Source organism: Caloenas nicobarica, chromosome 1 (assembly GCF_036013445.1).
Source record: "Caloenas nicobarica isolate bCalNic1 chromosome 1, bCalNic1.hap1, whole genome shotgun sequence".
Taxonomy (NCBI): domain Eukaryota; kingdom Metazoa; phylum Chordata; class Aves; order Columbiformes; family Columbidae; genus Caloenas; species Caloenas nicobarica.
The window spans coordinates 131,141,315-131,242,820 of record NC_088245.1 but is presented as its reverse complement, the minus strand read 5'-3'; the positions used below and the strand labels follow the sequence as shown (position 1 = coordinate 131,242,820).

At 45.4% G+C, this 101,506-nt stretch overlaps 4 protein-coding genes across 9 annotated transcripts in view; 2 read left to right on the top strand and 2 right to left on the bottom strand.

Annotated features, from left to right (window-relative positions):
- Positions 1-4,617: 4,617 nt before the first annotated feature.
- On the bottom strand, positions 4,618-5,820 carry GJA8 (gap junction protein alpha 8). The gene has a single exon (XM_065634368.1). It carries the CDS (start codon positions 5,818-5,820, stop codon positions 4,618-4,620), a length of 1,203 nt encoding a protein of 400 aa, XP_065490440.1.
- A 17,700-nt stretch (positions 5,821-23,520) lies between these two features.
- GJA5 (gap junction protein alpha 5) lies at positions 23,521-65,573 on the top strand. 3 transcript variants are annotated; one of them, XM_065635703.1, is made up of 2 exons: positions 23,521-23,576; positions 62,706-65,573. In XM_065635703.1, exon 2 carries the CDS (start codon positions 62,759-62,761, stop codon positions 63,866-63,868), a length of 1,110 nt encoding a protein of 369 aa, XP_065491775.1. In that variant the 5' UTR covers positions 23,521-23,576; positions 62,706-62,758; the 3' UTR covers positions 63,869-65,573. The 3 variants fall into 3 exon arrangements, with proteins under 3 accessions (XP_065491775.1, XP_065491756.1, XP_065491765.1); XM_065635684.1 differs by lacking the exon at positions 23,521-23,576 and adding an exon at positions 46,005-46,279; XM_065635693.1 differs by lacking the exon at positions 23,521-23,576 and adding an exon at positions 48,962-49,042.
- A 17,736-nt stretch (positions 65,574-83,309) lies between these two features.
- Positions 83,310-92,508, top strand: ACP6 (acid phosphatase 6, lysophosphatidic). Of its 2 annotated transcripts, XM_065642620.1 has the most exons (10): positions 83,310-83,532; positions 84,747-84,875; positions 84,969-85,099; positions 85,748-85,827; positions 86,639-86,726; positions 88,301-88,433; positions 89,184-89,284; positions 90,643-90,738; positions 91,044-91,209; positions 91,496-92,508. In XM_065642620.1, exons 1-10 carry the CDS (start codon positions 83,326-83,328, stop codon positions 91,634-91,636), a joined length of 1,272 nt encoding a protein of 423 aa, XP_065498692.1. In that variant the 5' UTR covers positions 83,310-83,325; the 3' UTR covers positions 91,637-92,508. The 2 variants fall into 2 exon arrangements, with proteins under 2 accessions (XP_065498692.1, XP_065498699.1); XM_065642627.1 differs by lacking the exon at positions 90,643-90,738.
- A 5,078-nt stretch (positions 92,509-97,586) lies between these two features.
- Positions 97,587-101,506, bottom strand: part of BCL9 (BCL9 transcription coactivator) — an 11,775-nt gene continuing 7,855 nt past the window's right edge. For 2 of the 3 annotated variants that reach the window (XM_065647184.1, XM_065647191.1), the window contains exons 6-7: positions 100,726-100,986; positions 97,587-99,730 (exon numbers count right to left, since the gene is read on the bottom strand). In XM_065647184.1, the coding sequence (XP_065503256.1) occupies positions 98,622-99,730; positions 100,726-100,986 (1,370 nt within the window). In that variant the 3' untranslated portion in view covers positions 97,587-98,621. The remainder of the gene's footprint in view (positions 99,731-100,725; positions 100,987-101,506) is intronic. The other variant, XM_065647198.1, reaches the window with a different exon arrangement.

Here is a 101,506-nt window from a genome sequence, read left to right as displayed (position 1 = left end):
AACAGCTAACTGCCGCCTTTTTTTTTTCAGCATTGTGTGACACAGATGCTCTTTAAATGTAAAACTGCACAGTCAGGGAGTTACTGAATGGCAGGAGAGACTGGACTTTCTTCCCTCAGTAAGTAGATTTCATGCCCACACAGACCTAGAGAGCAGAGATGCCCCCAAATCTCTCCCCTCCTACAGGAGGAGGAATCTGTACCTCATTGCGTTTCACCGTGAAGAGATCTTTGGTATCTGTCTCACTTAGAGGAAAGAATCAATATAACATGATAATTTGTGTGTTTGCATTCACGACGGGTGGCTTTTTTTCCGTGCACCATAAGCAATGGTAAACTCTTCCATGGAGACTCTGGAAAGTTTACTTGGAGTTTGCACTGAGTGGTTTAAAAAGAAGCTCAGCAATATTGTGCATTATACAACCCCCTCCCCACATGCCTTGTAAGGCCCTTAAAACTATTAGAGCTCCACCAACCTGCACCCCTTTCCAGGAACTGTCTTATTTAAGCATAAGTGCTGCCCCAGAATGGATGCTGGGGGTGGTGAAGAGTGGTCCATGCAACACACTGTCACCGCTGCTTCGTGTGGCCAGGCCAAGGCTAAGGTGAGAGAAAGGGATGGGGGACCAATGACATCTTTTTTACCCATGGCAAATCCACATCTGTGTTGATGTTGTCGGTGCAAGGCAGCGTTCACATTTTCAACCTACTGCCCTTCTGGTTGAGAAGTCATATATTAACCAAGTTAGCAGTTCTGCCAGGAAATAACAAAGATACCATGCATTTCAGCAGTGCTTTTCATCAGATCATTCCTACTTACTTTACAAACAGAATTAAGGAAGCCTCACAACATCCCTGTGAGGTAGGTGGAAATTCTTACACACATTTTACAGGTGGAGAAAACAGGCACTGAGAGGTAAAGTGATTATCACAGCAAGTCAGAAGCAGAGCTGGAAATAAATCTAAGATTATTATCCTAGGTCCACTGCTCTAGACACTAGAGAACACCAACTCCCACATGCTATTGTAAGCTAAGACACTACCTTTCTCTTCTACTTTCGCCTCCTTTGGTGATTTTGACACTTGCATCTTATGCTCCTTGCGGAGAGCCATGTGATCCATTAGTAATTTATTTGCACAGGGAGCCAAGGGGGTACACACACCTTTAAATGATCCAGGCATGGCTCTAAATGTCCAGTGACTTCCCCCTTCCCAAGAAAATAATTTTTGCTGTTCTTTACATATATATCTATGTTATGCTTAACTATTTTTCAAGGAGAATCATACACTGAATCTACAGCTCTGAGGCTGTCATGCAACTTCACTAGGAATTTCTTGAATAAATGATTAATTTTTTTTTCATTGAGAGGGAATGAAACACATTTATATGCTATCACATCCAGATATAGCAATAATCCTTTGCTCATCTGTAGGGCCTTCCATCCAAGGACTTCCCATTCTATTACTAACACAATATATCGAACCTCACATTGTCTTTGTGAGGCAGATGATTCCCAGTCATACAAGAAGGAAGAATGACTTGCTGACAGTCCCGCAGTGATTTCATTGCAGAGATGAGGCTGAATGCCAGAAGACCAGACTGTTAAGTTCCCCGCCCAGTTCGCTGAGAAGTGCTGTCTTGATGCTGTGGCTCGCACTTGGTGGCTACAGATTTGTTAGCAGCCTGGCAGGGTACTTGAAAAAAAATCAACAAGCAGTTGACTGGATGCAGGAGGAGGACGCTGGCTTGTTTCATTGTGCTGTCGTGACCTGGAGAATAAAATAAGCTTTCCTGTGGCAGCTGGGCAAGAACTACAGAGTGTCCATTGAGTACGCTGTCTATGGTGCATTTTACTGAGGCACTCCAGTGAAAAAGAATGATATACTCGACATCTGATGATTAGAGACAGGACCACCTGACAGCCACATTGTGAACTATATGCCTCTGATGAATAAGCACTTGTCTTTTAGTCCAGTGATCTAATGAAAAAATGCATGTCAGCGGTCAGGAACAGGGATGGTTATTAAAATACCTGGTAGGTAAAAGGACTTGTCAAGTAATTAGAAGTAAACAGGGGTTGGAGTGATTCTTCTAGTCCAGTACATTGGTATCTGGAAGGGTCAGATGCTCTGAAGAAGGTAGAAGATACTTCATACTGAACCATTACAGGGTTTTGGTTTTTACCTGCAGGAAAGTGTGTTTCCAACCCCTTTCAACAAGTGGGCTGATTTATGCTTAGAACCATTAAAACTCTCTTATATCTTTCTATTAAGAAAATAAAAAGTAACAGACCCCATCTAGTACAAATGTAGATATTTTGCTGTATGTCTAAATCTTTGCCCGTGCTTGAATTCATGTATTTTTAATTGGGCACAGTGGACTCTTTTCCTGCAGAAAAATATTCTCTTTCCTCAGATGCCTTTCATTTGTGTTAACTGTTCTCCTGTTTCTGTATGATGAGAGTGGATAAATGGTAGCCTCCAGATTCTCTCTCTGCATGTCCCTTCGCATATGTTGCTTTGTCATATTCCTTCCCAAAACTGAGGAGGTAAATTTCAGTCTTCCTTCACAAGGAAGGACAAGCTAACAGCTTTTGTCCAGGGAGCAAAGAGTTTGACCTCAGGCTGCAAACCTTTGGAAAATACACAGGCCCAAGAGGAGCAAAAGGATTAATAGTGTGGGAAAAAAAAAAAAAAGGCACCGCTATGGTGCTAAAGAATCCCAATGCACCCTACAAACTTTCTACATATGTACAGCTTACTTGACTGGGCAGCGAAGTCCAGCCACCTTTGTGTTTGTACAGGGCAGCACCATAACGAGGCAGGGGAACTCAACCGAGCAGGTTAGACCAGCGAGTGACAGAAGTGACTGTACTGGTGGCTGCCTGGGCTGGGACATGGGGCAGCAGGAGTGGAGGTGTGAGCCCAAGTCTACCCAGAGCTCTCTCAGCAACCCGGTTTGACATCAATGGGCTTTGAGTCAGCCCTGCTACAATGGGAGAGCACAGGGGGTCTTTTCTAGCTAATGGCAGGATGAGTTTTATGCATTATGCCAAAGGCCTTTTTTTTCCCTGACCTGGATTAGAGCCTGCCCTGGGAACAATAGGATGGGCTGCAGCCCGGCAGAAGGAATTTGCTGAGCTGGCGGGGTCTGAGGTTTGCAGAGCAGAGCAGATGGGAGTGCATACCTGCACTTTTCTGGAATGAGGCTCAGTTTTAGGGGGGCACAGCTGTTAACCTGAAGCTTTTGAACACATTGCTGCACTGTCCCTGCCTAAAGGTGCTGCTGTAGTCCTAAAATTAGACATTTAAACATTTGCAAGCACATGCTCTTCTGCCTTTTGTAACAAAAAAGATTTCGCTGAGGCTCTGAGTTTTGTACAGACCTGTTGGCACAGAAGGTCTAATTCATCTTTTGAAAGGCCTCGTTTCACTTGAGACTTTGTCATTTAACAGAAAAGTAGACCACTGGATGGCTCCCATCTGTCAAATTAAAAACAAAGGTTGCCAAAAGACTATTATCATATCAGACTTTTCAAACTTGAACAACCAGTTTTGTATTTTGAGGTTTGAATAGTCACATAGTTACCCAGACCCCTGGTTTAGGTTCACAGGTGTTTTCAGGACTCTGTACCTGAGATTTGCTGAGTGCCTGTAAGTTTGGGAGCTCCAGGGACTGAGCACATGTCAGGATCATGCCCTGAAGGTATATACTTGGGGGCTGTAGCTATTTACCCTTTTCACAGAAGCCTTCCCACACTTGCTTTGCTAAATCAAGTTTCAGATCTTTAAGTCACAAGACTACAAGTAAAAAATATCACTTGAATTTACTCTTTCCAGTTCTCCGAAATAGGCTTGGGGCTGGATGACCCTCTTGGGAACAAATAATCCATCTGTGAGCATCTGCTAGATCCTAGTAGAGAGCTATTGTTAACTTTGTCCGCTGTCAATGTCACTTGAAGAGGAGAAATATTTTTGACAAAGGGAAAATATTTTCACCTAACTCAGATTTGCATTCACAGAGAAATTGGGGACATTTTGGCCTTTATTTTCTGAATAGAGAGGGGAAATAGTGCTTACTATCTTAGTGTGGTGATGCTAAGCACAGAATTCACTTTGTGAATTAAATAACTGCAATTCCATGCCAACAGCAAAGGGGAGATCTGCTCAGCATGCCATAGGTGGAAACAGAAAAAGAAATACTAGATACAGTTGTTGATCAGTCTTCCCCATCACTGGCTGAAGAGACAGATCCTCCCCATGTTCCTAGAGAAATGTGGAACACAAAGCTTCCAGTAAATACATTCACAGTGGTGACATTTGGCTTTCACTGCCACATTAGATTTTGAAAGACATCAGTTATGTGTACAGTGTAGCTGTTACTGTAAAGAGTGAGGTGGCATGTGGAAACAGGGAAAATGTTCCTTTTCAAACAGACATACAGGGCAAATAAGGCACAGTTACCATGATAGTACCTTTCCAGTTGAGAATCTCAAGAGGAAATAATATTCAAATGGCCGTTTTAGCACTTTGCTTAAAAATAACTTTTGATTCTTTCTCTAACTCTCCTTTTCTCTTCAACCTTTTCCTTTTCATGTGCTCCCCATATTCTGCACCTTCATACAGTCAAATCGTCTGACCTGGCCCGGCTGCTGGCTTTACTTAGCCTGCTGAGGGGCCTCATATCAGTGGCCAGTTCAGCAGGTGCTGAAGGCCCTTCCACTTCATCGCTCACCACCTCCTCCGCTGCTTTCTTCACCCCTGGCTCTTCTTGAGGTCCCAGCTGCTCCTCTTCTAGTTCCTCCTCCTCCTCTGCTCTTACCTTCTCCTCTTCTGGTTCCCTTGCTTGTGCATACGATGGTAACCTCTCATCGAATGCCCTGGAGAGGTCTTCCAATGGTCCCATCCCAATCTTCTCCTCAAACTCATTGAAGGCTGATGGAAGGGGACTGGGCTCAACCCCTACTTCTGTGAGAGGGAAATAGTGGGGCACTGGCTTCTCTTCTTCCAGCAGCTTGTAGCCTTTGGCCTTGGGGATGGAAGGGACCGTGATGGCAGGGAGGGGCTTCTCAGGGACCTCCCCCAGCTGTTCCTCCACTGATCTTCTCAGAGCCCTCCGGATCCTTTTCACAATCAAGTAAGTGATCTCCACCAGGTTGAGGAAGAGGGACACAGAAGCCACCACCAGCATGAACATAATGAAGATGGTCTTCTCCGTGGGCCTGGAGACAAAACAATCCACAAGATTGGGACAGGGCCACCGCCCGCAGCGGTAAAGGGGGAGAATTCGGAAGCCGTACAGGAAGTACTGACCTACTATGAATCCCACCTCAAAGAGGGTTTTGAAAATGATGTGGAAGATGTAGGTTCTCAGGAGGGTACCCTCCAGACGAAACTTCTTGACCCCATCAGGGTTGTTGCCTTTGTTTTGATTTGGAGCCAGGGGCAGCTTCTCTTCATCCACCTCAGCTTGCTGACGCCTCTCAGCTTCCTCCCTCTCTTTCCTCTTCTCCTCCATGCGGACATGGTGCACCGCATGCCCAAAGTACATTAGCGAAGGTGTGGACACAAAAATGATCTGCAGGACCCAGAGCCGGATGTGGGAGATGGGGAAGGCTTCATCATAGCAGACGTTCTCGCAACCAGGTTGCTGGGTGTTGCACACAAAGTCTGACTGTTCATCTCCCCACACGAGCTCGGCAGCTGTTCCCAGGATCAGGATGCGGAAAATGAAGAGCACCGTGAGCCAAACTCTCCCGATGACAGTGGACTGCTCGTTCACCTGCTCTAAAATGTTCCCCAAGAAACTCCAGTCACCCATTTCTTACTGTCTAAGGAAAGAAAAGAGAAAGAGAATGACCACAAATTATGCTAAATTTAAAAGATTTCAGGTTTTCCCACTGATGCCTGTTGTTGATTTCAACTAGTAAGTATTTCCCTGACATGCTTTGAGAACAGAAAGAAGGTTGCTTGCTTGCTTATTTGCCTGATCACAATGGTTTATGAGCAGAAGAAAGGCTGGGAAGCCAGAGCAAACTGCTTGCTAAATTCTTTCTTCCCTGGCTCTAAATGGACAATTACTTTTCAGCTGGGGAGTATTATATATTTAACTCCTTTCCATGTAAGACTCCTCTGTGGTGCCTTGTAGGCTCCATTGCATGAACCTGCTTAGATTTTGTACACGTACAAGCACTTCACCAGCAGCACAGTAGAACAGATTTATCAGCATACAGCTCCAGTAGATAGAAAAGAAAGTGAAGCTTTCAAGCACTCAAGCTCTTCTGCACCAGAACCACACATGGGTCAAAAAGATCCCAAATTAGTGTCCGTTGTGCACCTACACAAACCTGAGATCTCTCTAGGTTGCACGTATTAATTCTACTTTAGAAATCACTCTGTTAGGTAAGAATAGCAATTAAAACACCATTACTATGTTAGTAATACTGTATAAGCTTAATAACTACCATATATACTAGTTTTGCTATATAGTGTGCATTATATACAATATAATTATTTAGTGTTAGTGGAGCTATTCTTTGTATCCTCTTCTGAAGACAGTTGCCACACTGACATTAGAACTAACCTGGAGAAAAAACACAAAAGTCTATAACTCGGACCTAAAATGCTATGTTCTCTCCCTAAAATGTCAGTACTGCTATCTGGCGCTATCAGATATCCTATTGGAAAGCTAAGAAAGTAGTCCATTTTCAAGTAATCCAAGTCAAACATTACATCTGTCATTATTTTTGCATGACAAGAAATTATTCCTAGGCCAGGACTTCATCCTGCATATCCTAAACTTCCCACTCTATAATTTTAGGCAATGAAAAAATCTATGAATGAGGGAAATAAAGAGGAAACTTGTTTGGGATGGGCTGATTTAACACATCACAGCAGTCTGAAGTCTCTGAGGAATGCAGAATATTAGAGTGATCCAGAAAGACTGACTTATGGACCGTGGTAAGTGAAACAGGGAACATTATTCATAAAATAGCTGTTCACAGGGATCTAGAAAGTTCATCTCTTAGATACTACCTACATCTATAGTTTCCTAAATGGAAACACAAATAGACCAGTGCTGGGAAAAAAAAGGTGCAGTGAATAGCATGGAAATCTGAGTATCTAAACTTCCCTCCTCCTTCACATACCACTGGGATATGTTTGTAATGCCATATGTTACAACACGCCAACACACACCGGTCTGTTTCAACTACTGTGTACACATATTCACACATAGACAAACACACAAAATATTGAGAGTTCTATGGCTCTGGGGAATTTCACAGATTTTCAACTGAAAAAAATCCTTCTGACATCATTTTTCTAGAACAAGACGGATTCATTTTCCTTGCCTTGAAACCTTGTAAAATTTTAAGCCCAGACACCCATGTTAGGAAATGAAGAAGAGAACACAGTCCTTCAGCTTGCACAAACACCTTGCATGCGTAAGCGGGAAACATATAATTTAATCACTGAAGAAAATTGCTACTTTCCCAGTCATTAAAGTTGTGTAAAAGAGTGCGTTAATGTCAGCGCTTACATTAACAAGTCTAGCAGAAGATTATGCTGTTTACATACATTATCTAAACTGATTTAAACATTCTCTTTCTGCAAATTCACAGAGCAAAGTACACCCAACAGCTCCTAATCATGTGCAACTCTGTAAAAAATACGACTACATACAATGTAAACTTCATTGTCCCCCCAGACATAGCAGTTACATCCATCCCTTTCTTTCTTTGTGAGTCACACTGATAACCACAGCTACCATTTGAACATTTCCACTGCAGCAAGCAAGAGCAACATTCTAGATGTGATAAACCTTATCATAACGGAAAACCCACTGTACAAGAGAAGGAAAAATGTTTCCTGTCTAACTCCTTCAAATGTCATGCTTGCAGCTTGCTACATTTGGCTAAACTCTTCCTGAGATCACTTCCGAACTAGTCACGTTTTTCAAAAATCTGCCATGCCCATCCTCTTTCTTTTCTGCTAGTGAAGTGGTTCGAGGTTGCTCAACCGGTTCAACTGCAAGGAACAATTTCGGGTGGACTGAAGGTAAGTGGTACAACCAGTTCAAATGTCTAGGATTAGACCTCTAAGCAGTCAGCCCCTCAAGTCTCAAAAGCAGTCGGTGCAAGCGGTGAATTTAGGCAGTCACCTTTCCCTTAAACTGCCTGTCGTGACGAAAAGAGCAGGAGACCACCTAAGCCCACTCAGAGTCAACAGACCCATGTTCTTAACTCACATGGGCTTGTTGCAAACCCCCGCCCTGCACCTTCGAGACATTGCAACCTGTGCATACTACCAGTAAAAAGATCGTACAGGTTAAGGACATTGAGTAAGCAACTTGCCGCTGTGAAAGGTTCCACCGAAGAAATGTGTCCCCCTCCTCTCTTGGCACTCTGCAGGGAAGAGTGAACTTTTGTCTCTCTTCTTCCCTACCCTAAAAGTCCCAATCTTGTCGCACGACTGAGCAGATATGACTGAATTGGCTCTGATGGTGGGTTTTAGTTGCCCTGCAATATTTAAGCTCCGAGCCAGACGGCTTTATGAAGTGAGTGACAGTTAGTGACGTGGGGAACAATAGGGAGAAAAAAATAGAGAAAGAGAGGCAGAGACACAGAGAGGAGAATCCACTGAACATGAAAGAGCAGAGCGGGGAGAGGAACAGGCGACAGGCAGTGAAAACCTAATACATGCATAAATGGGAGTTTGCACAGTTAAGCAGGGACCAAAGCATCTCTGCAATTCTGACACGTTTCAGCACAGCTCTGTGTGTATCCCCACTCGCTAGTCTCTAGGTGTTGTGGTGTGACAGGTGAAAAGGGAGTGCCAACATCTCTGATGGTGGCAGAATTAATTGAATTAATTTGTTACCCTATACCCAGCAGCCAAGTTGTGTTTCTTATTTCCAGCACAGGCATTCACTGAGGTACTGGGCCTGTCGTTGGCATTGTCAGATAGTTTGGACTGCTCTTTAACATCTTTTATCAGGAAGAAGTGGCAAGCATAGGAAAACTAGATCATCAGTCAATATTAATCAACACTGAAAAATAACAATTTTACAGTCTTGCATTTCAGTGTCTTAGTTCTGCTTAGTTTTTCTTCCAAATGCATCTTGCAAATGCACATGCATCAAAAATGTCTAAAACAAACTGTTTTGTTAAGGACCGTAGCCAAATTCCAGCAGCCCAGCAAACGGGAATGTTACCCCAGGCACAATTTCCTACCCCCAGCCATCTGCAAAAATGCTGGAGACCCTGCAGAAGAGAAAAATCACAGGCTCAGCAATGCATCCACAAATACAACTAACTGCCCTATGAGTTTTCATTATAAGCCAAAGGATATAACTTTATTCTGAGGTGCTATTTTTGTAGTCTTTTTGTGTGAATTGCTCAGAGTGTGCCCTTGGTACTCAGCTCTGAAAAAAAAGAGGATTACCGGAAGGAAGATCTGCTAAGCAACAATACTCATACCAGCCTCATAAAGTGATGAAGCAGCAAGTAGCTGCAAGTAGCTCTTTATGCAGACTGAACATTGAATTTAATTCCCCAGAATGGCACCAGCAGATGCTCTGTTTCCAGAAGAGCTGTCATTTGAATGAGATATTATCATATGAGTGCCACAAAGTTTTGCATCTTCAAACCAATGGTTTCAGTGTTTCTGGGCATTTGTGCCCATGTAAGTTGAGAGCCTCATTTCAGCAGTTTTCTTCCCAAACAGCTTTTACACTGAGTTGCGTAGCCCCGAAGTCCAAAGCACAACTGAAGGCAGAGATGATGTTTTTCAAACTGGATTTTAAAAGAGCTAAAGGATAAGTGAGAGATGGAAAATGATCACATTTTGCAAGCGGGACCAGTTTGGAGACACAAAAGAAAAATCCATCTCTATGCATGCAGTTGGAATAAATGTCATATTCTGAACACCTTAATAAATCAATCTCTTAATAGAGAAGTAGTAGAAGTCCATACGTGACATTTTTCAGCCTGTGCTACATAAAGCATGGAAATAGTCTTCCTGGAGAGAGGACAAACAGAGAAGACACAAATCCCAAGAACATGAAGTAAATAAGAACAGGCACAGTTTGATCAACAAGAGGAATAAATAGAGTAAGGAAGAGTAAGGAATACCATTGTTGCTTTGTTTTGCTGTATGCTACTGAGATAAACTAGGATTATTAAATGAGTGACTGGTCACCACTGCTACCCTCATCCGTCTCTGGGAAGCTGTAGGAGAGGGAGGACTAAATGATACCATGAGCAGCTAACACCTTTAAAGATTGCCTGCAAGCTGCTGCATCACAGAGTCCAGATGGTTCAGATGTTAAACTGCCTTTTCAGACTGAAACCGTCTTTTTGGAAAACTCAGCTCTGGTTGAATGTGCATATCCCTTTCTGTCTCTCTAATAAAACAAGCCAAAACCCAAAGCTGGTATGTAACTACATGGCTGTAGTCCATCTCTAAATTACATCCAGCTACTGTGAGAGACATTTCCCATTAACCTTCTGTCTGCCACTTGCAAACACTGTGTGGCAAGTTGCATAACAACTTGCAAGATGCATCTGATGCTGAAATTATATTCAAGTCGCTGATCATTTGGTATATATTACCTTCATCTGAATGATCAGGATGACTTTCTTTGCTATCACTGGGGTGCAGAACCTTTAACATGGGGCACACTGAGTTTGCTGACATTTCTGGTTTGGGGAAAATCATAGAATCATAGAATCATTTTGGTTGGAAGAGACCCTCAGGATGATTGAGTCCAACCATAACCTAACACTGTCACCTAACCATGTCCCTAAGAACCTCGTCTAAATGCCTTTTAAACACCTCCAGGGATGGTGACTCCACTACTTCCCTGGGCAGCCTGTTCCAATGCCTGACAACCCTTTCTGTGAAGAATTTTTTCCTAATATCCAATCTAAACCTCCCCTGGTGTAACCTGAGGCCATTTCCTCTTGTCCTATCACTTGCTACTTGGGAGAAGAGACCAACACCCTCCACGCTACAACCTCTTTTCAGGCAGTCCCTTCAGCTGGATGCCTTTTGGAAGAGCACCACTAAGCTCTCAGCCAGATTCTCCAGCTCACTGGGGCCTTCCTCCCCTGCATGAATACAGAAAATGGCCTAAATGAAGACAAAGATGGCAGCAAGGAATTCCTCTTGTACAGGGGCTACACAGGGAAGCAGTTGTTTGAGATGAGGACTTAAGTGGAGAGGGCAGGAGAACAAGAAGGGGACTGGATTCTTTCAGGCACCAGGGTAATGCTGGAAGTCAGAGCTACCTTTGTAACATGAAAGCAATGGCTGTGAAAGAAAGGAGTAGAGACCACAATACCAAAGGTCTAGAAGACTGGACCTCGCGCGCAGCATGCAACATTCACTGAATCTGCAAAGGAACTGCAACACTGACAGTGCCAGACTGATAATGCTCAACACTTCCAACCTGTGTACCTGATCCATCATTTACACTCCCATTGGGCAATCTGTAGAAGTGCTGAGTACTTCCACCTCCAAAAAAACAGTAATAGAAATAGTAGCAGCTAACACTGTTACTCACAGTGCCTTTTTCTTGTCCTTAGGCCTTTTCTTACCTTCAAAGAACCATAGACATCTCCTGCACTTTTAAAATGTTATTTTCTTTGGAAAGAAGTTTGCTTCATTGCTGACTTCTCATCCTTTAGCTGCTTTGAGACTGGTGGCTGAACTCCTGTTTCTGGCACTGAGACTGTAAAGTCTCCACTGCAACTCAGCCCTTTGCTCAGAGACTACGAGGTCACTTGGGGAATGTGGGATTTTTCATTCCAAATGGATTTCCAACACAGACATGATGTCAGGACAGGGCAGGGCCATGCTATTGAACAGCTCTGTTCATGCATGATAGCAGATTGTGCAATTATATAGCGCACAACCCCGGATAATGATACCTCTCCCTCAAACAAAGTTATCTTCTCCTGATCTGCTTAGCTAGAAAGTGGCACATGCTTCCTGTTCTTCTGCTGAACACACAAACCTTTCGCTCATGGCTGAAGCTGAGCACTAGCTATATTCAGCCACCCGGCAAGAAGCTGGGAGCTTTACCCAACACTCTGGTTTGCTAGATGCTACCCAGCTTAGCCGACACCTGCTTTCTAGTAACACGTCTCTTTGTCCACCCTAGAGCCAAAGCAGTCTATCAGTCTGATCATTAGGGCGAGCGTCTCCAGATTTCATCTTCTCTCTGCCACCTACTGGTCTCAGAAATCATTTAAATGTAGCTTGCCCTGGGTGAATCTTTAGGCAGAACTTACCATGTCCCTACAAGACCAGTAAACGTCACTGTCCACATTTTAGGGGCAGAGCTCTCAGATTTTTCCAGGACACTCTTCAGAGCCCTTTGGGCACTGCAGGTTATAAATTTCCCGGGAATACATTTTGCTAGGGAACTGCAAACAAACCATAAAGAAAAGAGAAGGAGAAAGATATAAAGCAACAAGAAGGAGGGAAATTGGGGAAGTATGCAAGTAACAGAAAGGTTTGGGCAAGAAGACAGGAGAAAATGTGAAAGCAGGGTTGGATTGTGCTGAGGCTCAAGTGGAGGATAAATACTTATGGGAAACGTGTTTTTAATTTAAGGGATGGAACAAAACTAGACAATGAATAAAGATAAGCAGGGCAAAAGTGGAATGCCTTTCAGTATCTATTTAACTTAAATGCAGTTGTTCTCTGAAAATTACTGTTGTAAGAGGACCTAGGGAATTACAGGCCAGTCAGCATGACTGTGATACCTAGAGAGATACTGGAATCAATTATGAAACAATCAATTTATAAATAGCTAAAGGACAATAAGGTGATAAGAAGCAACCAGCAGGGAATTTTGAAGAACAAATCCTGTCAAACCAGGCTAATTTCCTTCTTCAACTAACAGGTCTCATAGATGCAGAGGAAATGGTAGATATAAAATACCTTGACTTCAGTGAGCATTTAGAAAATGTCTAGATCACAAGATCCCAGAGCAGCAAGCAAAGTCACCACGCAGAGGCTACACAGGTTGAAGTACCATAATCAAGGGTAATTATCAGAGCTTCGCTTTTTCCAGCTGGGAGGATCATGTCCCTGAAGTTCTGCCTCCAGGACTGCTCAGTATTTCCTTGCATGTTTTGGACAACAGACTAGAGGACAAAACCAAAAGGATGACAGCTGGGCTGGGGCAGGCGTCAGTCCCTCCTGAAGGCAGGGAGGCTGGGGTGATGTGAATTGGAGAGGAACGTGAGACTCTGGAGAGCTGGGCCACCCTCTGCAGAGGTGACCGCACCAAGACACAGTTCTGGAAAGGTGACTGCACAGACACCGAATGTGCTGGTCCAAACCACATCGTAACTGTTTTGGCAGCAGTACAGCAAAGAGCTGAGGTGGGACTGAATAGGAGCCTGTTAAGTGAGGTTCCCACAGAAAAAAGATATATCACATTCTGAGATGCTTTAAGGGGAGTTTTGTGTATAAGGCAAAGGAAGCAATTATTTTGTGCATTTACTTGATACTGCTGAGCTCTCAGCAGGAACAGTGTGTCCAATTCCAGGCACTACATTTTACAGGAGATGCAGAAAAATTGGGGAGAGTCCAAAAAAGGACAGCAAAATGATAAGAAATGTGAAAAAACATGATTTATAAGGAACGGATAAAATAAGTGAGTTTGTTTTCTCTAGGAAAAGAACAACAGGAGGGGAGGCATGATAACAGTCTTCCAGCGCATAAACATTTGTTATAATGGGTGGAGAAAGTAGGCAGTTGTCCTCTACGTTCACCAGAAGTAGAAGAAGAAATAATCAGCTTAATTTGCAATAAAAATGATATAGCTAAACATTAGAAAAACACTTTGCAATGGCAATAATAGCAAAGCACTGCAACACACTGCTTGGGGAGGCTGTAGAATCACAGGAGGTTTTTATGAAGAGGTAAACAAACATCTGTTAAGGATGATCTTACCTCATAAGCAGGATAGCAATCAGGGAAGAGAAGGAAGCTTTCTGAGGTCTTCAGCCCTACACAAAACTGTAGAGCCAAAGACCTAGAGAAATCTCAGAGAAATATTTTAAGTTTGAAAAATATATATATATCTCGTCACTAAACCGGAAAACTTAGCCTGGACATCCCGGGTTCTCTACACCACCCAATGCAGAGCTGAGCTGGGGAGATACCAGCTCAGGCCTGGGAGCAGGCTGGCTGTGTCAGCAAAGCTTTCCACTTGAGCTAATGATCTCCTCTGGAGTGGGGCTAACTATCTAGGGCAGGATGAAGCACAGTGGTGCTGTGCTGCTTCCCATGCTGGTGTCAGCTCACCCCGGGCTCCCAGAGGTATCTCCACACTGCCCTGCCAGTAGGGCTGTCCTCGGGGAAGCTTTCGGAGGATCACTGCTTTGTTCTTTGGCTTCAGTGATGGCTCTGAACATGCTGCATGTTTAGAGGTGTTTGCTCACCATAACCACACTTCGATCGGTTTGTACTCATACTGCAGTAAGATTAAATGCCGTAGCTTATTTAGAGTGTTGCATCTGGACATCGACACTAAACATGAAAAATAGGGTGTGAGCAACCTGCGGCACTTCCAGTAAGAGCCTCTTTTCTCTCTCAGTTCAGCCCTGACCTTTTACAGAGCTGTTGATTTTAGAGAGGAAGCCATATGAGGAGCAGCTAAAGTCTCTGGGTTTGTTCAGCCTGGAGGAGACTGAGGGGAGACTTCATCATGATCTACAGCTTCTTCACAAGGGAGGAGGAGGATGGGGAGGTGCTGATCTCTCTGGCAATCAAGGACAGAACCTGAGGGAACAGCAGGAAAATGTGCCAGGTGGGTTTAGGTTGGACATCAGAAAAAGGTTCTTCACCCAGAGGGTGATGGAGCACAGGAACAGGCTCCCCAGGGAGGTGTCACAGCCCCAAGCCTAATAGTGTTCAAGAAGAGACTGGACAACACCCTCAGACACAGGTGTGAACTGTGGGGTTGTCCTGTGCAGGGACAGGAGTTGGACTCGATGATCCTTGTGGGCTCCTTCCAACTCAGGACATTGTATGATTCTATCTGAGGGCAGGAGGAACAGGAAGAGCCACCCACCTTGTCCCATTGCAGTTGCTGGAGTAGCATCAGCAAAGCAGCCAAAGGGAGCAGCAGGCGCTGCCCAGCCGCCTCTCGGGCTCCGGCAGCCTAAACCACTAGCGGGCGGTGTTTTCTCATTCATGCTCTGAGCAGCACCAGCGGAGACCCAGGGATGCTGAGTGAGACAGGAGAAAGCACCTTGTGCCTATTACACTGTGCATAAACCTTGCCTTTCTCTTCCCTCATTTCTTGAACTTTTTCTGCAAAACACAAAACTACAGCAAAGCAAATGCAGGAAAGTTGCAGTGGTGCAGTAATACCTATTGTGAATATGATTTTTAATAGTATTTTTACAACAGTTAAACAGATGGAGCTAAACTAACATGAAGGTCATTTTTATGTCATTGATTTTACCCATAGAGTCAGTGTAAACTTTGTTGACAAAGCACTCTTTTTCTAGTATAATCTTTATTTTCACTTGAATCTGCATCCCTTATCCAGAAATATTTCTTACGTGTACCAGCTGACCTCCATGATTTTCCCTTTAATAACAGCATGGTTAATAACAAAAACTGGACTAAACTTACAAAGAACATGTAAAGCAAAGGAGATGAACGCACACATGTCAAGAATAGGTGCTATGGTACTGCAGCAGCAAAACAAACACGGCTAGGAAAAGAAGAATCCTCTTTTAGATACGTGATTTCATGCATCAGAATGATTTCACTTAAAACTTGGCCAGGCTGTTCCTAGAAATGCAGACCTTTACAACAGTGTCCTGGTTAGAAATTCCAAGTTTTTGTGACAGCACAGGTGCTATTTCTGAAGAGGTGCACTGGGAAGGGGCCCAGAGCTTGTAGGCAAGGTGTAGCACGTGTATCATGGAGCCATCATGTACAACATGCCTTTCCTAGGTCCCCATATACCCTCGTCTTACCTGTCCCTTTCTCTGCCCTCGACCTAGAATCTACCACCTGGTGAGACATGGAGGTGGAGCACATCAGCTGGAGGACATCACTGAGAAGATGTGAGAATACAGGCAAGCTGCATTCTTAGGTGGACTCAAATAGGACTCAAATTTCTGTTGGCATATATTCTAGATGATTCTAGATTCTTGGCGTATATTCTAGATGATGGCTTTTCCACCACTATTGAGATCCTCCACAGAGACATGAATTAACTGCTTCCAGAGCTTTGAGGTATCAGACCAGTTAGAGAACATGTTGCTTACAGCCAATCTGGACTATGTAAAGCGGATCCAGGGAAAGCAGTGACAACCACCTGATAATACTTCTGGTAATAATTAATTGCTGCAGGCCTGCCAGTAAAAGAGGGGCTAATAATATCTCCCAGCCTCTTGAGTGGATCTCCAAATGTTTGTTCTATCAAGACTTTTTGTGCAATCTCTTAACATCCTCAGGGACAAGGACAAAGCTTCTGAAAGATCTGAACAAGTGAGCATGTCTGGAAACAAACTGTGTTATCTCACTGTCCATGAGGTTTGTTGCCGTCCAGTTTCTGATGAGGGCTCATTCCCTACCCTTTTCTCCCTTCTTCTGGGCTCTTCTAACACCACCAAGGCCTGCCTTGCTGAGTGGTAGGCTCAGGGCTCTCAGGAGCGTTGTCACCACCCACTCTCCACCTTTATCTCCCTGCCTTCATTGCCACACGGCAGAATGACATGATGAAGATGCGCTGTGCATACGAGGTGTGGAGATGGCCCAAGAGAGCTCACAAGCAGGACAGGGGAGTGATGGGGATGCAAAACAAGCCATTATCAGTTCTTCCAGTCCTGAGAGATGTGCATACCTGCCACGCACTTTGGCTGACCTCAGCTTCTCATTTCCCACAGCAGAGCCTGTTCCCAGCCTCTCTGGGGAGGACATCCGTGGGGACGGTTCCTGTTTCCCTGCCCTTTCAGTCATTTGCCTTCCTGAGCCTGATATGATTGTTTCTCTGGGCACAGAGTAAAGATGCCAGCAAGGAACGGAAGCCTCTCATGCCTCAGCAATTTATTAAGAAAAGGAGGTTATTGAACTTGGAAGCTGTTGAGCCAGTCGTTCTCTTTTCCTGATCAAGAAGATAACCCATCCATAGATAAATAACCCATCCAAAGGTGATGAGACAGCCTGGCCTAAAACTAATAAACAGTCGGGTGAAGGGAGGCAGAGATTGTCTATGTATAGACCTACCAGAAAACACAGGTGGTGGGGCTGAAAGGCTTCCAGTTTGGAGAGTCCTGGTTTTGGTTTGGTTTGGTTTGGTTTTTTTCATCATTATTTACAGCAAACTTCAATCCCTTGAAGTCCTGTTACTGCTCAGTGAATATTATATTCCTAACAGCAATATGGTTTAAAGCATTGTCAGGAGGCTTGTAAGAGAAACATTAAGAGCCCCCTCTTTGGGGGTCCCCTCTCTCAAGGGGTCAGACCTGGCAAAACTTTCAGCAGCTGCTTCTACGGCGAGTCCCACCTTGGCATAGCAAGCGTCAATGACTCCTCCATACATCCTGCACTACAAGGCCTCATTCTTGTCTGACTGATAAACACTGTCATAATGAAGGCAGCTATTACTACAGAAGCAAGGACATGAAGTCTAATATTTCTCTTGGCCACCCTGCTTTGGCCCAGAGTGCAGCAGGTTTGGTGGATTTCTAATCCCTCTGCTGCGTATCAGATCCAGTGCTGGGTGTATTCAGCTGCAAACCCTGGCTCTTCCTTTCAAAAATGTGCCGCCTTTTACAAAAGCACAATATAGAAGTCCATTCTAGTACATTCTCTTTAGCTGTATATAATTGTGGCATCCCTTTCCCTTTTAGATTCATCAAGGCTTTGCCCGCCCTGGGGACTACAGCTATAAGACATTGGAAAAGATGCTGGGATGGTTTGTATGACTGAATGTTAAAACCAATGGCTATAGTCTTAAGAAAGACTGAGTGGGCAGAAGTGGGGTAAAAAGAAAAAGTATTACCTGCTCACTTGTTTGTGATTTCGAATTGTAATTCCCTAGTTAACAATATTCAGTATCTGTGAGTCAGTGTTCTAGGAACTGGATTGATGATTTGGGTCTGCGACAGAAAAGTGAGCAACACTGGAACATGAGAGCACTGGTTTGTTTGAGCACTAACCAAAATAAAAATAAACGTAAGTTATTGCTTAGTTGAACACATACTGATGTTGCTGACTCAAAAACAACCTTGGGGATTTCTAAATGTTCTAAATAGCTTCCCTCTTTTGCAAATCATAAATGCAGAATGAACAAAACCTGTATTTCACCTCATCCAGATGGGTACAATGATGGTAGAAATGAGAGGCTGGTAGCAGGTTTACTGATCCCCAGTTAACTGCACTGTTCTATGAAGCAGAAGAAGGTCTAAAGTGGTAATGCAATGCTTTGAAAGACGTGATGCTTTAAAAAGTCCTGTTTCCCAGTCCTGAGTAGAATTCTGGACTAAATCAACACCAAGAAAGTATTTAAATAAGAAAATATAAATAATAATTCAGAACTGCTTTAAATGTTTTTACTAGGCACCAAAAATACACAACTCCTCAGTAATGGAATTGAAAAAAAAGCACAACCAGGTTTAAAATGGGAATGGGAGTGGCTTTACGTAAAACAGATAACAAACAATTACAGAGGAGAGAGGATATAAATTAGAAGATAGGAATTATTTTAAAAAATGATGGAAGCAAAAGGGGAAAAAAAAGACTGACAAAGCTATTTTTTTAAAAAGTAAATTAAGAACAAAATTAGTCTTAATCAAGGTATTGAACTGTTATCAGAAGGAAATGTTAGATTACTCAATAATAATGCAGACAGGAAAAATGAAATCAATAAATACTTCTACAGCAGGGAAAAAAGAAAGTTGATGATAAAGACATTCTTGATGACATGTCTATTCTTGTAGTATCTCAGAGGAATTAAATACCACCTACTAAAATCAGGCATTTAAAATCAGCTGGATAGGATGCCTTGCACTGAAATGTTCCTTTGTTTCTTCTTTTTGTTTTGTTTTGTTTTTTGTTTTTTAAATAAGCTACACAGGATGTCTCTACACTATTTACTTTGATTTTCTGTATTTCTTGGTGCAATGGGTAAAGTCCTGGAGGAGAAGAAGAAAACCCATAGTCTGGCATTTTGTAAAGACAATGTAGAAGAGCATAATTATTTTATAATTATCTCATAACTGTAATTACTCACAGGTAACTACAGACCTGCGATAAGATCTCAGTCCTAAGCTAAATAATGAAGTGGCTAACACAGAACACAGGGAATAAAAGGAGAGAAATATATCTAGGGGCAGTCGCTATGGGTTTATAGAAAATTCACCCGCTTGAACTGTGTTAATGCTTTTCTCTGAGGAAATTGCACATGCCATTGTCAAGTATAACAAAGCTGGTACAACATAATTGAGATCCTGGAAGGCAGTTTCCCTTCTACAACATGGCAATTTGATTAAAGAACTTGCTTGACATAAAAATAAGATAGGAGTCTATGAAAAGACTATAAATGACCTATCAGATTGGTGTCAAAATATAACTGAGAACTAGAAGTGATTTTTTTGTTTATAGCATGTTTGTATCAAGATCCTGGAGGGTGTCTGGCATCACGATATCTTCAGTCAATAACCCGGAAGAAAACATCAAACATTTTGCAAATGTCACTAAGTCCAGGAGAGGGATGAATCATGAAAAAGGGGACTGCTGATCTAGAGCACCCCTGACGGCACAGTGAGGTGGGCAAACACAGAAAGGTTTTGCTTTAGCACACGGAAGGTCATGTCTTGCGCATCCACAAGATCAGCTGTAGCTCTGCTATGGGGAGCTTTGTCCCGGGAAGCAGTGACTCCCTCTGCAGAGAGCTCTGAGCTCCGGGTACCTGAGGAGCTGCAAATGCTCACACTGCAACATTGTGCTTGACAGGGCGAACGCAATCGTTGGATGTACGTGACCCCTAATTCAGCAAATTAGAAAAAGAGTGCTTATTTTCTGGTTCAAAAGTCAGCTTGTTTTAATGACTACCTGCCAACTTGGATAAAGAAGGTACCCCCCAGGACTGCCTTCTCACCTTGTACTGATCTGTGACATCTCGGATCTACACATGGGCTACTACTATGCAATTTCAAGGGCTTAAATCTGCTTATCTCTAGTCCAGCTCCCCAAAATAATTTATGATCTGCGAAGTAGCCCAGAAAGCAGTGTCACAAGTGACAATGTACGGCACCATCCTGAGGATTCTTGCTCACGCATTTCAAAAGCTGGTCCCATCCAAGAGCAATGTCTCATCTCTCAGTCCTGGAAAGACAGCACCTATCTTTGCTATGCCTAGAAGAGAAGCAGCTTGAGGGACACAGGCAAGACCACGTGAGAAGCAAACGTGAAGCGAGAAGACTAGAATTACTGCAAAGCAGAATAAGAATAGCAAGAACACTCAGCAGAAAACAAGGCATTAAAAGACATTGCCAGACCACAAACCACGTGTGCCAAAGGACACCTCACAGGCAACTTGGACGTAGATCCTGCCTCCTTCAAGCTTAACATAGATGATTCCCTCACAAAGCACCTAAATGCATTTGTATCAAAGGGTATCACACATCAGCACTTGAGCTACCTACAGCAGACTCGTATCCGTCCAGCATGAGGGTGCCAGCGACCTCCTGGTTGTTGTTACTGTGCTGTTTCAATTTATTGAAGTACAGATGACAATTCTGGCGAACTATCAGCGAACCTACACTTATGGAACAACCAGCCACCAATCAAATAGCCAGAAGAGACCAAAGAAATAGAGACTCCTGCAAATTCTCTCAGATGCTATTTGCTGTGTCCATTGTCATAGTTGTCAAAAGCCTTGCAACTGTCCTATGAGTGGATTTTGATTCAGCTGGAAATTGACACTGGCATTAACAGGTCTCCCTGATGCCAAAGACTTTAGTTGCCGATGAGTCTCACATGTCAAAGGTTGGAACTACTTCATTTCCTGCAAACTAGTCCAGTGCTGTTACACTCCTTGAATGTATTGCCTATCCTGCCAAAGCATGGAAAACCTGGAACTCTCCTAGAAAACATCTGTCCTGTGAAAAGCAAAGGCTGCCAAGCAATTAAGAAAGGGTATTAATTTTTGACCTTTTCATTAAAAGCCCATGCCTGGGCTTGCCTGGGCAAAAAGGCAAGCAAGGAGCAATTCGAGTCTTACTCATGGAACAACAGAACAAAACAAATAATGTAGGCTTTCCGCCAGTGCAGGGGAGAGGGCAGGCTCAGGCTGGGACTTCTAGAGGCAGCATTTAATCTAGCTTGTGTCCCTTAGAGAGAAGATAAAACTTCCGTAGACTGCCATGGAAGGAGATCTGTGAAAATGCCAAGTGCTTCTGATGATCCGGGCCCAACTCGCCCTTTTAGGCAAGATATTTAACAGTGACAAAAGTAAAGGAAGACCACACATCCCCGACCTGTGGAAACCACTGCCACAGATGGAGTCTGAGCCTTGAAGGACTGTGTTTATCAAGGGTACTCATGGTTTCAACAGCTGTGTGTGTGTTACAGAAATGGGAATGGGCTTCTTGGGAAGGGTTTCTATCTGAGCAGCAAAGTTTTCATGCAGCAGGGACCAAGCATTCCTTTTGAGTCATCAACCAGCTGTTTTGTAGAGCAGTAAGCCCTCGATAAGGAAATAGCCAAAAGCAGCGCAGGTTGCCAGAGAGGGGTGGGGTAGTGCAGAGGTCCCTGCTTCAGTTCCTGACAAAACCCTTCACATTTACTCCCCATAACTAGATATCCACCTTGGTGGCACAGGTCATCCATGAGCAGAGGCAGTCCTGGTACCACTGGAAACAAACCCAAGGAACAGAGTCATAGCATGTTTCTGGAGAGAACCACAAAAGCCAAAAAGCTATAAGGACTGGAGAAAATCTCCTGGGGCCCAACTGTGCAAGCACAGCCGTCCCGACCATGTGCTGGCTTGCAGTGATAACATTGTGTGCTGAGGTTGGCACGCAGTCCAGGTGAAATCACAAGAGGAACAGCTTCCCACCCCGTGCAGCCTCGGCGGTCACATCCTCAGCTTCTCACCCGCTTACACCCCTCTCCCCGCTCCACCCAGCTGGCCCTCCTGTGCCGCAGGGGAGACGCTGCCCGGCCTGGCTTTTCTTCCACTGCGCTGGAGTAGGGCTGGCCCACAAGTGGCCATTGTGTTTCCTAGGAAGTGCTGTTACAGAAAGTACCTGCTCATACCGGCTGCGTGCGAAGGCTCAGAGCCTCTGCTGGTGCCTATTAATATCACCCCAACCTCCATCCCCATCAGTGCTCATCTTCCCAACGCTGATCTCAGAAGTTTCTGAAGGTACGTTGCACCACTGACTCTTTCATATGTGCACTCTTGGCCTCTGCCAGAGTTTAAGTCTGCGGGGAATAAGGTAAGAAATTAAGCCAAACCCTGGCATCTGGGGAATATAGTTTTTCCACAAAAAAAAATAAAATGTCCATTGGAGGGAGGGAAGGAAAAGAACTAATTCTTGTTTGGCTCAGAAATATAGGAGGATAACTGTTCAAGGTTTAAAGTTTGAAATACATGACAAAGCCATAGATGATGGGATGCAAGGGAATGCCTTGGCTTGGCCAGAGGAGAATTAAAGCAACACTGATAAATGACAATTAATACCTCTTATCACCGAACACCTCAGTGGACACTAATGAAGCCTCATTTGCTTTTGGATATTACTGTAGCATGATCCAATAAAAAGGTGAACCAAAGACTCTGAGTTAGGTGAGAGGCCTACACCTAGCCCATACCCTCTTCTTCCAGTGAAGATGGTACCTGGTTGCTCCCAGCATGGATTCTGACTTCTCCCACCCTGTACAACCAGACAGCCAGACCCACGGGTGCCAGCACAGAGAGCGCAACAGTGCTCTGGGACGAGGGGCTGGTAGCAGGGTGGGGGTGGCAGCAGCTCATCTTTGAAATGTTGGTGCTCACCTCCACCATCCTCAGTGATCTTTCAGTGGTGGAGGTGGCTATAAATGTCACAGAGTGGGAACAGGTTAGATGATTACATGGGAAACTGGAATGAAGGGGGAGCAATGCTGCTTACTGGAGCAATAGCACTTGAAATTTAAAAGGGGGGAGTGATATGGAATCATAGAACCATAGAATCATTTTGGTTGGAAGAGACCCTCAGGATGATCGAGTCCAACCACAACCTAAACCTATGGTTTCGCTGTTTCCACAGGGCAGGGTAAAAAGAAGTAAGGCCTCAGGTGGAGGGGTTGGGTTGCCTTCTGCTTTCGCCCTGGGGTCCCAGCTTTCAACCCCATAGCTGCCAATAGTGAGCGAACCTCTGCCTGTAATGCCAGAAAGAACTGCTGTGATCATCTAGGCCCACACCTTCGAAAACCTGGGTCAGAAGATTTGACAGAAATCCTTCCCATCTCTGCAAGGGTCTACTTTCTGACAAGAATACAGCCACAATTTAAAAGCATCCTGTGGAGGATCATCCACAACCCTCAGTGAGTTTTTCTAGTGGTTAATTACAAACAATGTTAAAAAAATAGCGCTCTTTTTCATGAGACTTTTTTTTTCCCCCAGTTTCAAATTCCAGTTTTGGGATCTTATTACCCTTCTGTCTACTAGACTACAGAAAATTTGTTCCCCATGTATAGACACTGAAAAAAGTTAGACTTCAGCTTTCCCTTTTCCCTTCAACTCCTTGACCTCTTTCACTGAAAGGCATGCTTCCAATTCTTTAACACCCTCGGGCATTGTCCCTGAAACCTCTCCCATCCAGGAACCACCAACAAAAGCTCTAAATAGAGTACATGGGAAGTGACCACGTTAGTGCTAAATGACACATGCATTCAGCCTCTCCTAGAGCTATTCATCTTGATGTTATTTACCGAAAGCTGCATGAGTTCCCCCAGCTACAGCATCATCCTGGAATTTTGTCGTCAGCCAGTGAGACGCTCCAAGCCCCACTTCTTCCTTGTTGCCGCTTCCCGAGACAATCTTGCCAGCTGATAAGCATAGCCTGTATTCCTTATTCTTTGACATGTGACTTACAGCAGCTAATGTTATGCTTGGCCCCATCTTTCCGAGTCATCCAGACTATAGCAGTAATGTATTTTTTTTTGCTAGCTTACTGGTTTTTGAGTCATTCTGACTGATCGGTGACTATTTACTGTCTTTCAGATCATTGATAGCAGAGTTCAATACTATATAGCCACAAATGACCAACTTTGCCATGCTTATTCCCCTTTACCATTATACATCTCCATCCATATGGAGGACCAACACGTTTCCTGTAAAGTTCTAACGTCTGTGTTGCAAGGAACTACAACAACAAAAATCCCTAAAAGCACTATACCAGCACTGTCTGTTCCTGGCTCCGTCTATCTTGTGTAATTTGATTGTAAGTGCTTTAAGGTAAAAATCACCATGCAGTCCTGTAACTTTGTTTCTATAGGGTCTACTACAAGTGGTCCTGCAAATAAGAAATGGTAGTCTTCCTTTCTGGCAGGTACATAAACAAGTGACTTACAATTCTCAAACTACTGCTAGGATCTCATCTTTCAGAGAGACAATATTTCTCATGAAAATATAGGAATGTGAATAAGTTGTTTTCAGAGTACCTGTAGTGCAAGTCCCTGATCTGGCAAAACTTATGCACATGCTTAACTTCATCCTGCATCAGAGGAAGTAGTCTCAATGCACACTAAAATACCGGCTTTCTGCTTTTGCAGAACTGGGTACCAGGAAGAGGCATAGCATGCAACAGGGAAGGTGAAACAGGAGGTGAGACGGCCAAAGCTTTTCTTAATACTATTGTAAATACAAACCTCTTCTCACATCTTCTTTTCAGTTGTTAAATACACAAATATGGCATTGCATTCCCATGCCTGGTTGCCTCAGGGGCAGCACACAAATTACACAAATCACAAATAGGCAAATATATGGATTCCTTTACTTCCAAGGGATTTTTGAATATTAACTACTTAACCCCTAATCATATCAACATTGGCTGGCTAATGAATGAGGTGAAGCAACACCCTTGGCTGGTGAGATTCATGAGGAAAAATGGTGGGTTGTTCCACCTCAGGGAGCAGAAGGGCTCATGGATCTGGCATCTCACTGTGCAGATTTCCCATCTGGGACAGAGTCCCAGTAGTCTGTGTCTACAGGAATGTCTGATCTTTCCCATTTCATTGTAGGATCACTGTATGAGAAGGTCTGAAATCCAATAGCTTTGCTCAGTGTAAATAAAGGGTCCAAGTGACACAGATCCTTCCCAGGGAGGCATTTTCCCCCACTGTCATAGCTGACTAATGTGAGAACAACCCACCTCTTTGAAGATTTCACTTTAGCTATGAGGGATGCTTTGGTTTCCTGCATCATCCAAGCAGTTTGCCCATCCATGTCCGACAACACACCAGAGAGGATGCTAGCACACTCCAGGCTGCTTGGGTTTGGTGCTTCCGACTGGATGGAGAGATGTGATTTCAGGGTGAATCAGCAGTCACTGCTGTCAGAAACACTAGCCCTTGCAACATTCTACTGGATATTAAACTATTAGTAACCTTCACTTTGGTCTGTTGACCAAGACCAGGAAATGTAGAGCAGTGTCTTATAAGCAGTTCCAAGCATCAACACTCTGCATACCCTGCACCCCAAGGTATGGTTGTGGCCTATGGTGACAGACTCATTAAGATTTTTATCGCCCATATGCCAAGCTGCATTCAAGCTAGCAAAAGAGGTGGGGATAAACAGACCACGACTACTGCATGTGGCGCTTGCCTGGTGATCCACAAAGTAAAATGGTAAATACATTCCTTCCATCATATCTTCCTTCACATTACTTCTGGGAGTACAGACTTACTCAGAGACCTGATACAGAGGATCCAGACCATGCTAGAGCCACAGCCCCCCAATAAGAATTCAGAATAGTTATCTAGGGGATAAATTCTGCTCTCATTGAATTTGGAGAGAGAAGCAGGACTTGGGAACCCATCATTTTTGTACTTGCCCCTGCAGAGGGCCTCAGCCTAGATAGCTGAAAAAATACAGTATTTACAGAGTGTATTAAATGGCTGGGACATTCCTCCATTGTACAAACCACTGTCAATGCTTCTCCCACCTCTCCCTAATTATTTTCTTCCTCTTTCCATATTTCTTTTTGGTTTTGACTCCTTCCCCTTTCTGTGTCCCTCTGCTTCAGCTTGACTGGGCTTTCATTTCTTCTTTACCGCATGACTCTGTCTTCAAGATCACCTTCTTGGATGATCCACACCAGTAGCATTGGATACTCCTCTCCTCCCTGACTAATGGGCTTCATCCCCCTCACAAAAACAAATCCCAGTAGTATCAAGCCTGTACAGAAAAGCAGACATCTCTTCGTTACTGTTAGATACTCACTGCTTCATACAGGAAGAGCCTGTTTATAGCCTGGAGCCTACAAAGATTTCTGGAATTTGAAATGTTTTCTCCTTCCATTTTGAGGGCAAGCAGCTGAACAGAGCAGGAATCCTGCCTCTCCTCAAAAATATCTTGTCTTTCCAGATATCGACCTTACCTTTAGATCCTGCAGCTCAGCAAATGTGGTCTCATATATCGCAGTGTTTACCCAGCCTATGCAATCTGATAGGCCACCTATATTGAAGGGGGTGATTAACGTCTAAGAAGGGATGGGAGGTGACCTTCCACACAGTCAGGATATATTTTTGGAAGGGCAAGGCAAAGTCAGAAGGGCTTACTAAACTCTTTGATCATTTAAGCTTCTGGTTACCAAATAACCATCAGTATTCTTTCCATAAATCCATTTATTCTTAGCAACACAAATCCCCATCCCCACTTCTGCAACATTAGCATCTACTCCTAAGCAATGTCTTTCCTCCCAGCTACATCACCATCCTTCAGCAGCTTCAGTAACCCATTCCCCAAGTCTTCTCCTTTTTCTGATTGATGACACATCATGCGTCTTGCTTACTGCACCCTTCTCTCACCTTTCACAGCACCCCAATCACTTGACACAGAATCACAGAATCTTAAGAACGACATAAGCAAGCAGTAGGCCACAGTTTGAAAACCGCTATTTCTAAGCCCCCCACAAAAAAACTGCAAGAGAATCTATTTAGTTCATGCATTTCTCATAGCTTCTCTCATTCCTCTGTCAGTTGTTGCATTCACATCTGCTGCTAACTAGCCTCATTTTTAGCAAGATACAGCAGAAGCTAGAGAAAGATGTCTAAGTCTGGTAGAATTATAATAGCAGAATAACTCCTCCATTCCATTATCCTCATGTCCTGCTTTTTCTTTTCTCTATTCCCTTTTTCTTCTCCTCCTTTCTTTTTTGCTGGCATGGTGAGCTGTTACACTAGGTCTGCAGCAAACATGAGCTGGTTGTTGCTGAGCGCAAGAAGCAGTTCAGCTGGTAGTTTACATCCCCACATTGCTGCATGCTGGACGAAGGCTGGAGGCGGCTGGTGCTGGGTGCCGCAGAAGAGTACCAGCAAATACCAGCCACCCTTAAGGGACATCACATAGGATGTCCATGGGAAAACACTGACGGAGGGCATGGATATCTCACACCTATCTGTGGCAGAGGTATCCATCTCAAAATGGGACTCACCACCTTGCTGTCTTTCCTGGTCTAAGCACATAATGCAGGGTTTCTTTTTGTCAGAAAGCACTCCAGAAAACAAAAGAAGACAGTAAACCAGGCTGGTGGTGACATGGCCCAACAGGCCACTAATTAGGACATTTTACTCGAATGTGGGGGAAGGGGGAAAAAAAAAAAAAGAAGTTCAATGCTTTCTCCATTTGATCTCAACTGTCTTAAGCAAATGGTTCTACCATCCAGGGTGGAGCACATTCTAGGATTAAATTCACCCAAATCTGACAAGGAAGTTCCTTAAAATTTCAAAGAACATAACGAGACAGCTAAAGTGCAAATGTAAGTCTTGGTCTTACACGGGCAAATTACCAGAGGGACATAAAGGAAGCGCAGTCCCACTTTCTGCTACCGTAACAGCTTACCCTAACGTTATGTACACTTCTTTTCATATGCTCTGCTGATCCACTGAGCAAACCTCAACGTCATAGCTGCCTCTGTCTGTACAGTGGATTTCAGAGGTGAGGGGGCTAGGTGCTGTTTCCCATCCTCAAAAAGAAGTTAATTCTGGTCATTTACCTCCTGGTCTGAGACACCAGCCACAACACTTACTTTCTCCACTAGACCTGCACAAAGCACCAGTTGATCCTGAAAGCCTTCTCTGAAAACCTGTATGAGAGCAGGTCCTGACAGACAGATGGAGAGAGAGACAGCTTGCTTATGGATCCCGGCAGACTGAAGCGAGAGCTAGATATCAAGTTTCTCAGGCTGTGACCAAATGCAGACTTTGGGAACATTACTGACAGATATCACAGACTTCCATGGTGAGGTGGCATCAGCAGTGTGGGGAATCTAAGTACTTGTCTCAAGAGCTAACAGCGGGTGCCAGGTAGCACACTGGTACAGAAATACTTTAACAATATTTGGCTGCCCTAACTCTAGGTGGGCAGTAAATCAACATTCATTTCAAGGGGGATTAGGTGTTTACTGTCTCCAAGGTGGCATGTTCCTGATCCTACCTTGTACGAACAGCGTCAAGGAAAAAGCGTTGAAGTGTAGGAGAAGAAACTTTGAAGGCTTTGAAAAAGGCATAAAGGTGAGCGAGCAGATGCAGAAAGAGTCACTAAGTGGTTAAACACTACTCATGAAGATGGCAAAGCGTGAAGGGATAGCAGACAGCCATGAAATGGGGACATACTTTGTCCACATGGCGAAGCTGAAACCTGACAGAGAAACCCCAGAAGGAATATGAAGCTGGAGAGTGGCAAGGGTAGGCAGCAGGACCTGGGAGGCAGGAGGCCAGGACTGCAAGCAGCACTGCAGTAACCAAGGACAACTGAGCTTTTCACTTAGACAATGTAGGCAAAATGTCAGGTTTTAGAGGAAAAACTGGTGAGATTTGACAGGTCCATATGCGAGACAGCTTGCATACAGTAAAATGTGCAGTAATCTGTATGTCACTGTCAGGGAGAACACTGAAAGTGCTGGAGGTGATGAAGAGAGGTGGTTGTTAGGAAATAGAGCCTGAACCTCTGCTTCAGGAAACCTAGGGAAAAGAAACTTCCTTAACAGTGGTCTTGGGAAAAGGCCCGATTTTCCCACACATCAAGTTCCAGATGTTGGTAGGGGATGATGGAAGACTGGAGGAATGGGGAGACACTGGAACAAAGAGGTGGTAGTACAAGATGCAGGACAGAAAGAAGAGAAAGAGAGCAAGCAGGGGGAGAAGAGTTCAAAAGCGCAGGGAAGATCAAAGCTGGTGGGGAAAAAATAAGAGACTCCTAAAGGTGGCTGGGGCAACATTAGATATTCCTGTGAGAACAACATTGGGATTATCATATTGAAAACAAACTTCAAGATATCCAAGCAAGTATTGGAGAGGAAGAATCTGGCAAAGATAATGTGAATACAGAGAATGTGGAAGGAGTTTATTCCATTCCTCAAGTTTGCAGCATGTGGAAGCGATTACAGGGAAATTACAAGACTAGTGCTATATAAGATACGGGATAATAACATCCAATGAATAACATAGTGCAGAGTAGAGCTGTAGCCCAAGAAGAAAAAAATATGCCGAGATCTGCGTAAGTCTATTTTCTGAATAAGATGGAAAAGTAAAAGAGCAAGTCAAATTGAAACTTTTCATCGATTTCACTGGAAGTTTCTGTTGTTAATGGTAATCCCTTCCTCTAAAGAAGTTCCTTGTTTCACCTTGCTTCATTTAAAGTAGTTGGACCAGTGAAGCTGAAATCAAACCTTCAGCCATGACAAAAGTCAAGGACTTTGGCCCCGGGTTCTTTGATAAAATCTTCATAAGTTTTTTTCCAGCAAGGAATTTTAGCATCATGAATTTTCTCTCCAATTCAGGAAGGACACTAAGTCTAGGATTGATGCCTTTTTAAAAAAAAAAAAAAACAAACAAACAAACAAACAAACAAAAATAATAATTTTAAAAATCATTCTTAAACATCCAAATTTCTCACTCAGAAGGAAAATTCTTCTTACCAGCCAGTTCCATGACAGGTTTCATTGTTCTCCTCTAGTGGTAAGATACTATACACCAGTTTGGCATGAGTTCTAGAAATGACATACCTGCTCACTACTTGCTTATTGCTTCATATTCAGGGGTCCTTAGTTCAAACTCATAAAGGGGACTCTCCCAAGTGTATCACTGCAAGTTGCTTGCCTGTAAAAATAAATGTAAAATAGCTTAAAAAGTTACTGTGGGCCTACAGGTAGCAGTTACATGTTGAAAAATAATACCCTCCTTTAGTGATAATTAAGATTTGTACAAGAACTACTTAGGTGCGCAATACTCCAAGAGAGAGAAATATGTTATTTTTTGGGGGGGTGGAAAAAAAGGCAACAAAAACCCTGTGCATTCCTTTCCATTATCATAACTCGATTGCTTATAGCTCTAGGTACTGATAAACTGCTATCACTTCAGATGGCTTATATTTCCAACCCCAGGAGGTACAGAAAAGTAACAGCTATCCCAGCCTCTGGAAACCCCTATTCTAACACAAAATCCATGCACTGCCATGCCAATCACATCAGCACACCTGGTGCTCCTTGCATCCAGGAGGTTGTTCTGCCCTCTCCGTGTCTCAGCTTAGGGCCATTTCCTCCTTACCTCGCTCTGGACCAGCATCCCACACTGGCTGCTGGCGATTCAGCCTCCCATGCTCTGCAACGCTTTCTGCAGAGCTGCTCGGGAGATTACGCCAGCGATGGCATTTTATCAGCGCCGCTACGAGGTGAGCGCAGACACGATAAGGAAGTGTTAAAAGTCAACGAGGTGCCGTTGACAAGGATTGGAGCTGGGCTCACGCTTCCCACCCACCATGTGTGTGCTGATGCTGTGCAGCCCCGTTGCCTTCTCACCAGCTGCTGCTTTGGCAGGCGGCACCTTTCACCCTCTCTTTTCAGTACGCAGCCTCCTGTCTAGCCAGCCAACTCATCTCCACTGGAAAATGTCGCAGCATCAGGCCTGCAGGGAACAAATCTTTTCTTACCAAATGCCGCCCAGGTTCCCCGCTGAGCATTGGAGAAATTTTTTTTCATTGCTCATATGTGCTGATGGAGGGATAGCCTGGTTGCTTTAGAATTATAGAATGTCCCAAGTTGGAAGGGACCCACAAAGATCATCGAGTCCAACTCCTGTCCCTGCACAGGACAACCCCACAGTTCACACCATGTGTCTGAGGGCCTTGTCCAGTCTCTTCTTGAACACTGTCAGGCTTGGGGCCGTGACACCTCCCTGGGGAGTCTGTTCCAGTGCTCCACCACCCTCTGGGGGAAGAACCTTTTCCTCATGTCCAACCTAAACCTCCCCTGGCACATCTTCCTGCCATTCCTTCCTTGGGATCTGTCACTGGTCACCAGACAGAAGGGATCAGCCCCCGCCTCTGCTCCTCCCCTTGTGAGGAAGCCGTACCTGCCATGAGGTCTCCCCTCAATCTCCTCTTCTCCAGCCTGAACAAACCCAGAGACTTTAGCCGCTCCTCATACAGCTTCCCCTCCAAACCCTTCACCAACTTTGTGGCGCTCTTCTGGACACTCTCCAGTAGCTTTATAGCCTTTTTATATCCTTTAGCTCCTCACCATCATTCCCTCCCAGAGAGGAAAGATCTGCTCCCCGAAGTGACTGCTTTCCCAGGCAAGCATTTGCCCCCGCTGCCTGGAGCAGAGCAGAGGCCCCAGCAGCACACCCGGCATGCACCCCACAGAGATGAACCCCCTTGGGAAACCTACTGTGACTAACAGCTTGATCAGACCCAAGACTTCTTCCACCAAGTGTTCAGAGGCAGGTGAAGAATCTCATAGGAAATTCATTTAGTTTGTGCAGCCATTGGCACAATCCCTGAGCTGGAACCACGCAAGCAGCCAGCAAGCTGTAGGATTAACCACGCCACAGGGCAATACATGGTGTTAGAGCCAAAACATCCTGGCTCCATCTTTGCCATGGTGACCATTAACTCCACATAGACATAGTAAAGATAGCTTAAATAGCCACAGACTGGTCACAGTGTCTCAGAACCACCTGAAACTCAGGAATCTCTTCCACAACCTACATAACAAGGATCCACACTTATTAACAAGGACACCAGGGATGCTCCCACTGCCAGAGCTACCACAGCTAAGGCCCAGAGGCTCAAGCAATGCTGCTCTGGAGAGCAACCAAGTCACCAGAGCATCACAGACAGGCAAGCCCCCACAATTGCTACAGCGAACTAAAGAGCTCCATTATATTCCTGTGTGGCAGGCATGGCTGGAACAACCGCCCTCTTTTCCAGCTGGTACAGCAGCTTCAGAACAGAAGCCCAGGTCTGAAAGAAATTCTCCGTTCACCTCCACAGAAGCCTTGTCTGTGCAAGGTTGAGATGAACCAAACATTTAACCAGGTAAGCTGCATATTGTCAGTGATCTGGCATCCTGGGTTTACATTCATAGACCCTTCTTGGTGTGTGTGTGCTGGAAAACACTTTCTAAGACATCTATGCATTCTGTTTCATAGTCTTTGTAAAGATGCTAGAGGCAAGAAGAGTCTCTCCCTGCTCATTGAGATTCAAAACAAAAACACATTCAATTGACGCACCGTGCAAGCCGTGGGCAGCATGGTCGGAGCCCCCTGCTCGGTCCCGGGAGAGCAGGAATGTCAGAGTCAGTGCTGAGAGCAGTGTCAGGGCCAGCCCTCACCATGCTGTGCCACACTTGCATTGGCAGGCACCACTTCCCATGCTGTGCAAAACAGATCTGAGGCTCCCAGGAGAGTTAAAGTCCCAGGAATATCATTAAAGGAGGATATTTGTTTCCCACAATAAAGAGATTTCCAGTATAGGAACTCCATCTAAGGCCACCCAGCTGTGGATGTTGCACTGTTTATATTTGCACAGAGGGAAAAGGCTGTGACAGTATCTCTAATGTGTATCACTGTAGGAATATCTGAAAGCAACAGTCACTGACTATGTGCAGGAAAGATGCCATTCAGATACCTAGTAGATGCTGTTTTAGCTTCATCTGAAATCATTTCTCCATTTTCTGTAATTTCTATTTGTCCCCAACCCATCAGGACAAAGGATTTGTCTGAAGACAGGACTGTGCCTCTGCCAAATACCACACTGGGAACCTCGCGGATTTGACCTGCTTTGGATACTTATCCTTTACATTATTTTTAAACACACCTCTGCTCTCCACCAGGGAAAAAATGCAATCCCTGAAGCAAAAGGTGCTGGAGAGTGAGGGGCAGGGTGGACCCATGGATGTGGGCATGTATACTGGTATATGTGGGGATGGAATAATAGAAATCACAGCGAGGGCATTGCAGGCAGCTGGCGGGTTCCCCTGGTGCCCCCTCTGTGAGGCACACAAACACTGGCCTCTCTGTCCTCCCGGTCTCCAGATGCAACCAAGCCTTCAGGAGTGAACAGAGCATCCCTCCCCATGCAACCCTGCTGCCAGCCAGGCTTCTTCCATCACCTGACAGTGCCCCACGGCCTGTGAAACAAGCCTTTGATGCTAGAAATGCAGAATTCTTCTAGAACTTCAGCAGTTTTGGAAAGGAAAATTAAAAAAAAAAAAAATCTGACGGAAAAAGTATTATTGAGAACACTTTCCTTTGCCCAATGTCTTCTTCCAGCACAGTGAGCCCTGCAGCTGGGCTGGGTGTCTGCCTGCCAGGTTTTCTGGCCTTGGCAGCAGCTGTATGGTGTGTCCCCCCTAGGCAGCCAGCTCTGGCAGCCCCCAATGCCCACTGCCCTAGGGCACAGCCATCCTTGTGCTGTCTCCCAGCAGGCACCCTTGGCTCCCAATTCCTCTGTGTCACCATTCCTCAAGCATTTTAGTCAGGGACGTAGCAAGCTCCTGAGAACACAGTGCCTCGCAGGTTTTGCCTGGAGCAGAAGCACCTTCATGGACGGTCAGTCATTCAATGTCTGCTCCCAGCCCCAGGCAAAAGCAGCAAGTTTGCCTGTCTGGCAGGCTTCCCCCCAGCATTTTCACAAGCAGTTGCCTTACCTTGTTTGAGCTTCAGGGAGTTCAGTTTGGGGTGAAGGGTAGGTCAGCTCTTATCTCATATCTACACACACAAATGTAACCCTTACCAGTTCCCTTTCCAGCCCCCAGAGTTCCTGCCTGGCAGCACAGCCAGGACCACACTTTCCACCGCTGCTAGGGCCATTTAGCGAGAGACAAGCAGTGCCAAAGAGCCACCAAGATTTCCTAGGGACACCCCGGCTTTAAGGAAAATTCTGGAGGCATCTCTGACCTTTCTCCTCTGCAGCCTTTGATGAAGGACACATGGCTAAGGAAAGGAGAAGATCCACAGGTCCCTTCTCCAGTCCAGACTGGTGAGAGCAGCCCCAGGGTGATGCTCAGGAACAATAAGAGCTGAGTGAAACCCCCACACAGGACTCTGCAGGCCCTGTGAAATTTAGAGATTATGGAAAGCCACCTTGGGCCCCTTCTCCTTCTGGAAAATGTTTTTAGTGGAGCTGAGGTGGCTTCAAAAGCTTCAGCTATGGGATGTTGCGGTTTGTTTAAGCAAATACCACATTTGTCAATTTTCCAAATGTCTGTTCGCACACAGACTGTCATAGCATCCTGCCAGGTCTCCAAACATTCATCTATGGAGAAATTTTCTGGAAGCCTGTGCCTGCATCTTTTCCTTGTCTTCTGACCATTTGAAGACCAATCACACAAGTATGAACCCATGTGGATATGTAGGTGTCAAAGATTGCATTTTCCAAAGCCTTGCAGATGTATGTGACTTAGGGAGCCCTGCTCAGGCCACCACCACCACCTTGTCCTAACCACAGACCATCCAAGTCTTGGGAAACGGGAGAGGTGCCTGAGGACTGGAGGAAAGCAAATGTCACTCCAGTCTTCAAAAAGGGCAAGAAGGAGGACCCGGGCAACTATAGACCGGTCAGCCTCACCTCCATCCCTGGGAAAGTGATGGAACACCTTATCCTTGGTGCCATCTTAAGACATATCAAGGATAAGAGGGTCATCAGGGACAGTCAACATGGCTTCACCAAGGGGAAGTCGTGTTTGACCAACCTCATAGCCTTTTATGAAGACGTAACAAGGTGGATTGACGATGGCAGAGCAGTGGATGTGGTCTACCTTGACTTCAGCAAAGCATTTGACACCGTCTCCCACAGCATCCTCACGGCAAAACTGAGGAAGTGTGGACTGGATGATCGGGTAGTGACGTGGACTGCAAACTGGCTGAAGGAAAGAAGCCAGAGAGTCGTGGTCAATGGGGCAGAGTCTGGTTGGAGGCCTGTATCTAGTGGAGTGCCTCAAGGGTCAGTTCTGGGACCAATACTGTTCAATATATTCATCAATGACTTGGATGAGGGAATTGAGTGTACTATCAGCAAGTTTGCTGATGACACCAAGCTGGGAGGAGTGGCTGACACGCCAGAGGGCTGTGCTGCCATCCAGCGAGATCTGGACAGGCTGGAGAGTTGGGCGGGAAAAAATTTAATGAAATATAACAAGGGGAAATGTAGAGTCTTGCATCTGGGCAGGAACAACCCCAGGTTCCAGTACAGGTTGGGGAATGACCTATTAGAGAGCAGTGTAGGGGAAAGGGACCTGGGGGTCCTGGTGGACAGCAGGATGACCATGAGCCAGCACTGTGCCCTTGCGGCCAAGAAGGCCAATGGCATCCTGGGGTGTATTAGAAGGGGGGTGGGTAGTAGGTCCAGAGAGGTTCTCCTTCCCCTCTACTCTGCCCTGGTGAGACCTCATCTGGAATATTGTGTCCAGTTCTGGGCCCCTCAGTTCAAGAAGGACAGGGAACTGCTGGAGAGAGTCCAGCGCAGGGCCACAAAGATGATGAAGGGAGTGGAGCATCTCCCTTATGAGGAAAGGCTGAGGGAGCTGGGTCTCTTTAGCTTGGAGAAGAGGAGACTGAGGGGTGACCTCATTAATGTTTATAAATATATAAAGGGTGGGTGTCACGAGGATGGAGCCAGGCTCTTCTCGGTGACAACCAACAGTAAGACAAGGGGTAATGGGTTCAAGCTGGAACACAAGAGGTTCCACTTAAATGTGAGAAGAAACTTCTTCTCAGTGAGGGTGACGGAACACTGGAACAGGCTGCCCAGGGGGGTTGTGGATTCTCCTTCTCTGGAGACATTCAAAACCCGCCTGGACGCCTTCCTGTGTAACCTCATCTAGGTGTTATTGCTCTGGCAGGGGGATTGGACTAGATGATCTTTCGAGGTCCCTTCCAATCCCTAACATTCCGTGATTCTGTGATCACATTCAGCTCAAAGTCCAGACTAGCAAATTGTATCTATAGCCCTCACTAGCAGAGGCTGCCACAGGACAAAGGCACCAAAACTGAGTGGGGGTGGGTGAGAAGGGAATAGTGGAGCAGGCAGAGACAGTTGGTCCCATGTGTTTTCTTTCCTTGAAGATAAAAATTTACCCCAGTCGAACGAAAAATCAGAAACAATGCAGGAATTTTAAAGAGGCCCAAGCTGCCACCTGACTCAGCGTCTAGGCAGGATATTGATTAGCGAGGCTATTCTTTATTCCTCTGCTATTGTTTAAGACTGGCCTCCCTCATGACAGCAACAGGCGTGGGAACACAGCAGTTTTGGTGTTAAAAAGTGCTTTTATCACCGAGCTAAGCAGAGGGATCTCTGGGAACCAGAGATGGTGTGTCTGATAGTCAAGGAAAGGCATTCAAACCAAGAGCCTTATTCTGAGATCTCTAAGGCCCTGCTGACAACTCTGAAGCACACCAATGCGATGCAGCACATCCCCGGTCCAGCGTTTCTTCTAAGTTGTGTCCAGGCTTCAGTGAGTTCAGAGAGGTGCAGAAAGAAAACAACTCTGCCTGCTAAAAATTCTCAGATTTTAACTTGAGCCCCAGTAGCTGCTGTGACAGCAGCTCCTACAGACATACCAACCTTGGTTTTAAACAAGCCAGACTGGGTTCTGTAAATGGCATGGCACAGCGCAGAGAATAGGCTCACCAGCCATGTCCTTATCCCTCCTCTTGAGCAGGTCGCTGCCAGCCAGGTTGGGGTCCAGCCTGCAATGGCTGCCACAATAATGTCAGTAGGCAGGGGCACCTCCTCCTTGCTCAACAGAACTAAACAACTGTGGGGTGGCATATATCATCGCCACTTAAACTATCCAGGTGCCTGCAGTCTACCAATAAGCCAACACAAGTCCCTACCAAATGACCTGGTGGTCAGCTATACAGCTTCCTCATAGCTCCGGCAGGAATAAAGCAAAAATCTTTGGTTTCCTAGTAATTCTTCATGCATTAAAAAGTAACACACTTCAGTACTCGAATACCTCTGACTTGACTGAGTAGGAGGAAAGCAGCAACCACTGACCAGGTTTTCAGCCAGACGAAATATTTCTGGGTCCTCTCAGGGCTGTACAGCTGGCTCCCAATTTTACATTCTCTGTACGTTTGTTCTTCATTTGCAACAGAATCTCATATGTAACCACCTTATATAAACATAGTGGGGTCTTTGTTTTCACCTGTCCTTAAGATAAAAAAATGGAACTCCTTCAGGCACTTACTGGACAAACATCAACATATCAATTCACTTCAAGGACTCCCCAAATGAAAGTGCACAGTACACTGGAGAGTGGACACAGGACACCCTCTCTGTATGCAACAGATAATTATTCCAGCACCTAGAAACACTCTGCAACAGTGCTTCACGTGTCTGCATAAGAACACATAGTTTGGCAATAGTGTTGACTGCACCAACTTTTTCTGCAGGCTTTCATGCTTCAGTTTCATTCTTTCCATGCACTTTTGACCCTCCCAAAGTTTAAAAGCAATCAGGACTCAGACAAGATTCTTTTCCTGCAGTCTGTGACAAATGGACAACCAAGCCAAATTTAGACTTTTTTAATAGGTGATAGCCCCCCTTCTACAAGAACCATTTTAGCACACAAATACTTGGCTCTGCAAAAACAAACCCTACTCTAGCACTAACCTGCACATCAATCCAGAGATAAACAAAGTAGCTACTGCATCAGCTCATGAGTTTAGCAAATATGTTGATGATGTCCTTATCCATGTGTTTGGGCAGTCAGGAGTTGAGGAATCCATCATCTCACCCATTACTCCACAGTCCAAAAAGCAATCCAATAAATGCAGCAGGTTGCAATTTAAGGGACAGCTCCTCTGTCCTCGAGCTCAGTGGCACAGTCACGTTTTCACTGCTTAGTTTCTGACCTTCTTCCTATTTCAAACCTAGCTTGCTCTGCAAGTGAAGGTCCATCTGCAACTCACAAATTAACAGGACCAAGGCACAGGTTCCAATATGACCCTGCTATCATCAGTACTGTTGAAGGCTCAGCACGCTCCCTGGCAATTTTGCTTCAAGCCAATGATGCTTTCCCAGGGTGGTTTGGGTGTCGGCCTGACGAATAATGACTCCCACAAGGCAGCATGGACAAAAGCATCCTGTTTGGGGTCTGAGGGAGGGAGAGGAAAGCCAAATGGACAGAAGCTGTGCCATGAGCAGTTGCTCATCAATATTTAAGACATGGTCTTTTTGCCCCATACTGATCAAACCCCAGAACCTCTGCCTGCAGCTAGAAGCCCCATGTTTGGGGCATCATGCCTCTCTTATCAGGGAGCTGGTCACAAGAATTCTTCCTACAACTTTTTCTATGAGGAGTTAAGTTTACTTAGGAGCCTGAAGTACTCAAAGATCTATATGCTTCCTCTGCCAGCATAGCGGCTTGTGCTCCTCCCATGAATTTCACCCACTCCCACGCTGCTTTGCCTCCTGGCCATTTTCTATTACTCCATCACATGAGGCTACAAGCCCTATAGGACTCAAGGTATGGTGTCTCACAGAGCAGGAGAGATGCTTCTTCAGGACTGGCTCAGAAATCCCCTGGCACATGAAAAGAAAGGTGTCAAGCTCTGGAGCACTTCAAGAGTTGTTCCCTAACTGGAACGGGAACTCAGAGGCAAGGATAATCTATGTGAAACCTGGGGACAAAGTATCCTCTGCCAAGGGCGTCTCAATCACGGCAAATTTTCCAGAAAGAAGCAAACAAATCTAGAATGCAGGTACCCATCTTTACGAGTTTTTCTTGTTGAGAAAAGCTGCCCATGAAAATAAACATTGATACACTTTTTTTAACCAGGAAGACTCGAGCAATCAAAACACAAAAGTTACTCTGATAGATCTGCACCTAGAAAAGCAAATAATGTATTTTTAAAGACAGATGACTCTTCCTCAGTGAGCAATCTGACCCCCCAAATTAGGAATGTTAATGATGCCATGGGGCATGTATGCCAATGTATAATATTATTCACCAGACACATACATAGGTAGATAGATACATTTGTGCTAGTTGTGTATTTGATCATGTTCTTGTCCCTATCTAGGTTACTACTATATATTTTAAACAACATCTGTGCTAAAATATGCACTGGGACACGTTCCTCAATTAATTTTTTTCTGTGTTAGGCTGGCAAACTACTTCAGTAATTTCCTTCTTTTTACTTGTTCTTGATCTATAACAAAGATTCTTCATCTAACCAAGGCCATTTGGTCTCCTAAATAGCTTCATCCAAGGAATTTTTGAAAAATAAGATGAAAATGCTGAAGAAATCCTGTACACTGATATGATTTACCTGTATAGAAGCTGCTGCATTGACCTCAACCTGCTCCCATCTGCTCCCGGCAACTTATAATCATAGCACAATTCAGGTGAGAAGGGACCTCAGGAGGTTTGAACTTCTTGCTCTTTAACTTCACCAGCCAAGACCAGCCTTCCTTTTAGACACCAGTTTCCCCAGCAGTTCACCTTTACTACCAGTACTAGACAGACTAGTAGTCTAGCCTGGATTGTGGCAGAGCTGAGCAGTGGTAGATCTCAGAGGGCAGCCTGTTACCAAATAGAGCAATTTGAAGGCTGCTTTATGTAACGCAAGAAGCCTCAAACAGTCCCAGAGCTCACAGGGCTTTAAGACAGCTTAAGATATGCAAGCAGTGGGTTTTCTCTGCTGTGTCCCCATTTGCCTTCGCTGCATCTTACAGCCCACTCCAGAATGAATTTCTCCATATTTACCACACTTACTATGGCAACAGCTGGAAATGCTGCAGGACTTTTCTGACCATCACCAGCTGGGTTCAGTAACTTAGACAGGAGTTAACACCAGAAGATTAGAGGCAGTAGGAGGCACAGAAATTTCTATCTTTGGAGATCTCTGGCCATTACCAAGGCCAGATAATATTAATGTTGGCATCACATTAAGTTTCTTTAGCCTCATCTTCTTTTTTCATAGCTGAACCATCTCACAGCCTTGTTGTGCTTGGAAACAAAATGTGAGTTCCCATCCAGTTGAGCACCAAGCAGACTGCCTGCACAAAGCAGGCCAGATGCCACTCCACAGATCACCAATGACCTCTGCGTGGATTCCTGTAATGCTGGTCTCTCTGCTTACACAGCTGCAGGCTACTATTTCACATCCTTCAGTAGCTGAAAGATAATCTTGTGTCATTCCTGTACTGGAGTTTCCGTGTGGATCCACTTTTCTGAGTGGAAAATAATCCTTTTTAACTATACGAAGCGATTTCTCAAGGTATCTTTTTTAATGCAAGGATGATCACACAGTTCTGAGCAGAGGAGGAAAAATGGAAAGGATTGCTCAGGTAGAAGGAAAGTTGCATGGCCTGGAAGACCAGCTTGGATTTGCCCAGACCTACCATATAGGGATGGGAGATTAACTTCTCTCAAAGGTTTTTGGGATGGGGCTGTAGGGAATGCAAGAGAAAGCACCTCATGTGACCCATATGGGCAGCCACAGGAGCTCCAGGAGAAACATTTACATCAGGTTTAGATTTACCCTGGATTGTGGCACCTGGGAACTCCTCCAGCTCTTAAGAATCCAATGGCATTAAAGCACCAGCAACTACTCTCAAGGCAGCATTCCTCATGTTTTCCAAACAATTTGGGAACTGCAAATCAGTGCAGATTTCTCAGCTTAGTAATTGTGATGTTGCCTCAGCACTTTTCTTCAAAGCCCTTTAGATTTTCTCCCCAAATGTAGCCATCCATCTTCCTCCAACAAATCTCAGACCTCACTGATTATTACCAATAAAATTATTGACGTTAGAAGTGCTGATGCAGGAAGATGAGGCTATTTAAGAACATTTTACCAGATGTTAGTTGACTGATACTGCATCATTTCATGCAGCACATCGCAAAACCTCTTTCTTCCCTGCTGTGTTAAATTGTTACTTTCCCTGAGAGAGAAACATGGTTCTTCACAAAGCTGACCTGAGAGGAAAGTGGGGAACGAGTGTGGGAACAGCAGACAACATCAAGCCTTCCCATTTCCCTATTTTCTGCTTCTTGTAAGCAATCTTGCATGGCTTTTAACCACTGCCATTCATATTCTGAAGTGCTCTTTCAGTGGGCACATCCTGTGGTGTCCCTGGTTTGGTGATAACACTCCTAAATACTGAGTGCATTGTCAACAAATCAGTCTTGGGTTCCTCTTGGTCTGAACGAAACAATTTACTTTTCTGCTTTAAGAGGCATAGGAAGCCCTCATGTCATACCATGTGGGTATCACATGCAAAAACCATCTATCCTACTAATGTACATTGCTTAGGCATCTCTGTTTCTCACACACACAGAAAGCCAAAACCCATCCTCCTCAGACAAGAAAAAAAATTGCTTATTATTTTAATAGCTATTTTTGTCATATCTCAATTGGGGGTGGGGGGTAGTTTTTAAGGAAAACAAAGTTCAGTTTTCTCACCAGGAAGCCAGACTCTGTATTTGAGTACAGGACTTCAAGATTCAGCTCAAAATCAATGAATTTCTAGCTACCTCAACTTGCTTTGATCAAGTTTAAACGTCTCTTCCTTCTCCACCATTTTAGGGAAAACAATAAACATTGGCAAACAAACACAATCCTGTCTGACATCACTTGCCAGTCAGGTTTTATCACCAGATTTCTGCATGAGCTCATACATGGGTCTTAGCACAGTGCAAGTCCACTTTGATATGATCGTCTGTCAATCACCAAATCAGAGAGATGAAAAAACAGCAACCCACAAATGAAACATCTTGGCACAGGCTAGCACTTTTGCGTATAGTTTTCTGCTAGACATCCCATGATCATCAGCTTCTGGTAGCATTAAAAACAAGAAGCTACAGTGTGCAAAGGACCCAGTGAGAATGCAGTGCCTGGATTTTTATAGAGAAGTCAGTTCAGATTAGAGTGCATTGTGCTATGTATGAGAAGCAAGAGGAGAGAATTTAAATGAAATTAAATGGCAAGCTACGAGGGGAGCTCTTAGGCCATCAGCAAGACTTCAGAACTCAAATTTCCTAGCCCCTTCCTCACTCCTTGTAGCTTTAAACATGAGCATTGCTTGTGGCCACCTGGAGAGCCAGCACAGCTCTCTGCATGGCCTTGTCTGGCTGCTGAGGAGAAGCCAGGGCAGCCGCTTCCTCGCCTTTGTGGCTGCAGGTGACTAACACGCACACCTGCTTCCTCTGCAGGCTGTCACCTCTTCTGGGCAGGGGGGGGCTCCCAGAAAAAGTCGAGCAGGCAGCGTTTTACCAGGAAAAAACAGGTGTCTGGAAACACAATTAAAGAGATTTGAATTGACCAAATCTTTCAGCCTTCCAGAAAACACAACTGGATACAAGCCTTTTCCAGGCTTTCCTCTACTAAATACTCAGGACGCCAGGCTGCCTATTACATCCCTGTGAGCCTATTTGCCTTTATGCAGCCACACAGAAGGTGCAGCAGGAACGACCAGGGCTGCTGCTTCCCTCACCCTCCTCAAATCGAACTCATGGCTCACTGTGGAAAGGGAAATCCCTTGTAATGGACCTTCCCTGCACGCTGTGCACCACATCACTAGGAATCAGATTCGCTTGTGCGTTCTTGCCAACAACTGAAACATAATTTTATTCTGTGTACACGTGTGTATGTGCACATGCGTGCTTAGCGCATGGATATTTGGTCTCCTAACATAAAATGCACCCTTCTAATCTGCTTGGGCTAGCAGTATCCTCCTGCCCCCTCCCTTTGCTGTTATTTGCATTGTTCACAGAAGGCTTCAGAATCCAGCCAACACACATCAGAAAACTGGTGGGAAGAACCATTACTCATAAATTTGTGCAATTAAGTAAGTTCTTAATTTTACGCAGGAGATCGTGTCCTGAAATGCTTTCAGACCATCATAAAAAAGAACAAACTGGCTGGGAACAATAAGCACCATCTGAGAATCCTCCCATAACTCAGGCTGTTTACTTTTCAGTTTCACTCATGACTGTCCAAGCACATGTCTCTTTTTCCTCAAATGCTTTTACTGTGTCTTCCTTTGAAGTTGACTTCCAGGGAAAGCTCTAGAGATCTCAGCCTTCAGAGCAGACTCAAGTCCTGATTTCTCTTCCCCCTGCAGAGAATGTATAGAGCAGGTTGAGATCTTTCTACCCCACAGCAAAGCCAGCTTGCTTTATGATGAAATGTGTGCCTGTGATTCTTTCCACACTGGCAATATTGCTTAAGCAGCCTTTTTCTAAAGCCTCAAGCTTTGGAGCTGGGAGATCTCACAGCAGCACAGCTATCTATCCCCACCATGGGAGAGCACATCCCAGGAACGGGATGCTGGCACCACATAGCAGTATGTTGCAGTCTTCTGGGGATGAGAGGTCCCCAGCATCTATGCATGCAGCCAGCTAGTAACCTCTGTCATGCTAGGAGTTTCTGAGCAACCATATTGGCTCCTGGTAGAAAAAATAGGACCTTCAACAATCTACAATATTTTCCCATCTGTGACATTTGTAGACAGAGGGACCTTTACCCACATGAATGGCCCCAAGCCGTGGCTATATCAAGTTACTCACATGATGGAGTCTTTGCAGGATCCCAGCCTCAGGAACTACCGAGAGTGCCACAGTCCTGAGCAAATGACAAGAAGACTCTCACAACGTACATTTGTGGTTGAAACACAGCTCACTAGAACAAAGCATGAATTAAATATTACCAGTACATGCAGATGACACAGATTCCAAATAAGTGCAAATAAAATATTTTCCATTGCCAGAACACTGTCATGTGATTTGCCCATGGCATCCCTCACAGCAGAGGTGATTGAGAAGCATATTGAGTAGCTGCTGTCTGCCTCGGAATTCCCCCAGCAAAGCTGGCCTGGCTGGCAGTGAAGGGTCCTTAACTTCCAGGCTATTAAATTTCATTGAAATCAGTGCAACTCAAGAATGTACTTAAAATTAAGTAAATGCCTACGGACTATAATGAACTAGCATGCTGTATTGCTCTGTGTGCTTCTCTGGCTGCTTTGTTTACCAAGGAAAAATCTCATAGGAACAGAAATTAGAGAAACCTTCTAAAAGCTGTAAAAATATCTTAAATAAATGCAAGATTGTTGCATTTACATTAAAACTATCACGTTTAAGATTCAGTTCCTTAGGCCCTTCCAGAGATCATGCACTCACTTTGACCCTTTTATAAGCATCTAACCCAGAAAAATTAAAAGGAACATATAAACCGAGATCTTCTACCAGCTTGCCAACAGAAGATGCATTTTTGCCCTAGGCCTCAGAGAAAACTGTAGCTTCGCATTCTCGCTTTTAGTTAAGTCAATGAGGAGAAGAAGGTAGAGAATTTTTGAGGTGGGATCTTCTTCCTTTCATCTGAAAAGTGGTTACTGAGTTGCTCAAAGCTGGTGCACACAGTTCTGCCGGCTCAGCACCCAACTTTCTAGAGACTACTACTGCACTGTAGAATGTAGAGGTGAGTTCTTTCTATGTGCTTCCTGCAAGCAGGTTAGATGCTCAGTTAGCAGAGAGCCCTCTGAAAAAGGGATACAGCTTCACATTATCAGAGTTTGTAAACGCTTCTCAGTTACTTTTCTATTCTCTTCTTGTTTCCTTGCAAACGAAACTCCATAGAAAGGCTCAGGCAGCACGGACACTTTCTGCTTGTGAGTCTAATAGTTTGGCTGTCTATTCTTCTCACCAGCCACCTGCCAGTGTGTTTCCAGTGACTTAATGGCACTGCTACTTTGGGGTAGCTGAATGGGGAAGCAGACTGCAGCTGTTTCTGAAGGATATAAGTATTTTTTATAGTCAGGGGGCTCCAGCAATCCAACAGGATCAGGGACACCTGGGCACTATTCCTGGCTCTTCTGCAGACCTGCTTTATTGTTTTGCTCCTTTCGGTAGCTTTAAACAAAGATCTTTTCCTGCCAAATTTGTAATCTTAGGTGTGAGGTTCCATCTGAAGATTTAGGCCACAATAAAGAATTTGGGGTGATGGGGCTAGCCTATGAATGCAATCCCAGGCATTCATTTGATAACAAAATCCCATGAAAGCCATTGCACTGGTGAACACCACGAGCGGCTCACAGACCAACCTTACTTGCACCATTTACCAGTTAGCCATCTGCTCCCTTCAGATATTATTTTATGGCTTTCCTTTGTTTTCACCGAGGACTAAACAGGAATGAAATTGTGAGTCTTGTCGCTAGCCCTTTTAAATAAATAGCTCTGCCATCGCTCTAATATGTTCGACAAGTTGGTCCCAGGCCCTGAGCAGGAAGCTAATAAACTTCAAGTTGCTTTTCTATTGTTTTCCTAAAACAATTTGACTTCCTTTCTGATAGCCTCAAATTCCTTCAATAAAAATAGAGTAGCTGGGAGCCAGAGGAAGAGCTGAACTTGAGCCAAGTTGTGCTTACAATGCCGCCTGCGTAAGATCACATTTTTATCCTGATCCATGAAGACTCTTTAAAAGAATAGCAGGCAGACAGCTGCCAGTGCATGTCAGGAACAGCTCGGGAGCTAGTCTCCCCCAGCATTGGTCCTGCAGGCTTGAGGGAACCTCCAGCCAGTGAGCCAGTGTCAGACCATAGCAGGAGGCTCAGCTCCTGGGAGCTGACTGGGGTTTGCTTACCCTGTCCAGAGAGTCCTTCCTCTGACACAGATTTCTTCTGGGAGCCAAACGCTGACAGAGAGTTGGGCTCCAGCAAGACCAAGGGGCTGCACTAAAGCTCACTCTTCGGTCAACTTCAACTGCTCCTCCCTCTACCTGTGCAGGCTCAGCAAAAAGAGGTAAAGGTCTCTTCTTTCTTTTCTTCTCACTCTGGGAAACATATGTATGTATTTATGTATACACACATATGATTTTGTAAAGCAGCAATTCATTGAGCTGGAAGTTTACAGGACAAGATGCATGTCTGGTGGCTAAGTGGATGAGGACTCCTTGCTTGAAGATGACTTGTTGATCCTTTGGACAAATCTTTTACACTTGGTTTGGTTCCTCTACCTGCAAGAAGAGTGTTTATAGAATGTGTAATTACATTATAATTTGCAAAGCACTTCTCAACTACTCAGAAATGCTGCAGAGTTGAGAGGTAGAAGCAGTAGCTGTGAGAGTGCAGTGCTTTATTTCCAGTAACATAAAGCTGAAAACTAAGCATTTACTTTGGGATAGGTGGTCATTTATCCTCAGTGAGACGAAATTCTCTTCCAGGTTTTCTTGCTGAAAAGTTTACTGGCAAACAAGACTGACACACAGTGACATTTCACACCTTGCAGTTTCTACTTTCCTCTTTTCTCATTCGTGCTGGTTTGGTACTGTGGGCTGGGAAGGGCAAAATGGACATCTATAACAGAATAATTTGGGATTTTTTACTAAATAAGAAACTGTGGCCATGAAACTGTTCCCCCTCATTCAGGGGGCCATCATCACATGCTAGTCCTGTTCCCTGGGGCACAGCCTGTCCTTGGGAATTTGCCTCCTGCTGGAGGATGCCTTCAAACTGTCTCCAGAGGTCTAACATACAACAGAGAACCTCCCTCTCCTTCCTTCTCTTTCAATCATATTCGTGCATGGGGATTTTGGATAAAAATGTTTCACCAGAAAGGTAGCATCCATTCGTGCTTTAGGGAAGGTACTAGAGATGACTGTCCAGCATGGGACAATATGAAGAATTAGAATAAGTGCAATGATGTAGGCAGGCATCGGAGATCGAATACATATAAGAAGTTTCTATCTCAACCTCTCTTGAGTGGTGTTTTTTTCTGAAATTTCCCAATGCAGTGAAATCTGATATCCTCCCCAAGCACAAAATCCTCAGTCATGTCAGGAAAGTACAAGACATTTTCCCTTCAGACAGTCTCTCGAAGTTCTCAGTCCTCAGGAGAGCATTTACCTACATTTGAAACAGCCTTCCAGCAAAGCCAGATGCTCCAAGAACATCTGTTTTATGTGAAGAAGCTCTTTCATATGTGAGCTCTCATCTATACTACTTCATATTTGCAGACCTTCTCTATGCATTGTGTTGGTTTGCTCTTTTTGTTTGTTTGAATTCCTGATACAGAATTAATCCTCCATTAAATATCCATGGGATCAAAGCTGAAAAACTCATCACAATGAAACTCTGTTCAGGATTTACCTGGCTCCTGTGTAAAAGGCAGCAGCTCTGATAAGGCAATAAAGCAAGTATAGGAAATAGAATGAAAAGGGGACGTCTTGGCTTATCGTGTTCAATCCCTTTGAATAACAGGCAAGTACAAAACAAATGGCCTTTTCTAAACTTACTAAGCTCTGTCCTAAATCTCATTAGGTTTCCGCCCTCACTTGTGCTACTAGAATGCTATTCCAGCACCTCCTTCCCTGCTCTGTTGCTTAGAAACCTTCAGATTTCCAACCTCAATTCATTCATGGCCAATTTATATCTATTTATTCTTGTGCCACACTGTCCTTTAGCTTATGTAGCACTCCTCTCTCCCTAGCACGCACTTTCCCAACCCCCAATTCCTAAAAGTATTTATAGGCAGCAAATCTCTCCTCTCTTAACCTTTGTTCTGCCAGACTAAGTAACTAAGCTCCCTTATAGCATTCACCCTGCAGGCACACCACACCATGTTTTAATTACTTTGGGTAGCTGCACTAGCATGAAATTCAATGCAAAATAATTAAGGTAGAAAATGGTACCTCATCTATTTTCAAATCAGCTCAAATATCTCTCTGCAGTCACTTCAGTGGCTGATAAGTAAACGTACTCTCGGCCAAGAGACACTCTCCATCTCTCTGATCACCCACCCCATTGCCTTTCTTTGCACCTGTTCCAGGCTGAATATCTTTCTTGAATGTGGGTGAGCAGCACCGCACACACTAGTTCGGTGGCGTCTCACATCCTCTTGGATGACATTAATCTCACTTGCTGCAACTGGAAATACTGCTACATCCTGAAAGCTCACTTGCCTTTTTCAGCCCCACATCACATCACATCACCGGTTCCTCCGCCTTTCGTGACCTTCACCCAGGACTTTCTCGATCATGCCAACCAGGAACTCTCAATTGCTGAGAGGGATTCCTGTTGTCCTCTGAGCAACAAGTTCCTACTGTGTGACTTTGTACTCTCCCATGTAACCTCACCTGGATCACTCCACTCACAAAGAGTCTTCAAGCCCTCCTAATGCTGGAATCTACCTCTGCTCTGACAGTATCTCCCAGCTTTGTTCCATCAGCAGATTTCATTAGCTTTTCTACTTTTGGTGCCAAGGTAATTAACACAAATATTAAAAAAGATCAGCCCTAAGAGCAATATTTGAGCAGCCTCACAGATAACTTCCCTTCAACCTATTAGGGAACCAGTGTCTCAGTTCTGTCAGTCTCTGACCCACTTGAGGATTTCTCTAATAATTGCTGTCTTCTTCAGCTGAATCTTCTCCACCAATTTGCTTCTTCTGGGACACCTCAACATATGGCTTACTGAAGTCCAGGTTGATACGGCCTGCTATGTTTCTTTCACCTAGAGGGCGAGGAATCTTACCCCAAGAAAGCCATTTACCTTTGATCAAAAGATGGTACGTGTTGTCCTATTTTCCCCTTACCTTCTCTCTTTTTTTCTCATTTCCTTCAAAATCCGTTCCACAGCATCACAAACTGCTGAGATGTGCAAGCTGCACATGGCAAGCTATCAGCTGTTCTCATTCCCACTGTCTGGGGGAGCATTCTCTTCCACTTGCTCTCCTCACTCAAGTCATACAAGTTTTGCATAGCAGTGTCTTGGGGAGGGGAGGAAAAATCCTTCTTCCCAGCTTACCAATGGGCAAAACAGCTATTTCTCTAGCTGCGGAGCAGGAGAAGCTGCCATGACACCTCTGTTTTCACTTGAAGAGGGTGCAGTAGGGGAAGGAAAGGACAACACATTGGCTGAGTCACCCATACAACATCCCTACTCATATTTCCGTTTTTGCCTCCTGGTCTGCCTCCACCATTTGCCTTCTGTGCATCAAAATTCAAATAGTTACCATCACCAACAAAAAAAAGAGCTTGTAACAGTTACCTCATGTGCATGATGCATGTATTGGACCCTCATTCATTCAACCTGACTGCACCTGCTGGATTCAGAGATTAACTCTGCAGGAGAATAGGTGTGCCACTCAGGAACAACACGGGGACCGGAAACACAAAGGAATGAGCAAGGAGAGTCAGACCTGGTCACCCTGAGCCTACAGGGAAGTGTCAGCCAAGCAGGGTGGGGATCACATTTCAGACAGCTCGCTCACAGGAACTACCTCTCTGTAGCATGCAAGAAACACTTGACAGGCCTTAGCTACTCTATCCCAAAGCCATCTGTGAGCTAGATCTGTATTATTAACACCTTTTTTTGGAAATTTCTGTTATGAAGTCCTTGACAATTTCACTGGCATAAAATCAACAGGACTTCACACAATCATGCTTTATGGAAATTACTCCAGAAAGACAAAAGAACACAGTGATATTCTCCTTCCCATGGAATTTCATCACAGGTATACAACTACCAGCCATGAGAGGGAAAAATAACTCCAGAAACCTTCCCATTTTCTTTGAAGTCACAGAAGGCCTTTCAATAAAGTTAGAAATGAAGCAACAAATGACTCTTGAGTTTTTCCATATGAGGAGTTTACTGGGCTGCTATGGGAATTTACTGTGCGCTGTATGTCCTGCACTAACCATCGGTGACGATACAGCCCTGTTGAAAGGGAGCTGCACACTTAACTTCAGAGTGAGAGTGTCCATGTAGGATGTGCCTCCAGAGGCAGCATCCTCTGCACAGCACCCTCCCTGAGTAGGCTGGCTTTCAGTCTTGTGACTAAAGGGGATACTAAATCAGTGGGAGAACAATGATTAGATTAGAAGAGTCTGTGTTTTAGTCCCATGAAGCTTTTGCTTCATGATCTGCACTAGCTGCTACATAGGGACCACTGGGATGGGAGATATCTAGCCCAGGAAGGCTTGCTGGAGGGACACCCGCTAATGCTGGTCCACAGTGAGCCTGTTCTCAGGGCAGCAGAGTCTTTTGTGCAAATCTCACTCCCCTGACACTGGTTCTTTGAGACCAGTCTTTATCAAAGCCGGAAGGCATCTGTGATTCACTCTCATCTCTGGGGCCTGCCTGTGCAGGAATCATAGGCTCAACTTGACACATACATGAAATACAAGACCTTCAGATACTTGATGTGCCAAAAGCATTTTTTAGAAAGGCTAAACACTCATGCGTCAGACTGTGTGTGTGTAGAGAGGTGGGAGGGTTTCAAAAACCACCTTTGCCTGGCCAGCACATTATTTTTATCAGTTTATCAGTAAGAGAGTCTGTGAAACCCTCCTGGGAAGCATTAGGTGCTCTTTGGGACAAAGCTCAAGTTGTGCTGGGCCTGTGGTCCAAGCCAGCAGAGCGAATCCTATATTATTTGGAGAGGTGGAGGACCTTGCTCCACATGAACTCTGCTTTGCCTGATTAAGCTTGAGCGAGCCAGAAAAATATCCTTCGTTGATGCTCTGTGTGGAAGAAGCTTCCCAGGGTCTGGCTGGGGTAACTGTGGGCAACGCTGACTCTTTTCACTTAAGGAAGGCTTAGACCATGGCATGTTATCTGAGGGAGGAGGTGCGAGGAACAGCGGTAACGGCAACTGGAAGGGACAGAGTGAAGCCAGCAGTGAGTGCATCCTGTCGGCATGGGGAGAGTGGCGTGGGGAAAGGCTGGGAATGGAGAGGGAGGAATGAGATCCATAGTCTTTAAAGGAAAAACAACAGGAAAGTAGGTTTGAAAATAGAAAGATTAAGCTGGAGGGGGTGGGAGAGACAAGAAAAGTAGGTGAAGAAAGAAGAGGGAGAAAGGCAGAGAAGCAGAGGGGAAGACAGAAAGTGACATAGAAAGGGGGTGGAGAAAAAGAGAGGAAGAGAGAGAGAACCATATTAAAGGAATAAAACCAAGCAACTGAAAAGAACAAGGAGTCCAACTCAACTACAGAAAGGCAAAGCATTAAAGCAAGGAAAGGGGACAGAAGACAAGATACTGGAAGTCAGGTGAGTAACTACGAGGGGGAAATACCAGAATTGCGGAAGCATCGGTGGGAGATCAAGCTGTTACACTCAAGGGGAAAACAGCATGAGGGGAGAGAAGGACTTGGTGAGACAGGAAAAGAAGGATGGTCAAAAATTACTTAAGAAATTTACTTTTTCTTTTAATGTCTTTCCAAAACATTCTCGCTAGTAACAAGACGGGCTTGAAACATTTTAAAAACTAAACTCTTTTTGCCATGGGCAGCTACAGAAATGATGAGGAAGTCTCACTGTAGTGAACACAGATACCGATAGATTCCAATGTACCAGAAAGCAGGATAAGAGCCCCAAGTATCCTCAGACAGTATAAAGTGCAAACTGCGGTTTCTGTCAGGTCCCATTTCAGCGTGCTGTCAGGCTGCTGAGGCTGGTGAAGGGAACTCTTACCTGTGAGAGGCTCTCAGGGTATAAACACTTGATAAAGTGTTTCCGTGAACCACCTGTATTCCAAAGCACGCAGGATGGCTTTCGAAATACTGCATTTTCTTTTCCTTGAGAGTATTGCATCCTGGCTGGTCTGTGACACAGAGCCTGAGAACATAATGTCAGTCTATTCTCTACCAGTAACTCAAATGTAGAGAAGTGCCTTGCTCGTATCTCCCAGTCACCCGTACCGTGCGCACTGCGGGGGGAATGCCTTTCTTCTCCATCCTGATACTGCCCAGGGCAGCCTCAGGAAAGAGGCACACAGACCTAGAGGGACAAACGCCCTCTCCCACTAGCAGCTGCTGCTTCTTTTTATTTCCCTTCCTAATTTTTTCCCCCTTTTCGTAATTGGAATAATTATTTAATTACATTTCCATAATTTAATACTTCTAGTACTGACACTGCATATTTCAAAGAATAGCCCAGCTTGAGAACACAGTACCCCTATGCCTCCACCTGGAAAGAAGCAATGGCAATCAACGTAAAGGTTGCCTGCTAATTGCCACCTCTGATCTGTGGTGAATCTTTTGATTTCCTAAAGGGCCATTTTACTGGCCATTTGTCATTTCTAACGAGCTTTGTGGCACTCTTTAACAGCTTGGGTAAACTGAGGCAGTACCTCTGTCCCTGAAGTACAGTAAAAACCATCAGAGCTTCATGTAGGTAGCATTTCTGGACAAATCTCAGCTAAAAAAGTCATGGGCTGCATAAGCCTTAATTGTGAAACTACTTCTGCATGCTAAAAACCTGTCAAAATTTCTTAGTGAAGCAGCATGTGTGAGAGGTTTTCCTTACTGCTGCCTATGTGATCCTCTCTTTAAGGCTAAAGAACTTAATGCACGTAACATATGTATGCATATGTGTGTGCAGCTGGGAGTGGGTTAAGCTGTTATTCTGAAGCCTCACAATATTCAGTATTTTCACCAGAAGCCAAAAAACTCTGCATTTGCTGGTCTTTTCAAAATCTACTCTGAGAAGATTTCTAACTTTCTAATTTTTTTCCCCCTTTCCTTGGGAGCAGAACAGTAGTTTAGGAGAATTCCTGGGGCTTCAGCATTTAAAATACTCATCAGGCTCTGGTCACTTGGGAACTATGTTAAGTATTCCTGCTACTATAACTATTTGGGGTTGTTGGGTTTTTTCCACTCAACAGTATATATTATCACAATATTTTAGTATTACGGGCTTTCACATGAAAAATGTAATCCTTGCCAGAAAATACAGAACTTCATACTCTAGCCTCTCTTTTTGACCTTCAAACAGATTTCACACATTCTGCATGTTTGCCCTTGTTTTCTGCCTTATCTCACAGCATTGAAAATAGACGAGAAGGAATAAGTAATTCACCACTATACCATGTCATTACGGAGCACATCTCAGAGGCTGCTCCACACCTCAGGTGCTGTTGTATGAGGCACGAGAACAGAGGCTTAAAATTAGAAATAGTTCCCAGGAGACAGCAGAGAAACTTCAATGTTTGGGCTAAGAATTCATAAAGAGCGGGGAAAAAAGTCAATTTTATGGCTATTGATAAGCAACAGAGAGATCTCTATGAACAATACTGTAGCACAACAGCTCTTTCCTGAAACAAAGAAACATTCGTACCACACAGTAAGTAATGAGCATAGAGATGCACGCTTTTAAGTCTCTCTAGTGTATCTTTAAAGAGGGGTCAGTGGTTTTTAATGTAAGAACTAAGGCATTTACACTTACATTTCCATCTTTCTTCATTATCCTTGTCATTACGGACTTGCCTTGGGAATGGTTGAGAATTTCAATAGGAAACTCCTCTCCCTTCAAAGCAGAAAAGCTGACAGATGCCTTGGTCAGGGCATAAAGTCGCTCGGGAAGGGAAGCAGTGGCTGCTGCAAAGCTCCAGGGTCTTCAGCTGCATTTAGGTGTCTGGAGAAGAAGGGAGGGAATAGTGGGACAGGAGAAAAATTGTCTTCAGTTTAAAATCAGATAAAGCTACCCAAGAGGACTGAGGTTAATTCTGGCTTTTTACACCAATTTCCTGCCATGGTGGGGCAAAATAATTTAAATCACTTTTCTTCACAAATTCTCCCCTCAGTAGTGTCTCTCTGGATGTCTGACTTCTAGATGAGGTCCAACTAGTGGAACTGATAAACCCTCTCACTCCAGCGTTAACCAGACAAAGGTCTGCTTTGTATATATGCTATGTAGTGCTAAGTACACTGAAAAAAAAAAAACAGATTAGCAACATCACCAAACAGCTGCCAAAATTAATGAGCATTTTTTATCTTAATCTCTCACTGCCTTAGTTCCTCAGCTGTAAAATTGATCTAATACCATCTCATCGCCTCCAGGTGGTAATGAAAATAAGCAAATTAATAATTTTGAAGCAATCAGATACTGTTGTGATGAAAGCCATAGGAAAATCCATGAGGAAACTAATAATTCTGTCTTTAGAACTGGACTTGAATAATGTACAGTAAATGAGGCACAGGCCACCCACTGAACAATGAGAAGAAAACAAAACATTGAATAGCTGCTGTTCAAGAAAGCCCCAGCCAAGCTGGCACAGAATAAGGCAGGCATCCTGTGCGAAGAATGAGGTGACAATGTGAGGATGTGGTTAAAGACTCATAGCTATGCGGCACAGGCACAAAGAGATTGAATTAAGATTACTGAGAATAGTAACTCTAGCATTTCCTAACTCCCTACTGCTGGGTTTTTCAAATTTAATATTAGTTGTTCTTAAGGGGGAGGGGGCAACGTGTATACATGTGAACATGCGCTGAGTATATAAAACAATCCACTCACAAGTTATAGCCAAACTTTGCCCTGAATGAGAAATTAAATACTTCAGGCAAGGATACAGCAATAAGGCTGGAGCATTAAGAGATTTTTGAAAGAAGAAATGAGATTTGACAAGGTAGTACTAAGTGGAAAGCAAATAGTTACTGAAAAATGTCCCTTTCTGAAGCTGAAAGTGTTAGCAATCTGTGTGCTGTAGAGAGTTAAGTGGCCAAAATTGCCAAAAAGCTGAGGTTGGTGGGGGGTGGCTTGACTGTAGGAGAGCAACAGGGAAGTGATAGGCAGGGAGACACTGTGGGAAAGAGCAGGGAAGAAAGGATGGGATAAGTCTGAGAGCCCTCTTCTTCTCCCACTGCCTCTCCAGTCTGTTTTATTTCAACACTATAACAAGTTGCATCTCATGCAGTCTATGAACAAGCCTAAAATCACATGGATGGGTTTTTTGCTGCTATATCACCCAATGTGATGCCTGCCATCACCTCCACATCTCCTTATACCAGCCTCCCTCACTTGGCTAAGCAGTGCTTAAGATCATTTTCTCTCAGCAGAGCTCAGGAACTGCTTTACTACAGCAGTCCCCAAATTTTCCACCATGTTTTTCTGTTTTCCAGAGCTCCGTCTGCCCTGTTTGGCTGTCGTCTCTCCTGTAAACAGCACTGCCCAATTCAGCATCAGCTGCAAATTCATATAGGTTAGCTTCTTCCTGGAAAGATAAAGAAATTGTAAAGAGCACTAAACCCCGTAATCCTGAACTGGATGCTTTTCATCCTGTAAGTTAAGGAGTAAACTGACTAATATCCATTAGCCTCTTTGCAGCATTTACATCAGAGAGAGAATTGCTGGGTTTTTTCTAGCAAAAAGCACATGTCAACCTTCATTTAGCTTATCCCACATCTAGCTTTGTTGTATTTTTTGGACTCTCTAAGAACCCACATTTCTCTAAGGCACAGACATAATCCCAAGAGAATTAGAGGGTGCTCCCTGCATGCAAAATGTAAGCCTGGATACCACTATCACATAACTATTTGACTCAGGCTTTTCAAACGCAATGGGACAAATTCATTGCTCAGCTTGACTCATTCAAGTTCAAGGTCTTTTCTGTTCTTGGTCTCCTGCATCTACATCAGGCAGAGCTTGGTCCTAATATCTGCATATATAAAAGCATAATTCGACCATGGCCAAGGAGGGGGAAAAAATAGCATTAGGTGGCCTGGATAGACAAGTAATAAAAATTCGGCTTACTGGGAGTCTACAGCTTCTACCATCACTTCAGATGAAAATATTCTACATAATACTGTCATCTGTGTGTGTAACACATTCCTGATGTACACACTTGGAGGTGTTGAGTGATTTCCCTCTCTCTCAGTGTCTGTTTGCGTCAGGGTGGGTGTGTGTTCAGGAGGTGACAGGTCATTCAACTCCCTTATCTTCTCACCCACTCTCTTTTTTGTGAACTTCGAGATTCTCCACATTTGGAGAGGAGGGGGAAAGCATACCTTGATGAAGGAATAACAAGCTGTCCGCAACTGTAAGCAGGGCCCAGGGTCTGGGTACCAGCATGACCCTTCCAGAAATTGCAGTGAACTCAGGAGGAGCAGAGAGATTGGAAACATTGGATGTCTGTCTTCTACGACAGGAGCTGTTAACACGGAGCTCTGCCTCGTCCATGAGATTTGAGCACTAGAATCAAAAGTCACTCTCCCTACTGCTGATTCAGCACAGGACTTCAAACCCAAGGAACTAGAAAGGAACCTAGGCAAACATGTCAGTCTTTTTTTTAATAAAGCATGAAGAAGTACAAATTTATTTAAGTTCATACCCCTGCGCAGATCAGAGTTACAAGTTTAGCTAAACAATTGGCCTATTTCAGGCAGAAACCTATAAGCACATGCAGGTATATACGAAGTCAGAGGGATGGTGCTTGGACAACAATGTCTACCAGGTCATTGCTTGTCCATTGTATACACGTATGAAGGAGCCAACATCAGTAAACAGTGAACAAAAAGATACCTGTTGAGGTGGGCTTTAGGATTGATCTATGTCACAAAGCTCTGAAAAGCCTCTGGAATTCAAAGCTTCACATCCATCGGACAGTACATTTCTAATTTTATTCATCTTTTAATATTGTAAGCCACGTGTCCTGGCAACAAAGGAGCACTGTACATGTATACTGAAAAGGCTCCTTCTTTCTTTTGGACACTGACCATGGCTGTGGGTGCTGCCAGCAACAATAAGATGTTTACCTCTTAAAAAGGCACACAAAATTTTTTTTTAAAAAAAAGAAAATTAAAAAAAGAACCTCTGGTTCTGCCAGGTGTACCTGCTGTAGAAGGGTAGCAAGAGAGGAATTTCTTCCAGGTGACCCAGACAGTATTGTCCTGGGGCACAGGAGACAGGAGAGAAGGGCTGTGGTCTGTAGAAGCAGATGTTCTCATGCTGTAGAAGTAACATTGTGTCACTATCACCAAGTGTAAGAGGACAGAAAAAAAGACACGAGTTTACAAGTCACAACCCCTGAGCTCTGTCCCAAGACTGCCACTGACACAGTGACCTTGAACAAGCAGTTTGCCCTTTCTATATCCCACGGATCACCGTCTGCAAGATAAAGATGACAGCACCTGCACCGTATGGGATGCTGTGAGCCTGGACTACTGCTAACAGAGGGCTGGAAGGCCTTAAGTAAAACATACAGCTGTACAGTAAAGCAGCATTAACTAAACTCCAGTGCAGAGCTGAAAGTGTCTTTCCCAAGTGTCTACAGGTGTGAGAGGCCAGTTTTGCAGAGCAGGGACCACTCAGGTCTGGTTGCAGCCTGACAGTTGTCAACACAGGGGAAAAGATCTCTGCCCGCACACTCCCACAGTAGAATCATAGAAGAGTTTGGGTTGGAAGAGACTTTCAAAGCTCATCTAGCCCAACCCCCTGCAATGAGCAGGGACATCTGCAACTAGAGCAGGTTGCTCAGAGCCCCATCCAGCCTGGCCTGGAATGTCTCCAGGGATGGGGCATCAACCACCTCTCTGGGCAACCTGGGCCAGTGTTTCACCACCTTCATTGTGAAAAATTTCTTCCTCACATCTAGCCTGAATCTCCCCTCCTTCAGTTTAAAACCATTACCCCTTGTCCTGTTGTAACAGGTCCTTCTAAAAAGTCTGTCCCCATCCTTCTTATAGGTCCCTTTTAAGTACTGAAAGGCCACAATAAGGTCTCGCTGGAGCCTTCTTTTCTCCAGGCTGAACAACCCCAACTCTCTCAGCCTGTCCTCATAGCAGAGGTGTTCCAGCCCTCTGATCATTTCTGTGGCCTTCTCTGGCCCTTCTCCAACATGTCCACGTCTTTCCTGTATTGAAAGCTATCTCTTGTGCCACACGCTTGCCTGGGCCTGCTATGAGGTGATGCAGCTGAAAGAAGGAAGGCCACAAGCAGTTCCTAGGCGCAGACCGTGTCACAGCTGGCCTTGATGCCCCACTGCACAGCTCTGTCACTTCTCCCGTGCCCAGTACCTAAAGGAGATGGCTTCCTCTCCATCTGGGAGCTCAGAGGGGATGAAGGCCTTGCCATGTGGCCTCCACATGCAGGTGTGTCAGCCTCTTCACAACATCTTGGGCCACAGCCTTCTAGCTCCTTGGGACACCTCATTAACTATCAGATACACACATTTGTACCCAATGGAGCGAATCACACATGCGGATTGGGCAAAAATACAATGGCTTTGACTTTGTTACTCTCTCCCTCCCTGGGAACTGCTCTCTCCCCTGCCACACAAAGAATCCTTCCCCGGAGGGCCTCTCCATGCCCCTGGGACCTGCTAAGGGGAAGAAGTGAGCCCAGCGAGGGAGAGCAGAAACAGTGTCATAATCAGGCTCTCCACTTTATTTTAGAAACATCCTGCAGAGATGGCGACCTCCTGTCACCTTCCTTGTGGGAAAAGTTAGTATGAAGTGTCAAGCTCAGCTATTTATATCACTGCTGATAGCCTTGTCTGTCTTTTAAAGAGGGGAAAAGTTTCTTCCTAACAATCCCTGGGGAAATAAACTCATATAAAGATGATAGTGCAGAAACAGCCCTCCTGGCTCTCTGGTGTGAATTTTCTAGCTGTTCCTCAAAGGCCTGGCTAGTCTGACCAGAATGAGCACACTAGCCATAGCAAGTGGCAGCAACACGAAATGCTCACCTGTCCTTCAGAGCATGCAGCATCACCAAGGGGATGGGCAAAACTGCTCCAAGAGCAATGAGCGCTTCCCCTCCCACGGCGCAAAAAAAGGATCGTGGAGAGTGGCCCATGGCCAGCGAGCCAGTCCGGCATATTGGCAGGTGCCACCTCTGCTAGAGTATTTTTATCATGGAATTTGACAGTCACAAGGCAGCCCAGAGCTGGGTGGACTCTACGCCTGGCCTGCAGTGTGATAGTAATTTTTCCCCAGCTTTAATAGCATTCCAGGTGATGATTAAGCCGGGGCGGCCACACCGCTGGGTTTGTGCCAGGCTGCGCTGGTTTTTGTCACACACGCGTTTCCCGGTGCCAAGATCCCATGACTGCGCTCGGCTCCTTCGCTGGTCCAGCAGGAAGCTGTCAGCCAAAAGCACAGCCGGGCAGTGGTACAGCCCTCCACTCTGCATGAATATGCATGACTCTGCTGTCAAGACAGTCTGCTATCAGGTGCCCAGACCTCTCAAAGATACCCAGAGGTGCTTTTCGCTGACTCACGCCAGAGCGAGATGAGATTTGTCCAACTGAGTCCAAACTAGGAATAAAAAAGGCCACAGATGCTCAGCTCACATGCTGAGAGGTCAGAGCATGTGAGAACAGTAGTCTGGGAATGAGGAAAGGGAACTACATGGAAAATTCCCAAGAATAGTAAAGCCCTGAGGAGAAAGGCTGGGTCAGAGGCAGTCCTGCCTAGCCAGGAAAAGCTGTCAGGAGGTGACAACAATCCTTCTTTGCTTGCTGGCAGCAGAGACCTAGATGCTCTTTTCTGTTTTAGCAGGCCCATGGACTGGCATTGCAAGAATAGCTCGCTAGTAACTAAAAAACAGCTAAGCCAAAACCATTGCACTAGGAGGTAAATCCCTTATCTTGGGTTCCAAAACCCTTTCTCCCATGGCCACCTACCCCCTTGCAGAAGCTACCTCAGCACTCTGTGAGGCTGCAGCAGGACAATGAGGAGGTATTTGGCTCTTTGGGCAGCCCCTCCTTTAAATAGCCTGTGCAGGAGAGCAGCTAGCAGCGAAGAGCAGGGGAAATGGCCCTATTATTTAGCCTAAACCTCATGGCTGCCAGCCTTGGATCATTCTGATTGACTTCCTCTTGGAATATTTTGTGCACGTGTGAGGCAGGTAAATTAATGTTATTCTCACATCTATTACCATTTTTTTGTTTCTGGACTCCTCTTGCACTTAGGTTTGCTTTACTTTGTGTTCTGGAGACTTCGATTTTCACAATTTGCTAGTACTTAGATTTAGTAGCTTTCCCTAGGAAAAACAAATGACGGTAAAACTCCAAATTACCTGCACATAGTAGAACTGATGTGAAGAGGTACTCAGTTTTTGGTTGCACATGCTCACAGCAGGAAGGAAAACTCAGCCTTGGCACCGCCAAGGAGAACTGTGTTCATTTTTATCCTAACAAGCAAGGAAAATCAAGGAAAGGCAGCTGCCAACTAACAACAGCAGGAGCAAGAGTGGTACCTGCAAACACCACCAACTCACCTGGAAAAATGAGAATACCCACCAGTGTTCATGCTGTCTTGGAAAGAACATTCCATGTGTACAGTTGTGCTACAACATATTGACCTTGGACACACCTGTGTGTTGAACTGTAGGTAGCTGGTTGCTTTGTCTGCACTCTGGGAAAGAAAAAAAAATATTTAAAATGCCTGATTTAAGTGCAACTGTCTGTAAATATTTCCCATCACTGATTTATCTGACTGTATTTAATCCCCTGGTACCCACAGAACGAAGCCATATGCTAATTTCTCCAGAATGCAGTAACTGCACCAAAGCCACTTCAGAAGATAAAACAGACCTGCAGATTTGACAGTTTTTACCAGTGCAGACAAGAGGAGTCGGGAAGACTAGCTGATTTTCTGCGTTACTGCTCCTCTAGTTCTGGGCTGGCAGCAGATGAAAGCTTCTGCAATAGGCCAAGCAGTCACCAGAACCTACACCAGGAGGATGGCAGCATGCCTGCCAGAGCAGGAAGGAGCCAAACCCATCCTCTGCTTCCTGGTGCCCCTCCTGCCTCCTCACACGGCTTCCAACAGGTGGTGGGGCAGCAAGTGGTCACCTCCCCATCTCCTCACCTTTCTGCAGGGCAGCCCTCAGCAGCACCAGGAGTTTAAGGGTTCAACTTTTGATCTTTGTCCCCATCCATCCTTGCAGACAAGACACTGCACTAAACAAGAAATGGCATAAATCGTAGTGTGCGCTGCTACATTAAATTATGTCACGTACATAACCAGAGAAGGGGATGCTGTTCCCTCAACAAGCATATCTCTCTGTTCTCCAGCTTCTGCTCACAGGAAATCTACACAATATTGCTGCAGTAAATTTCCAGCATTTAACAGTGTCTACTCTCCACAGATGTTCCCTGCACAGTAAAAATAATTGGCTCTTAAAGACAAGACAAGTGACAATAAAGAAAGAGAGTTAATAATTCCGTCCCTACAGCTTTGGGATTTACCTTGACCAGTGCTTTTAATATTTCATTAGGGTGATTATTAAGCTTTTCATTTATTTATTAAAAGGATATTTTCAAAAAGAGTGACTGTGGGAGAATATTATCTCCAAGGTAATACTGCACAGTTTAGAGCACCTAGCCCGTAATTCATGCGCAAGGGAGAGCTTTTCAGTACCCTAGGAAGGTAAGCATGATGAGTACAAATGGATCAAATGATCTCTCAAGCACTCCCACGGACTCCCACAAAAGATGGATTAAACCCAGAGGGTTAAGTGTCTTGGCCAGGAACCGTCTGTCAGAGTCAGAAACAAAACTGAAGCAGGCTCTCCTACATCCCCACTTTGCAATCTTACTACCAGCCTACCAAACCTTTCCTCTCATCAGACCACCTACCCGACAGCACTTCGCAGGAGCTGCTGGTCCTTGGGAGGCATTTCAAAGGAGGCTTTTTTCCACTCTCTGTGTCATTTGAACAATGAATTTTATCTTAGAGCTTAAGAAAAGAGGAGGGAGCAAGATCTGCCATTTAGATTTTGCAGCAGTTCCCTCAGAGAGGTGTGACAGAGTGGCACAGCCCACCGAAGTCTTTACCCAAAACATTTGCAACTTGTAAATGAACCTCTTGGAACTAGCAACACTGCAAAACCAAAGCAAAACCTATGGACAAGGAGCAGGTGGGCAACAAGAAGGTTTTCTTTGCATTTCTTTCAGTGGTAGCACTGAGCTCAGAAATTAAGCCCAGAGCTGCGAGCACTTTACGTTCCAGGTGCTGGTGCAGGTATTACACAAAGGCAACATATGAAAGTGCCAAGGCACTGCTCAGGCCAAGCTGTAGACTCCAGTCCTATCTCTCAGGTGATCAACCCATTAAGGATTCCCCAGAGCACAGTTTGCAGACAGATGAATACTGCTTTAACTACACAGTCCACAGAGGATGGAATATGCAGACCTCAGTGAAAGGACTTTCTGGACCGAGAAAAAAGTCTGGCTCAGAGTTTTGGTGGCCCGTTTAAGAGGTTGAAGTTGGATTATGGAAAAAAAAAAAAAAAAAAAAGAAAAACACAACACTTTTTGTGTCAGTAGCTGAATTTAAAAAAAAACACACCACACTGTTTTCAGTGGATGTGAAACAAAGTTTTCAGCAAACCAGACCTCATTCATTTCAGGTCAAATTATAACACTTCCTTTGACACTCCACTCCATGCATTCCCAGTTTCCTAACCCTCCTTAAAATCACTCTCTTGTATTTTCTCTGACAGAAGCTGTGTTCAATTATCCCTTCAAGACTTCTCACCCCTCCTGGTGACCAGAAATGGGAGACTGGAGTTTCCTGGGAGAGTTCCTCGAGGAGGTCCACAAACACTCCACAGTGGTGGGGAAGGTCTGGTTGACTGTGCTCTTCATCTTCCGGATGCTGGTGCTGGGTACAGCAGCCGAGTCCTCCTGGGGGGACGAGCAGTCTGACTTCATGTGCGACACCCAGCAGCCTGGCTGCGAGAACGTCTGCTATGACAAGGCTTTCCCCATCTCCCATGTCCGGTTTTGGGTCCTCCAGATCATCTTTGTCTCCACCCCATCTCTGGTGTACATGGGCCACGCAATGCACACGGTGCGCATGGAGGAGAAGAGGAAGATGAAGGAGGCAGAAATGGAGGCCCAGGAGATGAAAAACAACGGTGACACATACTACCAGCAGAAGTGCCCCGTGGCAGAGAAGTCCGAGCTGTCTTGCTGGGATGAATCGGGAGGCAAAATCATCCTCAGGGGCAGTCTGCTGAACACCTATGTCTATAGCATTTTGATTCGCACTGCCATGGAAGTGGCCTTCATTGTGGGACAGTACCTCTTGTACGGGATCTTCCTGGAGACTTTGTATATCTGCCAGCGGGCACCTTGTCCCCACCCTGTCAACTGCTACGTTTCCCGTCCCACAGAGAAGAACGTGTTCATTGTTTTCATGCTGGCTGTGGCAGTGCTGTCCCTATTCCTCAGTCTAGCCGAACTCTATCACTTGGGCTGGAAGAAAGCCAAAGAGAGGTGCTCCCGGTCCTACAAATCCAGCCCCACCACAGCCCCTGGCAGACTGGAGTCCGCCCCACAAGCAGAAAGGGCCCAGATGTACACTCCTCCACCAGATTTTAACCAGTGCTTGTCAAGTCCCAACGGGAAGTTCATCAGCCCCTTCAGCAACAAGATGGCCTCCCAGCAGAACACCGCCAACTTCGCCACCGAGAGGGTCCATGGCCAGGATGATGCTGCCGGTGAAGGGACCTTCATTAACTCCAGCTATGCAGAAAGTCCAGAGGTGGCCAACCAATGTGCAGCACCTGCCTTCCCTGAGAACTACTTCAATGAGAAACGCCGGTTCAGCAAGACCAGCCGTGCCAGCAGCAAGGCGAGGTCGGATGATCTGTCTGTGTGACCTGTCTCCAGGAGAGATGAGGAGAAGAAACAGTCTCAGCGCTTAGTGAAACTTCTACAAAGTGGACTCCAGACTCTTGCCACTAACCTTGCTCTCTGTTTTAACACCCTCTTGCTCCTTTTCAGTGAACATCATTGTTACATTTCAGATAGCACCTCTCACAGCTTAAGGCAGGGGCAGCCACTGAGAGACAAGCACTGAAGAGAGGCACCAATCTTGAGAGATGAAGTTCTTGACCATATTTTCATCATGGGACCCATAGGGATTGTAGACTCACCATCCTTAGCCTGGTAGAGCACAGGCCAGCAGACTTCTGAGGCTGCCCAGCAGGTATTCAGTGTGACACTACGTCCAACAGACTGATCGGACCTCAACCTCCTTGCATCTTCTTTGGTGCCTGTTCAACATTCACTACACCAGCTTGGCACTTATACTGAGCTGAAGCTTCTCACACCTGCAGGGAGCAGAAACACACTTGCAGGCTTTCTGAAAGAAAGACTTGACCTGCTTTGTTCTTGCTCTTTCTAACCTTCCCTTTCTCTACCTGAGCCCAGATATTTTATACCAGTTTACCTATACAATAAATCCTACTTGAATTTTTTGACACTATGTATGTAACTCTTCCCCATAGATAAAAGACATCTGTGGTCCCCCACACACAGCTGCCTCATATCTAACGTTGGAATCCCTTCCTCATTCCTAAGTCAGGGCAGCAGACTCGCCCTGGGATCTGGGGATATCACTTAGATGACCAGTTGATGAAGACTAGGGAATTTTCCCAACATACTTATGTCATCAATTCTAAGCAAGACATCCATTAACAGAAGTAGAGGCTCTCATGTGAGAACAAATATCCTACTAGTAAAAAAGAAGGAATTACCACATGGAATCAAACTGATTTTTTCCCTTTTTAAACTCATCTTTCAAGCAACATGAATGCTGCTGAAAGGGTGCTGCCAGCTGCCAACTTGAGAGAAAAAACATCCTCTGTTCATCTGCTGAAGAGGTATGGCCTGTGTCTTCTCTCACTAATCTACCAAAACACTTCACCATATTTTGCAAGGAGCAAGAGTCCTCTCCAGGTCTTGCACACCGTCCAGCTCTTGGCTGCTCTCTCAAGCCTGCCAGACAGAGCAAGCCAAGATATTTAACTTCACAGCAAGTCCCTGTTCTGCCATCAGGTCATCTTCATCTCCACTCCATCCCTAGCACATATGGCATGAGAAACCACCTATGGACCAGCACTTTCCACCACTGTAGCCTCTCAAAGCAGCCACTGGGGCCCAGCACCCCACAGTGAGCCTGGTGGATGAGGCCTGTAGGCAGCTCCCACTCCAGATACATTTTCTCACTGCAGAGCTGACATCCCTCTTTTAAAGAGAATTGCTAAACAGAACTAAGCTGCTCCCCGTCGTTTACCCTGCGCTGCCCTTTCAGACTTGGGCCACAGCTTCCGAATGTTGGACTGCGTGAGCGAATGGCTTGGGACCAGCACACGAGGGGCCTGAGCCATTCCCTCTCTTAGGGGCCATTGAAAGGGACTGTGAATCCTTGCTCCCAACACATAGCTAGCTTGTTACAGTTCCCTGTACATATACATACACACAGAGTGGGGGAAACCATTTTTTTGTTTGTAAGGTGTTTTATATATGTGTATTTTTTAATCCTGAAAAGACCTGTGTGCTCTCCTTACGAATTTAGTCAATCATGCCTTGGTTTCTCCTAATAAAGTTCTAAATCCAACTCCCCTTGTTGACATTTCTCCTCTCATGTGGCTGAGAATGAGCTGATAGCTTTGATCAGGCTATCCGCCAGCCTCTGCTGCTCAGAAATCACAAAAATTCCCATCACCCAGATTGGCAGGGATGAGGAGAGGGCTCAGCCAGGGGGATAAATAATAAACATCAGGAAATGATTGATTGACTGGCTAACAGAAACCCCCTCCAGCTCCCCTGCTTGCCCCTGCATTACCACGGAAGACTGGGAAGCGCTGGCCAGAGAGCAAAGCTTCCATCTTCTTGCGATGGAGACACAACCTCCTTGCACCCCCTAGCATACCTCTGCACCCAGAGGGGCCACCTGTGACGTGAGGCCAACTCAGTAGGAAAAGGATAGCAAAACCTGTCCCCTGAGTATCTGGAAGGCTTTATAAGAGGCAAGGTCTTATGAGACACTGAGAATCCACTGCTAATCATCCTCTGCAAAAAGTTCTTATGGGTACTCAGCTCTCTTAAGAGGTAGTTGCCCAGCTCAAAGAAAAGCCTTTCTTCCCCCAGCTGATGCCTCTCCTCTCAACTTTATCCTTTGCTTCCACTTTCCAACTTTCACAGGATCCCTCCTTCTGACCTTGGATCCCCCTGTCCACCCAAAGGAAGTGCCATTCCTTCCTTTCTCCACACGATCCCCAATCCCCTGGGACTCTGCAGGCTGGGAAGCTGGAGACCAGTAAAGTACTGGGTCCCAGCAAAGAGTCTGAGAGGCAGCATAAAGAACAAAACCAGAATTTGATGAGGACACCAAGACAAGGACCTTTAACTGTATTAGAAACTGCAGGGACCATTTAAGATCAAAGGACCCTTGGTTTGGGGGTTTTCAGCGCAGAAAGGAAGGTGCCATCTGAGCACCCAAAGCCACACAATGCAGCGAGGAGGAAGGATTAGGCCTGGCAGGTTTTTAACTGGCACGTCCCCAGCCAGAGAACGCCTGTCCCTCAGGGTGCTGCCTTGCCGGGAGAGATACACAATGAATAAATCAGGAGCTTATTAAAGCATACTCACAGCAGATCACTCCCCTTGGAATACAAGTGATACTGCTGCTTCATAGGGCCGCTCAAGCACTAACCCAGGCCTTGTTTAATAAACCATTCTTGGTTTATTATATGCAGTAGACCAAACTTTAAAACCTCTGTGCTACAGCCACTCAGAAGGGTTGCATCTGTGCTGGAGAGCAAGGTATAGCCGAAAAATGAGGATAAAGATCTCCTCTATGCCATTTCAGACCTCGTGCATGTTCAGACGTGGTGTTTTGTGGGTATTTGAAACCACAGATGTACAATCATCCAAGCTCTCTGTCTCCCAGCCTAGAGAATACTTGCGCCAAAGCAGATAATCTCTCTCTGCCACTCATTCCTTAATGCCCCCCTGGTTCTATCTTCTAGGTATAACAAGTGGGGAATATTTGATGGATGGATGTTTGCACTGGCTGACAGACAATAAACTCATGATTCTTGGAACCCACTGTGAAGGCTGGCCAGGCTATCACACCACAGTAGGAGCACATTTACTTCAGCCAGTGAGCAGAGAGGCTAGCCTGTCATTTCAGACAGATTTTGTATTTATTGCTTTGTACCAGATGGATGGACAGACAATCTTATAGTTATGACCTAAATCAACATTATATATTAAATTCTGCCCTTGGATAGACACTCAATCTTTAAATGGCAGCGTTACAATGACAATGCTCTGAAGGCAGAAAAAGTGAGAATTTTTCATTCTGGTCTCAGCCGTCTTTTCTTCAGAGCCGTACCTGCTGGCGTCCACTCGGCCTCTCAAAACTGAATTCTCCAGTAAGAGCTGGAACTGACATTTAACAGAAATACCATTCCCAGTTGTGTCCTTGGTCAGTACCTCAAACCATTTCAGCATCACCCCCTCTAACTGGTGTCTGAGGGAGCCAGTTCTGATCTACAACCTTGTACTGATCAGCTGCCCACCCTAAGACAGGAGAAAAGGGAAGAGTGTTTTTCACCAAGATCTTAAAACAGCAATACTTAATTCTATAAAAGGAAAAGCTATACTTAAAAATGCATAGAATGCCAAAACTAACAAAGTAATAAATCGAGACAGGGTCATGCCTGTAGTCCCTCTCCTCTCTCCAAACAGCACAGTGGGACAGCTGAGCGGGCCAAGAGACAAATGAGGGAGAAACTGAGAGAAATACTTAAAGGTAATGGCTGATCTAGAGCATGTGGGTCGAGCAAGTTGTTTCCTCTTTCAGAATATGTGAGCAAGGCAACACTCCAGCAAACTCAAAGCTGATAACATTTAAGACTTAAAAGGGAACAGGTCAAAAGACACCAGACTACACAATCTCCCCTCAATCACTTTTCAACAAAATATCTCTGAGGACAATGAATTAAGATCCAAAAACCAAACAATAAAAGCACTGTGTGTTCACAGGAACGAGAACATGCTTGACTGGACTGCGAATGTCCAAAGTATGAAGAATGCAGAAATTCATTATTTAAAAAATCAGCGCAGGGTAGCAGAGAGCCTGATCCGCAGCAATGGCCAGCACTGCTGCCCACCAGCATCAGCAGGAGCCGTGGAGCAGCATCTCTCCTGCCAACGCTGCTGTTGCCTCTTGGGAAGCCCAAGGCAGCATGAGGGGAATCGCTGTCCCCAGGGGAACCCCCTCCTCTGACACCGCTGCTCCCTTGGGAGTTTCTCGGCAACAGCATGGTCTGGCCAAAAGGATGCCCCGGGCCTTTATGAGCCTGTGCTCAGCATGAGAATTGAGGTACGGACAGCACACAGTCTCTCTCAGTCTGGGCTCAAGAGTAGCTGGCACCCAATTTTCTACTCATCCATGCAAGAAAGAATGATTAAGAACTGGCACAAAGCTGAGAGGCAGCTGAAGGGGTATAGTGCCGCTGTTTCAATCATAGCCCACTACTGGTTTTCTCTGCTCAGCAAAGATCCCAGGGAAGTCTGATGCTTTTCTTCCAACCTGGTGAACTACCACCAGGTGCATAGAGACCAGAAATTTCCCAGTGGCAAAAGTGATGACAGAAAAGGGCAGCAGTGTCTTTACAACTGGCCATAAAATAAATTAATAAATAATGCAACCAAACAACAAAACCAAACAGCCCTGTTCAGGGCTATAATATCAACCTGGAAGCTGTTGAAGTGAAAACAAACAAAACAAAAAAAGAGGAGGGAAATCAATACCTGAGCAACGTGGGGTATAGAGCTCTGTTCTGGGTTCACATCACATCCAGCTCTCAGAGCTGAAAGAGCTAGTTGGGCTATGAGGAGGTTTGAGCTGTGATTGAGACTGGTTTGCAGTAAGAAACACCAGGATAGGGACCAGTCAATTTTTACATTTAGCAGTCAGGTGAGAACTCAGCCTCTTCCCTCTTTCCTCAATAAAACTTCTAACTGTCCCAAGGAATTCTGGCATCTCCTCCCAGCATGGATTACAGGAGGGATCCTGTACAGGGCTGATGCCAATTTTTTGCACCCATTTGTGAATAAAGTGCAACATTTTGGGGATGAGGTTTACCAGAAGCAGCAGAGGTGCAGATGGACTCAGAATGAGGATGGAGAGCAGCAGCTTAAGATACACTTGTTTTGGGGAAAAACTGTGACCGAAGCGCAAAATTAATGGTGTTGCTTTTGCCTTAAGTGTTCATGGCTTACATGGTCTAGATGATTAAATATCTTTCTGGAGTCCACAGGAATTGTAATACCATATATATATACACACATATATATATATATGCATACACACATAACGTTGTCATGAAAATTTGATGACAGAAAAAGAGAGAGGATCAAATGAGCTCATAACACTCACTCTAGCCACATAATGCAGAAATGCTTCATTTTGCCTCCAGTGAACATTGGTTTACATTTTAAAAAATGACTTTGCTGAGACCACATTCACATACCACCACTGGTTTCCCACAGACATTTGAGCAATTGAGTTTGACGGGCAACAGAGTTCTCAGAAAACAAATGTCAGTCATGGAAACTAAATTTTAAATTCATATGGGCCAATATCCCCCCCCGAGGCAGCTGTGTGTTCCTTCAGCCATCGGGAAGTACAAATATTGTGTAACCAGTCCTGCCTATCACAAACCAAACAACCACCTCCACTGGAGAGTATGTGCAATAAATACACACCAAAAGATGTTTTAAGGATAGTTATGCATCAGATCAGTAATAGAAAACATGTGAGAGAACCGTGATGTACTGGCTCATGGAAATAACGGTTACTTCAAAAGCATTTTAGGACTCATGCACTAGTCCCTAGGTGCTGCCTGAGACACAGCTGGAAATCCTTGCTGTCCATGCGGGAATCCCACAGCAGGATGTAGGTGGACAAAGGATGCAGAAGACCTCGCTTTCTTGACTGCTCACAAAGTTCCCATGGGAAGGTTCAAGTCCTTCAGCAGCTTCTCCACGTGAACACGCTTCACCATTTTGTGCTCCCGCACAGAGGGTTTCTTCATTCCCTTGTCAAGCCCCTACACTTCCCAAGCACAAAAGTAGCAAAAGCACTGTGAAAGTACAACAGTGCTGGCATAAAACATGCTCCCCCGTGCTCTAATGCAGTTTGCCACACAGGGCATCGTAGCCTACCTACTAACACAAAAACACCAGTTTTGGGGTGAATAAAAGCAATTGTACCACATTCACTATCAAAAAGCATTCCCCCAGAGCAAGCCAGGAAGCAAAACTCAGGCTGCAATATTTACTTATTCCCTTAAAATTATTTCTGGATCAAGGCCTCTAGGACTGCTACATTAAGCCACGTTCCTCCCTTGAGGTGGCTACATCTCATTAGCAGGTTAGGCACTTTTTTTTCTTTTTTCATTTCTGTATTATGAACTCTGTTTGCCTGGCCCTTGACAAGCTCCTGCGAGGCAACAGCCCTGCTGCAGCATTTGCAGGAGCAAGACCAAGCCCCCTGCAGACCACTGTTGGTTTTTGAGAGGACACCTCCATCTCTCAGCACTGGACCACAGCAGGAAAGTGTCCAGGGTTTACTCTGAGTTGGGTTTTGTGACTCACTATTCATAAGCAGAAGCTCCTGTTTATTGGGAAGGGTCAGGACCGATGGGGCCATGCTAGAGATCAAAATGAACTGTTAGGGACCTGCAAGAGTGTTACATTTTCTTGCTCATCTTGGACACGAATCTCACCTTAAAAAGGCATGTTGGCGATGGTTGGCTATATGGCGATATAAAGAAAGCAAGACACATCAAGCAATTTTTCTAGAAACTGGATATGGCTTGCTAGGATATGACATTTTTAACAGCAGCCCCAGCAAAACCCAACACGCTCATATTCAGCTACACATAGGGTTTCACTAGAAATCATGTTAGCCACCAGCTCCTACCCTTAAAAGGAACCAGATTAGCAGGGAGAGGCAAGCCTGAGGTCAGAAACTCGCTGCTATTTGTTTGGGTTTGTTTTTTAAGGAAATGCCGTGCCAGCTCTTCAGCCTGGGAACAAAGTTTGAGGTTGAAAAGTGCTCCTGACAGAACCAGTTTGATGGGTGCCAGGCTACGGGCAAGACGTTTCAGAAACAAGTGTCTAAAATTAGCCACTGTTAAATCACGTAGTCTAATGAAGCCATGCTCAATTCCCACCTTGCTTTTCTTCCACCTCAGCCCAGATTGAAGAAAACACTTAGGTACACTTGTATAACCAAAATTACCATCGCCTTTGCTGCATAACACGAACTGCCAACCCAAAAGCATATGTGGTAGCTGGTATTTCACTGAACAATGGACTTTTTTCCAACTCACTTTCCCCTTACAGACCATGACAACTCTTTTCTCAACTTTTTTTCCTCTGAAATTGGGCTTTTGTATTATTTTTCCCCTCTGTGTCTTGTGTTTTCTTTGGATATGGTTACACTTTCATCTCCATATTTCTAGTTTCTCCAGATTCCTTTCGTCTCTGGCATTTCCAGAGAAATGCCAAATTTGAGGACTTTCTGAAAAGTTCATTGAAGTACCCAGTCTTAAATGCACAATAAAGACATTCACAAAATGAAAGAGAAGTCAGAACAATCCTCGCTGATTCCTGATGGACACCTCTGACCACACAAGCACATCACAGGGCCCAGCACAGTGAGGTACCTGGGAGCTTGAGGACATGTACCTCATGTACCTGAGGTACCCGAGCCCTTTTCCTCTCCCAGTGCACACCTGGGGGTACAGGGAGCAGCCTCCTTCCTACGGTGCAAACAGGCTCTAGCTTTCCAGAGCGCTCCTCCCCACAACTGGAATCAGGGCTGCCACTGCCTCGTGTATTTCTAAGCAAGCAGCAAGGCTGCGGTACACGTACATACATACATGCATCACATGACAGCAACACACATCCATACCACCTCAGGCTCAGAAATGCACAACAGCAGCTCCAGCATTACCGCCAGCATCTCTGCACCATAGACTGGCCCGAAATGGGAGTCCACAGCTTGCTCTGTTTCACTTAGCAAGACAAAGTTAAGAAGCATTTTAATCCTGTTACTCAAGTACTTACAATGGGGACAGCGTTTCTGACAACCGATTGCTCTCCTAACAGAAGCGCTCTTATAATGAGAGCTATTATTCTAATTAACAAATGGAAAGCACAGTCTGGGTATGAGGTAATTTCTAATTATTGCAATGGGGTTTAAAAAGGTATGCACTGGTACTAATAGAAGTTACTGACCCCACTGGAAATTACTAGTTAAGGTTCTCTCCCCTGCACTAAGCAGACAGTCAGACCAGTCACCCCAGCATTAAAACCTACAAATTTGTGAAGAGTTTGCTGCGGTCAATACACTGCAGTTCATAATGATTATTTTTTGTCCACGGTGCTGCTGTTTGTTTCAATCCATTTAGCAATTATCATTAGCTCCCCAGTTCAAATTAGGGTAATCGAGAGTAAGAGAACATGTAATAATTTTTTTTACTAAGGGAGACATGCCCCATTCCTTTCTCTGATTCATTTTTGACTCTGTTGACTTGCAGTCATGTTTTACCAGGTATTTTCCTTCAGAAATGCATCCCAAATGCATCATGAACAATGTTGTGTCGTCCCTTTCTTACAATCTCACCATCAATGAAGATTTTAAATCATACATTTCTCTTCTGATTTATCCTATTAACCTACAAGGGAAGGACATTAAACTCTGATGCCAAGATGGTTTTGCCTCTGACACTTTTTCATGGCTGAAACCACAGATACTAAAGCCCTAGAAAAACTCATGTGTGTCAACGATCCTTAAAATAAATACTAAAAAACAGTCTTATGACAAAACCAATGCTGACCATACCATTGTCTGGGATACTTCACATTCTTCCTCTAGAAGAATCTCAGTCACCCGCATTAAATGACTCCCAATTGAGACATGAGAACTGGCAGCAGCGTAAATACCCACGGAGCACCGGCTGGTACAGCTGACAGCCAGACGGGATCAGAACAGCAATAAAAGATAACACTGAGTCTGGACAAGCAGCTCTGGCACCTGCCTGAAACTTTGGAGAGTGCCCTCAGATCCCTACTCCAGCAAGTTTTGTCTTTGACAAGAGGCAAGCCACCTGAGCCTTTCTTTGCCTGAAATTCCCATCTGGAAAATTAATATAGCGGACCTTGCCTCCTGCTAATGACGTGCTGAGATCCTACAGGAATGCAATGCCCTGAGATAGACAAGAGATACACAAGGAACCAGAATAAAAAAAAAACTTTGCATCCAAAGGAAATCAGAGGAAGACAACTCAGGATAAAAAAGTTTAAACTCTGTGTCTGGAACTACAGTAAAACACAGATATGGCACTCTGTATGTACCCATACAACATGCAGAAAAGCAACATGGGACTATTTCCATTTTGTAATAGCAGTGTTTTTGTAACCATGATGGTCCAGGGGCTGACAGACAAGACCCAAGGAAAGGCCGTATCCCTCATTCAAACAACTACTAATATTGTTTGAGAAACAGTTGAGCTCTTGCATATACAAAACCTTCTGTAGGCACTTCGCTACCTCACAGCCTTCCTGGTGAGGCAGGGAGTAAGTGTTATTCCCACCTGCCAAAAGATAATCTGAGCTGGAAAGGACTACCGAATGCTGCCTTTGGAAAGGACTACTGAACTACCAACTTTGATTCAGCTCGAGCTCTCAATGCTCCCTCCACAATTCCCATTGTGTGTCAGGACCCAGTTTCAAGTTCGTTACCTTCATGCTTTGAATTAGCACCTGCCATCCGCATGCAAATGTACTATTTACAGCTAGCATTTCAACAGCCTTCAAAAACTATGAAAACTCTCAGAAGAGATGCAGCTCGCTCCTTCCAGCGCTGTTGCAAGACACGGGCTCCTGTGTGCTCTTGTCTGCTTTGCCATGGATTCAAGGCATCACCCATCATTAAATCTCCTCACAGCACCATCTCTCCTAGGTGTGCACAAGAAATCACAATGATGCCTGTAGGACTTCACTGGGGAATGGCACAGATTTAATGACTGTGAGCTGCTTCGCAGTGTATGAATGAAATACACTATAGACATACGAACTGTAAAGTTAATAAGGGCTAACCGTGTATTCCTTCATTAAAATCATCAGCTGCTGATTTGTGCTGGATTTCTGTTGCTGATTGCACATAATAGCAACACTCATGTCCTTTGTTTATGAATGTAAAAAAACCCCATGGTCTGTCTCATTTCTCTGCTAGTTCTTGGAATGAGGAGCATTCACTTTATAATTTCGCAACTGGTATCACACCAGTTCTGGAGACTGCCCAGTCTCTGCCATAATTCAGCTGGTTTTGTGCTTCCTTATAGCTGGAGTGGGCTAACTGCTGTTGGCTCCTCATTAATTTACACCATCCAGCGTCTGTGTCAGTCTGATATGCAAAATAGTTTTTTTGATTTGACCATACAAAACATATTAAAGAGAGCTGCCACACATTTGCAATTAGGCACTGAAAAATAAAGTGACGAGACTCAATGTCTGCTTTGAAAAAGCTCTGGTTTAGGCCAACAAAACTAATTTTCACAAACCTGTGGTGAAAATCCAGTTTTTTTAAAAGGTTTTGGTTTTGTTTTGTTTTTTTTTTCCCAGGATACAAGAGCTGCAAGACCGAAAATAGAAGGATGAGTTATAAGCCTTTCAAAGCAGAGATTTATCATGGAAATTCTGACAACCGTCAATGTGAGCAATGCCGCCAGGCACCACTCACAATTCATTGCATCTTTCAAACCTGTCGGGGGTTTTTTAGAATGGACTAAAAATAAATGCAGCAATATATACACATACACACACATATATATATATTGTTCAAAATAGAACAGGTGGTCCTGCCAGCAATATAAACACAGATGACTCTTGAAAACAGCTAACAAACACCCAGCTAAGCAGCCTTTCCTAGCCATGCAAGCAGCACGTTCAGAGCTCTCCTTGAGTTCTCTCGGTCTTTAAGCCATAATCATCTGGGATCCTGACTCTGTCGTGACGAGGTCTGAGGACTTCCAAGAGTCTTGATCTCCATCACCCAACGTATTCGCACAATTCCACCCTCCTGACCTTCTGCGGATTATTGCCCTTCTGAAAATAACACACATGGAACAGCTGGTGGGGCCAGAAATGTCTTGAATGTAAATAGCATAGGTCCCAGAGAAGAGGTTTATGTCCTCTCTTCTAGCTCCCCACCACTTGATCTGACCCTCATCCTCATATAACAAAGAAGAGTCTATACTGAATGGGAAAAAGGATCAGGGTGCTATGGACAGCCCACACAGGCTCAAACAGCCAGTCTGGATGACTGAGTTTTGAAATCCACCAAGTCTACCACCTACAGGGAAGGCAAGAAAACAGGAAGCAGCCCTGGAGTCTCAAAACTTAACCAAAGCGTGCAGCAAAATAAAAGGATATCATTTTACCCACGGTTCCAGTTATGTCTCGCCAGTCCATGACAGGAGAAGACAAAGGTCACAGGTTGCATCACACACACAAATTCTACTGTTTGGTCACTTCTGTGCAAGTACGAAAGCATAATGAAACAACTCACTTTGCTAGGAACCCACTGTAAGGTTCAGAATGATCTCTTTGTAGCCTTTTTCTCCTTGGTGCTTAGAAAAAAGCAACTGGAGTACTGCATCCACTTCTGGGCTCCCCAGTTTAAGGAGGACAAGGAATTACTGCAGGGAGTCCATTGGAGAACTACAAAGATCATCAGGGGTCTGGAGCATCTTTCTTATGAGGAAAGACTGAGAGAGCTGGTCTGTTCAGCCTGGAGAAGAGAAGGCTGAGGGGGGATCTCATCAATGTTTATAAATATCTGAAGGGTGGATGTCAAGAGGATGGGACCAGACTCCTTTCAGGGGCGCCCAACAATAGGATGAGGGGCAACAGGCACAGACTGAAGCACAGGAGGTTCCATCTGAATATGAGGAGAAACTTCTTTACTTTGAGGTGCCAGAGCACTGGAACAGGCTGCCCAGAGAGGTTGTGGAGTCTCCTTCTCTGGAGACATTCAAGACCTACCTGGACACATTCCTGTGCGATCTGCTCTGGGTGAACCTGCTTTAGCAGGTGGGTTGGACTAGATGATCTCCAGAGGTCCCTCCCAACCCCAACCACGCTGCGATTCTATAATCATTTACACCTGCACCATGTCCTTTTAATTTCATGTCATCCCAAACCACTCGGTGTTACATCTATTCACAAGAAGCAAAGGAGGTAGTAAAGATTAGAAGTGCCAAATGGTTAAACACTGCCACAGGGGAGCACATCTGCCCCCGCGCCGGAGCACCGAGCCCCAGGATGCAGCATCTCAGCAGCAGGGAAGGGCTGGCAGCTCTCCCACCGCACCCGCACACCTCCACCAGGCACACATGGAGAGTCCACCTGACACAGCTGGGGACAGCTTATCCAGCATCTCAGCCTTCATCTGCTTAGGAAAAACACTCCTTCAAAGTTGAAGAGAAAACTGGCCTGCTGTTATCTCAGAGAGGCGCATAATTGAGTCGGCAGGATGCCGCCGACTACCAAATGCAGCAGATGGCTGTAGGCATCATCCAGTTTAGGATGACAAAGTTCGAACAAAAGAAAAACAGAAGGCAGGGAGCACATCTTCTGCACTAGGCTACAGGGCAGGGGATGAACCTTTGCACCATCAACGTGTCGCCCAGCACACAGACGGCTTCCAGCTCTCCAGCTGCCCTACTGACTGTGGCCAAATGCCCAAGCCTTGAATTTGAAAGAAAAAGAGAGGAAGAATCATGTGGTCACAGAAAAAAAGAGACACGAAACAACTGACTGTCTGATACCCTGTTTCTAAAATCCACAGAAGAAAATCTCCGTAAACATCCTCATGATACCACGCCTAAATGTCAACACTGACTTCCAGGACTGTCTCACATAGCCTGCAGGAATTCAGAAATAAAATTATGACCTGCAAGTATCTACACGCACCATTTCACTACTGGAAGGTAAATGGCTGATGTGAAAGCATGCAGAAAAGGAGACAAGATGCACAGATCTGTACACTGGACCACGAGTGGTGCCTTGCAAGGAGGGCTTGGTCTGCAGTGGCATTTAGGAGTTTATTTTTGCCAATTCCACCCCAAAGGATCACAGAAATTAGGAGTGGAAACATTCCTTCCATTTCCCAGGCGCCTTGCTCACAAAGCAGCTGGCTACAAGGTTCACAACGACAGACAGACTGGAGTAGACAAGAGTGATACAGCTCCACTGGAAGCAACACAGCACAGTTGAACAACTTATAAATAAATTTTTGCTCTTTGTGAACACAATACAGCTTACATGCCCAGACTGACTATTTTATAATAGCCACTGTGGTCACCGATCCCGGCAGGACACAGAGGCATCACCCATAGCTCTGCAGCTGGGAATGGCAAGAGCTCTTTTGGCCACAGAGTAAAGCAGCCCGTGCTTCTGAACACAAATACTGTGTGCATTCTTGCCTGTGTTGCAAGAGTGCGGACCCATCAGTTACAAAACCTGAGATTTCAGTAGCCATAGTCACTTCAAGGGACCAGAGCAAAAGCACCTTAATTGTACTCAGAGAGCCAGTCATGGGAACATTTTGGAGTGCAATTTGGAAGGGTAGGAAAACACTTTGTGCTCAAGCAGAGCAGCAGGTAATCCACTCAGAAGTGGCTCTGGTAATTAAAGTACCTGGCCATTAAGATATATTCCATATGCTCCATGCCACTCACGGAGCTGCCCTACAAGACGACCAGGAAAGGGAGATGTTGTGTTTGGCCTGAGCTGTTGTGGCTCACTTTGGGCCTGGTTATGCCACCCTCCTCTGGCAGCCAGTGTCACTGCTGTGTGCCCAGCACAGCTGCAGCCTGTGTTGCATAAGAGCTGTGAGAGAATGTTTCCAGCCCACTCCCCTTGCTGAGCAAAAAGCACTTGGGAAGGAATCAAAGAAGCCAAGGCAATATAAGCCTATTTTCTGACCGCTAACATTCAGGGGGAAAAAAAACCCCACCTACCTAAGGGATGCCCGGACTCTATTTGTGTCTTGACCCTGCAGACATTTTGCAGTAAATCTCTGATTTACACCACAATAGCTACAGTCCTTTGTTCGAGGAGAAGGTGTTTACCTAATCCAAGAAAGAATCACAGAGTCATAGAATAGTTTGGGTTGGAAGGGAGCTTCAAAGCTCATCTAGCCCAACGCCCTGCAATGAGCAGGGACATCAGCAACTAGAGCAGGTTGCTCAGAGCCCCGTCCAGCCTGGCCGTGAATGTCTCCAGGGATGGGACATCAACCACCTCTCTGGGCAACCTGTCCCAGTGTTTTACCACCCTCATTGTAAAGTATTTCCTCCTAAATCTAGCCTGAATCTCCCCTCCTTTAGTTTAAAACCATTACCCCTTGTCCTGTTGTAACAGGCCCTTCTAAAAAGTCTGTCCCCATCCTTCTTATAGGCCCCTTTTAAGTACTGAAAGGCCGCGATAAGGTGTCCCCAGAGCTTGCTCTCCTCCAGGCTGAACAACCCCAACTCTCTCAGCCTGTCCTCATAGCAGAGGTGTTCCAGTCCTCTGATCAGTTTTTGTGGCCTCCTCTGGCCCCTCTCCAACAGGTCCATGTCTTTCCTGTACTGAGTGCTCCAGAGCCCAATAAAACACTGGAACTCATCAGGATAAATCACTTCTTTGGTGGATATTTTTGAAACACTATTTAATTTCAATCCATGTCGTGGAACAAAAATCTAATCATGATATTTGGTCACATACCACACTCCTAAGAGATAAAGGTGACCTCAGAATTGACACTCAAGGGTCTCTGTTTCTTTGCCCAGGTCTTCCTCTCAACATAAGGCCACATATCAGCCACACAATGACTGTGTGGTTTGGTTGAATTATGAACCTCACTATGACTCAGTTTCGCCTTCAAGAAAATTAGGATGTAAATACAAATTTGCCATACAGAGTGTTCTGAGGCATGATATATTTGTGACACACTATAAAAAGGTAAACAATAGCAATGGTAATACTTTGCAAAGGTAGCAGTCATTGTAATTTGGTTAAATTCCAGCCAGGAGGAAATTTGCACACTGGTTTCGGAGAGGAAGGTTTCCTGAAACTTGCTTATTCATTAGAGTTCATTAACTTCCCCCTAGTGAAAAAAGGCTCACTCACAGTGGCCATTTGAATAGCCTTCTGCTCCTCATCTGGCCACAAAAAGCAACAGGAGGGTAAAAATAATAGGTCTTTTGAAAATGTTTCTGTAAAGATGATGCATCTCAGAATAATTTTCTACATAGTTGTACAAAGGAAAAAAAAGGCAACACCATTTGCTAAAAAATCAACAGCCGCCTGCTATTTTGGAGAGCTCTCCTCTAATTGCACGCACCTGCTGTGGAATGGTATATTCTAAAATATATCTCAACAGTAATGCTGCTTGGCACCAGCCAAGTCCCCCTAAGGAGGGACCCAGTCTTCACAGCTTCACAGGAACTGGGGTTTTCTTCCAGGATAACATTCAACCGGAAATTAAATAAATGGACTGTGAGCCTCTTTCCTTGTTCCACCTCTGCTCATTTGTATCATATCACCTCTCACTCTCTTCCTCCTTCTCTCCCTCCCCTTAATGACATTTTCCTATTCCCTCTCCCCCCAGCATCCCTGAACCCCCTCTTACCCTCCCACAATGCAAGATTTAGGCTTGGTTCCTCCATTTGTTATTTTCTTGGCTTCTGAGATATTTTTTCTTTCTCTCTCTGCTCTGGTCATGCCTCTGTGTTTCACATGCTCTAAGCTTAGAAAACTGAGGTAACCCTTTCAGAACAGTACCACTTTGAGAGACACGAGGAGATCACCATGTCCCTCCATCCACATGTCCTGGTGGCTGTGACAACCTCTCACCATCTCTGGCCTTTGTGCAGGTTACCATCCTCTCCCTCCTTTTGCTCCTTCACCCTTGTATTGCTCCCTGTGCGTACCAGCTGCCTGTGACTCCTCTGGTGCCTCCAGCCAGAGGACCTGGGAGCTCTGCTTGCACCCATGCTGGGTACCACTCCTAAGAGATAAAGGCGACCTCAGAATTGACACTCAAGGGTCTCTGTTTCTTTGCCCAGGTCTTCCTCTCAACATAAGGCAAATTATTCAGTTCTCTTCGGCACAGATTTCTTTCTGTAACATGGTATTTGTATTCCTGAATGGTTTGAGGATACGTGCCTTTAAAGTGTGGCAAGCCCTGAGCTGCTCTGGTGACAGGGGTCATAGATGAGTTTCCAGAAGATCCTTCTGGGAGCAGGAGACTCCGGGTCTGCCAAGTGGACATTTACAGGTATGTGCATTGAGATTCTTCCCCAGCCTGATACCAGCTTGGCACCCGTGCCACAGGTATCCATACAGGGCTTTTCTTTCTTTCAGGGGTGACCTCATGGGAAACAATCTTGTCTCTCTTTCCAGGATTTCTTTAGTTCCCTGCAACGGAAAAAAAGGACACCGGGACAGCTGGAAGCCAGGGCGAGGTACATGGGATAGGAGGGTACACTGGGGATGGGGACACTGTGTCCTCTCATCCTCACTGTCCCAGCTGACTCCAGGCAGCACAGGCAGCCTACAAGCTGCCAGCACCCGCTGTAGGTGCTGAGCTTTTGAATTCAATGGAGCCAAGCAAAGGGTCTCTGCTAGTGTAGGGGGCTGCTGATGCCAGGCCAGCAACTATGATGCCAGCCCTGGTGTTAAGGGTCGGGTATGGCTTTCTGATGCTCACCTTGTGTGTCACCTAGGGCACGCCATTGGCAACAGACCAAAGGCAAAGCCGCAGGATGCATACAAGAGGCCGGAAAGCTCAGAGTCCCGGCAGGCAACAGACCTGCACGTTTCAGACCAAGCAGAAAATCGAAGTCTTAGAAACAGAGGCAAGACATTCCCCAGAGGAAGGGATGCTCCAGACTAGGGCAGCAACAAAGCACAGAAGGGGCTCCTTTACCTTTTGTAATGAGCCATGGGCACTTTATGAGGCCCCGGACACATCAATGCCTCATTGCAGCAGTCTCCACTCAGTAGCTTTCCTGAAAGCCTCATTTACTGTAGACATGCTCTCTGACCCAGTCTCCATTGCATTTTTGTGGTGTACTACCTTTCAAAGGCCACTTTCCACCAGTTCCAGCATTTCAGGGAGTGCTCCAGCTCCCAACAGACAGCACCTGCTTCCAAATGAGAAAATCAGAAAGAGAGAAATAGTGAGTGCAGTGTAGTCTGGTCTGCAATTGTCTATGGGCAAATTAAAGAAATTATCTTTGCATACAGTAAAATAACTGCTAGCTTCCATCAACATCCCAAATTTCTGTAAAACTTTTCCTGATTTCCCTGAAGACTTTTGAAATGTTGGTACCCTGAAAGAGTAAAGAGAAATTAGGGTGAGACAGACAGGACAAGCATAACCAGGGAAAAGAGGGCACCAAGAACCATCAGCATATGTGGGAAGAAAGATGGGGACACGGGTTGTGAAAGAGGTCCTAGGTAGAGACCTAAGCCTACAAGAAAAGGAATACTGGAGACTAAAAAATACATAAGGAGGCAGGATGGCAGGCTAGGGAAAACACAGAAATTCCTAATAAATGCAGGTCAAGCAGATACAGTCTAAGGAACAAGCAAACTGCTTATTCCCTGATAAAAATACTATTTATGCAAGAGTGACATCACCACCAAGTCTTGAACCAGCAGGTTCAAAGGAACCAAAGACACATGAACCTGTTGATTGTTTTATCATGTCTAAGAAAGGCTTTATGGATACACAGCTCTCCAACTTTCACATATTCAAAGTTATTAGCCGCTAAGCTAAGAAGATGCTAACAGCACTTAAAAGTTAATCTGTGCAGATTCACTGGTCCTCCACATCATTGCCAGGAAAGAAGCAGCGAGGGTTTGAAGAAACAAGGAGTGGAACGTGCACCTCCAGGCACCAGGTTCACATTCACCCCAGGACAGCTTCACCGAGCGCTGCTGGGAGATGCCAAGAGGCAGCTCCGACGTTACAACCAACCAACCCTGCACTTCAGGTGACAGGAGGTTGCCTGCGTGGCAGGGCCATGCCTTCATCCTCCTCCCTGCGGCAGCTCATCTCCAGCCCTGGCAAGGCCAGTGCTGTGCTGGTTCCCAAAGCTGTGGTGGAAACCAGAGGTCAGACAAGAGAAGCTCAAGGCCCACTGCTCCCTTCTTGGGGTGCCCGCGCCTGGGCATTCAAACTGAAAATGACCTTATTTAGCAAACTCAGAGTGGAAAAGCCCTCATTTAAACAAAATGCCAGCGCACCATCTAGAACCAACTGCAAACCTTTGCTGGTCATGTGAATGGGGTGGCCGAGTAGGGGCAGGGAGAGAAAAAGCTATAGGGGTAAGATGATGTTCTCTCCGTCAACAAGACACTACCATTAAGATAGGAACGGGAGGGAAATTTCTCCTGCTGCTCGTGCAACAGCTACGCAGGCCGATGAGAAGAGCAAAGCGCTGTACAGGGGTGACTGGCCCACACATGAGCTGAACGCAACACCCTGCCCAGAGCCTCCTCCCTGGTCGCTGGCTGCGAACAGAAAGGCGCAAGCAGCCAGGCGGGGAGGCACCCAGGGACCCCTGTCCCTCCTCGCAGGCTGTTCCCTCCGCACCGAACCCAATGCGCCGGCCGAGGAGGGGCTCCGGCACCCTAACACACCACGCCCGCGGCCAAACGTGCCTTCGGAGGGAGGGGAAAGGCTGGCAGAAAACCAAACCGCAGCAGGACCCCCCCGCTGCGGGGAAGCCGCACGCTCGCACCCGGCGAGTCAGCCCGCAGCAAGCGCCCGCCCGGCCGCGCCCCCGCGGAAAAATGAAATTTAAAAAAAGAGGGAGAGAATGGGGAGCCACCAGCAGGGAGGCTGCGGGGCGACAGCGCTGTTCCACTGCAGAAGGAGGCGCTGACGAAGCCCGAATGCCGCCCCACGCCGGGGGCTGCGGCTCCCGGGGGCCCCGGGGCGGAGGTGCCGCAGTTCCCGCCTCTCCCGCCCAGGGCGGGGCGGGGCCGCCCCTCGAGCCGCGCCCGACCCCGCGCGCCTGCGCACGGCGGCTTCCCCGCCAAGCCCGCCCCCGCGGCGCGGTGCCCGCTGGGAGTTGTAGTTCACCGCGGGCCCCTGCTGCTAATCGGAGCCAGCGGGGAGGACTCCGCTTCCCGTCGGCCCCCGCGGCGGTGCCGCCGGGTGCCGGCAGCCACAGCGCCGCCGCCATGGGCTGGGGGACCCGCCTGGGCCTCCTGGGCGGCCTGGCCCTGTGGGCGCGGCGGCGGCGGACAGCGGCGGCCGCCGGACAGGACGGCGGCGGCGGCGGCGGCGGCAGCAGCAGAGAGCGGCGGGACCTGGAGCTGAAGCTGGTGCAGGTGGTGTTCCGGCACGGGGCGCGCACCCCGCTGCGGCCCCTCCCGGGGGCAGCGCCGGTGAGGAGGGGACGTGACGGGGCGGGCGGGGCCGCGGAGCGGTGGCGGCTGCCCGAGGGGCGGCGGGGTGGCCGCTGCGGACCTGCGGCTGCGCTTCCATCGGCCTGTGGTTTGGTTTTGTTTTGGTTTTCAACTTCCAAGGCGCTACCGAGAGTAAATTTGGGGAAAACGTGGGAATTTGGGAGTGCTACGAGGATGATTAGGGGCATAGAGCACCTTTCTTACGAGGAGAGACTGAGAGAGCTGGTCTGTTCAGCCTGGAGAAGAGAAGGCTGAGAGGGGATCCTATCAATGTTTATAAATATCTCAAGGATGGGTGTCAAGAGGATGGGACCAGACGCCTTTCAGTGGTGCCCAATGATAGGATGAGGGACAGCAGGCACAGGCTGATGCATCAGAGGTTCCATCTGAATATGAGGAGAAACTTCTTTACTTTGAGGTACCAGAGCCCTGGAACAGGCTGCCCAGAGAGGTCGTGGAGTCTCCTCTGGAGACATTCAAGACCCACCTGGACACATCCCTGTGTGATGTGCTCTGGGTGAACCTGCTTTAGCAGGTGGGTTGGACTAGATGATCTCCAGAGGTCCCTTCCAACCCCAACCACTCTGTGATTCTGTAAAGCAGAATGGCAATAGCATGGTCCCACTGCCTGTTAGCAGGGAGGGTGACGGCAGAGGGAACCATCTCCGTGGTGGCTGCAGGAAGCCCCCCAAGGAAGGACATAGCGGTGGGCATCACCGGGCTGCAGCCTCTGGGACTTTGGTCTTTAGTGCCTAGTGCTGAGCCATTCCCCTGCACGTTACAACAGATGCTTGGCAACGTGCGCTTATGTGCCTCGGTGTCATTGCAATTGATCCGTCTCCCCAAGGCCTCTAATGAGCTGGCAGCTATTAGTTCTGGTAGTTAGCTAAAGAAGCCTTTCAGCGTGTAACAAACAGCAGCAATAGCAATTTCCTACAGATTCTTCTCCTGTAAGGGGTGGAAAGCAAGTCCTGTGTTTCATGCGCATCACCTGTGCGTGATGCACAGCAGATCAGCAAATCCAGGGTGCAGCACTGCTGTCACTTCTGTATGTGCCGGATGAAGACATCAGTTCTGTTTGGGTCTGTGTTGTGTTATTGGCAAGGCAGCACAAAATAACACCCCAGCATTGGTTTAATGCTCTTGAAAGTCCTCATTTTCCGCTGAAGTACTGTTTGTTTGTTTTTAAACAGGTGGAATGGCATCCCACTCTTTTAGATGTACCCGCTCAGACTAAGTTTGATTACATGGTGACTGACCTAAATGGAGGGCCTCAACCTCCCTCGCCCTATGAGGAGCAATACAAAAAGACCACACTCAAGGTGAAGCAGTCTCTCACGGTGGTTTCATGTTCCCTCTAGAGACCTGTTTATTTCCATGTTCCACTGGAGACCCTTCCTTTTCTTTGCACTTAGGGTGGTGCAATTGCAGGACAGCTGACAACAGTAGGGATGCAGCAGATGTTTGCCCTGGGTCAAAGGCTGAGGAGAAGCTATGTGGAGGAAGCCAACTTTCTCTCACCAACCTTTAAGCCTGCTGAGGTCTTGTGAGTCTCTCATTTCCCTTCTGGACCTTCCCCTGCTTCCTCCTTAGTGAGTAGCCCCATGCTAGGGAAGCTTTCTGACCAGCATACACTTCTCCACCATACAGCAGACTGGCTGGCCCCTGGGCCTTCATCTCTGCTTAGCCGGGAGAGCCCGCCATTAGAACTCGCTCATGACACAAACCATCCAGCTTCCCACAGCCCTGAGAGGGATGCCAGGGACAGATTCATTTCACCCTACGTTTAGCCATTGACAGCAGTATTATGCACCTTTATGGTGCGTGAAGAGAAACAGGTATTTCTGGAGCACAATTTAACTTGCTGTAGATTACATAGATAAGTTTGGTGAGCTGAAGTGTACCCCTGCTGCTCACGTCAATAATGCTGGGAGTGTCTGGTTTAGGATGAGATAAAAATCACACCAGAGAAGTACACGTTTGTTATCTCCACCATCTCTGAAGGGAAATGAAAGGGCTGTTCAGATAGAGATGTCTATTCTTCAAGATAGTTATAGCAAGGCAAGGTGAATTCCACCACAGGTTTCCAAAGCCTGAGTGAAAGCAGAACACTTAGTTCCACCAAGTCCTCCCCAGCTGCAGCCATATCCAGGTGGAGAAAGTGCTACCTCACAAACTCACTTCTCTCTTTCAGCATCCGTTCCACCAACATATTCCGGAATCTGGAGTCCACACGGTGCCTCCTAGCTGGGCTGTACCAACAGCAGAAAGAAGGTTGGAGAGACTTCTGACCAGCACCTTTCCTTTCTCAGTCTTCCCTAGATGCACATACCACCTCGCACATCCCAGCTCTCTCTGGCTCCTGGTTCTTGCTTCTTCCCCAGTTCTTCACTCCTGACCCTCTTCCCCTTACTCTCCTGGTTCTGTAAGTTCTTTATCAACTTGTCACTTGCTCCCTCTCTTTGTGTAGCTTTCTGGGGATGCTCAGCTTGGATGTGTTGCCACAAATCCTGCAATTTCAGAGCTACTGAGGAGGTTAGCATTAACCTGCTTTAGAATCAAGAGGGCAAAAAGTTCCAGATTCAATGTTCATGAGATGCACATCTGAAGAAAGTTTCTCAGAAAAATTAAAGTATCTCAACCATAGGAGTACCAAGATCCTTTACAAGTTTGGTATCTGGAGTAACTTTCAGCTGTATCCTACAGCTGACAGCTACTTGTATGTCTTAGAAATACACTCTGGGTTTTGAAGATCTTGCTTCTGCTCCCTCTGTATTCAGTTCCAGGAACAAATACCAGAGCTCCTTACACCTCGTGACATAGAAGCTAATTTTTGTCACATACAAATACTAGAAAAATGAACACACAACTGAAATCTTCACAAGGTGCACACTAGACATCTCTGTGGAATTAAATGCTGTGTGCACAGAAACAAGCACAGTGGCTTGTGTTGCAGGTGATAGCTCAGGGGGAATCACTAGCTGACAGCAATGAACTTGAGCACAAAGCCTGTGGGAGTGATTAAAGCAGTCTAAAGACACACAGATGCACTAGTGATCACATAAACTTCTTTCTCATTCCACAGGATCTGTTGTCATTGTCACTGATGAAGCAAGCTCTGAAATCCTCTACCCCAATTACCACAACTGCCAGCGCCTGAAATGCTTGAGCAGGTAATTGCCAGCCATACCTCCCCATATGATTTCACTGCTGTTTCATTTCAGCAGTAGTAATTTAAAACAGCACGTTTGCTTCCCATTTCCCAATTTCTTCCCCTGCCACTTACTGTTCTTTGGGCATGGTTAGCTAGTTATGTAAAATACTCGGTGAGTGGAGTCATATACCAAGCAGTGGCACCAGAAGAAGAAAAACAGACTTTTTCTTGAAAGACCAATTTAATTTAGTCTGTGTCTAGCAAACACTCATTAGTAACTAATGTACAGCTATTCTGCGGTATTGCTGTAGGGCAGAATTAATGTCATCTACATTCCTTAACGAGCCTTTCAAGTGTGAACATACTGGGCCTCCTTTTTATATTCAGCTTCTGGTTTGGGGGTTATTACAACATTTGTGTCACTTTTATACCTTGAAGAAACTGAAATATACGCAGCCTTGACACATTTAACAAAGACTAATGAAGTAAAATAAGGAATATGCTACCTAGAAAGAACAGTCATGTTTGCAGAATCAAGTACCCCAAATGTCTGTGCCAGGTTAGGCATGGAGTGGAAACTGAACAAGAAAGGCAAATGTATTAGAGTTTGGTTGAATTATACATTAGCATATTTTTGTCCAAAATTCAAGAGTTGTCAGAATTCACTTGCAAAAGCTGATTATGTAACACTCGACTCTGCAGGCCAAGGGTTGTTCTTGGCAGCACTGAGGCGGCGTCCCATAGAAGCAGTACATTCAGCCTCCTCTAGTAACATCAACTGTCCAAAATGGGAGTAAATTGGAAGCTTTTCTGCTCCCTCCCCTCCAGCCCACCAGCTGAGGACGTTTTGTGACCATGTCGAGGTGGATTTTTTTAAGCTGCAGTAAGAAGCACCACCTGAGCTCACAAGCTACCTATGCCAGAACTTCTAGCACATTTGATTTCAAACAGAAACTAGAGCTGTTCCTAAAAAAAATAAAAAGCAAACTTAAAAAAACATTTCTGCCTAACAGATTAGGGTCAGAGGAAACAAAACCTATGCAACATATTTTGCTTAATGTACATGGCCAGCATGGATATCCTCAGCTAAACTTTTAAAAATAAAAAACAAGGTAAAGAGGCAAATGGCTTCGAACAAAATGAGGGGTGAATTTAAGCTACATGTGATTATCTAGGTGTTTCCCTTTTCCCACACCATACAGCAATCAGTTCAAACCTTCTGCCCTTTCTTCTTTCATGAGCCAGTTAAAGGCTACTCCCTGAAGACACAGACTTGTACTGTTCCAGTATGACCAGATCTGTTAACTGATACACAGCCCTTGCTCATGGGAACCACTTCTGGGGTGTTCACATCTCATCTTTATTTTTTCCTCTGCAAGAGCAAATAGCCAGCTACAGTCCTTGAAATCTAGACAGTGTCTGTCTGCTCTGCAACTCCAAACATCAGGAATCCCTCAGTATTCTGTGGTGCTTCTCTTCTATGCCTGACTGATATGAGACAACTCCACTGGACTGGAGTCACAAAAAAAACCCAAAAGATAGAGAGTCTGATGTGTGAAAAGTTTTTGTTTTGTTTTCTTAATTTCTTGACAGGCATAAGCTGAAGAATGCTTCACAACAGCCAGGTATCTCTGATGACTTGAGAACAATTAAGGAGAAGATAGGTATTGATGGTGATAAGTCTGTGGATTTTTTTCTCCTCCTTGATAACATTCTGGCAGAGCAGGTGAGCTGAGCAGTTCTATTGCATTGTCACAGAAAGAAACATCCATCTACCTACATATGGATATATATATATATCTCTCTCTCTCTCTATATGGAGAAAACCACCAAGTGCCAACACCCGCTGATACCAGTGGGTACCCCAGTGCCTTTCTATGCAGCCCAGAAAGTTTCTAGAAATAGCATGGCCTTTTTAGAAAGCAAGATGTGGAGTCAGCCTTGCTCTATGATGAAGACTCATCTCCCGTATTTATGTTCTTACCTTGAAGTCCAGTATTTCTTTCATGTGTAATGAAGTAGAGCTAAGAGAGCAGTTGGGCCTTGCTTTACCCCATTACAAGGTGTTTTCCCTTTTCTGGCAGTCAGCACCTACCAGACATCTTAATCCTGGTTCCAGCATACTACCCATGAATCAAGTCGCTTCTGCTACGGGCATATTTTTGGGCATACTTGTACACCCCTTAGTACCTCTTCTTTGCTGGAGCTAATCATAATTGGTCCGTCTGACAGTTGAATAGCTTAAGGCCTTACACTCCCTTCACACAGAAATGTATACTCAAGAACAAACATCCATCCTTTTAGTACATGGAGAAAGTCTGTTTGTTTAAAACCATCCTAGAACTCCTTATTTGAATACCATAGTACAAATACTGTGACGTGAACAGCTGTTTTCTGTGGGCAGTCACCCACATGTTTTCAGGCTGGGTTCAGAAAGGGCTGAACCCTGTTGTTCTGCTGCATCTTCTCCTTCCAGGTGCACGATTTGCCGAGCTGCCCTGTGCTGAAGAACTTTCAGCAGACAGTTGAGCGTCGATCTGTTGACTCGCTGCTTTTCCTTCTGGAAGACGGCTCAAGGTGATTGCCTGTGTCCATGCCGCCTCCAGCCTTAGGGGTCACCTTAGGATTACCCAGGACGGAGGAGCTATACCACCTTACTGTGGCAGATACAAGTCCTTTCTGATCTGCTGCATTCCCCCACCAGAGGCTACTGCCCCCTCATGAGGTTTGTGCCTCAGCCATCTCCATGTGAAGTTCAGTGTCCTGAGACAGGAACATAAACTAGGAAAAAAAAAAAAAAAAAGTCCACACCGAGGAGGCCAAGGCTTAGGTCCTGTTTTGCTGACAGCCGTGGAGAGAGTGGTCTCCACGCAGTAAGCCACTGAGGCAGGCAGTGAACGCCTCTGTTGCCACGGTTAAGCGAACCTGCGTCAGAGGCAAAAGCAGAAGAGAACAGGAGACACTTCCAGCCTGAGCACTGAGGCTGCACAGGCGAGGCTGCCCTTGCAGAGGCACAGCAGCAATCCGAATTCCAGCCCAGGGATGGCACCTGTGCAGCTGGGCTGAGAAGTGTTGATGCTAGTGGAAAAGGTGATGCCAGGCCCTGCACACATGTAACTACTTGCAAAAGAATCTGTTGCTACATGCAGTTAATTGCCTCCTCCACAGTTGTTTGTAAAGGTGGCTGTGCTGCTAGCCTAGCAGCCGTTTTTTTTTCAGATTCATTCACAGCTGCCACGTTCACCAGCTCTTCTCAGGCGGTGGTGCAGGACTGCCTCTTGTGTTAGGACAGTCATCCTTAGCCTTTCCTTTAACTTGTGTTAGAGGTCTTGGGTACTGAAAGACTGATTTCCTGCACTCCCACAACACCCAGGAGATCCAGAGTCACACTCATTCTGCATTTCCACTAACATATTAAGTAGGTAGAGGGAGGTTTTTTCCACACAAGAAGTTGTCTAAAGATCTCCCCTTTGTTTAATACAGGCATAAAAACTAATTTTTAAATATAGCTGCCCCCTTCTTCAATCCCACCCCCCCTTTCCCACCGAAGACCTCAACCACTTCAGTTGTTGTTTTGCAGTCAACTACAGTCATCTTCCCTAGCTGAAAATCATGCATCCAAAAATGACAACTAGGCAAACAAAATATAATAGCATAGAGAACATCAAGGAGTTTCTAGGTTTGCCATTATGTGGGCCACACCTCATGAGACTGCTTGTTAACATGTCTCGCCTCCCTATCTGCAATGACATTAGAATCTCTGTGGTGACCATGCAACTGCTGAAATAAAAAGTAACCACAGCCATTGCATTTAATAGTTCTTTGCTACACTCAGTACATTACCAATTTGTAAGAGAAAAGCAGGTTCCCAGGTGTTCATTTAAAATTATTTGAAAGTTTAGCAACTAGTAGATTTATTTCTGCTTCTTTTATAGAGAAGTTCTTCAGATGAGTGTTGGTCTCCTTTTCTGTACCTTACAGAAGAACATTACAGAAGCAATAGATTCCTCATTTCCAGCTGCAAAGGCCAGGTACAGGGCAGATCTCTTTCTCTAATTGTTACAGATTGACTTGCTGTCAGTGAAAAGCTGGTTCAGAAAGATGTTGAATATGTGGGTAAAGAGAATGGGTGCTCACCTGCTAGAAGAGCCAGAGTGCCCTATTTGCTTTTGCTGAAGTAGATTGTATGTGCAGCTTACTCTTTGTGCAACCAAGACGCCAGCCCTGAGCTTTGGATGCCCCATTGTAGCACTAGCATCTGGCTATCCATGGAGGAACACAACTAACATTTCAGGTTTGGGTTGTTTTTCTTTTATTTTCCTTCCCTTTTTATCAGAAAGCTCATTCTCTATGCTTCTCATGACGTTACCCTTATTCCTCTCCTGGTGGCAATGGGCACCTTTGATCACAAGTGGCCACCGTATGCTGCAGATGTGACCCTGGAACTGTATCAGCACCGGCCATCCAAAGAGTGGTTCGTTCGCGTGACTTATCATGGCGAGGTAAGATCCCAGGGGAGTTCATCTTACAAACCTCAGGCTTTTGGTTTTGTCATACATGCATAAAAAACAGAGTAAAGCACCTAGAGCACATCCATGGTAGCCCAGATATCTTTTCTGTTGAGCTGACTATTTATCTACTGTGAGTTTAGGCAAAAACTTTGAACCTCTGCCTCTCTGTGTCTGTGCCTTGACTAGCATGTTTCCCTTACACAGAATGCATCATATCGGTAAAAAAAGGGCTTTGGTGATACACGAGATCTGCGATTTTGTCTCTTTGTCTTCGCAGGAGCAAGTGGTGAAAGGATGTAGAGCAGGTCTCTGCCCACTTGAAGAATTTCTAGAAGTTCTTGCACAGTACTCAGTCAGTCCAGAGGAGTACAATAACCTGTGTTCCCAAATGGAGGGGAATCAGCAGACCGACTCATAAATAGCTTGTCTTAAATTAAAAGTAGTATATTGTCACAATCTTTGACTATTTTTCTTTATAATCCTCCCAGCCTTCCCCTATTTTAAAGGCATTTTAGATGAGGTGACGTTTTCCTACCAGACACAGGGTGGCACAGTGTCACTTTTCACTGTTAGCAGCAAGATGAAAGAAGCGGCATAACAGAATGGCTCGAGTTCACTTCTGAGGTAGCCACACAAAAGCACAGAGAGGCTGAAAACAGCAAGAGAGAGAACAGCCCGGTTTAAATTGCCCTGCTGCTTCAGGAAGACAAGAGAAAGCATACCTGTTCCTCATACGCTGGGACTGTGGGATGAAGCCCAGCTTGCTCTGCGCTTCCAGACTTGAGAGCTTTGACATAGTGACGGCTTCTATGTGTGGTGACCTGCAGAAGCCACTGCGCTGTTCCCTTTGTTCTATCACGTTGGAGGGTTGCTCTGCAGACGGATGAACCTCCCAAATTGCATAGCATTTACCTACTCCATCTTCTTGAGGGCATTTTTGTGCACGCAAAACTTCTCCAAAAGGGACAGAAAGCCTCCAAACCTCTTCCCCGCGCTCCTGTAATTATGGAGATTCTGCTGTGAACGTGCAAAACAACTACAGTGGGCCAAGCACAAGAACACACACTCCTGGTGAACTCTGCTTAATGCGCTTTAAACAAGGAAGTCCGGGGAGCTGCTATTGACTTCAGCTTTGCGCAGCATCACATCTATTTTGCGCTTGTTGAAGCAAGAATACACCAGCACAGCCAACAGAAGTACTTCTAGCTGAGACAATGACACTTTTTTTCCTGTAAGACAGTCCTAAGGATCACTATGTTGCCAAAATCCCCATTTTCCAATCAGTAAATAAAACCTGGATCCTGACCTACTTTCCTTGGGATATGTAAAGGCTGAAATAGCAGGACCATTTATTCAGAATGGCCCTGCAGTTTTTGGTGCTGCGTTACCCCTTCTCACTTAGCAAAAACAGGCTGCAGTTATGTTAGCGAAAGCCATTGGCAGATATGTGACTGGAGGCACTACGGCACCTTCTCCCTGAGAAGCGTGGGCTGGATTTACCTCTAGTCTTTCATTAGCCTGCCCCCACCACAATTACATGTTGACACCACGCACAGTGAACAGAATAATTTGAATACCAAATACATTGCTGGAGGTCTCACTGAACTGCTATTAGAAGCTGTCAAAAAAGCAAACAAAACATTGTTATTTTCCACCAAGTTTTTATACAGCCTAAAAACATAATGCCATTATATAAAAATCAGTGGCCTACCCTTGCATAAGAACAGTGCGTTCTGCTCTAATCAAGCTCTCTCTTACACATGGTATAAAGCATTTGGAGAATGGTGATGGAAACATTAGGAATAAAATGGCAAACTGTGAGGCATGGAGTGCTTGGGAAAGGGGTATCAGGGAACAGCACCAGAAGCTTTGGCCATGCCAGTAGACAAAAATGGGAATTCACATACCTTCTAAACAAGAGCTAGGTAGGAGCATCTCCCAGCAAAACCAACTAACAGCCAGGTTAAAAAATGGCAACATAGAGTCAAGAGCCATCAGACTCAGCAAAACAAGCTGTCCTAGTACACACAAGATTGTTCAAGGGCACTGCATTCACACCATTAAAATAAATCACTCTAGGCAGGGTAACACAACATTTCAGTAACAGCAGAAGACTTCAGAAAAACAGGTTAGCTCCTTCCTTCTAGGACGAAGCCTCTGCTGGGAAGAAGTTATTTCCCCCATTTCTTAGGGGGTTTCTGCCATGCCCTCTGTGCCTCACTCCAGCCTCACCATCCCCTCGATGTGGAGGTGATTGGGCCACACTTTGGTCTCATCCCACTGAGCAACTCCATGGTAGTCGTGGCCCACAGTACGAAGGAGTAATTTCTGATCACAACTAGCATAAATAACGATTTCAGAAGAGTGTTGGTGGGACAACAGATGAGTTTCAGGACCAAATGACACAGGTAAGTGGGAAGTGCTGAACTGCTAACACAGCGTGGAAGAGCTGAGGCGTTCTGAGAACATGGAATAAGAATTTCCAGAAATCAAGATTCTCCCAACAAACCAGTGCATTTGCCTGAGTAAGCCAACTCTTTGCAAGAACTGGAAAGACACAAATCCCAGGGGACAGAAAAAGAAATCCAAAACTTCCTTACCCTAGGCTGTTAATAGCAGAACTGCTGACATGACCAGCTGACATGTTCAACCTCAGGTTCCCTCAAACTTGAGCTGGAGCTGCTAACCCAAGTTAGTCTGCCTCCCTTTATTTTAGTCCAATGCAGTTAACACAGGTTGGTCAACTTAAACCTAAAAGGCACTTTTTTTCATTTTGTATTGCAAACCTATCCTCATATAGTATGTTTCATTTTATAGTAGGCAATTGGCAGGAAATATGTCAACTTAAATTCAGAGGTTTGTTTTCTCATCATGTAAAACATCTTAAAGTTTCCAGTATCCCAGACAAAAGAGCATCGCTTTTTTTCCTGCCTCATGCTCTGACTCAAAAAAAACCAATCATAAGCTTAAAACTTGAGCGTATAAAGAGTCATGAAGACTCTTGACACATCTCTTGACACGAAAGGTTTGCTAGTTGAAGGTGAAAAGGAGATCAAGAAGATAGTCATCTTGGTATATTTGTCAATAAAACCAACATCATAAAGCTAGCAGTTTGGGTTTGGGTTTTTTTTAAGGCCTGAAGAACACTCCTGATATCACGGTTTAACCTTAAGCAAAGCAGGATAAAGCTAGATCTTACACATCTGCCACAACAAACAGCCTTAACAGAAATAACTGGAAACTATCTGGACTGGATAAAAATGGAAAAGCTCTTTAAACGAAAAGGTCACCTCATCAGAAAGATGGCATACAGCACATGTGCAAGACGATTTACCTTTTTAGGTTAAGAATTACTACCAATCGGTACAGTGGTGTGCATTCTACTAAATATAGGCCTACATCAAAACCTGGATCATTTCTCCTCAAGAAATATCAAAATAGGGAACAGGTTTCAGCCAAGAGCCTGCGAAGGCCGCATCAGGAAAGCATTCACCATATTAAGACCACCACCAGTGAAACACAGATTTTTCTGCCACCAGAATCAAAATCAGCACAATAGATGGTCAGCACACCCAGCATCGCACGATTAAGTCCTGCATATACGGTATTTGAAACAGCCCCAAAGCTTTAGCACAACAAACGCTGTGTTCCAAGTCTAAGCAGTGTGTTTAAGATTCACACCCTCAGGAAGAGTCAGGCACTCATGTCTGCTCCAAGTCAGGACTCACGTATCGTACCAGAAGCATCACATGCATTCAAGTCCCAACCAAGACTGACACAGATTAGATCTCCACACACTGGTCTATCTTCTGAAACGTTACCCATTAGACACTACTTAGGAGGTCAGGACTAAATTTGTAAGGCTGGCTACTTGCTTGTCATGTTCTTTGGTAGATTAGCTAGCCCGTGATACAGGTACAAAGCCAGAGTTTATTTGGACAATGCTCAAAACTGCCAGTGCACTTCCCAGATGACCTGTTTGCAACAGCCTACTACTTTAAAACAAACAGATTTCAAATAGCTTAAACTTTTGATTTAGCAGGCGCGTTACTTCTCGTTTCTGAAGTTCACCATCTGCTGGGTTTACCTTGTAAGTCTCTCCACACTCCGGCTGCGCAGCCATCTGGGATGAGATAATTTGAACGGCAGACTGTTTCCTCCCATGTTACTAGAGAGGAAGAGCAGCCAAGCCTGTATGAATAAAGTCTATTTCATTCTTTCAAACAAAGGTGGAGGAGGATTATTTGAAAGTTTAAAAAAAAAGAGGAGGGGGAGGGGAAGAAAACCAAAAATGGCAACCCCGCTTTCTGTCTTCAACTGCACCATGACTACCAGAGCTGAGTCACAGTTACTATTGATTCTAAATAAGCAGGAGAGAACAGAGTCTGACTTACAGATCCCAAGGTGAATCTGCAAGGCTGGCAGCTAGAAAGCTTTTTCATTTGCGAAGCAAAAAACAGGAGAAGTAGAATCAGAGCAAAACAAAGCAGCTCAGCCTACATCTACCAAGTTGGTTTTCTGACCGGAGCCAGCCAAGGCATCAGCATCTCCTGCCCATTAGCTGGTGCAAACCTGGCAATGCCACTGAGATTTAAATGCACTTACGCAGACTCGGGAGAATCCACGTCTTTTGCATTTTCTGTAGGAAAAAAATCTCGTTAAGATACCAAATACCAGCATATTAAGTTAGGCAGATAGAGAAAGAACTTTAATTATCCAGCATCTTTAAAGTGTATCCTTTCACTATCAAGTGCCTTTGAAACAGCAAGCCCCCTATGCTAATTTTTCTAGAATAAGTTGCAGTCATCTCAAATCCTTTGCTGTTCAAAATGCCTCAACAGGCAAAGGAGGCACTGAGAAAGACTGTTAAGAAAACAAACCCTCCAGGTTATTTCTATGCCGATCAAGAAGTTTGCTTTGTTCAACACGGTAAAAACAGTCAGGAGTCATGCCAGAAGTGGCAACACTTAAAAAGGCTGCACTGTGACAACTCCCATGCAAGGTCCTCAAAAGGGAGCTGTGCAACCGTTTAAAGAAGAGGTAACTCCACTCTACAGAAATAACACTTACTGTGTCAATTGTCAGCTCTTTCTAAAATCTTGACAAGCCCGTGCTCCAGGCACGCTGCTTGTCTTGTTAGAGGGAAGCACCACAACATACAGCCTACACTTTGTCAAAAGAGTAATTCTCACCCAAAATCATCGTAAATTTGCATGACAGCACAAAGGTGAATCTGGAAGCAGGCAACAGAAGGCTCTGAGGCTTGTGTGCCTCCAACAGTGCATGGCTTCACTCATCCTGTAAGACTAGCAATGAAGCTTTGGTAAGCTGGCCACAGACAGCAATTCTTTTTCCACCTATTAAGGATCAGTTAACTCCGAAAAACTCTCACAGACAAACATATTAAAGATACTCATTCTCCACATGAAGTTTCACGCTAATAGCCAGTCCTTTGAGGAAACTACTCACGGAAATAATTTCAAGTAACAGCAAGTGGAAGGAAGAACAGAGATTACACACTCCATACACAGTCCTGGGGGACCAGAGAGCAAAGAGCCACAGAGCCCACTTCCTGCCCTACAGATCCACATCTGGCTCATCCCGGTCTTCTCCAGAAGCGGGACACAACTCCCGATCTGTGTTTCGGCATCCAGTCTTTCACTCCTCACAGACAAAACCATAAAACCTTCTTGCTGAAATGCTCTCAAAAGGCAAGTTTGAAAAGACAGTGGATTAGGAAGCAATCGATGAGAACTGCCATAAAGCAACAATTTACCCAGCAGGGTTGCGTTGATAAAAATCTGCTCGCTGACAATTTCTCTCTCACCTTTGTTATTTAAGTTCATCTGTTCTCCACTATCACAGCCTCTGAGCGATGGCAGTCAGAGACCCTACCCAATCCAGAGCCCCCGGGGGACACACGGCCCCAGTGCCCCACACAGCGCTGGACTCCAGCACTCAACAGGCCGGCACAGCTGTTTAGGGAAGCTCAAAAACCACGTACCTTGTAGCGCTGCAAACACTCACCTGGAGGAAGCGACAGCGACAAGTTTCATCTACTCCTTGACTCTCAACAAATTGAAGAAGACAGACTGTAACTATCATCCCTATTGTCCTGAAGACCTCACTCCAAGGGAAAATGAGCTCAGTTCAGGATTAAGGGAACAGAAGTGCACACAGCTGCCTACAGACCAGACTTTTAGGAGCTGCCAAAGCTTACCCCAGCTGGCCTCTGCACTGGCTGTGATCACGAGGAAGAGCAAACAGTCATCTGGCCAGCCGTCTGATGTACACAGAAACAACTGGACTGGACAAAGACGACAGTTCATTTTTGTAAGAAACAATATATTTTATTTTTCTGACACCACAGCCCTGGCGAGTGGTTTTGTACCAAATTTAATGGAGGTTACACAGAACGTTTTACGCTGGGGAGGAAAAAAAAAAATAACCACAAAAAAAATCCTGGATAACTTTTAGTGTCTGTTCCACTCCCACATTAATAAAATCACTTGGGGTTTCTAAGAAAAGGAGAATAGGAAACAGTGAGAGACTACTGTAGGATGTAACAGTGTCCAAGTCCAGGCCCTTCCTAAAAGTGGGAAGAGTCCCCCACGTGAGGAGAGGCTCTCCTAGGTTTACTCCCCAAAATAACACAATGTATTGCAGCTGCCATAGGAGGAGACAGAAGGGGGACGGAGAGAGAGAGAAGTCTATTTAATAAAGAGTGGGAGGGAGAGACAGAAGGTGCTGGACAGCACGCCATAATTTGAAAAATATGTCCTTAACTTATTATTTATTTCTTTTAAAAGATTCCCCTCACTGAACTTAAGTTCCTTTTTGTGCTTTTCATTAATACTCTGCTCTGAGGTCGTAGTTTGGTTTTTCTATACATTGGAGTTGAAGGAAAATAGTCCGAAGTTCTGAAGATGGATTCTCCACCTAAAGTAAACAGCCTAGAATCCCATTCTCCTCTCACCCCAAAGACTAAAGTCTCTGCTAAAATCCCTTTTACAATATAGTACAGTACACAAAAAACCCCAAAAATAACCGAGAGTCCTGGGAGAAGCCAGTCCGAAGGACGTAAACATACAGAGAATGGTGCAACTTGTGACAAATGGCAATTCTCAAAATACAGCTACAGGTTCTCAAAGCAGGTGCCGTCACGGGATACCCAAGTCCACAAAAATAATTTTTAAAAAATAAATCTTAAAAAAAAACAACCTGTTAAAATGAATATTTTTTTTTTCAGGTAATTCCATACATTCGAGATTTCCCAAAGTGTCCTCTGGTCTCTTTTCACCTATTGCATGGCCAAACTGTACTCCTGAAGCTCCCAAAAAAGCCCTCAGGACTTGGAATCTCATCTTGACAAGGATCAGAACATCCAGTCTTATGGTAGCAGCTTAAAACATCATGTTCCCTGGGTTTCCAGGGCCTTGGCTAAATCCTCCCATGCCAACGTCAGCAGCCATACCTCGGGGCCTCATCTGGGGGGGAATCATGATGTTTTGTTGGGGTCCCATCATGCCCTGCATTGACATCATCATACCAGGTGACCCTACGGGGCCCGGGTGGCTGTACAGCCCCGCAGGGGCTCGGTCCTTGCCTGGGATCATGGCCACGGGGTTGCTCATGAGAGCGGGCTGCCCGGGCATGGCCGTTTGTGCTGGTGACATCATGCGGTGGTGCGGCCCCATCATGCCTTGCTGCAGGAAGGCAGGCGGTCTCATCGGGTTATGGCCCGGCATGGACGGAGCCGTCCCAAGAGGGATGTCCGGAGTCCCCACGGGCCCGGGGCCGCCCATGCCGGGCAACGTTACTCCCATCCGCGGGGTCTGCTCTCCTATCATCCCCTGCATGTGGGAGAACCCTGGCCCGGGGCCCTGCGGCTGCTTGCGGCCCGGCACCTCCCCACGAGGGAAATACTGTAGTGTCTGGCTCGGCTTCTCCGACGGGATAATCCTGGACAGGTCAAACTCGGGTATTCCCGTGGCTCCAGGACGGATCACCTCCTGCAGCTCCGGGTCGGTGAAGACCGAAGGCATGTTGTTCCCAAGAACGGCGAAGGAGTCCGGACCGCCAGGGCCTCCAGTCTTGCAAAGTGCTGGATCTGTCGAACTTTGGGGCAGGTTGGTGGGACGCCCCAGAGGTCCTTCTCCGTGGAAGCCCATTCCTGCTGGGAAGTTGCCTTGCCCACCGCTGGGCCCGTTGTGTGGAAATGGCACCTGCTGTGGAGGGGACTGTACAGGAGGGAACCCCTGTGGGAAGCCCAGGCGTCCTTGAGGTACCATTGGAGACTCCTGGGAACCGTGCCCCATCATTGGATTGTGTGACATCAGGCCAGGTCCCACAGGGACCCCATGAGGAGGTATATTGGGTCCCATAGCATTTGGAGAGGGCATCTGGTTGTTATGGGAAAGAGGCTGGGTCATTCCCATTGGGCTAAGGGTTGGCATTGGACCCACTGGGTTTGGACCTGAAATTCGAGGATTCTGAGAATTAATGCCCATTCCTAGGGAAGAAACAAGGAGTCACATTTAGATAAAAGCCAATAATCAAAGCAGCTATCAGAGAGCTTTCTGCATGGTTATCAAATCCACGTGCACTCAAAAAAAAAAAAAAAAATTAGTGCTAGTAAAAAGCATCTATAGCGGCTCTGGAAAATGTTATTTTAACCAGAAAATAGATGCCACCTGCACGGTAGCCTCCCTAAACTTGCCACTGCCCTATCAAAAAGTGACTAAAGCCTGCTCTAAGCAGGATCTCAATCCAACCCACACCTTTACTACTTCCCTGGCAGTCTAGATGACACAGGCAGTAACAAACGTGTCTGTGGCAGATTATCAGCATACGGACACTTGTCCACTGGGAGGTGACTAAACCTCCTTTCAAAACTCAAGAAGTGATGAATCAAGTAACCCTCGTATGACTAGGAGGCAGCGATCAATGAGGTTAATGAGCTATCATCGTGAATTTATTCAATTAGCCAGCTTCCCCAGGTACACTCACAGCCACTCTGATCATTACTGCATGAAACAGACAGCAAAGCTACAGGTAAACTCATCAAGAATTCATTACCAGTTGCCACTCTCATGAAACATCCACTCATCTTCTCTTTCAACCACGTCAATTCAATTGGGTGGAGGGGCGACAGCCTTATTTTGTATTAAATATGTACCCACAAACATTAAGCTATCAGCAGGGACTGGTTTTCTCACACAAGTAACTCCAGTCTGCCTGAGTGAAAATCTCCCCCATACGTAAGGGTTTTCCAGATTAGACACTTTCTGAAGAACAGACACTTTCTGGACAGAAGAAACTGGTTGCAAGGAGAATTTCCATCTCCCCAGCTCAGAGAATTGCAACTGCCTTCTTTAAAAACAACCCACGGCTATATATTCTTCCAGGCTTTTTCCTCTCACCATCTTCATTTGATGAAGCTTCCATAAAAATTAACCTCACCATATTGCCTGATAGCTTGGGCTTAGGTTTCTATGAGTTTCTTACCTGGTACGCTGTTCATAGGTGGCAAGTTTGGGGAGCGTGCTGGAGGGGAGTCATCATCTGAGCTGGCCACAGTTTTGATGGCATCATGATAGAGCGGTGTAGAGCTGGGCATGGCAAATTTGGACATCCTGGACATCATGATGGAGAGGGGATTCTGGGAGAGAGTCGGCTCTGGAGGCATTGTGTAAGGACTGCTAGAGGGAAGATTTCCAGGAAGAGTCACAGGAGCAGACTGGCTGACTGTGGAAGGAGGCGGACCACCTTAGCACAACCAAAAAAAAAAAAGAAAGAAAGAAAAACACTTTATTTTTTTCCCCCCCTCTTGTAATTTTTTCTTTAAACCACATCCTTTTCTCCTAGAAATCTCAAAAACTAGAAATCTCTTTTATTGCAAGAGACCATCTGGCTAATGCAGTCAATGGCTGTGAAAGGTAACCAGAAAAACAAGCCTATTGGTCAAGATGGCTAACATTTGTTATCCTGGATTCTGCACTTCTGCTGGAACTATCTTGAGCCTCTACAAATCCACAAGAATTATCAGGTAAGTCTGAAAATCCTACAATCCAACTGCCATACACTGAAGACAGATTTAGGTACCAGGTCTAGCCATGAAAATCTGTAGTTAATTAATTGTGCCTGCACCCACCAAATATCAACTATAACTCCTTTCCTTTTTTGTTTAGGAAGCATCAAACAAGCACAAGAGACATAGCCAGTATAACAAAAGCTGTAGCAGATATTATGCCAAGAAATGCAAGCAAATTTCTGACAAGGCTGCAGC

Coding starts and splice junctions, on each gene's coding strand:
- ACP6 (XM_065642620.1), top strand. CDS start 83,326: ATGGGCTGGGGGACCCGCCTGGGCCTCCTGGGCGGCCTGGCCCTGTGG. Junction 88,434..89,183: donor ATAACATTCTGGCAGAGCAG/GTGAGCTGAGCA, acceptor TTCTCCTTCCAG/GTGCACGATTTGCCGAGCTG. Junction 89,285..90,642: donor CTTCTGGAAGACGGCTCAAG/GTGATTGCCTGT, acceptor CTTCTTTTATAG/AGAAGTTCTTCAGATGAGTG.
- GJA5 (XM_065635703.1), top strand. CDS start 62,759: ATGGGAGACTGGAGTTTCCTGGGAGAGTTCCTCGAGGAGGTCCACAAA.
- GJA8 (XM_065634368.1), bottom strand. CDS start 5,820: ATGGGTGACTGGAGTTTCTTGGGGAACATTTTAGAGCAGGTGAACGAG.